This window comes from Leopardus geoffroyi, chromosome D3, assembly GCF_018350155.1.
Source record: "Leopardus geoffroyi isolate Oge1 chromosome D3, O.geoffroyi_Oge1_pat1.0, whole genome shotgun sequence".
NCBI lineage: Eukaryota > Metazoa > Chordata > Mammalia > Carnivora > Felidae > Leopardus > Leopardus geoffroyi.
Genome location: NC_059339.1, coordinates 10,931,690 through 11,070,859, shown reverse-complemented (window position 1 = coordinate 11,070,859; position 139,170 = coordinate 10,931,690). Strand labels below are relative to the sequence as shown.

The following is a 139,170-nucleotide window of genomic DNA, read 5'->3' as shown; positions in this document are numbered from 1 at the left end:
AGGATGCCATCTATTTCCTCCTGCGGGTTGTTGGGACCTTGTCGGGATTCTCAAACACTCTCCAGTTTGCTACAGTCCCCACCATTCCCTATTGTCCCCAAAGGAACCTGAAGGAACCTGACTGTCTATTACCAGCCTGGCTGCTCCATTCATTTCAGTCTGAGACCCCCCAGCCATTGCTAAGTCCTGAGGCAAGAGGGACTCCACTTGAAGAGACCTGAACAGGGAGAGGATAGGGGATGAGTAGGATCTGGAAAGGGGAGGAAGAGAGTGTCAGTCATGCCACATGAAGGCCTCAATCTCCCTTCCCCAGGATCAATGTCCTCCTGAAGCCCCAAGACCCGTGAGGGCTGCAGGGCTCTCTCCTTCACAAGGGGCCCCCTCTGGGTCTGGGACGAATCGGGTCCTGGAGGTGAACCTGCTGGGAGCCACGTGCTCCCCCAGCCAGCCCACTGAGTCATTTGCACCAGTGCACACCCAGAGTAGAGGCAAGGCCTCTGTGATTGCGAAAACAAATCAACAAAAGGGCTAGCGGCCCTGCAGCCCTCCTCCTCCCTCCCTGCTTCTCATCTCACTCTCTCACTCTCTGGGGTCTCCCCTTCCCGGACTCCCCTCTGATGCTTCTAGTTCCCTTACACCCTTTCTGGCCTTCTTTCTCCCCATTCCTTTCCTCGCCCTGCCCCCACCCCAATCCCCCCTTGGGCGCCTCTGCCTTCTCTGTCACTCACCCCTTCCTTCCCCATCCTGCCCATCCCCCCCACCGCAGTTACCTCCCCGGGACCTCTCCTCCCTGTTTTCCTTCTCTCTCCTATTTTCTCCCCTCTTCCTCTCCCTGTCTGCCCTCCCCCTCCCTGCTCCCATCCAGGCCTCTGAGCCTCCCCCCACCACCCCATCCATCTTTCCCCCTTCCTCCCCCCCACCTTCCCCTCCCCCCCCCCCAGCCTGGCCTCCCTTGCTTCCTGACAGGGAGCGGTTGGAGAAAGATGGATGGAAACGACACACAGGCTCCTGCGTGACTGCCACCCGGTGATGCATTGGGAGCCGTCCTGGCTCTCTGTGGGAGTCATACAGATGAGATGGTGACCCCTTGCCGCGCGGGGTCAAGGACATCAAGGGCAGAGGGCTGGGGCCTGGGGAGGGATGCTGGGCCAGCACGGGCTGGGCTCTCTCTAGACCTCCTCTTCCAGGGGCCCAGCAGCGCGCAAAGGACCCACCATTCCCCTCTGGGGGCTGTGTCCCTAAAAGCGTAGAGGGACAGCCAGGAGCACGCGCGCTGGGCCCAGCCTTAGACAAACCATCGAAACGCTCTGTGCCTCCATTTCTCCATTTGTAAAATGGGACTCATGGCACCCACCGCCCTGGGTTGTCGGAGGGCAAAACGAATCCGTCGCTGTCCAGAGCTGAGCCCCACACAGCTGGCACGGGAGAGCACTCCTAATCGCCTCAGAATTCTCCTGCAAAGTCTCACTTTACACATCGTCTGCAGAAGGACAGCTCGTGGCCCGTAAAGTTGCGGTGCAGGTGCAATGGGAAACACACAGCTCAGCGCCCGGGACAGAGGGTGATGGGCACTGAGGTGGCTGGGTCCCCCGCCCCCGAGTTCCAGCCCATGCTATGAGGTGGGTACTTTTACCCCCATTGCAGGGAGAAGGGACCTGAGCCCAGAATGGTTCATCTTATGCACTAACGGAGACAGCTCCTCCACCAGGGTGTTGTAAGGGATAAGACGCGAAGATTCTCCTCACCAGAGATCTACGAACACTGATTCCAGGTATAAAGGGCCTGGTGCAGAGAACTTGAAGGATTGTTCCTGCAGAGCGACCTGGGGAGACCCAACTCGAATTTCTTGGCTCAAGCCAGGTGAGGAGAAAGACCTCCGCCAAGGGCATTATCCCAGGAACTCGCTGAGCCTCGGTTTCCTCATCTGTGAAATGGGGTTGGTAATAATGCCAACCTGGTGGGGTATGTGAGAATTTCATTCACTCGCTCACTCACGCATTCGTTCATTCAACATATATTTACGGAACATTCTACCCTAAGTCAGGCACTGTTCTGGGCACTGGGGATACAGCGATGGACAAAATATCAGAAATCCCTACTCTCTGATGCTTACAAACTAATGAGAGGAGACAGACAATAAGAATACACACACACACACACACACACACACACACACACTGCCAGGTCACATGGTCCCTTTCCCAGCCCCCAGCCTGACTGTCCTAAGCCAGCCCACAGAGTCAGCGACGTTCCCAGAACTCCCCAGCGAGGAGGAAGGTCATGTCCCCACACGACTCCCTCAGTGACCTTCACTCTCTGAAGACGCCTTGTCTGTTTCCACCTCCTCTCTCGCATTCCTGTCATTGCCACGAGAAGGACATGCCCGCTGGTCCACGAAGGAGGTGGGAGATACGTGGGCATGCTGTCCCTGGCTAAGGTGCCTGGACACCCAAACTAGCGCAGCCCCTTTAAGTCAACCAAACCACAGCACCGCGAGCAAGCCCAGCTGGGATGAACTAAATCCCAGCCACCCGCAGCGAAGTGAGATAAACAGGCAATCGGTGTCGAAGCCACTGCACTTTGTGGTGGTTTGTTACACAGCATTAGCTGGCTGATACAGGAGTCCTGGAAAGGGCAAGGGCTTTGGACTCATTAGACTCTCACGAAAGCCCTGCCACAGACTCACCGTGTGCAGTTTGGCAAATTGCTTGACCTCGGGGGCCTCGCTGTCCTCATCTGTAAAGCGGGCATGACAATAGCTGCCTCACAGGGTTGTCATGACAACCAACCGAAGAGCACAGCTCCTGAATCTAAGGAGGTACCCACTGGATGGTGGCATTAGCATCATCAGCAGAGTCATTAGCAGGGGCTTGGACGGGACCACGCAACTTTGCTTCTCCGCGCTCAGGAAATATCCACGGGTCAGTTCGGGAAAGCGGCCCCCATCCTGGAGCTGGGGGTCAACGGAAAGAGCGTTGGATCAAGTCAGAAATTTGGGGGTGAATCCCAGTCTCCCACCACCTCTAAATTAGTGTCTTCCAAAAAATCCCGCTGTGTGACCCAGACAAGGGATTTAACTTCTAAGAGCCTCGCATTCTCCCTCTGTGAAATAGGAGTGAATGGACCCACCAGGACCCCGGGGTGTCTTCTTTGCTGGCGGGGGGTCAATCCTTGCCCTTCTGGTGCCGCAACTGACTCCAGGGCCCCCCAGTTTTGGAGAGCTGACCTCCCTCCTCCCTGAGCCCTGGAGTCACGCTGCCAGGTTTAGCCCACAGCTCCTTCTTGAGTGTCCTTGAGGAAAGAGTGCTTAGCACCTCTAAACCTCAGTTTTGCCGTCTGTGAAATGGAGAGCATGAAAGAAATCTATACAGTTTTTGAGACGGTTTATTTTCATTTGCCTCGCGCAAAAATGCATGCTCAACCAGGATTGGGGAGGGGAAACGGAGGAGAGGAGAGGGAGGGAAGGATATGAGGAAGGGGAGGCACAGCCCCCAGGCTTGTGCTCAGATTTCTGCTCTCGGAGTGACTGGCTCCTTCCCACAGCTCTGACCCCAGCCCCGTGCTGTCCCCTCAGCGGGGCTGCCTGTGAGTCTCCCCGCTTTCCCGGGCCTTGCTTTATGTTCACCAGAAAAGCCACAACAACCTAAAAATTGACCTGCTTGGGGCACCCCAAGCTCAGTCAGCGGAGCGTCCGGCTTCGGCTCCGGTCGTGATCTCACGACTCGTGGGTTCGAGCCCCGCGTCGGGCTCTGTGCTCTCAGCGCAGAGCTCACTTGGGATCCTCTGTCCCCTCTTTCTCTGCCCTTCCCCCACTGATGCTCTGTCTCTCTCTCTCTCTCTCAAAAATAAACATTAGGGGCGCCTGGGTGGCTCAGTCGGTAAACGTCTGACTTCGATCAGGTCACGATCTCACGGTCCGTGAGTTCGAGCCCCCCGTCGGGCTCTGGGCTGATGGCTCGGAACCTGGAGCCTGCTTCCGATTCTGTGTCTCCCTCTCTCTCTGACCCTCCCCCGTTCATGCTCCGTCTCTCTCTGTCTCAAAAATAAATAAACGTTAAAAAAATTTTTTTAATAAACATTAAAAAAATTTTTTTAATAAAAAGTAAAACTAAAAATTGTCCCCGTTCGTTCATTTCGTAGCTCACTGCCTCCCACCCACGAGTAGAAGCCCGGTGGGGACAGGGACTGTGCCTGGCTGGCTCGCGCGGCTGGTACTAAGTGGCCGGTCAATGTTGGCTGAGCGAACGAACGAAAACAGCCAAGTCCGAGATGCCCGAGCCGCAGGGCCCCGTGCGCACGCGCACACGCACCTCCGTCCACCTCGGGCTTCCTTCCCGCGTGCCTCCCTGTCGAGGCGGCCCCACCGAGCCCAGCTGCCTCTCAGAAGGGTCTCTGGCTGTCTTGTTTCCTAATCAGTCACCTCATCTCCCCTCCACACCGGTGTCACGCTTGTTAGAAAAGCTACGCGTCCCCACAGCCGTGTTTACCGCTGATTTGAAATTATCTATCACTCAGCCTGCCTCCTTGGTCTGCCCATCAATCTTATCACCTGTGGAAGGAGCTGGCCTGGGGGCCACTCTCCCAGCTCTCTTTTGTCTCCCGCAGGCGTCAATTTTCCTCACTCCTGGCCCGCAAACCCCTCCTGTATTGAGCTGCCTGGCCTCTTCCTCTGCATTGATGGATGTTTCTAGATGGATGCCCCCCCCCCCGCCCCCCGCCTCCCACCTCCCGCCTCCCACCTTCCTCGCGTCCCTACAGCGATGCCCCCGTGGCCCATCCCCATCCGGCCGGACCCAACCCGAGGGCGAGGTCCCCAGAGCTTAGGGATAGAGTGTGTCCGGTTCCGGGGGCCTCCCAGAGAGCAACCTCTCCCTCCCCTGCCTCCTCGGAGCCCGGCACCGGATTTCCGGTCTGCGGGAGAAGCCCTTGCTCCGGGAAGGGGGAAGCCACGTCTCCCCGGGTGCTGCTGTGTTCCAAACACTCGAAACGCTTTCCTTTTCACCACCGCCTTGTGGAGCAGGAGCTGTTACCACTACCCTCATCCCACAGCTGAGAACAGAGGCCCAGAGAGGTAAACTGACTTACCTAAAGTAACCCAGCAGGAAGGTGGCGAGCGGGGCTTTGAACAGAGGTGGCGCTGAGGCCCGGATGCACGTGGCCACCGCCATCGCAACAGGAGAGTTCTTTGGGTCAAATCCACAGCATCGATATGCCCGTGCCCCTCAGCTCCGGGCAAGAGAGGGGTGTTATTTTAATCATCTGGACCGAGGGTTCCCAACAAGGGGCAGTTTGACACCCCCGCCCCCAGGGGACATGTGGCAATGTCAGGAGACGTTTCTGGTTGTCACAACCAGGGAGGAGTGCTCCTGGCATCCAGTGGATGGAGGCCAGGGATGCTGACTGAACGGCAGAGAATCATCCAGCCCGAAACGTCAGCGTTATCAATGAGCCCTCCGTGATGACGAAACGCTCTGTATCTCTGCTGTCCCGATGGGGCGCGGGGGAGGGAGGGACCCCACAGGCACAAGTGGCTTCGGAGCACTTATAATGTGCCTCCTGCAGCTAAGGAACGGAACTCCGAATTTTCCTTAACTTTAATTAATTTAAAATTAAATAGCCACACCCTACGAGACAGAGCAGCTCAAGGAGATTTGGAACCAAGTGGATCCTTTACATTCTTAGACAGGGTTTCCGAGAACTGGATTGAGGAGAAAAGGAAAAGAGAACACAGAACGTGAGCTCCTTGAGAGCACTGACCGTCTGCTTTTGACTTTTCACACCTGAAAAAAAGAGAGAGCGCGTGACAGAGAGATGGGGAGAGAGGCAAGGGTGGGGGGGCAGGACTGACGGAGGCAGTGACACGACCTAACAGGCACACAGTGGTGACTAGACATCCAATCCCGCAAAAGTTCTTGGCCGTCCTGAGCCTCGGTTTGCCAGTCTGTCTAATGGGTTAGCTATTCCCATTGCAACTCGTGGCTATTCTTTTTTTTTTATTCTTTTTTTTTTATTTAAAAAAAAAATTTTTTTTTAACGTTTATTTATTTTTGAGACAGAGAGAGACAGAGCATGAACGGGGGAGGGTCAGAGAGAGGGAGACACAGAATCTGAAACAGGCTCCAGGCTCTGAGCTGTCAGCACAGAGCCTGACGCGGGGCTCGAATTCACGGACTATGAGATCATGACCTGAGCCGAAGTCGGAAGCTTAACCGACTGAGCCACCCAGGCGCCCCAACTCGTGGCTATTCTGCATCATGTGTGGTTTCAGCTCACGGCAACAGTCCCTAGAAGTCGTCATCTCATCTCATTGTCTCCATAGCCCTCCTAGGCAGAGGGGGACAGAGATTAGACAGCCCAACTTGAAGCTGAGGTTACTGAGACCCACAGGTGAGCAGTGGCTCGTCCAAGGTCACACAGCCCGGGCACAGAGCGAGAACGAGAGCCAGAGCGTCAGGGCTTGGAGTCTAGGGTTCACGCCTCCAGTGTCGGCTGTGGACTCAGGCCAAGTGGGACCATGACGAAGGTCAGACCCTGCTGACCCTAGCCTAGCAAGAAGGGGGCTCTGGGTCCCCGGACACAGGACAGACGCACGGGACTCTACTGGGTCACACCAACCCCACAGCCCTGAGGGAGCATTTCACCTGTGCCAACTCATTTGCCCCTCACAACAGTCCAGGGAGGGGGCACTGTTATTCCTGAAGAAGTGATCGAGGCACAGAGAAGTGCACTACTCGCCTGCAGTCACACAGCTCGTGGCTGGTGAGCCTGGAGACTTAGCCCCCACCTTTGTTCCGGGCATCTGGTTCCAGACACTCCGGTGCTGATGGGGCATTGAGAGCTGATCAGAGAGGTCTGACGCGGGCCAGACTTAAAAGGGGGCCCACCAAGATTTGACTCAGAGGGAACACAGCGATTTGAACATCGAAGCTGAATATGGAGGGCCAGACGTTCAAGAGAAAGGCTGAAGGAGACAGTCCCAAGACGCTCCTACAAGCAGCCCAAAGACATGAGCCTCCTTGCAAATGCAGAAGCCTGAAAACAATGTCAGAAAGGAGGCACACAGTTGGCCACTGTGGACCAGGGAAGGCATCCTGGAGGAGGAGGCTTCGACCGGATCTTGGAAGAAGGAAGAGGCACACTTCAGCAGAGCAAAGGTAAGCCCAAGTAGGGGAACGGTGCGGTGGGGAGTCGGGGAACCCCCAATCTGGTGCCGGTTCCAGCACATACGGGTTCCTAACCCTCGCTAGATCTGAGCTCCCTCATCTGTAACCTGGGGCTAGCCCTAAATGCCCCTAAAAGTCTCCGTGAGTTGTAGTACAGCCTCGAAGCGAGTTTAAGGACGCGAGTCAGGGGAACAGACCTGGGTTCAAATTCAGTCTCTGTCCCACATAAGCTGTGTGAGCTGGCGGGTCCCTGAGCCTCTCTGAGCCTCGGTTTGCTTACCTGCTGAGGCCAGGAGTTGGTTACAAGGCATCACTTCCACCTCCAGGCTGGCTGGAGGGGCAGAGGGATGAAGCGATGTTTCTGGAGCCCAGAAGCCCTGGCCGGGAGTCCTCGGACGGAATCTTCCGATGGAAGCTGGAATCACAGCTGGGGACCCTCCAAGGAGGACAGGAGGCTGTTAACCCCGCAAGCTCCCCAAGGCGGGGAGAGAGAGGAAGAGATACCCTGGTTTCTCCCTGCCTCCCGACTCCCGTTGGTGGAACCCAGCTGACACAGAGGAGCCCAGGCTTAGAACAGAGCTGGGGTGGGGGAGGGGGGAAACAGGAAGGGGATCTGATGGGCAGGAGGCCCAAGACGGGCGCAAGTGGGGACTACCGTCAGCCCCTTCACACTGAGATGCAGAAAAATCCAGCAACTTGCCTGGGTTGCTTGGGCTGCTCTTGATGCGATAGGAGGCCGTGTTCCCGAAAACCCCGACGCTATGGCACCTCCCATACAGTGGGTCAGGAAGGGATTTTATAGACGCCAGGGGTATGACGCCAGAGTTGACTGGAGCCCTACTTCTGGAGTGGCAGGGCCAGGCCGAGAGGGCAGATGTCCTGCTGGAGAGAAAGCGGGCGCCGGGCCTGAAGGCGGGCGGAGGGGCCAGGATTTCACCTGCAGGAGGACAGCGCCTGAGCGACCAGGAGAGGAGACAGCCACCTTCTCCAGAAGCGCATTAACAGCAATTTCCCGAGGTGACGGGGACGGGAATCGCCAGCCCGAATGTTGCCCATTTGTAATCGCAAAGCAAGCATTTTTCCACCTCTTAATGGGGGACCCAACCAATCTGCGAGACACCCTATTCCTCTTTGTCTTCCCCTGCCAAGTCAGCAGGCTGACTGATCTCCCCCGGGTGATTAATTTTCCCCTTGACACCCTGGGGAATGAGACATTTGTCCCAAGGGTAGAGAGACAAAGAGGCAGGTCTGAAGTGCGGAAGGGCAGCGGGGTGGCCCAGGCCTGGCCCAGCGTCCCAGGCACCCCGCTCCCGGGGGAGCAGGGTTTGCAGGCTTAGGGGGCCTGGGTGAGAGTGTGTCCAGCCTAGGGGTTGGCAAAAGGGAACAGCCAAGGTGGAAGAGAAGGCCCCACAGTTCGGGTCGGTGGATACGAAAATCCCACCGCGGGACAAAATGGGATCTCGCTGGACAGTCAGGCCAGGGTTCAACAGCTTCATGGGCTGTTTTGTTTTCTGAATTGCCAAGACTCTGGATCAAACCAATTAGGGAAGATGGGGCAGGGAGTATATAGAACGCATATTGTCTTTCCTGCCTCTTCTGGAGTTAAAGCCTAGAGGTCGTGCACACCTCTCCTAAACGCCAAAATCTCTGGGTTCAAGTCCTGCCTCAGCCGTTTGCTAGCTGTGAGATTTGGGGCAAGCTGCTTAACCGCTCTGAAGCTCAGTTTCCTCATCTGTTAAATGGGGCTGATGATTTTACTCGCCTCATAGGGTTGTCAGGAGAGCTTCTGTTTCAGGTATCTAAGACCTCAGAAGCGTACCTCATACGTCGCGGCTGCTGAAGATGTCTTAGCTTTTCCTCTTTCCGTTTACGAGGTTGGAGAACCTCTCGTACTTGAGTCGTTCACAAAAGCCGCCATGCCGCAAGCGTGCATCTTGTGTGGCACGCCCAACACGATTCGTCGAGTACGGTCTGTTTTTGCTCAAATTTATTTGGGAAGAAAACTTTGCATCCTGATCTCAAGTGGGAAATCACTCACGTGTCATAATGAGAAGTTGACTGGAAAAATAAACACCACAGAAAGAAGACATTTGCTATTAGAGTCTAGCCGGTCCCTGTGGTCTGCTGAAGGATTCGTGCCTGAGCCTGCTCTCTCTTGTGCAAAAGGGAGACTGGCCAGGTACTCACTGGCACTCGAGTGATGTTACAGACCAAGTAGTACCTAGCTGAGACTTTTACAGGCGTGGAATTGAAAGAAGATGCAAAAAGGAATAACTTTCTCCCCATCAGATTCAGGGACAGGTGGAGTCCTGCATACACAGTCATGAAAACCATCTTCTGGAGCCGCAGAGCTGACCTCCCACCCCACCCAGGGGGCCATGTCATTCTAGGGACACTCCAGCCCTGACTTTCGGTTGCTTGGTGCCTCCAGGTCTTGGGATGAGTGCGCCCAGCCCGCTGCTGAGGCCAAGAACCAAAAGCCACTGATGCAGGCTTTCTCGCTGTCTTTCTCCACCCGCTGGAGCAGATCATCCTGTGGCCACTGAAATCATGAACCCTGCACGTTTCCTTTAACCAGCTCGTGGCTGGCAAGAAGAGAGTACGATTTGGGTCGCTGGCTGGTTAAAGCTCCAACAGGGTAATAAGGAGGAAGCGAGGGCTGGTGGTTTGTCAGTTTCACAGGATCTGTGGGAGAGAAGGGAAGTCATCAGGGAGCAGGATAAACAGCGGGGAAACGAGCACTAACGTATTTGTTCGCTTTCTCGCCTCTGCCGTCCCCGCACTCCCCCATCCAGGTACCTTGGAGGGAATCCGTGCAGTTTATCGCCGGATTGCCTCAGGAAACCCTCACGAGGCCAGTCATGTTCATCGGGGGCTTTGGGACCTTCATAGGAAATCCACTAACAACATTTATTGAGCACCTCCTGTGTGCCTTGTTGAACTCATCTCTGACTTTCCCTCTGTACCTTCGACGGAGCCTGGAATGTGGGTAGCTGGATGTTTGTGGAAGGAATCAATGGATGAATGACTGAAGTGAATTGATTGGCTGGCTGGCTGGATGGATGGATGGATGATAGGTATTTGGATGAATGGCTAATTAAAAAAAGAATAAAAGAAAATGTGCAGATAGAAGGATAGACACATGGAAGGGAGGGAGGGAGAAGGGTGTCGGGCAGTAAACTAGTTCTCAGGAGGTTCAAATATATTACCTCGAATACATAGCGGAAGCTCTGATGGCGGAGGCTTTGTCTCACCCATGAGGAGGAGACCACCTAGCGCACAGAACTTAGGGTCAATGGCCATAGGTCCTGCCCCCAGGCCAACACTTCGAAGTGAGCCATCGAAGCAAATTGCCCTTGAGTCTTGAGAAAAATTCTACCCTCTGCGATCCTTCGTTTCTTCCCAAATGCAAGACTGGAGATCTCTCGCCATAAAATCTGCGGGTTGGGGCCGCATCCCCCAAGCCTCAGACACAGCGTGGACACTCCTACTTCAGATGCAGGGTCATCTCAGCCTCCGCTGCTCCCCTCCCCCCCCCAGAATAGCCCACCCCCAGATCCCTGTTGCATAAGTAACTCAAATACAAGTGCCTTAAGAAGTCACCTTTGTGAAATGTGTCCATGACGATTGCAAAAAAGCAGGAATTGGTCCCCCATTTTATGGATGAGCTGCTTGGGGGTAGGGACCCTCTCAAGTGCGTGAGGGATGGCGTCTGCAAACACCAGGTCTTTTCCCGGCCTGGGGGCAGTGGAAATAGGACGGAAACGAGGGCTCGGTTTTGCACAAGCCTTTCTAATCCAAAGCAAACAAATAAAGCCAGGGAAGAGAGGACCGGGAGGCAAGCACTCCCACACATCAATGCCCACTGCCAGCTCAGGGGCTTTTAATTGCCTTAGGAACCACCTGGTCTCCATTTAGCAGGAAACTGCCCCCTTAGCTTGGCACAGCGGCAGTGGGGTGGCAGAGGGGCGTCAGGTGCTTCTTGGCTGGGAGCGGAGAGAAGGCTGGGATTCGAGCTTTCGGCCAACCTGGGCTCCCGCCTCCACGGGATGGACCAACTGGGCCAGGCGGGAGGCTCCTGTCCTGTTGGATGGAGAGGGGTTCGCTCGCCACGTTGCTGGGGTTTTGTTTTCTTCCCCCTGCTCCTGGCAGGGGAGGCTGGCAGAGTTGGCCGCGAGCCCTGTCCCTGGAATTTGCCATCTCAATTAGGGCCCAAGATGAGCAAAACACCTGACAGGGAGAGGAGGAGGCGAGATGGAGAGAAGCAGGGATGGGAACCCCTCCAGCCGTGCCTCTGGGAAGCAGAGATCCAGGGAGAGAGGAAGGCAGAGGACCTGAAAATCCTCCAGACCTGCTCGCTTTGGAGGGGAGGTGTGGAGGGGTCACCAAGGACACGCAGCGGGAGAGACAGAGTGTGAGCAGGGTCCGAGGCAGGCTCCAGGCTCCGATCTGTCAGCACAGAGCTTGACGTGGAGCTCAAGTCCACGGACCGCGAGATCATGGCGTGAGCCAAAGCTGGACACTCCACCAACCGAGCCACCCAGGCGCCCCGGAAGCAGGCAACATTCGAGCAGAGGCTTGAATGAATTGAGGACACAAGCGAATGGGAGAAGACCAAGCCAGGCAGAGGGAACCACAGATGCAAAAGCCCTGGGGTGGGACGAAGCCTATGGGTTTGAGTGGCAGCCCAAGGACCAGTATGGCTGGCACGTAGTGAGCAAAGGGGCTTGGTAGGAGGTAAGGACTGGGAGGCAGCAGGAAGTCAACCAGGCAGGCCCTTGGAAGCCGTGGGGAGCAGGTAGGACATGGAGGGTTTGAGCTGGGAGTCGTGTCATCTGGTTGATAATGTACAGAAATCCCTCTGGAAGGGTGGGGGGTGGTGGGGAGGACTGTGGGGCCCAGAGGTGGGAGCAGGGAGGCCCAGGCAGCAGCCGTGAGATGGAGAGACGTATCTGACCTGGGACGCAATTTGGAGCCAGAACCAACGAGAACCAGTCCTCTCCGTTCACAAGCAGGCAAACGGGGGCTCACAGAGTAGGCACGACTCGCCCAAGTCTTCCCAGTGAACTGATGGGCCTGGGACCAGTACCCGGGATTCCCAAGCAAAGCCCTCCCCTGCACCCCGAGTCGTCATCTTAAAACAGCAGTCCGTACAGCTTTTGCGGCAAAGAAACAGATGGTCTCGATTGCAACCGCTCAGCTCTGCTCTCGATGCTGAAAAGCAGTCACGGGCAGTGTGTAAACAAATGGGCGTGGCCGGGTGCCAATAAAACTTTATTTACAAAAACAGGTGGCCTGCCCAGGAGCCAAACACGGCCCAGGAAGACTTTCAGAAGAGGGGAGTGAAGAGAAATCACTTAACGAAACCTTCTTACCTGATTGAGGTGAATGGGACAGAACTTCTGCGCCTTGAGATGATGAACACGCCCATTGCAAAGAAACAGCATTTGACTCAAAGCCCGAAAACCTCCAACTCCACTAAGAAGGCTTGCTTCAAGCCCCCAGGGAGGAAGAGCTGAGCAGGAGTCCCCGCTCAGAGGTATCTGTCCGTCTGATGACAAGACCTGGGGAGGTGGGGACCCCCCGCGCCATCAATGTCGCAGCTGTGTGGGCTGGCGATACCTCCAGACCACTGGCGCTCAGCGATCGTCCCAGGAGAGAAAGCAGGACACAGATGCTATTCCAGAGCATGAAATGGGTTGGAGGAAATGGAGACATTGCCCGGGGGGAGGGGGGTGGGGGGAAGCTCCCCCCCTCCCCCCGGGGTCCCTGTCATCGTATTAAGAAAGGGCCAGTGTACTGCCTGAAAAGTGATGGTTGCTGTTTCGTTTGATGGGTGTTTACGCATGTGTCTGTTGGGAAGGCATGCATTTTTTTTTTCCTTTAGATTTGGTATTTGGTTCAACAAAGGCTCCTCGGCCATACCTGGTTCGTTCGGCTCCTGTCACTTGGTGGGAGACTTTAACTCCAAGCACCACTTGAGCTGAGCTTCAGTTTCCTTCTCTATGAGGCAGGAAACCATCGAGGTAGAAATGGCATCTCATGGGACTAGCCCCGTGCCTCTCAACCTTGCCGGTGCATCAGAACCACCGGCAATTTTTTTTTTTGAATTTTTTTTAACATTTTTATTTATTTCTGAGAGACAGAGAGAGACAGAGTGCGAGCAGGGGAGGGGCAGAGAGAGAGAGGGAGACACAGAATCTGAAGCAGCCTCCGGGCTCTGAGCTGTCAGCACAGAGCCCGGTGCGGGGCTCGAACCCCCCAACTGTGAGATCGTGACCTGAGCCCAAGTCGGATGCCTAACCGACTGAGCCATCCAGGCGCCCCATCAACTGGGAATTTTAAACCCTCCTTCAGCCCTGCCACCCAGTGCCCAGGGCTCCTCCCCAGAGATTCTGAATCAATCGGGGGAGGGCGGGGCTTGGTTATTAATACGCTTTAAAAATGCCCTTTTTTTGGTCATGTAGATGACACGGCTAAAGTGTTAGGGGTACTGGCATATCCAGTGGGCAGAGGCCAAGGATGCCAAACACACCACACTGCACAGGACAGCCCCCAAACAAAGTAGCCACGGGGCCAAGGTCGAGGAACGCTGGCAAAGGTTCAGCAGCCCTCGGCTGGGGTACGAGTTCCTCTGGGGAGCCACTCCAGGCTCCCAGCACGTGTGGGAGGTGCCCCTCCCCTGGAGCCCCCACAGCAGCGGTGCGCATCCATCAGGGTCCAGGGAGGACATCAGAAGCCACGTGAAGTGTTCACAAGGGCAGGAATCATGCAAGGACCTGGTGATTCCAGTGCTGAGGAAGCTGATGTCCCACAGGGGAGAGGACGGAGGCACCAGAGGTTAGCAAGAGGTGGGAGCCGCCTCCACCCTAGTCGGGAGGGACAGAGGAAGAAGGCGGTATCAGTGGAGACAGGCACTGGAAGTCCTCAGAAGAAACCAGAACCACAGTCAGGGGCTCTCCAGAAGGAGCTGGAGCCACGGAGGGAATACCACGGAAGCCACCCGCAGAAGAGACGGCAGGGGAAAGACCCTAGCTTCTCCCTCCCTCCCGCCTTCCAGTGCCCTGATGGTGTCTCCCACTGCCAAACTCAACTGGCCAGGAGCCTAGAAATGCAGCCGGTAGGTGCCAGCCCTCCAGCGGCAAAGCAAGAGCAGGAAATAGATCTGAGAGCAAAGGAGCAGCCCGCTAAGGGGCGCCCGGGTGGCTCAGTCGGTTGAGCGTCCGACTTCGGCTCAGGTCGTGATCTCACAGTCCGAGAGTTCAAGCCCCGCGTCGGGCTCTGTGCTGACGGCTCAGAGCCTGGAGCCTGCTTCGGATTCTGTGTCTCCCTCTCTCTCTGCTCCTCCCCTGCTCATGCTCTGTCTCAAAAATAAATTTTAAAAATTTAAAAAAAGAAAAGATCAGCCCACTAAGCCCCACGGGGGGCTGGCAGTGAAGAGGTGACTGTCTGTGCCTGACAATGCACAGGGTCTAGGGTGCATTTAGGTTGGGCACACCACCCTGCTCCTTTCTGCCTCCAGTCTGGAAGAGTTTCAGAGGGATCTGTGGTCAGGCCAACCTCGGGACTTCCCTGTCACATCCTGGCTGCAATCAATCCATAGGCAATGCTTTGAGCACCTGTTATATACGGTTCCCAACGCTGTGAGCTTTAGGGGCTCAGAAGCCCAACAAAACACAGTGAACGAGACAGGCAGCTACATGGGAGACAGACAGCAAGAGAGTAAACAACCACCTTAAATAATTTCAGGTGATTTCAAGTGTGGGGGGGGGGTAGGGGGGGAGGACAAACCAGATGATGTAATCAAAAGTCATCAGGAAGATGGGGGAGGGGCTATTTCCGATCGGGAGGTCAACAGAAGCCTCTCTGAGATGTTTAAGCCGAATCCTGAGTGAGGTAAAGGGAGCAGCCCTGCAGCGTGGTGCAGGAAGGGCATCCCAGGCAGAAGGGACAGCCAGTGCAAAGGCCCTGAGGTAGGGCGCACTTGGTGGGTCTGAAGAATGACTGAGGCCAGCGTCATAAATTGGCTTAAAAGGGATAGGAGAGCTTTAGGTAGTGTTGCGACATGACCTGGTTCCTGGGTTTGCACCCTGACTCTGTGTGGCAACATGCACCAGGCTGAAGAAATGAATCAGGCTGTCATTGATTCCCTTAGATTTTACCGACTAGTAAATTCTCTCCCATCCTGACCTCAAAAATGGGGGACCATTATATGAGGTTGTCAAGCTTTCATCTCACCGAGACTGCAAATGCCCAAAAAGAAAAAAAAAAAAAAACTTACTGGATCCCCATCATCATACTTTTATAATAGAGAGGACATTTCAGCACCAGAAAACAAGGAGAAAGGAGGAATGACATAATCTCAGAATAAAGGACAATGCTTTGTATTCAATAGAGTTGACTTTGTGCAAGGCTCCCTCCTTCATCCTGCCTTTGCTCATTTTCTCTGAGGATGGTGACCATTTCATCACGCCCCAGTGTGCCCTTGACCCGCAGGGCTGGCCAGGAGGTCAGAGGAGCAGCCAGGCATGGGATAGAGCTCAGGTCCTCCAAGAGGTGCTGTGATGAAGTCCTTTTTCATCCAGAGCCCTTTTGACAAACCTAAAATCCTCCACAGAGAGAAATCAGGATCTGGTTCCCTTCTCCTCCCACCCTAGGACACCCCTGCCCCATGTCAAGTGTGAGAATCATTGAGCCATCAAAGGCAGAAGTCCTGGGGCACCTGGGTGGCTCATTGGGTTAAGCATCTGACTCTTGATCTCAGTTCAACTTAATAGCTCATGGTTCGTGAGATCGAGCCCCATGTGGGGCTCTGCACTGACATTGTGGAGCCTGGTCAGGATTCTCTCTTTCTGCCCCTCCCTAGCTCAGGTGCACACATGCTCGCTCTCTCTCTCTCTCAAAATAAATAAACTTTTAAAAGGCAGAAGTCCTTCCTGGGAGCTCAGAAGATAACACTGAGCCTTAGGTTATACCATATATATATATATATATATATATATATATATATATACAGATAGTATTTATTGAGCACTCCTATGTGTCCCCAGCACTATTCCAAGAGCTTTATAAATCTTAATCGAGGGCGCCTGGGTGGCTCAGTCGGTTGAGCCTCCGACTTCGGCTCAGGTCATGATCTCACGGTTCACAAGTTCGAGCCCTGAGTCAGGCTCCGTGCTGTATCACAGAGCCCACTCCAGATCCTCTGCCTCCCTTTCTCTCTGCCCCTCCCCCCCTCAAAAATAAACATTTAAAGTAAAAAAATAAACACTAAGCCATTTAGCGGCGATAATCTAGTAATTGTAATGTATTATATACAATATGCACATACTATTATTAAGCAGTACCTGTACTGTCTGTAGTATTACATCATTATAACAGGCCTATAGGGCAGGTACCACAGTTCTATGATGAGAAGCCATAACTTGCCCGGAATAAGGCGAGAGCTGGCAAACCGGTGCGGCCGGACTCCTGTGCCCAGGACTTCAGGTTTTCCACTCGCCACTTCGGTTTTTCTCCTTTGCTTTCCAAACATAAAATTACAGGGGCGCCTGGGTGGCGCAGTCGGTTAAGCGTCCGACTTCAGCCAGGTCACGATCTCGCGGTCCGGGAGTTCGAGCCCCACGTCGGGCTCTGGGCTGATGGCTCAGAGCCTGGAGCCTGTTTCCGATTCTGTGTCTCCCTCTCTCTCTGCCCCTCCCCCGTTCATGCTCTGTCTCTCTCTGTCCCAAAAATAAATAAACGTTGAAAAAAAAATTAAAAAAAAAAATTACACTCTAATACTGACTCTGCTTTATCAAACTGCACGTGCCCCACCCATCCCCCCCCCCCAAGACTCAGATCCAAGTCCTATTTATTTATTCAGCCAAAAGGCACTGAATGCCTACTGCGTGGAAGGTTCTTTACTGGGCACTGGTGGTGGCACCAGCCCCGCGCCCCGGCAGAGAGAGCTGGAGGGGACGTTCTGGAGAGAGGAGCGGCTGGGGCAAAAGCCTGGGGGGTGTCAGTGATGACGGGGACAGACCAGAGAGATGGGGAGGCAGGGCAGATGCGGGGAGAGGAGGGGTGAGTGGTGGCGGGAGGCGGGGAGGTCAGGAGGGGGCAGCGGGCATCTATGTCATTACCCCACCCATGGCCCATCTCTGGACAGTGAAAGGGCACATCAGTGAAACACATAAAAGGTCCGTGTAGATTCTTTTCCAAACCTGCTTTTCAAAGCCATGCATTCCCTCCGGGTTTATTCCTTCAGTCCACAAAATCTTCACGAACACCTTCTCTGTGATGTGCCGGCCACTGAACACACAGCCGAGCACCGAACAGATCGGCCAACATCGAAGGTGCGTGGAAGTCAGATGCTCCTCGGAACGAGCCTGTGATCACAAAGCCGTGAGGGGAGGAGCCTGAACAGGCTGTGAGACAATACGAGGCCACCTTACTCTGCCCGGGGCTGGCAGGAGGTGGCCTTTGGGCTCTGATTAGACATAAGAGCCACAACCGGTGAGCTTAGAGCTTCCCAACCCTCCCAGGGCTTCAAAATCACCTGACGGGACTTAAAAAATACCCAAGCCCGGGAGTCACCCGGAGAGAAGCCGCGTGGATTGGTCTGAGCGGGGTTCGAAGGTTGGTGACCTTCAGGCACCCGAGTGGGGGACGCAGGCCATGTGGGGAAAGGCAGGCTGCACAAAGAGAGAGGGGAGAGCTCGCCAGTCAAAGCGATCGGCCTGAACCAAAGCCTGGGAGCTGGAAAGAGCTCGCCTCTGGGCCTGGCTGGGTGCAGATTACTTTTCCCCCAAATCAGAGAGCTTCCTAGAGTCAGAGGGCTGGACAGACCTTCTTTCCTTCAGACGCCTTTTCCTCCTCGTGTTAAGACCCAGCTTCAAATTCTAGCCCTGCCCCCAGCAATCTGTGCCAGTCTGCAACATCTCTGAGCCTCAGTTTCCCCCATCCATCCATCAGGGCAAATGTTTTCCGGATTCGCAGGAGAAGCAAATGAGATCTCCTGAGGGGTGCTTGCAAACATGGTGCTCGTGGGCCCGGCACTGCGCGGGGAAGTGGGGGCAGAGCCGTGGACAGGCCGCAGACACTGCCCTCAAGAAACTCAAAGGCTAGTGTAGACCATGAGGAAGTTCACAGATATCTTGTAATGAGAAGGGGGCTGGGACCAGGCGGGTGTGGCGGGGTCCTCGCGGGGACATCTGCCTTCCGGCCGCTCCGAGGCTGAGGTGGGGCAGCCAGGGGCCACCGGGAAGGCAGCGGGCCACAGGAGAGGGCGCAGCGGGCGCGGCGGGGGAAGGACAGCAAGGCCTGGAGAGGGTGGGGAGCCGACTCAGGGTGGGCGCTAGGGGAACGGGGCACCTTGCCATTGGGACCCTTGAGGAAGCCGCCCCCAGAAGGAAGTCGACCACACAAAGGGAGCCAGGAGACAGCAGGGGGAGCCTAATGCAACCTTTTAAAAAACAATAAATAATAGTGCCCGGTGATAAATGCATCCCCTATGTGAATGGCGGCTGGAGAACCGGCCCCTTCTTTCTAATCACTTAATGACCCCCAAGAGGGCGGAGGGGGCTCACTCAAGGCCCCCCTCCGCCTTCCCCTCTCTGCACCAGGTCTATAAAGAGAAACTGGCTCCTTAAAGAGGGTCATTTACAAACCCTCCTTAATGGAGGGCGGCAGAGCTCCCGGGTGACACCCTTCTGGTCCCGGACAAGGGTCATGAAAAAGGAATTGGCTTCGGAGGCCCGCGCACATGAGCTCGCGCAGCCCCAGCCGCTCCCGCCCCCCGCTCCGATGTATTTATTATTTTTCCCCCCATTGTCTCGGCCTCCCCCCTGCCCGGCCCAAGCCCCCTCCCTTCTCGAGGCCTCCCCCTCCCCAGCCGCCCCTCCGGCCCGCCCTCCGCCTGCATCCAGCCTCTCATAATAGCGTCCTTTTCACAGAGACAAATTGTCCGGCCTCAGGATGCACCTGAGGACTTTCGCCCCTTAACAAATGGTCTTTTAATTTTCTACCAGAAGGGCAGAGGGGAGGGGGGCTGAATCAATCACACATCCGTCTTCATCATTGCTGCTGAGGGACTCTTTTTGCTGGCTGGCTGCCCCTGGGGAAGATGGGGTGAAAGAGAGGAAGGGGGGCGCCGTCGGAAGGGCCGTGGGGGAGGGGCAGCTGCAGGGAAGCCATGCGGAGAAGAAGCCGGCCGCCTCTCCGAGGGGGATGCCCACCCCCACCACCGCCCCCTCCCTCCCCTCATCCCCCCCCCCACCCACCCACCTTGCCTCCCAGCGTGGTTTGAGTCCAACCGACACCACGCAGGGCACGAGGTGCTGCTATCTTGGCAAACGGGGAAACTGAGGCCCACCTAGCCAGTGGTCTGAAAGGGAGGAAGTACCAGAGCCGAGATGGGAGGGCGGCTCAAGCCTCTTTGCCACTTCTGGCAAAGTCTTTGGGGCCAGGGAGGCAGGCTTTCCAGGTCTGCCCGGTGCCCACTTACTAGCTGCACCGAGGCCCCGTGAGCCCTTCAGCTTAAGCCTCCAAACTTCTCACCTCCCTCCTAAGGGTGCTGAGGGAACCGAGGGAGATAATTCAGGGGAAACGTGTGGTCCGGTCCCCAGCACAGAGTGGGCATTTGATCCATGATAGCTATGTTCCCCAGATACTAGGTTTCAGATCTCCCCCCACATTACCCCCCTCCCTTCCAAAAACACGGTCTCTCTACTTAGAAACTTGGTTTTCCTGGAGTCTGGGGAGCTAGCATCGATTTTCAGGCCCAGGTGTGCTCAGGGCCTTTGCCCCGGCTGTTCCTTCTGCCTTCTTCCGTCAGATATCACCCTTTCACCTCTTCAGGTCTCTACTCAAAAGTCATTCTCCGAGCGAGGCCTTTCTAGATCATTCTACATCATCCTGGAACACCTCCCACAGTTTCTTTTTCTGTGGAGCACCTATCTATCTAATACCCTATGTGTATTTTTTGTTTAAACAAACATTTGTATAGCATGAGCTAGGGGCCAGGCATGGTTCTAAGCACATTTCAGATACCGGCTCATTTAATCCTCATATCAATCTAGGAGGTAGGGATTATTGTTTCCTGCTAACATGGGGAGAAACTGAAGCACCCAGCTAGGTGTTCTGAGGACTCCTACGGGAAGTGACACCCCAGTAGCCGTGAGCACACCTGGAGCCCAGACCGTGGCTTCTACATCCCATTCCCCCACTGAAAGGAGCTAGGGTTCCTCAAAGAAATGGCTGATTCCAGGTCTGGAGCAGAGAAAGGGCAAAGTGAGTCTGAGACACCTGGAAATGTCCAAAGAATGATGGGGGCCTGTCCAAAGGGCACAGGAGTCCACTGGAAAGACTCCCATTGGCCAAAGCTAGGACAACTTGAACATCAAAATACATAGATGATAGTAAAAGATTATTGGCCAGTGAATAAAGTAAGAGTCCTAAGTCCATCCTGACATGGTAAATACATAAATGAATAAACAGATGAATGGATGGATAAATAAATATATATCTAAACAAACAAGCAAATAAGTAAATAAGGAATCCTCTTGTTTACAGTAGAAAGCCAACTAATAAGTGTAGAAGGAAGACCAGAGTTAGAAAATTTGCATTTGGGAAGCATCATAAGGGGCGTCTGGGTGGCTCGGTCAGTTGAGCATCCGACTTCAGCTCAGGTCATGAGCTAGCAGTTCACGGGTTCCATCCCCGCGTCGGGCTCTGCGCTGACAGCTCGGAGCCCTGAGCCTGCTTCAGATTCTGTGTCTCCCTCCCTCTCTGCCCCTCTCTTGCTCATGCTCTTTCTCTCTCCAAAGTAGATAAAAACATTAAAAATAGTAATCGATGCAGGCAAGAATCATCAAAGAATGCTAAAACCAGTCAGTGCAAATCTGAGGAGTAGCATCATCTCAAAAGATACATAGATGGCAGTTTGCCCGTCTTCGTCTGTCTTCCTGCCTACCGCCCACACAGCCCTCAAAGTCCCAGGAAGACAGAACGGTTTGGGTTTGGGTTTGGGTTTTTGTATTCTGTTTTATCAACTGCTATATTCCCCGAGCCTAGAGCAACGCCTGGCACACAGTGGGAACTTAATAAGTGTTTGTTGAGTGAATGCATGAAGTTCAGGCAGAGGCGCTGAGGGCCCCCTCCCCCCGCACCCCCCCCATCACACAGCTGTCAGGGATGGAGTTTGGCCTTGGCCAGGTTTGGGTAACTCCACAGGCACACCCTCACACCTGCTGCATCCCATGGCCCCCAGGGTCTGTGTCCTGGGGACTCCAGGGTCTGGGAGACTCTCGCAGGGAACAGGCTTTGCCGCCTCCCCAACCCAAGAGAAAAACCAGAAACCAAAGCCTCCCTTTTTCCTGAGGGCCACGAGGGCCACATCCCTAGCCCTAGCAAATAAGGCCACATCCCTAGCCCTAGCAAATAACGTTGGGGCTTATTAAACCGGAATGCAGATCTCAGTTTAAGCCTGAGGCTGCTGAGAAAACCAACCCGCTGGACTTTTAGCTCAGCCCCTGCCTGGAGGGGAGCTGGCAAAAAAAAAAAAAAGCCTGGCTTCCTCTCCCTCCCTACGGCCTCCCCTCCTCGTCCCATCCCCCAAATCCATCCCCTGAGGGAAGGCTGGGAGCCCTGGGAGGGCCGCCTCCCTCTCTGCAGAGGGAACTGAGGGAGAAGGTTAATTAGATGTTTGCATCCAATTTATGTCTTGTTTGTGAAAGCGCCGTTTCAGCCGCAGCCCGGGCGGCGGCCCCTTGCCCTCCTCACAAGCCTCAGAGTTAGTTCACAGCTCGGGAACTGGTTAGTCCGGGTCAAAACGCACCCATTATCATTTTATCACTGCCTCTTCCTCTATAATTACGGAGCTCTGCTTCCCACCATCACCACCCCCCACTTTTCTGTTGTTGCAACCCCAACCCCCCTTCTCATCCTCCTCCCCGGGCACCCACGTTGGGAGAGATGGGCCTCGGGGAGGTCCATGCGGACCAACACCGCTGACCAGGACCTGTCTTCCCGGGCTGGGCTCTGAGCTGGGCACCCTGGGGCGGGGTGGGGGGTAGGGGGGATGGCACTGCTCTGGAAGGCTCCCATACCAGCTAGCTGCCCCGGCCAGGGATCAGAGCCCCCTTGCACACTCGGATGCCATGCAGGTAAGGCACGTGGGCCGTGCTGGAGATTGGGAAGCCACAGGGGAAGGGGGAGACGTGGGCAAAATGGAGAAGACCGCCCAGCCCGAAGGGGCGCCATTCTTGCGCTCTGGCCAATGGATGACCGTCCACTGGCAGGTTGGCCCATCCCTGTGTTCGGGAAAGGTGGCGGTGGGGGTCAGGAGGACAACATGGCCCAGGATGGACGAACAGCCCATCACTGGAAACTCCGCCAATACCCATCAACAGTAGAACAGGTGAATCAAACAGGGCGTAGTCATACCATGAAATATGACGCGGCGGTAAGAAAGATCAATCAGCAGCTACCGCCAAGATGTCAGGGTTTTCATCGCTGTTGTCCCCGATGCGGTCCCAGTGCCTCCCGCGGCACACCTGGCATGTGGTAGGTGCTCGCTATGCGTTTGTTGAGTGAATGAGCAAAAGCCCTCAAGAAACATGTCCCAAGACTCAATTCTAAAAGTCTGCTTCTGGAGCTCTCTGCCCCTGCTGGAACTCAGCCTGGACCCTGCTCAAGAAGGCCGTCCCCGGGGCGCCTGGGTGGCGCAGTCGGTTAAGCGTCCGACTTCAGCCAGGTCATGATCTCGCGGTCCGTGAGTTCGAGCCCCGCGTCAGGCTCTGGGCTGATGGCTCAGAGCCTGGAGCCTGTTTCCGATTCTGTGTCTCCCTCTCTCTCTGCCCCTCCCTCCGTTCATGCTCTGTCTCTCTCGGTCCCAAAAAAATAAATAAAAGTTGAAAAAAAAAATTAAAAAAAAAAAAAAAAAAAAGAAGGCCGTCCCCGTGCCCAGCCCCCACTGACAGCCTGCCCCCTTCCACGCTGTGTCCCTCAGCCAGGCCTGTTGTGACCTGTTAGTCACTCTAAGTCCTGCAGGCAAGGCCCACTGGAGACCAGATGGAGCCCTCCTAACTCATTCGGCTTGTCAGGGGACCCCCACCTGGAGGGGGGGGCAGGGGCTCTGGGGAAAGGGGGCCAGTTGGGCCTATTAACCCCTTCACCCCTGCCCAGCTCCGTCCAGGGAGGGCTGGGCTTTGGGATGCAAATCGAGGTGGTCCCTGGTGAAGGAGGGATGTTCCTCCTTTCTGTGGTTTGGGAAGGCCCCACGCCAGCTCCAGGTGGGGGTGGGGCCCTCCCTGGGGCTTCTGGGCCCCCAGCACCTCAGGAAATATAAAAAGGTAGTTCTGCTTTGTCGTTGGAGGGAGAGCCCGCCAGCCGCAGAGACAGGAGGGGGGTGCTGACCTGCAACTCTCCTCCCTCTACCTCCCAGGGCACCTATTCAGCCTCCCTGTTTGCAAACAGGGAAACTGAGGCCCAGTGGGAGAAAAACCTGAGCTCACCAGCCGGTCAGAGGGGAGAGCTGAGATCGCACCTTCTGAGTTCACTGCCAAGGTCTTGCCTTCTCTCCTGTGCAAAGTCCCCACTGTCCAAGGACCCATTCTGCTGTTGCCCCCAGCCCACCGCAGCCCTGCAGACCCCCTACCCATCCTTAGCAGGTGGAGCAAGGGAAGGCATCTCACCTTCAAGGGCAAGGGTTTCGGGGAGAGGAGCTTGGGCAAAAGGGATCCAGAAGGGGGAGTTGGTGCCGCTTCTCTTGACGTCCCCAAATGTTCCTTACTCTCTGCAAAGATACAGAATTACCCGCTGCCTCGGTTTCCCCCTCTGCCACCGTTTGGCTTCCGTGCGCAGAACTACCGTAGAGATCTGGAGAGATCTACACACAGCACCCCACTGGGACACTGCATCTGAGTTGTGCCTTTCCAAAGCCTTGGCATGGAGCCTAAGAAACCCCGACTTAGAAGCTCCGTTGTGATGCCACAGGGCAACTCTGTCTCCCTCCATTGGAGCCTCCAGCCCTGCCCCAGGCTCCTCCCTCTGACTAGATGGGTGGGTGGGCAGGGGGGAAGGTGCTCTGCCAGAACTGGCTGATTCCCTTAAGCATCAATCCCCACCCCCTAACTTGGGGGGAGTTGGGAAAACCAGAAAGTCTCTGTATCCGGAAGGAGGGAAGAAAGAAGGAAGGGGGGGGGGGTCTCGCTTCTTGAGACACCATAGTGGCAGGATCATTTACAGAGATTAAAATCCAATTTGTAATGGGGTTTTTAATAATTTCCCCACTGCAGGGCCAGCAGCTGGGCAGGGGTCCCTCACACGCGAAGTGTGAACAGCTCAGCTACAGGTTCGGGACTCCTGACAAATCAGTTCACCTTCCGGTCCTAGGAGGGCTGAAGTACTGGCTGGGGTTGGGCGGTGGCCCTTCATTCACGTTCTCTCATTCGTTCCAGTGTTTGCGAACACCTGCTGAATGCCGGGCACCGCGCCAGGCGCCGGGGAGGTATAACCCCTGCCCTCATAGCGCGCACAGTCTTGTGAGGCTGCACCATGCGAAAGAAGCTGTCAGACAAAGGAATAGAAAATCCCAGTGATTGGGCTCCATCGAACCCTTTCCTGAGAAGGGAAAATCCTGAGATAGAGGGTCCTTGGCAAACTTCCCCCTTCCCCCAAGCAGGTCCAGGCTTCAGAGCCAGAATGCCCGCCTTCAAGTCCTGCCTTGGTCGCTTCCCAGCTGGATGACCTTGGGTAAACGGTGGCCTCTCTGAACCTCGGTTTCCTCCTCTGTGGCCAGGAAACGATGATCACAGCACCTGCTTCCTGGGGTCATTGGCAAAACCAGCTCATTGGTGGCAGGTTGTAAAAGGCCGGTGACGGGAATAGGGAGGAGGCTGGAGAGCATCAGGGACATTCTGGGCAGCTGGGCCCAGACTGGGGGGATTATGGAAATGCACCAGGCAGGGTAGACATAAGGAGAGAGAAGGAGACGGCAGGAGAATCCGTATTACTATGGAATGCAAGGCATGGAAGGTAATAGTTAAACACACAACCTGCCTGGGTTCAAATGCCAGCTCCAACCCTGACCCGCTGTGTGACCTTGGGCGAGTTACCTAATCTCTCTGTGCCTCCTTTCCCCCGTCTGAAAAATGGAGAGCATAATCACACCAATCTCACAAGGTTGCCGTGAAAATTGTTAATACATGGATATCGCTGAAAACGGTGCCTTTGGCACAAAGGAAACATCACATGAGCAAAAGCGCGAAATAAATAAACATATATAGAAACCGCATCCCGTTCAGGCAGCCCCTGCCAGCAGACCCCCAGCCTTCAGCAGTAGCTGGGGAAGGACAGTCTCCCCCCACCCCACCCGCCCCACCCCCCCCCACACACACACGGATGTGAGAGAACATTCCACCATCAGCAAATAGAAACACTGAAAGGTTTTGCTCGAAGGAGCCAGAGATCATTCGTTCACCAGCCTGGGATCCTGCTGCTGACCTCAATGAGCAAAGGGACAGATGGTTACAAAAGACCTGACGAGTTTATTGGGCCCCGGCCACAAAGCGCTTTCAGGGTGTACCAGGTTGAAAATCAATAGGGAGCCAGAAGGGGCGTGGCTTAAAAATAGCTTAGTGGGGAGGGGATTCCAGGGGACAGTGGGGAAGGGCACGGAGATACCAGAGCTTGGTGGAAGGAGGGCTCGCTGGCTGGGGAGGCAGGAGGTAGCTTTCAGACCCCGGGCAGATCTGGGTCAGCTGTGGGTCCTCGATAAGCCTCTTGGAAGCCAACCCCAAGCCTAGCACCTGCCACGGACATCACGCAGTTTCAGGGACTGTGAATTACCCTGGGGGCTTTGTCTAAAATAGCTGGGCTGATCCACGAGGAGCCCAAATGGTAAAAGCGGGAAGAATTGTAATATTCAACCAGTTAATTATAGCAGCTCACGCTGACCAAGCGCTTACTACGTGCCAGGCACAATAAGGGCTTTACCTGGCATGTGAGTTTCCTAGGGCCGCTGTAAACAGATTGTGGTTTAAAACAACACACAAAAAATGACTGTCTTCTCATTCCGTAGGTCAGAAATATGTCACAGGTCTCCCTGGGCGAAATCAAGGTGTTGGCTGGGTAGCATTTAGTCTGGAGGTTTTAGGGCAGAATCTGTTCTTTACCTTCTCTAGCTTCTCGAGGCCACCTGCTTTCCTTGGCTTATAGCCTCCTCCTCCTCGTAGAAAGCCAACCGCTTTCTCTCCTGTCTCTCTCTCTCTTCCTTTCTCACGTCTCCTTCTCTGATTGTGATCCTCCAACCTCCCTCTTATAAAGACCCTTAGGATTACACTGGGCTCACCTAGATAATCCAGGATAATTTCTCCATCTGAAAATCCTTAATCCCATCTGCAAGGTCCCAGTGGCCATGTAAATGAACATATTTACAGGTTCCAGGGATTAGGATCCAGGAACAATTTTCTCTTCAGCCTACCTGACTTGGATCGACTCATTTCACCTTATGAGGGAGGGACCGTTAGTCCTCCATTTTACAGATGAGAAAACTGAGGCTCTGAAAGGGAATCTGCCTATCCAAGATCATGCTCCCAGGAAAAGTAGAGACCCTCCTTTTCTCTGGCCTAGAAACTAGGAGGATGAGCCCCCAGATCCAACTGTGCCTGAAGGAGTCTACCTTCAACTTTTCAGTGAATAAGCTAACAAATTACCTTTTCTGGATCAAGTCGATCAAGTTGGATCTCCTGTTACTTGCAACCGAGAGAGTTCTGGAGGACATGGGAGTCCTTTAGGGGATCTGTTTCCTCCAGGGCAAGGATTACACATGGCGATAATGCCCAGTGACTTAAGAGTCTGCTGTCAGAGTCTGATTCTTTAAAAAGTTGGGTTTCGTATCCATTCATTCATTCCACAGATAAATTTTGAACACTCGCTGTGCGTCAGGCGGTGTTCCAGGTCAGGAGATGGCAACATGTTTCTGCAAAGGGCCAGGTAGTAAACACTTTTGACTTTGCACCCCCCTGTCTCTGTTGAACTCTGCAGCTGTTGGGCGAAAGCAGCCGTTGACAGTCAGCGAGGAATGGGCATGGCTGTGTTCCAACAAAACTTTATTTACAAAAGCAGACTGCAAGCTGGCTTTGTCCGTGGGCTGTAATTTATTGACGCCTGCCCAGCTAATAAAAATACAGCCGCGAACATGTCTTTCAAAGTCTCTGCCCTCATGGAGCTTCCATTCCATGGACAGAAAGGGACCACAAAGAAATAAATAGCTGTATGAATAACAGTCAAGAAGTGCTAAGTGCCATGGAGAAAAGTAAAGACTGGACGGAAAACAGGGAGGTCTAGGCAGAGCAGTCAAGGAAGGGCTGTGTAGGCCACCTTTACCTGAAGGTAGGCGGCTGCAGGAAGAGTGAGCCGGGCAGGGACCAGCAGGTGCATACACGCCAAGATGGGACCGTGCTCGGGGAGTTTGAGGAACAGCAAGGAGGCTGTGGCGGGAACAGAGTGATGGAGGGCACAGAGGGAACCGGGGCCCACAGTTAGGATTTAGGGATTTGGCTACGACGGGAGTGATCTGAGGCTTTAGGGCAGGGGAATGACAGGACCAAGCTTGCGCTCTGGGACAGCTCTGGCTGCTGGGTGCAGAAGGAACAGAGGAGCAAGGGAGAAGGAGGGAGCCCAGGCAGGAGACTGCAACAGTGGACGGCCAACACATGATGGGGTGTCCGGCCCGGGACAGCAATGCAGAGGGCGGGAGCTGATGGGATTCAGGATAAACGCTGAAGGTCGAGCTGACGTGACTGTCTGATGGGCGCCCCCACCCCCGACCCGCCCGACCCAGGCCTCGCTTTCCATCACCTTCTGCAGCAGCCCCCACCCACCCCCACAACAGTGAAAACAGCTGTCAAGACTTCTTTTTTTCAGAGAATGAAAAAAAAAGCCAACAATCTATTAACTCATCAATACAGAACCCCGCCAATCTGTCCATCACCCGGGTTCCCGTCGATAACTCCATCTCGGGACTGACAAGGCGGGAGGGAAGAGGGGAAAATGAAATATTTATAATTTCTTAAGGGACAAAGCCCTTCCCCAAGGTGATGTTCTCAGGTTCAAGCGCATTAAGGTTTCCATCACCGAACGGTCTCCCTGACTCCTGCTGCCATCTTGGTAGGGCAGAAACACCCAACAGAAAAGAAAATCCTAGAAGCCATCTAGAAGAAAACTTCTTTAATTTTGGACCTCGACTTGGAGGGAGGGCAGATTCATAGATTTCCATGGGCTCCTAGATGTGTGACCAAGGGCAAATTATTTCACCTCTCTGGCCTCAGTTTCCCATCTGTAAAGTGGGGACAAGATAAATGGAGGTGATGTACATGAAGCACTGAATATAGTGTGTGGCACATGGGGAGAGTCACCGTAAGAAACATTTCCTGGGTGCGCCTATTTGATCTGAGTCTTGAGGGAAAGAGCCTGGGCAAAGGCCCTGAGGGTTGAAGGAATGTAGATTTGAGGAGCTGTGTAGGGCCTGGTGGGAGATGAGACAGTTGTAGGCAAATTAATTCCTCCCCTGGCACCAGAGACAATAAGATTAGGTACCCGAGGCTGTAAGCAGGAAGGTCGGACTTCCCCAGTTTGGGCTGAGGAAAGACAGAATCTGGGGCTGGTTACTCTGCCAAGAAGGGAAGGCGATGCCCTGTGAATGGGTGGGTTGGTTTGTTCTTAACCTCAAGGGCTGAAATCAAGTTGACCCTTCTCAATGCACAGGGTACATTATCACCGTTTATTCAGGCAAGGCTCCCCTTTTGCTTTTTATTATTATGTTTCCCTTTGTCCCTGTGTTAGCCAGCTACTGCTGCAATAATGCCGCGTAACAAAAAAACCCAAAAAACACAAACAAAAACTCAGAATCCCAGAGGCTTCCGACAACAAATTTTACAATTTTTTTTTTCACACACGTGGGTCTGCAGGTTGGCTGTGGTTTGGCTGATCCAGGCCGAGCCCTCCTGGGTCAGGTTGGCTCCAGGCTCCGTGAAGGGCATGACTGTGCTCCGTGGAGGCCAGCAGCTGCCCAGGGCATGAACTTATCAAGGCAGATCATGAAAGTGCAAGAGGAGAGGGTCGACCCCATATGCACATTTAAAGCCTGTGCTGGTATCACATCCTTTAACATTCCATTGGTCAAGTCACATGGCCAAGTTCAAAGTCAAGGGGCAAGGAAGTTCACCCCACCACACTGAAGACACAGCAAAGGTGGAGAAGTATAATTTTATAACATGAGGGAGTGGGGAATTGGGAGCAATGATCCAATCTATCACAATCCCCATTCACAATTTCCTTTTCCTCCCCACCGTGGGCACCTAAGCTTATCTATGTCCAACGAGCAGAAGACACATACATACATACGTACGCGCATACACACACACATACACACATACACACACACACAGATAGAGACATAGAGACATATATACATATACAGTCACTAAAAACATCTTTTAAAAACATTTTTTTAATGCCTATTTCTTTTTGAGAGACAGAGAGACACGGTGTAAGCAGGGAGGGACAGAGTGAGAGGGAGACACAAAATCCAAAGGGAGCTCCAGGCTCTGAGCTGCCAGCACAGAACCCGACCCGGGGCTCGAACTCACAAACCGTGAGATGATGACCTGAGCCGACGTCAGATGCTTAACCAACTGAGCCACCCAGGCGCCCCTAAAAAAAATCTTAAGTGTTGGGTGCCTGGCTGGCTCAGTCAGTGGAGCATGTGACTCTTGATCTCGGGGTTGTGAGTTCGAGACCTACACGGGGTGTAGAGGTCACTTAAAAATAAAATCTGTTAAAATAATTTTTAAGTATTATTTTTGTTTTATATTTTCTTATTTACAATAAAATACTGTTTTAAATAAACCTTATTGAAGCTAAAGTCACGCACCCGTTTTAAGTATCGAATTTGGTAAATTTCGGTGAATGTATACATTCACGTAACCTCTTCCATCAAGACGAGCACATTGCCATCACCCTAGAGAAAGTTCCCTCGTGCCTCCTTGGAGTAACTCTACCTCCCCTAGCCCCAGCCTTCTGCCCTTAGAGATTAGTTTTACTTGTTCTTGACTTTCATATCAACGGAGCCCCACGACATGTTGCCTTTCGGGTCTGGCTCCTACCTAACAGGATGCTTTGGAGAGTCCTCTGTACCATGGCCTGAATCAGGAGCGCATTCCTTTTTATTGCTGAGTAGTGTTCCTCTGTGTGAATGTGCCATAGTCTACGAATCCATTCAACGGTGGAGGGGCTGTAGTATTGTTCTTAATTTACGTAAGTGATACCGTTTTACACATCTTACCCCGTTTCTTACTTTTTCACATCAAATATTTTTATGGCCACCATGTGGCCATGTATAGCTCTGGTTTGCTTTCTGGCTGGCTTGCATGAGCGTGTGTGTGTGGGTGTGTGTGTGGGTGGGTGTGTGGGTGGGTGTGTGGGTGTGGGTGTGGGGGTGGGTGGGCGGGTGTTACCCCTGTGTCTATTTCCACAGACCACACACTGCATTTGCATAGTGGTGTCCCCTGCCCCCTCCCCAAGCCTGTTTGTAAAGACACCCGGCATAATGTGGATGTGTGTGTGGATGTGTGTGTGTGTTTCCCTTTTATTTTGCTCACTGTTCTGTGACAACAGAATGCTTTCCCCCGCTTACCTCCTCTTCCACATTGCAATCCTTTGGGGGATATCAAGGGCAAGCCAGAGAAGGGTTACCTGGAGAAAAAGGTTGCTAAGCAACCAAACACCCACCACCCCGGAGCACCACCAACCCAAAACTCCGTTCCAGGCCTGCAACCAGATTAGCATATTAATGAGGCTGTAATTTCCCCCGAATTGTCTGCTCGTACACACTCAACTCACAGCACACTGGCCCAGGAGTTTGCTATGCAAATAAACTGGCTTTACAGACTGCGACTTAATTAACTCATCAAGTTCATCCTCCTAACAGAAAAGGCAGACGAACTACAGATTAATGAACCTGTGTTTGCTCGCCCCTCTCTCTCTCCCCAGCCACAGCAAGCCGCCTTTCTCTTTTTATGGCCCGTTTCCTTTCCTTCTCCTCCTGAACCCCGTAGCCCCCCGAAAGCCCACCTGGGGCTCTTCTCCACCTTCCTCCGGGGTTTCCCACTCCGAGCCTGGTAGCCCCGACACCCCGAGCGCCTGGCCTTCCTCATCCCTGCCTGGAGCCCCCAGTACTCCTCCCCCCCCCACTTCCACCCCCACCCCACCCCCCGCCCCGCACCCGGCTCTAAGCAGCAGGCAAAGCTGATGGGGAGGCAGAGGGCTGGAAATGGGACGCTGCTCCTTTAACAAGTGGAGCGCGCAGGCTTTATTTTTGACACACGATTCATAGTTTAGCCCGAGCCCTGATATTCAATCAGCTGAATACAGACTCTGGAAGAAGAGGCATTCTCCCTGCCTGCGTGTTAATTAGAAACGCCAGTGCTGGCTGACGCCCACACTAATCAACTTTCTCCGCGTCTTGACGGAAGACACACACCCGGGAGGGGTCTCTGAAACTCGGTGGAGAAGTTCCCAATGCCTTGGAGGCAGGAGGCGCCTCGGGAGGGAGTGGACCATTTCTCCTTAAACCCCTTTTCTTTTCTCTCTGGGTTGGCCCCTCGCTGAGGTCTGGGGTGGGGGAGCATCACCTCCTCCAGGAAGCCCTCTCTGGTTTGGTGAAATTCAATGTATGGATCTGAACCTGAAAGAGGCGCTGTGGTGGAAGTTGAAGACATTTCTTCCCCCGTCCCTGACCTCACATAAGGCAGGACCTTTGGCAATTTCTCCAATGCCACAGATGCCCCGCACACTGACTTTCTGCCCCTTCTCTAGACTTCTCTGTGCAAGTTCAGGCCCTACTATTTCTCCCATGAACAGTTGCACCCTGGTCCTATATCACTTCTCCCTGCCTGCTGTCCTCCCTCCTTCCAACCAGCCTCCCCTGCTCGGCCAGAGAAATAAGCCCCGTCCCTCCCTTGCTCAAACACCTTTGATGGCTCCCTATGGATCCCAGGACAAAATCTAAATGTAGCACAACATTAAGGCCGCCATAGTGATCTGGCACTATGTAACCTGCCCTAGGTTTTCTTGGCACCCCAAATGTCTGTGGTTCCGAAATACAAGGGAGTGTGTGAGAACCCCCTGGAGCCTTTGTTATCATACAGATTCCTGCTGCCGCCTTCAGAGATTCTGTTTCGGGAGGTCTGAGGCGGGCCCATGAATCTGCAGCTTTAACCAGTAACCCAGGTAACTGGCTCCTCAGACCGCTCTGCGAGGCAGTCTTGTGAGTTGAAATTCCCTTCCGCCTCCACCTGATTAAACCCACCCGGCCTAAGCACCTGCTCAGGACTGGCCCTCCTTCTCCAAAGGCCACCTTGACTCCTCCCACCTGGTGCTCCCACCTGGTGTCCCCCGTCAGGGCTGCTGCCTGGACTGTAGTGAGTAGGGGGCCTTTCCCTGAATGCTCCAGCCCCACAGGTGCCCGCAGAAAGGGGGATCTTCTGTCTGTGGGCAGTGGGCACCCATGCAGCCCCTGGGGCAGTCGCGTGTTACTTTAGGGGCCGGTTCAAGGTTATTTTTTTAACTGTCCTTCCAAACCAAGAGCTATTTGGAAATTTGGGGGGGCAAAAATAATAATAATTCTCCCAAATGGTAGCTCTTGCCATCGATCAATAAAGATCTTGAGTGTGAATAAGAAAGAATGTGAATTCTAGAGTCCAGCCTCCTGGGTTCGACCGACTCCCTCATCTTGCCACCAGCTGGCTGTGTGACACTAGGCAAGTGTCTTCCCCTCTCTGTGCCTCGGCCCCCCTGTAAGCAAAGTGCGAATGATGGTAGCATCCACTTCATAGGAGCAGACACGAGATTTTACAACATCCACAGGAGTAGCGGAGATGCCCGGACCGTGGCCGGTCACTGCCGGTGTGGTTAATGCCCCGTTTGCCTGCTGGTTGCAATCCAAGGGGTGCCGAGAGCTTTCTGCCAACCAAGGGTTCGGGTTTGGGTATGCGAGAGTGCGTGAGCGGGACAGGGGCAGAGACGGGGGAGGACAGAGGATCTGAAGCAGGCTCTGTGCTGACAGCAGAGGGCCGGACTCGGGGCTCGACCTCACGAAGTGCGAGATCATGACCTGAGCCGAAGTCGGACGCTCAACCGACTGAGCCCCCCAGACGCCCCAGACAAGCTCCTTTTATGCATCCAGGCACTTCTCACATTCACACACACACAGACACACACAGACAGGCATAGAGAAGGACACATTCAGACACACAGACACACAAAGACAGAAACACATAAAGACAGACGCGATCAGATGCCCACAAATATAGACAGGCGTTTGCACACATACGAAGGCTCACCCAAATGCCCACATGCACACTCCCACGCACACAGATTCTCACACGTGCACACGCATGCACACACACACACACACACACACACAATGCCAGTCTTTTCAGTCCTCTTACACCAACAAGCTCAGGGGCAGCGACCATTGCAGGAGTGGCCTCCCGATCTCTAGAACAAGCCTGCATTTATTTGAAGAGTGTCAGGAGGTCATTCCTCAGCTAAATAGTGTCGTGCCCGTCCTTTCTGTCTCGTCCTAGGACCTATTCCGCGATCCATTCATCATGCCCCGCACCTCCAGCCGCAGGGCCCCTCCACGGATGTCCCGACGCGGCCCCTCCCACACGGGGGGCCGCCGCAACCTCTCTGGGGGGCTGGCTCCAAATCCCTCCCCCTGCTCAGCGATTACTGCCCCCACCCCACGGATGAGAAGGCGGAGGCTCAGGGAGGAGAAATGCTTTCATTTCATTCATTCATTCGTTCTTTCGTTCAGACGCTGGATGGTAAATGTTCACTGCAGCACTATTCACAGCAGGCAGGAAGTGAACACCACCTAAAAGTCCACCCACAGACGCTTAAACGGATGTGGCCGATCCGTACAACGGGATACTCTTCGGCCAGAAAAAGGAGCAAAGCCCTGATATCTGCCACCTCGAAAACGTGACGCTGAGCGAAAGAAGCCAGGCACGGAAGGACAAATGCTGCGCGGCCCCGCTTACCGTGAAACACCTAGAACAGTCAACCCCAGAGAGACAGAGAGCAGATGGGGGGGTGACCAGGAACTGGGACGGGGGGAGCAGGACTTAGTCCTTAAGGGGGCGACTTGGGGGTGAGGACGTTTGCAAACAGACAATGGTGATGGTGGCACAGCACGGTGAATGCCCCTGATGAAAAATGGTTAAGACGGCAAGTTTTACGTTGGATTTATTTCGTCGCGGTAAAGAAAAAGAAGGAAAAAACCCACCGCCGGGTAGAGAATAGTAGAGGCAGGGACGGCAGCGGTGAGACCAGCGTGATGGCCACGGCCTTGGTCCAGGCGAGAGACCATAATGGCCAGAACACTTTTACCCAGGGTGTCCCGGGGATACTGCTAATACTGGGGCTCCAACCCAGGACTGTGGCCCCCACACCCTTTCCTGTGGCAGAAACATCCGGCTTTGGGGGCTTTCGGAATAGACTCGCAGCTGAGAGTTCAGATTCCAGGGCTGCCCTCCCAGCTCTGTGACGTTGGGTCGATGACCTCCCCTCTCTGGGCCCCAGTTCCCTCATCCGCTGAGTGGGAGCCATAATAGGCCCACCCCCGGGACTGGTGGGAGGATTCCTCCGCGTAGGCCGGAAAGGGCTTGCCCGGGGGGCCTGGCAGCACAAAGGACTGAGCACTCAGTACTCAGCTGAGATCATTGTGGGACACCATGGATTCCCAGTCCCAGGGGCCCTCCCTTCTCCTCCCTCTTACTCTCTGCTCCTCCCTCCCTCTCCTTTCCCCTTCTTTTCTTCTTTTCCCCACCTCTCTCTTCTCTCCAGGATGGGTTTCGTGGCCACACAAACTGAAGTCCCACGGGGGCCTCCCACTTGCTTTAATGGCCTGCGGTCGCCATCTTGAGATTCTCAAAAGTTCTTAAGAATTGTTAAGGGCCTCTCGTTTTCATTTTGCGCCTGGGGTCCTGCCACCCCCTCGTCCAGACCCTCCTCCACAAAGAGAACCACTATGCCCATCTCTGGTCTTCAGGAAGGCGTTTCTAGAACTCCAGGCCAGAAGGGGCTGTGCCCACTAGCTCACCAGTAGCCTTCAATATTATTTTAATGACCCGCCTCCTATTTTAAGCGTCCTCCCTCTAGGGAATAGCAAAGGGGGGGTGGGGGGCGAGAAGTCTGGAGACTCTCAAAGTTGGCTACATCTCAGACTCACCAGGAAAATGGATTGGAAGAGTGGCCTCTGTGGCCCCACCATTCCCAGGGTTCCTGATGATTCTGGTGCAGGGAGATAATATCCAGGTCCCCACAGGGCCAGGTGCTATCTGGCCGGCCCACACCTTTCTCTTCTGCCACCCCCTCCCCACCCCAGGGCCTGGGCACCTCCCTTTTCTTCTCCCAGGAACGCTCTCTCCCTGGATCTTTAGCTTCAATGTCACCTCCTGAGGCCCACATCTAAAGCAGGTCCCCAGCCCCCATCCCTCTCCATCACCCAAGTTGGTTAACTCCGCCACACTGATCCCAACACACAGCTCCCTTATTTAGGTTTCCCCGTCTGTCTCCCCGACTAGGACGGGAGCCACGTGACAGCCAAGACTTCAGTGTCCTGCCACTGCGGGGGCCTTGGCTGCCTCGCCCAGGGCCTGGCACATGGTAGTTGCTCAGTAAACATCAGCTGCATGTACGAACGAACGAGTCTGTGTTTTCCACAAGAGCCTTGGTGATTTGCAGGTGTCTGGGCATCAGAGACCTGGATGGGTCCCTGCTGGAGTGCTCTCTGCATCCCATCAGCCTTTGCTTGCACACCCCCGGCGTTGGGGAGGCTCATCCCCTTTTGCCACAGCCCTAACGGTTGGCAAGACTGACCTTCTTGAGATGCTGAGCCTGCGTCCCCATAGCTTCCAGCGATTGGCCCTTACTTGACCCACAAACCCCTCCGAATGGCCCTAATTCCTCCATCAAACCACGGCCCCTCAAAAGCCTCAGGACTTCATTCAGGCTGCACCTCTCCCGGCCCTTCAACAAGCCCCATTTCGTAGTTTCACTTCCGCTTAGAAAGGACCAGGATTTAATCGAAGTAGATCCCTCTTCTGGAGTAGATACCTCCCATATCTCCCATTTATTACTTTTGACATCGGCTTCTTCTCCAAAACGTTCCACCATGAACTTGGATTCCTTCCATAATCAGAGAGAAGAGCATTTAAGAAGACACGCTATTCAAAGCAACAGTCACTTAGGAGAACGCTCCCTCCTCCTGCACCACCTCTCCGCCCCCCAAATAAAAACAAATGTCTTTGAGGCCTAGAAAGAGAGTCGGTACTGAGGAGTGGAAGTCACCAAAAAGGCAGAGAGCTCTCTTCGCGATGCTTGTGGAGAAAAGCAAATGTATGTCCTCATTCGTGAGGGCCACTGGGGGGGGGGGGGTTCACAGGTCCCGGGGGACCTATTTTGTGACAAACCTAAGCCAGCCCAAACGGTCGGACCCATGCTTCGGGAAGAGACGGAACTTCCAATGGGGGTGCCTTCAATTTTGGAATTTTCAGCACCAAGTCCTGGCTGTGCTGTTGAGAGAAGCATACTGATCAGAAGAGGGTTAGGGGCGCCTGGGCAGCTCAGTGGGTTAAGCGTCTGACTCTTGGTTTCGGCTTAGGTCAGGTCATGATCTCAAGGTCTGTGAGTTTGAGCCCCACATTGGGTTCTACGCTGACAGAGCAAAGCCTGCTTGGGATTGTCTCTCTCTCCTCTCTCTGCCCCTCCCTCAAGCTTGCTCTCTCTCTCTCTCTCTCTCAAAATAAATAAATAAACTTAAAAAAAAGAGTACTACCGGGTATAAATTCAAAAATCTCTTTCTGATCATGTGGAAATTGTTCCTGCACATGGGACTAGGACCTCAGTTCCCAGAAAGCCTGAAGGCCCGGGGCCTCTGTGCAAAGACCTTGGGGTGAGTCAGGTTTGAAGGTTGTACAATGATCCTCCCGGGGGAGCCGCGAGCCTCTAGGATCATCCAAGGAGACTCCTAGGGTGGCAACGGGAAAGGACTCTGGAAAACAACCCGTCCCCACCCAGGCCATCTTCTGGTGCTTTTTAGAAAGTTTTCAAGCAGCAAGCATCAGCTTTGGTCAACATACCCAGAGAAGCAACTGGAATGATGGCTTGTCAGGCAGGAGACACCGTCTCTCAGCAGGCGCTGTGGCCCCTGTGGGAACAGCTGCCCAACGCCCCTCTGGCCTCCCTCTGGGGATCCCCTTTGGGCAAACCCAAGCAGAAGCCAGGGGGGAGAGGGACGCCTGCGCGGCTCAGTCCATTAGGCATCTGATTCTTGATTTCGGTTCAGATCGTGGGTCTCACCGTCATGAGATCGAGCCCCGCGTTGAGCTAAGCTCTGTGCTGGGCGTGGGACCTGCTTGGGATTCTCTCTCTCCTTCTCCTTCCACCCCTCTCCCGCTTGTGCTCTCTCTCTCTCTCTCAAAAAAAAAAATTTTGTTTTATTTAATAAAAACGAAGTCAGAGGGAAGAGAGCCATAGATGCTCCCTATAGGTCAACCCCCCAGAACACAGGGCAGGTGGGGGAGGACGGAGGAGAACAAATATAGAGAAGCAGACAGAAGACCCCCCACACCATTCTAGCCCCATCCCCAGCACAGTGCCTACCATCTGGCTGGAGCTCAACAGACGTTCGATGAGTGAGTGAGTGAGTGAGTGAGCGAGTGAGTGAGTGATGCTTGGGGTAGCCTCACCTCGTTACCTTGCATTTCTCCGCCTTTGGATTTTTGTGCACGCTAGTCTCTTCCCCTAAAATGCCTTCTGCTTCCTCTCTGACTCAGACCCCGTCCTTCCCAGCCCAGCTCAGACTCAGCTGAGACCCCGTAGGCCCACTGAAAGAAGCCAGACACAAAAGACTACATACTGCATGGCTCCGTTTGCATACAATTTTAGAAAACGCAAACTCATCCGTAGGGACAGAAAGCAGAGCAGTGGTTGGGGGGGGGGGGGTAGTCGGGGAGGGGCGGCTTGGTAAGAAGCGTCATAAAAGGACGTGTGGTCACTTTAAAGGCCGACGGCCGTGCTCAGTCTCTTGATGGTGGTGACGGTGTATACAGGTGGGTGCATGTGTCCAAACGCATCAGATTATATGCTTTAAATATGTGCAGCTCATTTCACACCAATTGTATTTAAATAAAACTAGACCCAAAAAAATCCGCCCCCCCCCCCCCGGCCAAAATCTTCAGATTCCCCACCTCCTGATGATGCCTGGTCCCTGGCTCTCTCTGCCCGGCATGCATTCATTCCCCAGCTATTTATTGAGCATCCACTAGGAGCCACGCAGTGGGGCTGGATGCTGAGACCAGCCCCAGCCCTCAAGGAGCTCAGAGCCCTGTGGGGAAATCCACAGGGGGTCTGGGGAGTAGGAAGGTTTCCTGGAGGAAACGTGTCTGAGAGCCGACCTGAAAGGCAAGAGAAGCAGGGGGAAGTCGGGGAGGAAAAACAGTTAAGATGAAAGAAACAGGCTCAGAAAGGGACAGAGTGTGTTGGCGAATCCAGTCAAAGCTCAGGATGGCTGGACTGTAGGGAGGGAGGAGGCAAGAGAGGAAGTAAGTGGAGGGGGGGGGCGGCTGGAGGGGGGGCAGGGAGACAGGGGGTTGGAAACCAGCTAAGACACTGCATTTTGTTCTGGCAGCAATGGGGAAGCACCAGGAAGCTTTCAAGCATGGGAGTCACCTGGTCCGTTTTGTTCTACGGCAAAATCACTCTGGCAGGGGCTGGGGTGGAGGGGGGGGGGGGGCGTGGGAATGAATTGGAAGAGGAGGGGTGGGAGCCTTGTGTCCAGGCAGGTCACAGGCAGGTGAGAGACTGGGCGGGATTCAGGAGGGGTTGCGGGGAGCAGGAGAGAAGGAGCCCGTGTGGTTTCTGGCTTGGGCGGCTGGCAGGACAGCGGTACCCAGAAGGGGCAGCAGGTCAGGGAGGGAGAAGGTGACCGGTTAGTGCCGATCACGCTGAGGGGTCTGTAGCCACCCCCACCGCGGGGAGTCTGTTCAGCGGGCGGCTGGGTAGACAAAGCTGACGCCCAGGAGTCGGGTCTCCGAGCCCTCCTCAAGCTGCGAGACCCTTGAAGAGACTATGAGATCCCTAAGGATCTTTGCATAGTCCCCAGCAAGCCACCCGCAAGGCCTCACAGATCTTTGTCTCCTAACGGATGTTTGTCGACTGGCCCATTGCTGATTTCTCTCTCCAGGCGGAACGCTCTCAAGGGACATCTACGTCTTTGGTGGTGGGGTATCATCGCCTCCATCCAAGCCTCAGGTGTGGACAGTGTATGGAAAGCAGTGCTAAATTCCCATGGGCCCATTCCACCAAACCCTCCCATGACTCCCCCACTGGGCTCCATTCCTGGAGAAGAGGTGGCCTCCGGTTGGCCAACCCTCTTCATGGTCACTTTGCCCTCAGGAGGGAACAGAACTCCATGCCTGCCATGTATTTAATTTTTTTTAATGTTTCTTTATTTTTGACAAAGAGAGAGAGAGAGAGAGAGAGAGAGAGAGCATGAGTGCGGGAGGGGCAGAGAGAGAGGGAGACCCAGAATCCGAAGCAGGCTCCAGGCTCCAAGCTGTCAGCACAGAGCCCGACGCGGGGCTCGAACCCACGAGCTGTGAGATCATGACCTCAGCCGAAGTCGGACGCTCAACCGACTGAGCCACCCAGGCGCCCCAATGCCTGCCATATATTAATCATTACATCTTGGAGAGCCCCGACATTGTGCTCCAGGAAGCTCTGGCCAACGTCCCCAAGGCTGGGGACACATAATTCCCAATTCAAAGATTGAGACATGCAATAGAGAGGTTCAGAACTCTCCCAAGGCCACACAGCAAATCCAAAGGCAGAACCAGGCCTCCGGAGGCAGAGGGTGTCTTGTCCCCAACACGGGCTCATCTTCCCTGTCTATACTCTCCAAAGTTGGCCTCTGAGGACCCTGAGGGTCTCAGACCAGAAAAGCCATGAGGAGTGCAGAAGGGTAAAGCGACTTGCCCACACCCTCACAGCTAGGGAGGGGCAGGGAGCTTTTTCACTGGAGCGGAAACTGGAACCCTCCTCTCCTCCACTTCTAAACTTCTCCAGGGAACACGTACAATCAGCAGTCACTCTATTTATCTACACTGATGAGCTCGGTCACGGCAAACCCTTCCTTCCGGGGGGCATTTCGTATCTTTTACTGGTCTCATATTTAATCTTCTCCAACTGAACTCCTGGGGCCAGAACCGAGTCTGATTCATCTTCCTGCTCCCCAACCCCTCACAAAGTGCCCTGATGGGGGAGGAGGCTCGACAGTAAGCGTCTGACCCTTCGACGAGGCAGAGAGGAGACATCGCTGGCGGAGGGGAGACACAAACCATTGACTGAATAATGCCCGTGGCCCGGGAGGCCCTCTGGAAATCTGGATTTCTACCCCGACCCTTTTTGCTACCACGTGGGAGATACCCAAACAGCCATCTGTCCCAGGCCTCAGATGTCTATAAAGTGGTAGTGATGATATAATGAAGGACTTGAGGCCTAGGCAATCAGAATTCACACGGAAAGCATCGCATCTCATCGAGGAAGGGGGCGGGGCACGCTGCTCCCTGGTCCTCTCTCCTCTGGAACTTCGTAGAGATCAGAGACCAGAAAAGGGCCGCTGCTACCCACCGTGGGGAAAGACCGACTCAAAGAAACACACCCCGGTCAAGTCCATGCAGGGCTGGGGTAGCCGACCCACTGGGTCCACCTCACAGACCGGTGCCCAGAGAGGTAGAGGGACTCCCTCAAGCTCACGCAGCAAGAGAGTGGCAGCGTTTGGCAACAGGAGGTCCACCAGACAAAAGCGTCCCTGCTGGGAGAGTGTCTTGCTGAGTTAGCATCAGACAGCTCCAGATTCCATCTTGGCTTTGCAAGTGAGACGTTGTAACATCCAGGAAAAGTGGCCCAGCCTCTCCGCACCTCAGTTTCCTCATCTGTGCAGTGGGTAGAATGGTAGCACCTACCTCAAAGACGCATAGTCCCCAGGACATGCAATCATCAGCTGAGCTGTCGTGGCTGCTGTTTACTTTCCAAAAGACCCCCAAGAGGTAGAAATGACTCACATTGAACCAGAGCTGGCTGGGAGACCTTTCGGACCACAGACCTTCTGATGCCTTCAGAGCTCCCGATCCGGTGCCAGACCACCTGGTCACCCGTGCCCCGCCCCACCTGCAGATTCCACAGGGACATGGTCCGTAGAGACCTGTGTGCAACAGCTGGGTCACCTCCTTCCAGAGAGAGCCCCGATGGCATCTTTAAAAACGAAGACCTTCTCGGATCTGGTTTCATGAGGCCTCAAAAATCCTGAAGCTTCCCAGAGAGAAGGAGAGAGGCAAAGAGACCCCAAGACATTTCCACACTTGCCTGCCAGGAGAGCCCTCCAGAGAAGCCCGTGTGGCTACTGGACCCTGGGGATCTGACCAGCTGGGGCTACCGATTGGCTCAGGAGGGAGTGGGCTGGGCCTGCCCAGGTGTGGGTGCACACACACACACACACACACACACACACCACAGTAGGGGCCTCTAGTGCAGGGGCTTGGGTCTCAGGGCCTTAATCCCAGGCGCCGGAATGGGGGCTTTCTCCCAACCATAGGACGTAAGGCAGGGTTTCTCCACTTTTACACTATTGAGATTTGGGGTAATTCTGGGGTTGGAAGAAATGGTCCTGTGCATGGGAGGACGTTTAACAGCATCCCTGGTCTGCCTGTTCCATGCCCGTAGCACGCTGCACTTGGTTGGGTCAGCCGACATGTCCCCAGATATTGCCGTATGTCCCTTGGGAGACAAAATCACCCCTGACCGAGAACCACCGATGTAAAGGGGGCTTCCCAGAAGGGGAGGGAGGAACAGAGCCCCAGGTTAACAGTGGTGGGTAGAAGGGGAGAGAAAGGGGAAGAAGCATAGACACGCCCACCGGCCTTAGAACGGAATCTTGTCCAGGTAACGGAGCTCACACTCTGCCCCTTTATTCTGAGGGATCCCTCCTTCTTATTTTTCTTAATAAGGAAGGGCATGATTCTATTATGTAAATATTTATTGATTGCTTTTTGGAGACAAGGCACTTCCACGCATGCATTTCAAAAATGATTCAAGAAATTTGTGCTGCTCATATTATTACTACATATTTCATCCCTGATCATGAATAGCAGCCGTCGTTAATTGGGCACTTACCTTGGACCAGGCACTGTAGTAAGCACTTTACATTTATCATCTCATTTAATCCCCACAACTCCTGGAGCTGAGTCGTTGCTTTTATCAGTGTTCTTTCTCCCGGTTTGCAAATGAGGACAGTGAGCCGTCAAAAGCAAAAGCACTCAAGCTGGTATAGCTTTGGGGGAGGGAAGGAAGGAAGGGAGGAAGGAAGGAAGGAAGGAAGGAAGGAAGGAGAAGGAAGGAAGAAGGAAGGAAGGAAGGAAGAAAGGAAGGAAGGAAGGAAGAAGGAAGGAGGAAGGAAGGAAGAAGGGAGGGAGGGAGGAGGGAAGGGGAAAGGAAGGAAGAAGGAAGGAAGGAAGGAAGGAAGGAAGGAAGGAAGGAAGGAAGAAGGGAGGGAGGGAGGGAGGAAGGAAGGGAGGGAAGAGGGAAGGGGAAAGGAAGGAAGAAGGAAGGAAGGAAGGAAGGAAGGAAGGAAGGAAGGAAGGAAGAAGGAAGGAGAAAGAAGGAAGGAAGAAGGAAGGAAGGAAGAAGGGAGGGAGGGAGGAGGGAAGGGGAAAGGAAGGAAGAAGGAAGGAAGGAAGGAAGGAAGGAAGAAGAAGGAAGGAAGAAGGAGGAAGGAAGGAAGAAGGGAGGGAGGGAGGAGGGAAGGGGAAAGGAAGGAAGAAGGAAGGAAGGAAGGAAGGAAGGAAGAAGGAAGGAGGAAGAAGGAAGGAAGAAGGAAGGAAGGAAGAAGGGAGGGAGGGAGGAGGGAAGGGGAAAGGAAGGAAGGAAGGAAGGAAGGAAGGAAGAATGAAAGAGGAAGGAAGGAAGAAGGGAGTGAGGGAGGGAGGAAGGAGGGAAGGAAGGAAGGAAGGAAGGAAGGAAGGAAGAATGAAAGAGGAAGGAAGGAAGAAGGGAGTGAGGGAGGGAGGAAGGAGGGAAGGAAAGAAGGAAGGAAGGAAGGAAGGAAGGAAGGAAGGCCAGCCCAACAGTCCATACCTCTTCTTCCTTTGATGTTCGGTGGTAATGTGTAGACGCTGTGTGCAAATTCGAGTTGATGGTGGGTCTCCCTTGCCAGGCCGTGAGGCAGTTTGGGAGCTGGGGTGGGGGTGGGGTGCTCCTCATTCACAGAGGCAACTTCAGCTTCTGGCACAGGGGTTGGCACACAGTAGGTGACCAATACAGCTTTACCGAGTGAGCCAACGAAAGGAGGCACTTTGCGCACGTCTAATTTACCCTCATAAACACCACCTCCCAAACCCAGCACAGGCTCTGTCTCATAGTAAGATCTCTCGGTATTACTGTATTTTGTTCAAAGAGGACAGGACGGGCTCTGGAATCCTGAGGCTTCCCAGGGCTTGAGGTAAGTCTGGCAGACCTGGCTCTAGATCAGTAGTTGTGGTTTTTTTTCCCCCAATGTTTTATCTGTTTTTGAGAGAGAGAGAAGCACAGAGTGCGAACGGGGGGTGGGGGTGGTGCAGAGAGAAAGGGAGACACAGAATCCAGAGCAGGCTCCAGGCTGTCAGCACAGAGCCCGACACGGGGCTCGAACCCACAGACTGCAAGATCATGACCAGAGCCGAAGTCGGACGCTTAACCAACTGAGCCACCCAGGCGCCACTCTAGATCAGTAGATCTTAAGTGGCAGTGATTTTGCACCCCAGGGCACAGTTGGCGATATCTAGAGACCCTTGGGGCTGTCATACTCCTGGCATTTAGCAGGAAAGGCAGAGGAGGCCGCCTAGCATCCTTCTATGCACAGGACAGCCCCCCACGACAAAGACGTATCCAGCCCAAGATGTCAATAGCGCCTGCTCTATCATAATCAAGCCCGCTCTACGTGGACATATTAGCAGATGAATTGTAATCGGGGATTGTACAGATATCTAGGGACAGACACTCTGGGGTCACCTAGCTGTTCGTTCATTCATTCAGAACACCTGTACCCAAACCATCTGACGTAAGGAAATCTCAAGAAGGGGTGGGTGAGGAAGAGACAGATAAATACAGCTCAGTCGCGCTCTGCCAAGCTTACCAGCTCCTGGGGTTTCTGCTAACGACAAGCAACACCGGAGTGCTGGATAGGAAATGAGTGGTGAGTGAGCCAAAGAGAGGAGAACTCAAGGAGAGGGAGGAGGCACACCACCTTGGCGTTGCTCAGGGGGAGGGAGGCTCTGTCCCACTTCAATTTCATCCCGCGATCTTTCCAACTGTGTGTCGACGAGATGCACCAACGGGGGGAACCACATGGAGAGAAATATCTCCTCTAGTCCCAAGTCACATCTGTGTGTTTACTTTACAGAGGATTTTCTTGGACAGCTCATATTACATGGTGAAGTTTGTTTATATTTTACACACACACACACACACACACACGCACAAAGAAAGCCCATTAGCACTGGAGCCAGAAATTCAGTCCGAGTCTTCAGATCCAGGTACAAATCTGGGCGATGGGCTCTGACAACAGCCATGTGACTTCCCTTCCCTTAGTATCTCTGCCTGCGAAACGGGGTCTGCCTCCTAGTGCCGTTCGGAGCGTTCGAAAACATGATGTGCTTACGTGGATCATCTGGATCACCACACTGCAGAACACAGTATCTGGCCCCTGAAAAGACTTGATGACTTTTTTTTAAGGCGTACAGATTAGGGAGTGCTCATTAACCTAACAAAGGGATTCACCAGGAGAATGATCTTAACAGCACATTCCAGTAGGGCATTTAACACCTGGTGACCATCGTCGGTTGGAGAGACGTCTCTGTAGAACATTGTTACGTAAAGGATGGTTCCCCTGAAGGGTGAAACTGACCACAGTGGCCCAGATAAGGTCTCTGGGAACCAGTGCCATCTGAAACCGGGTCAGCCCCAGCAACAGGATTGGCTATGAGAAGGCCCTTTAATGACTCCAAGCAGGTCGCCTTCCTACTCTGATCCATTCTAGGGCCCAAGAATAATGCTCAAAGAGACGCGTTTCTTTATAAAGAGAAAAAAAAAGCTCCAAATAAGACCCACTGACAGCAGCTAACTACTAGAGATGCTGTCCCACGTGCTGGACAGGTTCCCAAACATCATCTCCCCAAATGCCAAATGAGGCAGGCTTACAATTACTGCCCATTTTATAGATAAGAAGACTGAGACTCGGAGAGTTCCTTCCTGCCGTGACTGAGCTGGTCAGCGCTGCAGCTAAGACTCTAAGCCAGGCCCTCTAATTTCCGAGCCCTCTATTACCTTGACAGATAAGAGAAGAGCTCTTGAAGGAGAAAAGGAGCTCTTAAAAAGGTGAGTCTCATCTTTTTCCCTTGGCACTCAGTCTGTTGGCATCTATGTCTCTCCCACTCGCAACCCTGCTCCCCTTTTCCTCTCCTATACCAAACTCCAACACAAATAAAACAGACTAGAGCAATCCCTCATGGCCACTCTATAAGATAGGTATACTATTTTTATCTCTAGTCCACAGGTGAGGAAACTGAGGAACAGAGAGGCCCAGTGACTTGCCCCCCCCCCCCCCCCCGTCACGCAACTCCATTTGGTGAACAATGGAGCCAGATTCCAGGCCAGGAGAATTGGGCTCCAGAGTTTGAAACTGTTAACTAACACCACACTGTATTACTTCTCTCACAAGTAGGACTGGCTAGATTTTTCAAGAAAGATTTTGTAATTTAGATATCTTCCCGATTTGCTGTGCTTTTCCATTGCCACCCTTTTGTTTGTAACCAAGAGAAGGTTCCAGGTCCGACAAGAACGAATAAAAATCACTCTCTGAGGCATGAACCTGATTTGCCACCCCAATGTGATTCCTGCATCTGGTTTTCAGAATCCACCTAAAGACTGTGCCCTCTTGGGGTCTTTGGCAAACTTTTCTTTCTTCCCTTCTCCATGCTGGGAACCCACCAGGCAGCTGCTCCGTTTGTGGAGCCCAGAAGATAGGCAAATGCAGTTCAGTCTCTCCTCGGCTTTGAGCCCATCCCCATTCACTTCTGTACCACGTGGTTCATCTGTGTATTCAGTTACTTTTCATTCAGTCGACACACGCATACTGAACAGCTCTATTCCAGGTACTGGGCTAGGCACTGGGGATTCAACAGTGAACGAGACAAACACAGTCTCTGCCCTCAAGGAGCTTTTATTTTATGAAGAAACGGACAATGTGCACCTAAACAGACAAGTAGGATAATTCTAGATATTGGTAAAGGGCTACAAAGAAAATTGACAGAGGGGTAGACTAGAGAGTGACCGAGGACAGAGTGCTTAGCGAAGGTGGCCAGGAAAGACTTCTCTGAGGACTTGACGTTTGAGCTGAGACCTAAGGGACAGAAGGGAGCCAATCTCCTAAGGATCTGAGGGCAGAGGGGCAAGCCAAGTGCAAAAGGTCTGGAGGAGAGAAAACCTAGAAGTGTGTGAGGCACAGCAGGGGGGCCAATGAAGGGGGAGCATGTTACAGAGATGGGCGGGGGCCAATCACAAAGGGCCCCGCAAAGCAGGGTGGGAAGTATGGATTTTATTCCAAGTGTGCTGGGGAGCCGTGGGAGGGTTAAAAACAGAAGAATGACAAGATCTGATTTATGATTTTTAAAATATAATTTGAGTTATCGTGTAGAGAATAGATTGCAGAGGAGGGCAAAGATAGGAGAAATAGGGAGACCAGTCAGGAGGCTACTTTTATAAAATAGATGAGATGATGGTGGCTTAGACTAGGGTAATAATGGAGAAGAAGATGAGAAGTAGATGGGTTGGAATATATTTTGGAGGCAGAGCTAACTGCATTTGCTGATGGATTGGATACATGGCAGGAGAGAAAGGGGGAGGTAAGGATGACTCTTAGGTGTGACTCCTGCGAGATGACCCAGGACCCTTTTCACATTCTGCAAATACCCATCTAACCCACATGAATGGAAGCTCCTCCGTCCTCTCCATTCTTATGTCTTGCTTTCAGATTTAGAGTTTAAACCAACTTCCAAATACAGACCAAAGGCCATGATGGCTGGGCAACCCAAAGGGATTGTGGCAGTGTGGCCACTGATATAACCACCAGTATAACCATCAGTGTGATCCCCAGAAAAGCATGGGGTATGAGAGTAAGGACAGGCTCCAGAACCAATGAAACCTAGGTTAGAATCATTGTATAACCATAAGGAACTTCATGAACATCTCTGAGCCTCAATTTCCTCATCTGTAACATGGAGCCATGATAAATATCTACCATCTTTCAGAATCTCAGTGAAGATTAGGAATCAAATGCACATAATGGTCACTCAATAAATGGCTTTTTTTTTTTTTCATTTCTCCTTTACTCACTCAAGGTCAGGGTTTCTGTCTTGCATTCTTCTAAGAGGTTGAAAGGTATATGATCCAGAAGGATGATGGCTTTCGCCTTAATGAAATATCTCAGGTTGTTTTAACAGTCAGGGTTTGGCGGAATGGGGGTTCGTGACCTCAACCCAAAGATTCAGCCTCCTATTACAAATCACCCCCCCCCCCCCGTTTAAGAATTCTGGTTCCTCTGCCTTTAGGGGCAAATTAGCTCTAGAATGCCCAGGTGGGGAGCCAGAGTGAATCTATTCCATTGAATTCACAGGGACCTCTCTCCAGATGTATTGACAATGCTAGCAACTGGGCTTAGCTGACACCCCTGTGGTGGGGAGGATTGGAGGGTTCAGAGAAGACCATAAGAAGTGGCCCCAGGGTATCTTGGCTCTCTGGGAAGCAGTGTATCTATGAGATGCCAGAAGGAACGTGTACGGATCTGTGTGCATTAAAAATGGGTGGGCGCCTCCCCTCCAGAGGAAGTATGTGATTTTTTTTCTCCCCTGCCCAAACTTCTTTAGACAAGTACTGCATACAAATTTGAGCAGAGGAATCGATGCTTGGTTATACACCATGCCAGGCATCTAGATAACACGGTGCACATTTAGAAAATGAAACACAAGATTAACCCTTTTGTACCCAAACTTTCGAAAGGAATCATTTCCATCTTGATAATCCTAGAGATCGTTACCTTTTCAGATCTCATCTCAGCCTCAAAGGGTTAAGTCAACGTAATGTCCATGCTGTGACCCTCACGAGCCATCTATTGACTTGTAGGCAAATGCTTTAGTCTGTTCACTTTCATATTTGACTGCCAATCCTCTCCAGCTCTTATATTTTTGAACCCAAAAGTTAAGATGCCAAGGATATGATTTTCCTGAAACTAAAATGTCTAAACCCCTCGCCTCTTCTTCAGAATAAATCAAAAGGCAGATTCATGGCATCCTCTATTGCCCAGTTCTATTGTTTTAAGCATGAGTTTCCACTTCGTTGGGGTTAGCGATACCTACTTGTATCTATTTAAGAGTACACTTAAAATACACCTTTCTTACATCGTTTATTTGGGAAGAAAGGAGAGGACACCGTATTTAGTCAGTTGTTTTGTTCTTTGATATATATACCTGTGTACAGGACGCGGGTGCTGAGGAAAGACAAAGCGGGGGAAACAAACGCAGGAGAGGGCGAAAATCACAGGGTAAAGGGAAGGCGGAAGGAGGGAGTGAAGGAGGAGAGGGCAGGTTACAGGAGCCCGTTTGCCCCCTTGGCGGCGCGGCAGGTTCAGCACCGCGGACAGCTCCCGTCTTTGTCTTGGTCCAAACTCCCGGCCCGCGCTTAGCGAGGTAGCGACCGCTGGTGTACCTGCTGCCTTCTCCACCAAACCTGCTTCGGAGAGAGAGAGGGAGCGTGGAGGAGAGGGAGGGATTTTCCTATCCCCTCCCCGTATCTTCCGAACTCGGCCCTGATGCCATCCCACCATATCACGGCGGCTGATATTAACTTGGCTTCGCCAGGAACCTCGCTTCTGTCTACATGGTGTTGGGGGCTGGGGTGTCTCCGTGGTGAGTTCAAATTGGGTTTCGAATTCGTTTTGCTGTCACTGTCCCAGGTCCTAGACCCCCACATCTGTCCCCAGACAACCCCTAGCCTTCTGACAAAAAAAAAAAAAAAAAAAAAAAGGCGATGTCGAACGGTTCGCTGATGCGCGTCCGGAGCTGTGGACACACAAGGACGCCCAGACCAGCTGAGCTTGGCCCAAGACCCACAGCATCAAATCCAGGAAAACCACCACTGGGAGACAGGAGCCAGAAAGATGAGAAAGGGTTTCTTCTGATTCAACCTAAGCCTGGCAGAAAGCAATGGATTATGTTGTGTTCAGAAACTATACATCCCACCACACGAAATCAGCCTCGTTTTTCTCCCTTTCGCCAAAGAAAGAATCTGGCTCTGAGTTCAACAAGCATCACCCACAGAGGCTGCTCAAAACACTTTTTTTTTTCTGGGCCCTTTCGTAGGATCCAGGATAAAAAGAACGTCTCATGTTCTCCTCTGCCTCAAACCTTGCTTCCCTGAGGGAGTAGGAGATGCCGTGCATGTGAAACTCATTCTCCAAATCCTAACACACACACACACACACACACACACACACAGAATGTAGCCTAGGGTCACTAAAGTTCTGCGCTTTTGCCAAGCTTCAGAGAAGTCGACCAGCCAAGCCACCATTTGTTCTCATAGAATCTGTTCCCCAAGTGGAGCCCTAGGGTGGGGGTAGAGACGAGGAAAGTTTAAGAATGAGCCTCCTGCACAAGGAAGACTTCCTTTGGCAGTCCGCAAATATGTTAGGAGGAAAGAAAGCGGACCCTCGCAGATCTGAAGCTTAGGGCCCCCACACCAGCGTCTGGAGCACAGAGATATCACCACAAACCAACCAGCCAGAAGACCCGGAGCCCAGTCCAGCCACTGTAGACGGATTGGAATTCGCCTCCAAAATAAGATGCTTCACCATCCCCTTCAGGGGGAAAAAAATTCCTGGATTTTTTTTTTTTTAAACAGCATTCTGTCCCTCCCCTCCTCCTCCCCCCAAGAAACCTGGAGGAGAAAGGCCACCGCGCACCGTTGGGCAGCTCAAAGGAGTTTTAGAGAAAGCGCATCCCCGCTGAGGTCCCCGTGGAGCAGAAGGGCGCTCAGCGGGGTAAACATACTCGCCTTGGGAGGAAGGAGCGGGGGGTCGCTTTCCCTGGGCCCCTCCCCCCTCCCGAGATCCGACGCCTGGGGCGGGGGTTGGGGGGAGGACGCCCCCCACCCCGCCCGCTCCGGTGCGTCGTTCAGCCCGGCTGCGGTGTAAACCGCCGCTTTCCGATGCAGATTTCCCTTTTAACACCTTCTAAACAAAGGCTAATGAGGCCACTGCTTTACTCTATCAACACACAATCATTAGCAGCCGAGAAATACACGCGCGCGCGCACGCACACACACAGCGCCAGGCTGCCAAAGTCGGGCGGATTCTAAAGGAACCCATATGAGGCTAACAAAAAGGAGGTGGGGTAGGGAGGGGCGGGGAGAGGAGGTGGGATAGAACGGGGAGAGAAGGGCGGGAGGGATGTTATGGAGACTGCGAAAAAGACCAAGAGGAAAGAAAGAGGCAGCAAGATCCGGGCTCAAACGCAGACTCGCTGGTTCAAGGGTAACCAGAAAGTGTAGGGGGTCCTAAATCGGAAGGTTAGAGTCCCCAGAAATCTCTCTCATTTGTGCTCCAGAGATGGCGGAGGGTTGCAGGCACCTCCTTCCAAACGGCTCCCTCAGTCCCGCAGCTGGTCTCCACCTTCAGATACGCTCAATGGGGCCAGGGAAGCCGTGGCCACAGCCCGATCCCTCAGCGCTGCCGGCCCTCCGACGCCATACGGCTGGGGCTGGCCTCCAGGCCTAACGGCCAGGGCGAGGCTGAGGAGGATCCCAGCCGTTCTCAGCTCCGACCGTCGTCTTATCTGGCCGCCCGGGAGATGCGCTTCGGCGGGCAGCGTTGGGGCAGCCCGCAGCTCAGCACCAAGTGCGAAGGGCAGCGTTTCCCCTCTCTGAACAAAAGGTTCAGTGTTTCTCAAGGGTTGGGGGGCTGGCTTGCACCTTTTTTTCTGTCTTCCTCGGGCCCCCTTCTGGTTCCGGGGAATCAGCCCCAGCCGGTGGCCTCCCAACGAAGGGAGCCTGAGTCCCGCCCTGTATCCCAGCGCCCAATCTCGGAATACAGGCTGCAGGAGCTTGCTGGGCAAGTAGAGACTCCCGAAGGGTGCATTCCAGGAGAGGGGCCACCATTCCCTGCCCCCACCGCACCACTGTCGGGGTCTCTAAGCTGGCCAGCACTCACAAGCACTCGCACTCGCGCTTTGGGACTGGATCTCCCAGAACCCGAAGCGGTGCTCAGCCGCTGTCCTCCCCACCTGCTCCCTCCCAGAGTTGCCAGGCCTGCTCCCCAGCGCCTGGTAAGGCTGCAGAGCTGACCTGCACCGGCCGCCCGACTCTCCACCCCGTGAAGCTGACCACAGTCTTCTGGCCCCCGAGTCCGTCCCAAAGCTACCCAACGTGACAGTGTTGCCCAACCCCTGCTGGCTTGCCCCTCTCGGGCCCCTCAAAGTCCCAAGCAGATACTAGACTGGGGTTGAGTTCAGACTCAAGAGCCACCCTTGCAGGCTCTGGCAAGGGAACTCAGGGGAGGGAGGGGGCTTGAGGAAGGGTGCCATTGTTGAATGGATAGAGGGGAGGGAGGGAGGAAGGAAGGAAGGAAAGAAGGGAGGAAGGGAGGGAGAAAGGAAGGGAGGGAGGGAAGAAGGAAGGGAGGGAGGGAGGAAGAGAGGAAGGAAGGAAGGGAGGAAGGAAGGGAGGGAGAAAGGAAAGGAGGGAGGGAGGAAGGGAGGGCGGGAGGAAGGAAGGGAGGGAGGGAGGGAGGAAGAGAGGAAGGAAGGAAGGAAGGAAGGAAGGGAGGAAGGAAGGGAGGAAGGAAGGGAGGGAAGGAGGGAGGGAGGGAGAAAGGGAGGAAGGGAGGGAGGAAGGAAGGAAGGAAGGAAGGGAGAAAGGAAGGGAGGGAGGGAGGGAGGAAGGAAGGAAACAGAGGGATTCCCTGCCTTTTTGATTAAACGTTCCAGGTCGGGCCTGCCCAGTTAACGAGACCGTTAATTAAGCCATGCGCAATTCAACTGACAGGAAGGCCCCGCACCCCGCAGAGATGTTCTGGAAACCAAGCAGTCCAAGGCAGAGCGTTAGGGGTACACCGGCCTCATCGCCCCTGTCCTCCAGGTTTCCGCCTATGTCCCGGCACTTTTGGGGACGCCCAGGCCCAGATACTGTCCCTGCCTGGACTCGGGGCTGCCCCCAGGTGGCCACCCCCTGGGGCTCCCGGAAGGTTCGTCCACCCCCCACATTCTGCATCCCTGTGCGGATATCCAGGCCTGCGCCGGAGCCCTGACCTACTCATCGCACTCCACCAGCGTCCACCCGGGCCAGCCAGGGCGCACACGTTCCGGACGTCCTCGGGCAAACTCGAACTCCCGAGGATAGAGGTTGGAGACCCGGCCGGCCAGCTCGGCTCTCTGGGTCTCTCCGGAGCGCCAAACCAGGCGCTCTTCTCAGGCCTCCGGGCGTCAGGGCCCAGCCTCCACGCCGGCTCTTACTCGGGGGCCGATTGCGCGCAGCGGCGGGCAGAGCGAGGCGGCGCGGCGGGACGCTGAGTGTGTGTGCGCGGCGCGGCCTATATTTACACCCCAAACAAAATAATTACACTTTTGTCGGAGGGAGAAAGCCAGTGATTAGGCGCGGGCTCTTTGCGGCAAAACAGTTTCTCAGTGGTACACCAGTATAATTTTTCACGGCTGGCTGAAATCAAAGAGGGGAAGTAATGAATCCGGCGAGCAATTTAAATTTACAATTTGTAACGCCGCCGCCGCCGCGCAGACCCGGCCGAGAGCGCAGCTCTGAGGCGCTCGCTGCGTTTGTTTAATGTTAAAGCCCGCGCCGGCTCTTGGGGGCGGGGTGGGGGGGGTGGATGCGGAGAATGCGTTTGGCTGGGGGGGGGGGTTGGGGGGAGGTAATGAACGAAGTCGCGAGCGGACCGGCAGCGCCGCCCAAGATGCCGCGCGGAGAAGCCAACGAAGGGCGCACCCCTCGGGTTCCCTCAGAGCGCGCGTCCCCCAAGAAAGCGAGCGGCTCCGGACCACTCAAGGGGAGGGGATGCCTTCGGAGGAGCGAAAGGAGATATTCCGGCCGCCACAAAAGCTCCAGGTTCCTGCTGGCCTGCAGAACCACCCACCCGCCCCACCCCAGGCAAGAGAGCTTCCACGGAGTTAGGGAGGCGCGACTGAAAATTCTCCTTAGCCTGCGGGGAGGCCAGCTCCAAATTCGCGAAGAGTCCCCATTCCGGCCGCCGCCCCGAGTCCCCGGCTGGAGAAGACAAGGAAAAAGCACCCCAAGCCTCAGCTCAGCGCGCCTCCAAACTCCCACCCCGGGCGGGTGTGTGCCTCTTCGCCGGTAATTAATTACCGAACTCAAGGGGGAATATGCAAACCGCATATTACTAACTCTACAGGGCTTAAGTGATTGGAAACAGATTATTATCTTGTTTGTCTTTTGTCTGTTTTACTTATCCCGCCGCCGTCTGTCGAGTTGTAATGTTGATACTCTTTAGTCTAGGAGGAAGATTTTTATATAGTAAATTCCATCAACATCTTGTATAAGTGACACTGCGTCTCCATGCATTACCCTGTTAAGACACAAGCGGTTTATTAGTTACATATAGGAGCGGATTTCGCTGCCTGGTCGCCATCTGTTAGCGCTGTTAGGGCGGGATAATTCGTCTAATAGTTGGTCTGCCGGCGTTTTTCGGATGCTGTGCGCCCTGGAAGGTGGAAGGCTGGTAAAGGCCAAGCAGGCTTTCCTGCGGTGGGGCTGGGGCATGGAGGTGCTGGACTGGGGCTGGGCTGGGCTGAGGCCCCCAGGGTGACTTCAGGGGGGGGGGGGGGCTCTGTCCTGCACGGGATGGGTAAACCCAGCTACAGGAGGCAGAGGCCAGAGCAGGGCTTCTGGAAGCAGAGCTCCCTTCTCCTGCAAACGGGCACTCGGCCCCTCGTGACTCACCACATCCAGGCTCCGGAAGACTCAGAACTGCTCTCTGAGACCGTCCCCGATTCCTGCTACCTCCCCAGCCTGGTATCACAGCTGCTGGGGCCTGGCTGTGCACTGGCATTTAAGCACATCCAGGAGGTGAGGGCAGGTGGGTCTGTCCCAGATGGAACCCGGGACACGGCACCCAGCAGCCGGCAGGGTTGGCAAAGCCAGGGCTGGGAAGACACAGTAACCTGGCTCTCAAGGACCCAGTCGGGTGGGGGGGGGGCGTTGGAGGACAGTGAGTTTGGGGTGCTTAGTCCAGAACAGGGCAGAAGGCTGTCAGATGGGGCTTTTAATGACTGTATGTGAGTCTCCAGTACCCCAAGAGCTGTGCGGTGCGCGATGAGAATTGTTCACTGAAGCATTGAGCACGGTGCTGGATTTGGACGCCCAGCAGAGAAGAAGGGGGGAGAAAATAAAAACGGAGTGAAATCGAGAAAGTGATGGAGAAACAGAGATGAAGGGAAAACAGAAAGAGAACAGAGGCTGAACATAAGAAAGAAAAGGAGACAGAAAGGAAAGCAGATGTGCAGGGAACGCGGGAGAGAGAAACCCCAGCGAAACAAAGGCGGGGTAGGCAACCCAGTTGGCCTCCACTCCCAGCCTGGCGCCTCTCTCCTCCTGCGTTCTTGGTCCTCCCGGACCCTGCCCCGCTGGAGGCTGGGGCCCCTCATGCCCCGGGAGGGCAAAGCCAGGCTGCCAGAAACTGTGGTTTTCGTTCGGGGGCTCTGGGAGCTCTCCCAGCTGCTGGGCCTAGGGGACCGGGCGAGCGCCGGTCCACTTGCTCCTGGCCGAGCCCGGCTCTAACCAGCCACACTGCTACCTCGTGCGGACACCTGTCCCTGGGCAAGCCAGAGGCTGGAGTAACAGCACCATCAGGCAGAAGCTACCCGATTTGGGGACTTCTTTTCAGAGACCCAGCTGTGGGTCAGTGTCCCACCTGGTGACCAGCATCTGTCAATCTCCTGTCCCCAGCCAGATCGCCTCCCCTAGAGACTGGGGGACAGCGCTAAGCCTAGACAGGAACAGAATGCCCCAACACGGGCATCCAGAAATCCTGCCCCCATCACATCCACAAAGGTAATACGAGGAGTACACACACAACAGGGCCCCCAAAGCCTACAGGAGTCACATAAACAAAAACAGGCCATCCACACACACACACATACACACACACACACACACAGTGACTGGCATACAAGCACAGACCCACAAAATTCTGCGCGCACAACCTAGCTCAGTCACACACACACACACACACACACACACACACATGGCGTCTCAGGCACGCACACGCTCACCCACGCACAAACACACACCTCCAGGTTTTTTTAAGTCCACTTACACATCAATGTTAGCACACGCACACGATAATATTATCCACACGCACACTCACACGTGCAAACACCCTCCCGTTTGAGTGTCTGAAAGTCAGCCTACACACACATACGCACACCCCGACAGAAACAAGACCACACAGACTAAAACACAGCGCAGAACTATTAACAAATGCAAACACACAGATTTGCACCAAAAAAGACACATGCCCAAATGTATTCACGTGATTAATGGCTAACTATAAATAGAGGCAAAAATGCAATTCTCAAACAGCAAACATACACTAACAAACTCCGTAGATGCGCCAAACACACGTTCACAGCCAAGTCTTGGCACAAACACACTTCTCTGGCCCCAGCCCAGGGCCTACCTACCCGGTCGGCCAATGGCGACTTTCGGAGAGCAGGGCGGAAAAAAAATCCTGCGGAGGCTTCCCGGCCTTGGTGAGTCGGCTCGCCAGGTCGGCCCCTTGGGAAAGGTGGCCTGGCCTCTCCCCCCACCCCCCAGACCCACCCCTCCCTCTTCACACACACACACACCTGCAAGCGACCCCACACGCCCCAGACCCTCGGCTCCCCGCCGAGCCGCCCTTCCTTCGCTCGACTTTGGACGCAACTTGTACACACAGCCCGCACGCGCCGCCAAGTACAAGCAGCGCCCACACAACCTCTAGCGTTCCGCCCCCACCCCTCGAAAGCGTGACCCACTCACCACGGTGCCCCGACTGGCTGAGCCGGGATCTGGAAGGTGCATGGAGGAGAGAAGAGACGTGGTGAACGCCACCTCTGAGCTGGCTTCAGAAAGACCCGTCCGCCCTGGGTCGTCTGCTCCCCACCTCTCCCCCAGAGACCCGTGGGCGGCGCGCTCAGGCCTGAAACGCCAGGGTCTCGGACCAGGCCAGATGACCCACTCCCCCTCCCCCCCCGCCTCGCTCCACCTAGGTTTGGGGCCTGCGCGGGGAAAGATACCCAAACGGCGCGGCGCGGCTCGCGCTCCCGCTTGCTCTCTCGCTCGCACGTTCGCGCTCTCGCTCTCTCTCTCTCTCTCTCTCTCGGTCTCTCGGTCCATGAGAAAGGCCGGGCTGGGCCCCAGCTCCGTGTGTGACAAAAGAAGCCGCCCGGCTCGGGGAGCCCCGTGAACCGCGCGCTGTCGCAGCTCCAGGGCGCAGACCCCAGGGACGCCGGGAGGAGGGAGTCCAATCTGGGCGTGCTGGACTGGGAACGAGGAGGGGTGGACGCAGAGCGCGCTCCGGGCCTCGGGCAACTTCTGCAAGTTCCGGGGATGGCGAATGGGGCAGGGGTCCCTCTCCCGCCAGGCCTTGGAATCCTGGCCCCCAAATATTTATGAGAAGACAGAGGAAGGGAGATGCGGTTTTGAGATCGCGCGGCCCGCGCCCCCAGCCCCAAACTGGAAGGTAATACTTACTTAGCCTCCGAACCAGGTACAAGCTAATACTCAACAATACTGATGCCTTGTTTTTTTTGCTCTGTCCGGACCGCAACGCTGTAGCCAATTTAGATATGCTATAAATTTAAGAGGTTGCCATGGCCACCGCGCGCCCATTGGCCGCCGGGCCCCCTACGTGCCGCGCCACGTCACCAAATCTGAATAAGGATGCGCGAATTAGGCGGCGGCCAGACAAAGATGAGGATCGGGACCGCTTGAAAGTGGGGGAAAGTGCCGGCGCCTCCGCCACCGGGGAAAGCCGCTCCGCAGCGCCGAGGCCATTCGCCACCCAAGACACCTGGGGGAGCCGGGAGCCAGCACTGGGGCGCGCGGCCCGGGGCATGAGGCTGTGAAGGCCACCCACTCCCCACCCCACCCCCGGCAGCCTAGCGCCAGGCCAGCGATCATCCGAGGACTTGACCGGCTGAGTCTTGGTCCGGACCGGACTCGCCCGGCGGCGGCCGAGATAAGAGGCGGAGCGCAGCAGCGGGGCCCGGGGGCCCGAGGGCCGGGGGCCCAAAGGGAGGGCAGGGCGGCCCGAGCCGCCGGGGCGCTATGATGGTGCACTGTGCCGGCTGCGAGCGGCCCATCCTCGACCGCTTTCTGCTGAACGTGCTGGACCGCGCGTGGCACATCAAATGCGTTCAGTGCTGCGAGTGCAAGACCAACCTCTCGGAGAAGTGCTTCTCGCGCGAGGGGAAGCTCTACTGCAAAAATGACTTCTTCAGGTAAGAGGCCGCGCCGCCCTGCTGCCTGCGCGCCCGCCCTGCGCGCGCTCCTCTGGGGCGCCCGGGCAGGGGGAGACCGCCAAAGCAGCCTCCTTGGGCTCCCAACCTTAGACGGGAAGCGGGGCAGCCCACTGCTCTCCTCCTGCCCTTGGTCCGGGAAGGCGCCCGAGCCCGGGCGGAGTCAGAAGAACGCTGCTTCGCTGTCTCTACTTGGCTCCTCCAGCCCGGCCTGGAGCCGCGGTGGGGCAGGGCGGAGAAGCCCCGAGAAACTTGCTCGCCACTCATCTCTGCCCCTTCCCCGCAGCTGCGACCCCAGGGTGGAAGTTCAGGCCCGGTTCTGAGAGAGGAAGAATTTTTGCCTAAGTTAGGGACTGCTGGAGGCTTCTCCCGGCCGGCAGAGTGCGGGAGCCCAGGGGCTGACCTCCCGCAGGCCAGGGCCCCAGAGCCCTCCTGGACAAGCCGAAACTTCCCAACTCCGAGGGGACTCAGTCAGGAAGATCTCCTGTGATGACGGAGGGAGGGAACCTTCTCCTCCTTGCCCCCACCCCACCCCCAACTCCTTAAACATTTTCTCCCGCGTTGAAATGTCCAAACGAAATGGAAGCTGAGAATCAGGACCTGCAGGGTCCAGTCTGCGATGTGTCACCTCCCTTTGCCACCCACGGATCACTTTTCTGGGCCTCAGTTTCCCCAGCTGGGAAATGCCAGGGGAGGACCTGAAAGGCTGTGGGGTTTTCGGCAGCTCAGCCCTGCCTGCTTCCACCAGGCGCCCAGAGCCGGCTTTGTGCGTGCGAATTCCCGGGCACCAAGGGAAGGGGGGGGCGTGATTAACACCGCGGAGAAAGGCTGTTCTCCGGCCCCAGCAGCCAGGCACCAGGGAATTTGAACGGGAGAGAATGTCAGCCTCGGCTTGACACGTGTCAGCTCCCTGGCTCCGGAGGCCTGAGGCCCCTAATGTGGTGGTGCTTGCAAAGTGCCTAATGATTTTTGATAAGGTGCATATGGCCAATTACGCTGCCGGATAAGGCCAAAAGTGACTTATGGCTTCTAATGCCCTCACTACATCAACGTCACCCAAATTCGCCCTGTTTAGAGACGTGGGTATGAGTCGATGGGGGGCCCCAAAGTCCTGGGTCCTCACTCTCCCCCTCGACCCACACCTCCCCCCTCCCAGTGCTGGCCTGCACCACCCATTTTGGGGGGAGGCTGGCCTTCTCCAAGCGCTCAAGGAAGAAAGAAAAGGATGTGGATCAGGAACGCGGGAAAGGGGGGGTTTGAGAGATCCTGTGTACTGGCCGTGCAGGTTGAGGATTGCCTTCTGGTTACATTCTCCCAGTTCCTGCCAGGGCCAGAGATTGGGGACAGGGAGGGGCGGGGGAGACCCGATCCCTGCTTTCCGGAGACCATCGCTCTGAGGCCCTGCTGTCCACAGGCTCCCAACGAGCTCCAGCGGGTCCCAGAGTGGTCCCGGACTGGAAGGCCTCCAGCGCCGGTGGCACTGGGAGTCAGCTAAAGGTCCCTTCCTCCTTGCTCGGGTCCAGCTCCGAAGAGCTCCCCACCCCGTTGATAGGACCTGCCATCCGGGCCCGTCTGGCCTTACCCGGGCCCCAGCAGGCTGAAAAAGCATCCAGGAGGCAAAGGAAGGGGTGGTCCAAACCTGGCTTGCCGGGCTTAAAATGCCTCCTAACTTGGAGATCCAAGTTTGCCTCAGGAGAGCAGCCGGGGCGGATCTGGCAGGGACGGGGCTGGCATGTCCCGGTGCTCTGGCCTGTGTTTGGCTCAAGGCTCCAAGCTGGGTGGTGTGTGGATAAACCTGAACAAGGCACGCGACAGTCGCAGCCCCAAGAACAGCCCGGGACATTTGTCTCATCTCTCTTGCGCTAGTCGGACAGCATAGGATTGGGGTCTCGTTTGACAGATGTGGACGGGGCAGGGTGGTGGGGGGGCTTCTGAGAAGCTAGGGCGCGTGGGAAGAGGTCAGGGGCTCGAGGGAATGGGACGCCGGGCTGCTCCGAGGTGACAGGCCACGTTGCGTTTCCGCAGGCGCTTTGGCACTAAGTGTGCAGGCTGTGGGCAAGGCATCTCGCCCAGCGACCTGGTGCGCAAGGCCCGCGGCAAAGTGTTCCATCTCAACTGCTTCACCTGCATGGTGTGCAACAAGCAGCTGTCCACGGGCGAGGAGCTCTACGTCATTGACGAGAACAAGTTCGTGTGCAAGGATGACTACTTGAGCTCCTCCAGCCTCAAGGAGGGCAGCCTCAACTCAGGTAGGAGCCCTCCTCCCCGGCGCCGCCAGCCCGGCCCTCTCTACTTTGCACCCACCCCCACCGCCACCACCCCCCCACCCCCCACCTCCCCGTGTGCGTTCTGTGCCAGGCTCCGGGCTCTCCGCTCCCACCAGGCATTTCTGGGGCAAATGGAAGGGGCGGGGAAGGGGGAACAGCATCTGGAGTCTGTCCCCACCGGATACGGACTCCCGCCTCTTTCCCGCTCTCCTTCCCTGGAGGGACCTTTTCCAAGCTGCCCTCCTCCCCCAGTTTGGAACCACACGACTCCCCCCACTTTCCGAATCTTTTCAGCTCCTGGTAACTTCAGGCCGCTCTGGGAGGGCGGTCAGTGGGGTCTGGAGGAAGGAGAGAGGGGAGAAGGCATCTGTGGCCTCCTCCCGGTCCCCTCTCCACGAAGGCCGGGCTCCCCCAGAGGGCGTGCCTGCCCCTCACCCAGGCCATAGCCGAAAAGTGCTGGAGAGGGCTGGAGAAGGGTCTCTCCGAAGGCCGGGCCCCGCCTGGAGGGAGTGGGCGGGCGCCGGGCCCCTGGGGGAGGGGCTATCGCCAGGCTTGGGGAGGAACCCGGCGCGGGTGGCGGCGCGCCGCCGGGGTCGGCGGGAACCGCTACCCGGTTGCAGAGACCTTGGGCCGCCGCTGACGCCGGGGTCCTCTTCCCGCTCTGTGCGCCCCGCAGTGTCATCCTGTACGGACCGCAGTTTGTCCCCGGACCTCCAGGACCCTCTTCAGGACGACCCCAAGGAGACGGACAACTCGACGTCGTCGGACAAGGAGACGGCCAACAACGAGAACGAGGAGCAGAACTCGGGCACGAAGCGGCGCGGCCCGCGCACCACCATCAAAGCCAAGCAGCTGGAGACGCTCAAGGCTGCCTTTGCCGCCACGCCCAAGCCCACGCGCCACATCCGCGAACAGTTGGCGCAGGAGACCGGCCTCAACATGCGCGTCATCCAGGTGGGGCTGGGCCCGGGTCGCCCTTTCCCAGCCCAGAGGAGCCCCGGAGCCAGGAGGCCCACGGGAGCCTCCCGCCCAGCCTCCTCGGCCAAGAGTGCGCCGAGTTGGGGTCTGCCGAAGGGCAGACTCTGTGCCCGAGGGCAGGGCCGGCTGGTCAAACTCCTAACCGAAAGATTCTGCAAAGCCCCGCTGACCTCCTGACGGCGCGATCTGGGGCGGGTCACTTCACTCCTCGGAATCCCGCCCCCTCCCCGTTCAAGGAGTTTTAAGCCTCGCTGGGGTACCCCCTCCCTTCCTCTCCTATTTCGGAGCGGAGAAGAAGGCAAGGTTCTCCACCTGCCCTCTCCCTGCGCCGGTGCGCGGGCGGACAGACAAACGGCCAGAGCCCGGCTGGGGAGCCGAGGGGCCGGGACCAGGGCCGTGCAGGGCGGGAGGCCTTTATAAAGCCGTCAGGCCGAGGGCGGGCCGAGGACCAGGAAGCCCAGGTCTTTATGAGTCGCCCCACGGGTCCGCGAAATCCTTCACCCTTGGCTGGTTCCCCGAAGCCCCTCTCCACCTCTCCTGACCTAATCCGCCCACCCCCGCCCCTGGGCAGTCTTGGTGAGGAGGCTATAGAACCCAGAAGGAGCGGCCTGGGCAGGAAGGAGAGGGCACCCCGGATCGGAGCTCACAATCCCTGCTCTGTCCCAGGTGTGGTTCCAGAACCGACGGTCCAAAGAACGCAGGATGAAACAACTGAGCGCGCTGGGCGCCCGGAGACACGCCTTCTTCCGGAGTCCGCGGCGCATGCGTCCGCTGGGCGGCCGCTTGGACGAGTCTGAGATGTTGGGGTCCACTCCGTACACCTACTACGGAGGTAAGCCCCCCCCCCCACCTCGGAACGCGCTGCCCTACACCCAGGCCCGTGCCGTTCTGGGGGTTGAGGACGCAGGTCCGGATCCCGGGCGCCGTTGGCCGCCAGGGACGCCCTCCCTCCCTTCTACTCACGCGGGACGTACATACACAATCACGAACACACCTTAACAGACGCACAGCAACGTAGGCGTGTGCACTCTCCTACTCCTGGACCCCAAATCAGACACCCATACAGCGACACACACAGATGAACACCCACGCACCCACGCAGGACCCATGGGTACACTCCCTTGCACACACACTGGAGTCCAGAGACCTCGTGGACACAAATCTAGACACATGATCCCACACAACATCACACAGGTGGGTGCCACTCCCCGGTTACATTCAATGACAAATATACCCAAAGAAATGCACAGGCTCACACCCCCCCAAGCGTCATGCCAAGGCGAGCGCTGGCAAATCCACCTGCCCCCTGCGCCAGCCGGACACTCAGCCTTCGTGCTGCCCTTGCCCCGTGGCCTGGTGTCCCTGGCCCCAGCGGGAACACAGGCACTGGAGGGCAGCGCAGGCGGTGGGGATGGAGGGGTCGGGATCCATCCATGACTGTGCTGTGCGCCCCTGGCGTCTGGAACTGTCAGCCAGGATGCCGGCCGGGCGCTCTGGGCAGGACTCCCGAGCACTCTCCAGCTCCAGGCACGCCAGTGGTCATTAGGGTTGGAGGTACAACAACCGGACCAACCCGGTTCCCCACTCCCGGTCTTTGGAGCTGCAGGGGGCCAGGAGCTGGACTTTGCAGAGAGAATTCTGCTGTTGCTGTTACCGGGTTCAAGGCCTGGGTGAACTCTCCTCCTGGTCACTCCTTTTCTTCCTTCCCTCCTCTTCTCCTTCCTCCCTAGTCTCCTCACCACCACCACCGCCCTCCATTTCCCTGGCATTTGCCTGCCGACCCATTCCAACCCCCCACTGCCCTCCCAACTCCCTCACCAAGGTTTTCTGAGACCCCGAGTGTGCTAGGGAATCCACTCCGGGTCCTGCACTTCCCCAACCTTTGGGCTCAAGGAAAACACCTCCCGCTTCTGTTTGTTTCTGAGCCTCTGAATTTGGAGAGCCCCCAGGAGTGCCTATGCCTCAGACACATCTCTGCTGAGTTGCTCAGTGCCACAGGCCTGTCGGGGGGCTGGTGTCCCAGATTGGGGAGAGGTGACTTTTCTTAGAAACGTGGGTTTGGAGGCAATGCCGAGGCCCGCGGGTGGGCGCCTGGCACGCGGGCCGACCCAGGAAGGAAGGCTTCCGCACATTGTGGGTCTAGGAGGTTAGATCTCACCTCCGGCCAGGGCCGCCAGAAATCGTGGGCATACAGGGCGGCTGTGTTCTGGGGAGAGACTCTGCGGTGGCAGGGCCCTGACTGGGGGGCTGCAGACGCCCAGGACGGCTCGGATGGTGGACCTGTCCCGGGGTCTTCAGTCACCAACTCTCTCTACCTATCTTTGCGTCCTTCGGCTCACGATCTCTGCCCGGCGCGGGGAGATGGTGGGGCGGCGCCGTCCGGAATTTCTCCCCGCCTGGGTAATTAAGCGAGGTCTCCCCGAGGACTCGTGTGCCCCCACCGGTCCCGCTGCCTCCTCTCCCCGCGCGTCTGCTGGATGGGGCGGGGGCCTGGACACGCGGGCCCCTCTTTCTCCGGAATGGGGGACAGGACCCCCGCCCCCCCCCCCAGCCCCAGGGAGGCAGCCCCGCCTAATCCGCGCTGGGAGATCCCGGCGGCGGCGGCGGCGGCCGGCAGCGGGCGAGAAAGGGGCTGGGCGGCGGGGCCGGCGGCTCCCCGTGGGAGCGCGGACAAAGCCCCAGCTGCGGCTTTTGTGCCCTTTTCAGACGGCGTTTGTTCCAATTACCTCCGGCCCGGCCGCCATATGGGCGGAGGCGGCGCGCTGCGCGCGGGGGCCGCGGCCCTGGCTGGCTTGCCGGCTCGCCCCGAGCCGCGGCCGGCCCCCATCCCCGTCCCTCAGGGGCCCCAAGTTCGCCGCTTCCAACCTTTCTCTTCGCTTTCGGGGAGAATGGAACGAGCGGTCTTTAAAAAGTTAATTGGCCAACGCTTTAGCTGTTGCCGAAACCGTCGACAAGCCGCGCGCCTCCGGGCATCCCCCCCCCCATTTGGACTGATTTCGGGGTTTGGGGAGGGAAGGGAGCCGGCGGCAGGGGACGTCCCGAATTCGCCCCGCGACGGAGACCCCCCCAAGACGGAGTGCGGGGGGGGGGGCGTGCAGAGGAAACCCCGGCATGGGGGCGCGCTGGTTTTCCCGCCGCACAAACCGGGTTACTGTCACCGGTGGCCGCTCCAAGGTGCTCCTTCTGTGGGGTCCCACACCTCAAACCTTCACGGGCGGAGGAGGGGAGGAGGCTGCCTGGAAAGACCCAAGCGAAGGGGTTCTGGAAGGAGGTGAGAGAGGTGATGCGGAAACAATTTTCTTGAGAACCAGGGGGGGCTTGTCACCGGGAGCCCCTGCACCCCCTGGTTTTGTGGGGGAAATGCGATGTGTGCATTTTTCTGGAGAAAGCCCATAGCTATCACCAGATTCTCAGAAGCACTCAGTGTCCCCAAATGTTTCCGAAGCTGGGTGTCCTGGCAAACCGCCCCCCCCCCCGCCCGCCCCCGGGGTGAGACTGAAGGCCCCAGCCTTCCCGCTGAAGTACCCACAAAGCGTTGGACGTGACCAGGCGAGTACCCTCCCTCCTTCAAGTTCCGGGCTTCTAGTGAGGCCGGCACAAATGGTGGGACCCCCACATTCACCCAGAAGGTCCAAGGGCTGTGTTTGAGGGGGCGAAGGACCGGCCAGGGCCATGGGGTGCCGGGGGCTGTCAGAGTTCCGGTTGCCGGGTCCCCAGGCCAACTCCTCAGCCCTGCTCTGCTGCTCGGGCAGGGGGCAGGGGACCAGGTCCGGCTTCTTCCCCCCCCCCCCCTCAGGTCGCAGGCCCCTCTCAACCATTTGGTGCTCTGGTCTCTGGCCACAGCATCCCCCACCCAGCTCTTCTCCCGTGTCTCTGACTCATCTGCCGGGTCTGTGGGCGCCTCTGTCTCTCCTGGCCTCCCCCCCCTTCCCCGGCTCTCGATGGGTTTTTCACGGTGTATCTCTAACCAACGGTCCATCTCATCCCTTTCTCTGTGCTCATCCTAGACGATCGCCCTGGTCTCTGTCTCTGCCTTGGGCTTGGTGCCTCTGGGTCTCTTTTCCGACCTGAGTCTGGGGACTCCCTCCTGGGTCCCCTCTTCGCCCCCCTGTCACACTGTTCACTGCCCATCTCCCAGTGACCCTGTCTCTGGCTATTTCCGTGTCTCCGGCTCTCGGTGGATCTCCCCACTTCAAAGGCACCGTCTCGGATGGTTCACTGACTCTATGTCCACTGTCTGTCTCTTGTCTGTCGGGGAACCTCTGACTCTGAAGTCACGATATTTTTCTGTCTGTGCTTCTGGCTCTGGTCCTTGTGTCTCTCAGCCTGGGTCTCTGGGCCTTTGGGCAGCTCTCATGATCTCTCTCGGGGACGCTTGTCCCGGGTGTAGGGGGGCGGGGGGAGGGGTGTCTGTGTCCTTGTCCGCCGGCCGCCCTCTCCCTTGGTCTCCGCAGGCTTCCCCGCGGGGCTCGCCAACCTGAGTCGGTGTGCGCCCCCACCCCCCCCCCCCACCCCGTCCCTCCGTCCGCATTCCTCCCGGCCCGGCCGCCTCTGACCTGTCCCTGTCTCCTCCCCGCCCTCTCCCGCAGACTACCAAGGCGACTACTACGCGCCCGGAGGCAACTACGACTTCTTCGCGCACGGCCCGCCGTCGCAGGCGCAGTCCCCGGCCGACTCGAGCTTCCTGGCGGCGTCGGGGCCCGGCTCGACGCCGCTGGGCGCGCTGGAGCCGCCGCTCGCCGGCCCGCACGCCGCCGACAACCCCAGGTTCACCGACATGATCTCGCACCCGGACACGCCGAGCCCCGAGCCGGGCCTGCCCGGCGCGCTGCACCCCCTGCCCGGCGAGGTGTTCAGCGGCGGGCCCAGCCCGCCCTTCCCCATGAGCGGCGCCAGCGGCTACAGCGGACCCCTGTCGCATCCCAACCCCGAGCTCAACGAGGCCGCCGTGTGGTAAGGCCGCGGGGCCGGGCCGCCCCCGGACGCAGCCGCCCGAACCGCCACGCCGCCCTCAGGGGTTCCCTCTCGCGTCCGCGCGCAGCGGCAGCTGCTTCTCGGCGGGGCGCGCGGGGGCGCCCCGGTGTCCACCCCGCGGGGCCGTCCCGGCGGCGCGAGCGGTGCTCGGGACCAAAGTCAATACTGCGGAGGGTCGAGAGATTTCGAGCAACGCCCTAGACTTCCCCCGACCCCCGCCACCACCGCCTCTTCGGACCGAGAGAGGGTTGAGGCCCAGCGGCGAGGCTGACGTTCCCCCCTCTCCGCCATCCGAGTGGCATTTGGTAACCTTATTTCTCACTCTGCTTCCCCCGTCTTTAAAACAAGAGGATCAGAAAAAGAGAGAGATGGAAGGGAGGGCGAGGGAAGGAAGCAAAATGAGGAAGAGAGAAGATGGAGAGCGAGCGAGAGAGAGGAGCGCGCTCGAGGGGTGGGGGGGTGTCGCCGGGAGGACGAAGGATCCGCCTGCGCGTGGGCGCCCCCTGGTGGCCAAACTGGAGGATCAAGGTCAGCTTTCTAGGAAGGGGGCGGTCCGGACCTCGTGGCCCCGGGCCCGGGCACACCCCCCCATCCCCCCCCCCCCCCCCCCCCCCCCCCCCCCCCCCCCCCCCCCCCCCCCCCCCGGCCACTGTCTCTCCACTCTTCCTTCCTTGGACATTTATTGTGAGCCCGGGGGTCCAGGCCAGACTGGAACATTCGCCCACCCTGCTCTCCCCTCCCCTGGCAAGGGCAAGGCGCCAAGATCTCCGGGCTCCGGCCCACAGACCACCCTCCCTGCCCGGGGCCTGGAGGCTGGGTCGTCAGGATGTACAGTATTATACTTTTTTGGAAGTCGAACGCTTCTAGTTTCCTTATTTTGTATAAAGAAGAAACAAATAAAGTATGTTTTTGTGTTTACTGTTTATTTATTGTACTCTAGTTATCCGGGGTTGGACATTTTTATATTTTTAAGAGGAGGGTGGGGCAGAGTGAGGGAGGGGAGGCAGAAAGAGGTTTACCTAAAAAAAAAAAAAAAAAACACAAAAACACGAAAAATCAACTTTTTTTAAAAAGAAAGATTAATAAAAAAAAATGCTTTTTTTTCCCTCAGTGCTGTGTGTGTGGTTTTCTTTTGTGTGTGTGCCTGCCTTCAGCCGCTGAGAGTGAAGGGAGCCATTCTTTTCTCTAGTCCACATGTCCCACATAACACGGACTCGATGGGTGCACAGCCCTCTCTGCATCGGGGGGGGGGTGCTTTTAAGAACCAGGAGGTAATGACAATGGCTGCCATCTTCCCCCCCCCCCCCCACAGCTACTATGTGCCGGGCACAGTATAGCCCAGATGCTTTAATGCTCTGCTGCTGTATGTAATATCCCGCCTCTCACACCGGGCGCACAGTAGGCCTTCAAAGCCGTTGACGAATGCATGATTGTGTCATTTGTTCGCCCTCAGTGTGGGTCAGAAGAATTCCAGCCTGGCTCCTAATGAGGCCCCCTCAGGCAAAAACTGTGGGCGGGCTGGTAAGCTAGTTATCTTCCGAGGCCCTGTTAGGACAGAAGTGCCCCAGGGAGAGTGAGCAGCTGAGGCTGAGGTCCTCTGCCTTTCTGATGCGAGGCGTGCCCACGCCAGCAGGTAAATCCGCAGCAGCATGATGGAAAGTGCTAGAGATTCCGGAGGCCTGAGGCCACTACCTGAAGACAAGTCCCTCCTTCCTGTTGCCTCAGTTTCCTGACTTCCAAAAGCGGGGATTGGAGGGAGGGCTTGCTACCTTCCCTTCCGGCTCAGACACTGTAGGGTTAGAGAGGCAGATGGGGGAGATACCAGTAAATGGAAGAGTGTTCTGCACGGGGTCCCTTTTCACCCAAGCAGGGGGGAGGGGGTTGCCCACTTTCCCAGTGGGGCCAGGAGGGGACGAGGGAGACCAAGGAACGGGCACACACCTAGAGCCCTTTTATGTGGACTGTGGGGCAGTAACTCAAGGTGGCTTGGCTTTTTCCTTCCTTCCCCTGACATGCGTTTGTCTTTATCAGACCAATCCTCCGTGCTCATTGAGGAAAATTTCGAAACTTCAGCTAAACAAAGGGAGGAGAACGGAATCACCCAGAATCTCAAGCGCCTTGGTGATGTATCTGGCGCATTTCCTTCCAGACTTTCGTTTTTGTCTTCATTTTGAAACTAGAGATCATTCTCCCCACACTATATGGTTACCTGCTCTGTTTCACTCAGCAAGATCCCCAGGTTAATAAACTGATCACAGAGCGATGTCATCCTCTGGAGTGACTGGCGAAAACTTCCTGGCGATGGGCGAACCACCCTTTTCCGTTTTTAAGTGTTTTATTTATTTTTGAGAGAGTGCAAGTGGGGGAGGGGCAGAGAGAGGCGGTGGGGGGCGGGGGGGGGGCGCCGATGAGGACAGAGGATCTGAAGCGGGCTCAGCGCTGACAGCAGTGAGCCCGATGTGGGGCTTGAACTCGTGAACCGCGAGATCGTGACCTGAGCCCAGATGTGATGCTCAACCAGCTGAGCCACCCAGGTGCCCTGGGTTTTGTTTTCTCTTTAACCTATTCTGTTGTTGGACATTTGGGTCTGTTTCCAACTTTTTGCCGCTGTAAACCAGGCTGGAATAGACATCCTCGTCGCTAAATCTTTCGACTTGGATCAAGGGAGGTATTATTTGCCGCCTTAGGATGCTCAGAGAGGTCAAGGGACTTGCAGAAGGTCACATGGCTGGGGAGTGGCAGAGTAGGGATTCAGGCCCATGTATGTATCAGGTTGTGTTTCTAGGCCACAAGGGTGCCCTGATTGTAATGGGTCTCGGAGCCCCAGAGACAATTTGCAAGATTCTGGGCCCCATCTCTGCCAGGCCCCCAAGTGTTTTCTGGGCACATGTGAATTTTGCAAGCTTAGGCTCGCTCAGCACTTTTCACCAGAGAGAAACCTGGGCAAGTGAAGTTCAGAGGCACAGACTCACCGTCACTCCCCTGCAGACAGGCTTGTGACAGGGTCACGGAGGCAGGGGAGGAGGAGGGGAAGGGATTTACAAGAGAGAGGAGGACTCCCCCCACCCCAGCTGTGCCAGGTCACGTGACCTACCGCTCAGCCGCCCCCCCCCCCAACTCCACCCCACCCCCGCCAGCTGCCGACAGGTGGAAAGACTGAGCAGAGCTATCAGCTCCTTCCTGGGGACAGCAGAGTGGACCTACAGGGTGAGAATTCTCAGTAGCACCATCCCTCCCAGCCCCCCATCCAGCTACACACACACACACACACACACACACACACACACACGCACACACGCACACTCACCAAACACGCATGTCCTCACACAAATGCACATTCACACATACAAAAACATGTGCACAAACAGAACACCCACACAGACACAGACATGGGCACAGGCACCCAGACACACTCCTGCCGATGCACACACAGGCACGTGCGTGATGATCGTCGGGCACACACGGGTGCACGCCAGCACAGGCACATGAATGTGCACACCCCACGTGCTTGTGTCCAGTGTGATTTGCACAGATACGCAAGCGCAGACAAGCACACACACGCATGCCCACACATCCCTGCTTTGAACCCACACGCCCAGCCCCCACGGACGCCCGCAAACCCAAACCTCATATCCTTGTGAACGTGTGCACAGAGAACCGGGAGTGGAAGGAGCCCACTCGTGCACCAGGGAATGCTTGAATGGCCCTGGGGTGGTCCGTCAAGATCTCTGAGGGTGGTTCCAGAAACCAGAATCCAGGAGGGAGGGACGTCTGTGGGGTCGTGATCAGTACGTGGGGCTGACTCCCAGGGCACTCCCTCTGAGCGTGCCTGAGTGAGGAAGGATGAGAGCAGAGGTCTCCTGGGACCAGGATGAGGGCAGAACAGAGCAAGGGTCCTGGGGTCCCGGAGGTTATCTGGTTGGTCACCGTATCACCCTTCTGAGGCTTTTTTTGGTCCCGCTGCAAAATGGGCTCACAATGGCATTTCATGCACATCGGAGAGATGTCATTCATCCAACCTGTGGCCAAGGTTCAGGAAATCTAGGTCCTGGGTTCGATCCCCACCCCCATCTCCCCCCACCTCCACGCACACCAGCTTCCTCGAAAGGGGACAAGCAGGGGGCTGGGGGGTGTTGTCGTCGACATCTGCTCAAGCCCACGCCCACTGCTGTGAGCTCATCTCAACGGCCCAAGTGCCTACTTGGACCCAGGGACTCTGAGAGGAGAGATCCCACCCCCACCCACCTCGTCTCAGTGCCCGTGCAGGGGACCCGCGGTGCAGTGGCTAAGTTAGGTGCGCTAAGTTAGGGAGACTGCTCCTGAGGAAGGCCGTCCAGGGAAAGGGGAGGGCTGGGCGTGATTGCTGGTCCCTAGAGACCCACAACCATTTTCTCAAAGTGTGATCAGGGGATGGTGCTTGCTACGAGTACATATCCCCCCGGGGCCTCCTGGCCCCTGGCTGGCATTGCTCCCAGGCCCAGCACCCCAGATGCTCCACCCACTCACGCTCCCAAGCTGATTCCGCTGTCCCCCAAACATTCAGGACCACTGCCCGATGAAGTCTTGTCCCTCTGGGGTCCACATAGACCCTCAGATGCCCTTCAGCGTGAGTGTTGTTATCCCCACTTTGCAGACGAGAAGACTGAGCCCCGAGAGGTGAAGTGAGCTGCCCCGGGGTCACACAGCCAGGGAGTGGCAGACCCAGGCTTTGAAAGCAGGACTCCTGCTTCCAGAGCCCATGTTGCCCCTGGACCCAGGACAGAGCCTGGCCCAGGTAACGCCTCGTTCTCTGTGGAATAACTACAGGAATGAATGAATGAATGAATGAATGCAGTGTAGCTGCCACCAAAAGAGATTTCTTTAAGAGAGACTCTAACGGGTGCTAACTCTCACGGGGTAGCAACCTCACCGGATTTCGTTCCGGGGTCAAACAAAGCTAGCCCGAGGGCAAAGGGCATAAGGAAAATCGCCAAGGTCAAAAGACACAAGGACTGCTGGCTTCTCAACGCTCGCCTTTGTTTCTTTCACTCTCCCTCCCCACGGCCATCTCTTTCCACCTCCATTAATGAAACTGTTCCTCTCCTCTTCTATCTCTTCATCACCTGTATTTATTATCATTTAAAAATAAAAGATTTCCGAGAGGGGGAAGAAAAAATGCTCCGAGCTGTGCCCGTAAGGAAGCTAGCCAGGCCCTTCCCCCCCCCCCCCCCCCAAGCGGTGCCCTCCAGCTCTGGGAGAAAGGGGCCGGCTCCTCTCCCTCGCTGCCCCCAGGCTGTGACTCTGGCAACCCTGGGCAGTGAAACCACATGTATTCCGGGGGCCCCCCCTCCTGCCTGCTCTCCCCAGCCCCAGCCCTGTCCCCCTGCCCGGAAATGAACCCCCCACAGAGCACGAAAGCTGACCCACTGTGCTTAGGACTAATATTTAAAATGCAGAATGGCTGTGGAGGGCTCCGGTTCCCAAGCCTTGTCGTGCAGTAAAAAGATATAAACAGAATAAATTACCTCTCCAGCTCGGATTATGAGAATACCCATCTCCTGACCGGAATTTTAAGTCCTGTCTCCCTCGTAGTGCCGCACACGGCTGATTTATGGAAACCTGAGCACTTCTCTGCATATTTCTTCTGTTGAGCCAAGTGACTGAGTTTACCCTTCCTATGCCATTAGTGTTATTAACACCTGGGCAACCGATCATTGCAAATGGGCCATTTCTGTGATGAACGGAAATCTCTCCCGCCACTTCTCTGGGGCCTTGCCGTCTCTGGCCTCCTCTTTCTGCATTTTGTGCCCGGGCTCGGGGCCACCGCCCCCCCCCCCCGCCCCCGCTTCCCCCTAGCACCTGCCGATGGGCTCCTGAGGGCTCTGGAAGGAAATCCTCACCCCAGCAGGTGCCCGTGGCTCTCTGGCAGGCACGCAAAAAAAAAAAAAAAAAAAGGTCAGCAGGGACCCCCAACTTCACGGTCAACCTGAGTGAAGACGAGGCAGCCGGCCGAGCCAGGGAGACTGCAGCACTGGGAGGCGACATCCCGACCCACGCTGCGTGCCCGTCCCCGTCCTCAGGCTGCGAGCAACTTGAAATCAGGGACCGTGTGACTTCACATCGGCCACTCAACCTCTCTGAGGCTTGCCAGCTGTAAAAAGGGTACGACAATACCAACTTCGAGTGTCATTGTCAGGGTTAAGGAAGGCCACGTCAATCAGAGTCTAAGCGCGGTGCCTGGCATAGAGCGGGCCACGGAGTGATAGACCCTGAATGAAATGATAATAGTTTAGTAAGATAACAATGGCCACTTACTGCTCGATGTCGTTATTATTACCATTACCCTGTTTTCTTCTTTGAAGAAGGTGCTTAAAGCATTAAAAAAAATTTTTTTTAGTGTTTATTTTTGAGAGGGAGAAAGAGAGAGAGAGAGAGAGGCAGAGAAAGAGGGAGACACAGAGTTGGAAGCAGGATCCAGGCTCTGAGCCGTCAGCACAGAGCCCGACGCGGGGCTCGAACCCGAGAACCGCAAGACCACGACCTGAGCCGAAGTCGGACACTTAACCGACTGAGCCACCCAGGGGCCCCAAGCATTTTTTTTTTTAAGACAAAGACTAACGTCACAGCCTATCTGGATAGATATGCAATGTATTACTTTCCAGAACGTACCGATAGATGGAAGACTTGCTAGATGGAAAATTATAGGGCCTGTAAAGACAAGAACGTACCCGCATGCGGTAGGAGGCCAAGACAGGGGGGACAGAGGATCCGAAGTGGGTTCCATGCTGACACCAGAGAACCCGATGCGGGGCTCGAACTCATGAACGGTGAGATCATGACCTGAGCCGAAGTCAGATGCTCAACCGAGCCACCCAGGCGCCCAACAGTTGCACTGTCGACAATGAAAGGATATTGTGGTATGTCCATTCAGTGGGCTATTATTACTCAGCCATGAAAAGGGATGAAGTATCCTGATACCCGCTAAGACATAGGAGAACCTCGAAAACACGACACTAAGCGAAAGAAGCCAGACAGGTGCAAGGAAATCACACATTGTCTGGTCTTACCGTCTCCGTGAAATATCGAGAACAGACACATCCAGACACAGCAAGCGGATCGACAGTTGCTGGGGACTGAGGGGGGCGAGGATGAACAGTGGCTGCTCAATGGGTACACCGAGTTTCCTTCTGTGATGATGGAAACGTCCCGAAACCGGACAGAAGGTGGTTGCACAGCATTATGAGCGTGCTCACTGCCTCTGAATCGTTCGCTTTAGCGTGATTCATTTTATGCTGTGTTTCACCTCATTTTTTCCACATGAAAAGAGGGGCGCCTGGGTGACTCAATCGGTTAAGCGTCCGACTTCGCTCAGGTCATGATCTCACGGTTCGTGGGTTCTAGCCCCGCATCGGGCTCCGTCTGGACAGCTCGGAACCCTGAGCCTGCTTCGGATTCGGTGTCTCCCTCTCTCTCTGCCCCTCCCCCGCTCATCCTCTGTCTCTCTTCCTCTCAAAAATTAAAATAAAAACACTTAAAAAATAAATCAATCCCTGATGGAGAATGGTCTCTTGGGGCCTCTGTTCCTGCCCACGGTGGATGTCCGGGCTCCAGCTCCTCCTGGCAGACTTTGGGGGGGGGGGGGTCCCTGAAATAAAATCGGCATCATTGTGTGGTTCTACCGGGCCGTTATTTAACCGAGGCAGGGTTTCCCAGGGTGAGGGGCAGGGGCCTCTGGAGGAAGCAGGAAGTCACTCCCTTTCCCCTGCTTCTCCCGCTCTCCTGACCGTCTCGGGGCCAGTCCCCGCTTGGTGTTTGCGGGTCTTCAACGCCCCTCTCGTGCTTGCTTCTCAAACACATTGCAGGCAGGCTCGGAGACCCGGCACAGCCGAAGCCCGCCCCCACGCACAGGCATCGCTTTGCTTTTCCTCGTATTCATTGCTACGTTCATTGCCTAATTCTGGGAAGTGATACCGTGTCTCCATTTAGAGCGGTGACAACGTTTTCTTTCTAGAAGGCATTTAAGATTTCAAGAAATGTATGAACTGGGTGCCAGTAAAGATGACGCAGAACCCTAGGTGGCGGCGGGGGGTTCCGGGACGATATTGCAGGTACATGCGCACTGTAGGAGGGCTGGCCCCCACCCGGCCGGCTCGGGGTCACCAGAGACTTCTCTGCGGTGAACACGCAGCGCCGTGGGATGCTCATGCATGCGGCTTGCTCGGCCGTGGCTGTGCTGTGTGGCTGACTGCGTTACTCACCCCCTCTGGGCCTCAGCCTCCTCAGCCTAGACCCGGCCCTGAGAGGCAGGCTGCGAGCCCTCAGAGGAAGGGCCCCTCTGAGCTAAGTGCCGAGTCAGCTGAGATGTGGGGGAGAAGTGTGACAGGCAAAGGGAACAGCACTGACGATGGCCCTGAGGCCGGGTCAAGCTTGGTGAATCCTAGGAAGAGAAAGAGTCTGGTGTGGCTGCAATTTGGGAAGAGGTGAGGAGCGGCCGGGGAAAGGCAGGAGCTAAGGTCTGTCTGAAAGGTCAGCAGAGAGCAAATGATACAGGGTTCTATAGGCCAAGGCGAAGGGGGGGCCCTTGATGCAAAATACGGTGGGGGCATGGGAGGGTGTAAGCAGGGTGGGGAGAGGGGGCAAAGATCTGCCTTAGCCTCCTTCTAGACTCCAGATCAGGGGGTGAGGGCAGCCCCAACACCGGGCAGGGAGACCAGTGGGGTCTGGCCCACTTTCTGCCCACCTAACCAGCTCAGAAGAAAGGGCTACCTCACGTGACTTCAAATAAACAAGCCTCAGTTTCCCTCAGCTGCAATGTGGGACGAATTGTAGTACCCACTTCCTAGACTTGAAGGGTCGAGGAAATTAAATAAGCCACGCCCCGGCGAAGCACACAGTACCTTTTCCCTTGAAAGGAAGGGAAAAAAAGCCCTTCCCCACCCACGTCTCTCTCTGCTGGTTCTCCCCTAAATGGAGAAACTTTGGTATTTGTTCCTCAAACATTTATTTTATTCTTTAGGGGTTTTTTTTTGTTTTTTTTTTTTGTTTTGTTTTTTTGTTTTTTTTTTTTGTTTGTTTTTTTTGGTTTTTTTTTTTTGGAAGAGGAAGGCTTGGTGAAGGTAATCAGTTTTAGGACTTAAGATAAAAAATCGCAGCAAAGGGTCGGCTTGACTCTTTATAATTAATGGGGCGGCTTGTAATAGGATTCTCCTGCCTATGGCGCTCCCAGGAAACACCTTTTTACATAAGATATTGCCCACGCCGGAGTGGCAGCGAGGTGATTTATGGGGTTCCTTGGTCCAGAAAACCTCTCCTGGGGTTGCCCGGCCGGTGGAATTTATCAGGGAGTTTGGAAGCAATGAGAGAAACCGGCCTATGACATTTTTGGTGGAGTTTAAAAAGCACAAACAGTGGAGAAGGGAGAGGCCGATGGGACGGGGAGCCGAGAGGGAGGGTCCCATTCGGCTGGCTTCTCCACCAGCAGAGCAGGAGGGCAGTGGCTGGACGGAGGGCGGGGAGGGCTCAGGCGGAGTCTGCCCTCGGCCTGATGCCACCCAGGGGGCCCTGCTCTGGGGATGGCACCACGGAAGCGCCCCGCCTGGGGCTCGCAAAGGGGTCTCCTTTTACTTCCCTCCATCGGTCATCGGCTGCGGGCTACCCCCGGGGGGGGGGCGTGGCCTCTCGCGCGTCTCTGGACACAGCGGTTCCCCTTGACCTTTCTCTGGAGAAGGGTGGGTGCAGCTGGGGGCTATTAGCAGCGACACCCCCAGCAGCTGCGGAATGGTGCACTTGCCTGATAAAGGGGACTTGAGTCAGGGAGAGAGGCAGCAGTAGGGTCCCTTGTGGAGACAAAGGGGTCCCTGGACAGGAGACGGAACTCAAAGCTGGGGACGGGGCTGGGGGATGCAGGGGAGGGGGGGGGGTGGTCTCATCCTCCACTGTCCCAGGGCTCTCCCTCAGGCACAGAGTAAAAACGAAAGTCCTGGGGCGCCTGGGTGGCTCAGTCGGTTAAGCCTCCGACTTCAGCTCAGGTCACGATCTCACGGTCCGTGAGTTCGGGCCCCGCGTCGGGCTCTGGGCTGACGGCTCAGAGCCTGGAGCCTGCTTCCGATTCTGTGTCTCCCTCTTTCTCTGACCCTCCCCTGTTCATGCTCTGTCTCTGTCTCAAAAATAAATGTTAAAAAAAAATTAAAACAAAAAACAAAAAACGACAGTGCTAACCACCGCCCAGAAGACCCTCCATGATCCGACGCCCTGTCCCCACCCCCCCCCCCCGACATTCTCGCCTCTCTGTCATCTTCCGCCATTCTCTCCCTCGCCCGCTCCCCTGCAGCCGTACTGGCCTCCTCACAGGTTCCCACCTCAGGACCTTTGCACACGCTCTCCCCTCTGCTCTTCCCCCCACGTGCCCCACATGACTCGTTCCTTCATTTCCTTCAGGCCTCAGCTCAGATTTTCCCTTTTCTGGGAGGCCTTCTTGGACCATCCTACCTCAACCTACCGACAGAGTACGAGACCCAAGAGACCCCTTGCACAACCGAATGCGACGTGAACACTTTGGCCCCTGATGCCAACAAACCCACGCCAACAAGACAGCTTTGAGACCATCTGGGAAAAGCTGAATACAGACTGAGCAGCGGATCCCATTAAGGAGTAACTTGTTAATGGCGATGGACCTGGTAAGGGTATCATGCTTGCGTTAAAACATTTTTTTCCTTATCTATTAGGGGCCATGCTGATATACTTTATAAGTCAAACCATATGATGCCTGGGATTGCTTTGGCGGACTCCAGCGGAACAAACTAGCCCCCCACCTCTTGCGAGGCATTCTCTCTCCTTCTCTCCCGCCTCATCTTTCCTCACACCATCCATCACCGTCTGACGTGTCGTACATTTTTCTAATTTCTTTTTTGTAATGTTTATTTTTCCTTTTGAGAGAGAGAGAAACGGAGTACAGGCAGGAGAGGGGCAGCAGGAGAGAGAGAGCCAGCCCCAGGCTCTGGGCCGTCTGCCCAGAGCCCGCTGCGGGGCTCGAACCCTAGAACCGGGAGATCACGACCTGAGCCGAAGTTAGACGCTTACTCACCTGAGCCACACAGGCGCCCCTGACACGTCATATTTTTACTTGGGGATTTGTTATTGTCTGTCTGTCTGTCTCCATTAGAATGTAAGCGCTGCGAGGCCAGGGCTTTTGCTGTATTCCCATCACCTGTAAAAACGCCCAACACAGAGTAGGTGCTGAATAAATATTTGCTAAGCGAATTATTGAGTGACTAAATGAATGGCGGGTGAACGGATGGATCCATTGGCTTTTCTTCCCACATGGCCCCTCTGTTCGGATCTCCCCCCTCGGTCATCTTCCCAGACGGTCACCAAGCCCGGTGGGCCCCTCGCCACGCCAAGTCAATCACTAGGTCGTGTCGGTCCCACTCGACACATTCCATATTTCCCCAAACTCATCACCTCTTCTCCAAGCAAACCACACGGCCAGACTACACGGTCAAAGCCGCCGGGGCCCGGCCCAGCGTCACCCGGCCAAGCAGAGGTGAGTCTGGGGTTGGGCATCTGAGCATCTAACCCCAGCACAGACTTCAGCCCAGTCGGGGCACCTCCCACGCCCTCCTCCACCGTCACCCAATCACCCGTCCCTTCGTTCCTCGTCATCGTGAAAACTGCAAATTGCCCTTTGGTCCCACTGCTCCTCTTTGGAAGTCGAACCCTGAGCTTCAGCCTGGAGGGTGCCTCCCTAGCTACAGACTACATTTCCCATGTTCCTTTGCAGCCAGGTGACCCATGTGATTAAGTCTTGGCCGAAGGGCCACCAGCAGGCGCAAAGGGTGTCACATCCAGGTGAAGCCCTTAAAAAGGAAACGTCTTGCCCTCTGCTTCCTCTTTTCCCCGCGGCAGCCTCGGTTATTACGGACCAATGTTGAGCCTGTGGACAAGGACAATATTTTCAGCGGTGGTGAAACAACAGGACAGAAGGAGCTTGGGTCCCTCTATAACCTCGTGGAACAGAGCCGCCTCCCTTCTCTGAACTAACACCGTAGCGTGGGGTCTCTTCATTCTACCAACTTAACCTGTACCCGTACACGTTTAGTCTGTGTGCCAAAGACGTCTTGTCATCCCTCAATATTCATTTATTCTTCTTTGTCTATAGCAGAACCTTTGGTCTTAGCTGGGCATATGGCTGTCTGGAATAAAGACTACATTTCCCAGCCTCCCTTGCAGCTAGCTGTGCCATGGGACTAAGTTCTGACCGATGGGCTATGAGTAGAAACAGTGTGCCTTAATTACAGGGAGCATCCCTAAAGAGAAGAAATGCGCTTCTCCTCATCCTCTCTGCCTTCCTACTGCCTGGAACGAGGATGTAATGGCCGGCCCCCCAGCATCCATCTGGGACTGTGAGGTGACCACGGGAACGGGATCCATTCACAGCTGAACCAAAAGCAAAGGGTCTCTGACACCACTGAGACACTACACCAGCCCTTTTAAGTGAAACAGAAATGAACTTCTATTTTGGTTAAGCCGCTTATTTCTGTGTTTTCTGAATTGCAACGCGGAACCTAATCCTAACTGATACACTCGCGTGCGTTTATTCATTCTGAAATGAACCAGCAACAACAAAAGAACGGAACTGAGTGTGTAATTCTGGGTTGGATCCTCTGTACCCTTCTGCACGGGACGCCGAATGGCCAGTCTGCCCCAGAAAGGCCCAGAGGAGCCGGACTTTGAGATTAGGAATAAGTGGGGTCTACATCCTCGTGAGAACAGGCACCCTACGAGAGCTCTGTGAAGGCCCAGGTGTCCTGGAGGGAGTGGCTGCCCCTCTCCGGGCCTCGCCAACCTCCTGGTTCCCCTGGCAGCTAACCGTCCTGCCGGGCCTTCCAGGAAAGGTGGGCATGAGGCTCTAAGTCAGAGTGATGCTGGCCGCAGGCCCCGGGGGTGTGTGGAAAATTAGGCAACCGTCTTCTTACAGGCTGGCGGCGTCTCTGGGTTCCACCAGCCCCAACACCACTCACACCGGCTACTTCCAAAAGAGACTCCTACCCTCTGATTTAAAACACCCTCCCAGCCTCACCAAACACTGCCCCCCAACGTCATCAATATCACAGTGGGTTAGGCTTTGCTCTTCCCGTAAAGGCAGGCGGGATGAACCCCCACGCCCAGGAGGGAGAATGAAAAGTGCACCCAAAGACAGGCGGAGAACGAAAGGCAAACTGCCCAGACTGGCCTCATTTTTGCCGAGGGCCAACCGCAGGTCGGGCTCAAACCCAGGCAGCTCGAAGCAAGTGAGTGCAACTCGTGAGACGTGTGCTGACTGTGTAGGCCATCAGTCAGGGCCCTTTCTGTCCCAAGTGACAGACATTGCAGGCTATAAAGGGGAATGCGCTGGCTTGCATAAATGAACAGTCCATGGATGGCTCCCAGTTCCCTCCTAAAGTCCTGACCAGACACTCTGACTGGACAGCGTGGCTCCTGGGCCCAACGGGAACCAATCACTGTGGCCAGGGGACAAACAAGCCTCCAACTGACTCAGGCTGGGGTCGCGGGCTCCTCCGGACTCAGAGCAGCCACTTTCCTGCAGGACTTATCAGAGACTTTCCATGAAGACGTGGGCAAAGACACGTGGTGTTTCCTAAATTGCTTTGAATCTGGCCGAACGATCAGGAGATCTGTTGTACCGGGACGGTGGTTAGATGGGCTTGAGCAGCGGCTGCCTCCCTGAGACAGAGCACAAGTTCTCAGTTTGCTCCAATCCCCACCATTCCCTAATGTGTAGCCCCCAGCCCGCCTCCCTGTAGACACTGAAGTTTGAAATCTGCTTGTGATTGGATAAGTCCCAAAGGCAAAGATGTGAAGCACACTATGAGAGAAATCAAATAGCCTTCAAACATTTTTTTAATGTTTATTTTTGAGAGAGAGAGAGAGAGAGAGCATGAGTAGGGCGGGGGCAGAGAGAGGGGGAGACACAGAATCCGAAGCAGGCTCCAGGCTCCGAGCTGTCGGCACAGAGCCCGACGCGGGGCTCGAACTCACGAACCGCGAGATCACGACCTGAGCCGAAGTCGGCTGCTCAACAACCCACTGAGCCACCCAGGTGGCCCTCAAATAGCCTTCGACTAACGGCAACACTCCCTCATAAATACCTGAGTGTGTACCCTCGCCCACACGCACACACGCGTGGACCCAAACGCGCAGGGGCACACGCAAGTGCACGCAGAGGACCCGGGACACAAAGCCAGCCTGAGCCGTCACGTCCCCAGCACGGGGGTCAGGTCTTGCCCTGCAGGTGCTGGGGCATGTGCCCCGCCCTGCATGGGCTCCCGCTGGGGCTGGAGGAGGGGGATGTGTGTCTGCATGTATGACCCTGGTCCCCCCCTCCTCACATCCCGCCTCGTCTGGGTTCCAAGCCCCTGTGTCACCCCGGATTAAGGCTGGAACAAAGGACCGGATGGAGGGGAGGCATCGGGAAGCAGGGTGCCTGAGTCAGGCCGGCCAGGGTGCAGAGGAAGCCTCAGTTACTAGAACACACAGGGGGCCAAAGGGGACCTGTGCCCCGCGCGGGGGGCCCCGGTGGCGGCGGGGAGGCTGCGTGTACCCAGGGCAGGTACGCGCAGCTGGCGGCGGCCCCGTTTACTGCGCTCTCTGCACAGCCCTGGACAAACAAAACACAGAGAAGCTCCCGCTGCCAGGACCCTCCTCCAGGCTCCCCGTCTCCCCCCTGCAGCGGTCCGCGAGGGCACAGACAGATGGTGAGAGTCCCCGTGCCCGGTGCCCGTCCTGCTACACCCCCTCCCTGCGCCTCCGCCCTGCCCTTGGCATTCCTGGGGTGTCAACCAGGAAGGGCTAAAGTAAGGTCGCTGCCGGGCGTTATCTGAGCGGGGCCACGGGCCCCTCGGCGTCTTATCTCTGGCTCGCCAGGACCGGTAGGGGAGCAAACAGCAGCTGACAAGTCTCCCAAGGGTGCAGCCGCGGCCCGGGCCTGACTGGGAGACGGGGCACCTGGGACTGAGGTGCGCCCTGCCCCTCGCCTGGACCAGCACGGGGCGGGGGGGGAGAGCATCGCTGGCTGAAGCAATCCTGTGGGGCTTCTGGGAGGAGGCTGCCCTGCCGATGCGCTTTGAAAGCACGGAGGATTTAGAAGCACGGAGAAGCGTGAGAGCAGGAGCAGTCACACACACGCGCCTCGGGGGGTTACGCAGCGGGGTTCTGGCCGGGCTGTGTGGCCTGGAGGAAGCGCTCAACTTCTCTGTGCCTCAGTTTCCTCGTTCGCAAAAATGAAGGTAATGGTATCTACCACGTGGGTGATTGCGGGATTCAATGACTGCTAAGGCCCATTTGCACACAGTAAGTACTCAGGACACGGATAAACTCTGGCCCCCCGCGCACCCTCGTTGCTGGGGAGCACGCTCAGGAGGTAGTAAGAACCAACATTGATTGAAATAGGCCAGGCCCATAGCAAGAATCCGCAAACCACCCATTTTGCAGATTAGGACACTGAGGCTCTGAAGCCGGGCAGTGCTTTGCTCAATGAGGAGGAACAGGGCCGGGCTCGGTTCTGGCTGAATCCACAGCCGGGGCTCTCCGCGCCCCCTCTGTTCCGGGGAGCTCACACCGTAGGGTTCCCAGGAAACACCGCAGGGCCCAGTGGCTTCTGGAGGGGCAACTCTGGCAATCGAGGCCAACGCCAGGGTCAAAGAGAGAATGGGACACAGGCAGAGGGAGGTCACGGCAGGTCTCAAATTCTCTTGCGGGAAGGAGGAGGTTCCTGGAAGGGGGAAGCGCTTGGGCAAAGGAAAAGAAGCGGGAAGCCAGCACACTGGCGCAGCCTTTGAAGCCCAGAGAAGGGAGGGCACTTGCCCAAGCACACGCAGCCCTCCTGAGGCAGCAGGGGGGACTCCGTGGGAGGGGAGCCAGGGGCTGTTGCCAGCTGGACCCCACACCCTCGGAGCCTTGTTTCCAGCAGGGTCGTGGGGGTGGGATAGGGCTTCCCGATGCCAAGACCTCATGGGCTCCGGCATCTCTAGGACCTCAGCACCCCTAGCTGGGGTGAAGGCCCCTGAGGGGCAGAGCCCAGGGAGGCTGGAGGGGCGGGTCCCGGCCTTCCCAGCCCAGAGCCAGGCTTCCCCATCAGAGACACTTTGCTGCCCCCTGGTGGCTCCAAAAGATTCTAATTTCCCTTCCTAAGGGATGCTTCCCACAGGTCAGATCAGCACCCACCCTCCTTGTGACCCGCAGGTGTATCCGAACCAACCTGGAGGTCCTCCCTCCTTCCCCAATGTCCTGCCACCACCGACCTGCACACAAAGGTGTCGTATTGAAAATCACAGGGTTTGAGCCTGGCTGGGCCGTATTCCAGCTATGACCTTGAGTGGGTTCGGTCACCTTCCTGTGCCTCAGTTTCCCCATCTTTAGAACGGGGGTGGTAATAATGGTTTCTGCTTCATAAGGACCTTTGTGAACATTAAAGAAGCAAATGCATAGAGAGCACTTGGTAAAGGGACGTCTGGGTGGCTCAGTCAGCTGAGCGTCCGCCTTCAGCTCAGGTCATGGTCTCACAATCCGTGGGTTCGAGCCCTGTGTCGGGCTCTGTGCTGACAGCTCAGGGCCTGGAGCCTGCTTCGGATTCTGGGTCTCCCTCTCTCTCTCTGCCTCTCACTCACTCACACTCTGTCTCTGTCCCTCAAAAATGAATAAAGGTTAAAACTTTTTTTTTTTTTTTTAACAAAAAGCACTCGGTAAAGACTGGTGATATTGTCCTTGCCTACCCAGGCCTGAGGTCCCCCTCCTCCCGAGCGGGTCCCCCAGGAAGGAAAGCCCTGAGGGGGTTCTGCATGACGGGATTCCCTTAGAGACCCAAGTTTTGCGTCCTTGCTATTATCGCCCACGCCATGTGATGTAGAAAGAGGCGCCTCACCGCAGAGCCAGCCTCGAGGAGAGACCAGACTAGCTGGAATAACAAATTCAACTCAGAAAGGGTTTATTGGCCAGGGCTGCGGGGAGCCACAGGGAGCAGGAGGGCTTCCTGTAGGAGGCGGCTGCGCCATCCATGAGCCCAGAGGCCCCTCGGCCACCTGCGGGTGTGTCCGTCCGGAGGAGGCGCCCTCAGCTCTGACCCAGCTGGGCTTTCAGGGCCTGCAGCCCTTGACTGTTGATGTTGTTGCCTCCACACACAATGACCACGACGGAGGCCAGGGAGGGGCTCAGGCGGCCCTCAGCCTGGAGCCTCCCCAGGAGGCCTGAGTAGATGACAGCCAGAGCTGCCCCGCAGGCAGGCTCCACCAACATGCGCTCGTCGTCTGCCCGGAGGAGGGGACGGGGGTGGATGAGAAGAGAGAAAGGGAGGAGGAACCAGTCAGTGCTCAGTAGGCTCTGGGCACTGCAAATCCATGAAGCCAGCCAGCCAGCCATCTCGCAATCCATCATTTGGCCGACCCCCTCTCCATCCATCAATCTGACCATCTATCCATCCATCCATCCACCTTTCATCTATCTATCCATCCATCCATCCCTCTATCCATCATGGGACTGTCTGTCTGTCCATCCATCAGTGTATCCATCAATCAACGGATCCATCTATCTATCCATCCATTCATCCATCATCCCCTATCCATCACGGGACTGTCTGTCTGTCCATCCATTAGTGTATCTATCAATCAATGTATCCATCCATCCATCCGTCCGTCCATCTATCCATCCATGCATTCATCCATCCATCCCCTTATCCATCATTGGACTGTCTGTCCATCCGTCAATGTGTCCATTAATCAACGTGTCCATCCATCCATCTATCCACCCACCCACCCATCCATCCATCCATTATCTACCTTTCCACTCACTCATACATTCACCCATTCATTCAACAAATATTTATTGAGTGCCCACTCCCTGCCAGGCCCTATGCTAGGAAGGCTCTGGGGACACAACAGTACACAGGACACAGCAGGCCCCACCCTCACGGGGGCTACATCTAGTGCTGTAGATGAATAAGGACCAGGCAGGTATGAACAGACAGACTGGTGCCTGGGACGTCTCTAGCCCCGGCAGGATGTGGGTGGGAGACCGGAGGAGGCTGCCCGGAGCAGGTGCCATGATGACTGAGTAGCCCTGAGTCACACGAAATCGACAGGGGCCAGGGATGGGCGGCCGGAAGGAAGAAGGTACACATGGAAGTCTGGAGGCTAGAGACGGCCCGGCACACGCCTCTTCCGTGCACTCAACGTGCAGTTGTTTGGTAAGCACCGCACGCCCAGCCCCGTGGCAGGCACTGAGGATACAGACAAGAGAGAACAAACACGCTACCTCTAGGGGCCCAGGGACCTCATGAGTCTCCGAGCCTGGGGAGGGAGGGCAAGGCTCACTCACCCAGGAACTTCTGCACAGCACTCACGGCCTGGGCATCGTCCACCACCTCAGAGAAGATCTCCAGCTCCTTCGTGCACTCCAGGGCCCTCCTGGCCACAGTCTTGGCACCCAGGCTCTTGGCCACACTGCAGGAGGGGGCAGGCAGGACAGGTAGCGCAGGAGTGTGGGGAAGAGCTGGTGAATCCTCGGACCTCCGCCTTTGTGGACCCAGCCCTCCAAGCCCCAGGGCCCCCTCCCATCCAGCCATGAGCCGCGGCTCAGCCCTGTAAGAGGTTAGCACAGCACTGGCCCAGAGGACGTGCTCAACGATCGGTGTCCCACGAATGGCGGACAAATGCACCTCACTCCCTCCCACTTGATAACCGTGAGTGTGCCCTTCCTTTGCACGGACCCCAGAAACCCAAGCACAGAAATGGTTTTTTGTTTTTTGTTGGTTTTTTTTTTTTTGCATCTTATTCATTAATAACTATTTATCACGTCTGCACGATAACTAATACTTGCTGAGTATCTGCAGGGTGATAGATGCATTTTCTCTTTCAATTCTCATGATCACCCCTTGAGTTAGAAATTTATGAACTCTTGGGGCACCTGGGGGGCTCAGTCGGTTGAGCGTCCGACTTCGGCTCGGGTCATGATCTCACGGCTCGTGAGTTCGAGCCCCGCGTCGGGCTCTGTGCTGCCAGCTCGGAGCCTGGAGCCTGCTTCGGATTCCGTGTCTCCCTCTCTCTCTGCCCCTTCCCCTCTTGCACTCAGTCTCTTGCTCGCAAAAAATAAATAAACATTAAAAAATTTTTTTTTAAAGAAAGAAATTTATGAACTCCCTTTTACAGAGAGGAAATTGAGGCTCGGGGGGAATAAGTAACTGATTCCAGGACACGCAGTGAGTCAGTAGTAGAACGTGGATTCAAATCCAGGCAGTCTGGCTCCAAGGTCCTTGCTTCTTATCTCTGTGCTTGGGATCACCTACCTGCTGGCACTTTCCTGAGCTGGGCAGTTTGCCTCAGGCCCAGGAGAGACTTTGCCGAGTCCATCACAGCTGGCTCTGCGTCCCGAGGGGCCCAGAGCATAGATTCAGGAGCCGGGCTGCCTGGTTTGAAACCTTGGCTCTGAGCTAGCAGTGTGACCTTGGGAAAGTCACTTCACCTCTCTGAGCCTCAGTATCCTCAATCCGAAAAATGCAGATAATCATGAGATTGTCCTGGGGACGGACTTCGAACATTTCAAGGGCCTAAAAGATTTGAGAGCTTGGCATTTCACTAAATGTGAGTTCTACAGAAGGCTTAGTGGTGGTTATTATCATCGCCATTGCCAAGAATAAAGCCAACAGCAACAAGAGACAAATGGTCTCATAACTACAAAGACCCACTAGTGGTTGCCAGAGGGGAGGGGGCTGGGGGGATGGGCGAAATAGGGGAAGAAGAGGAAGAGGTACAAACTTCCAGTTACAAAATTAACAAGCCAAGGGGATGAAAAGGACAGCATGGGGAACCGAGTCAACGATATGGTAATAGCTTTGTGTGGTGACATATGGCAACAACACTCACGGCGGCCAGCGCAGCGTAATGTATAGGCTTCCTGGGTCGCTATGAGGTACACCAGAAATGAATAGAGTATTATAGGTCAACTATATACTGGGTGGCAACTGCCTGGCTGAGCCACGGAGGATTTCATCAATGCAAGAAGGGCTGGTATTTCAGGTGGAAAGGACAAGAAAGGCTCAGAGATTAGAGGCACAAATAATTTCCAGGAAAAAAGCAGTACACAGATGCTGGAGGGTGGGTGGGGCCAGAAAGGAGGAGAGATGGTAACCAGAAGGAGACTCATATATCCAGATAGAATTCTCCTTTTTTAATTTAATTTAATTTATTCAATTTTTTTAATGTTTATTTATTCTTGAGAGAGAGATCACAAGCCAGGGAGGGACAGAGGGAGAGGGAGACACAGAATCTGAAGAGGGCTTCAGGCTCTGAGCTGTCAGTCAACACAGAGCCCAATGCAGGACTCGAACTCATGAACTGCGAGATCCTGACCTGAGCTGAAGTCGGACATTTATTTTTTATTTTTTATTTTTTTCAACGTTTATTTATTTTTGGGACAGAGAGAGACAGAGCATGAACGGGGGAGGGGCAGAGAGAGAGAGGGAGACACAGAATCGGAAACAGGCTCCAGGCTCTGAGCCATCAGCCCAGAGCCTGATGCGGGGCTCGAACTCACGGACCGCGAGATCGTGACCTGGATGAAGTCGGACGCTTAACCGACTGTGCCACCCAGGCACCCCTGAAGTCGGACATTTAACTGACTGACCCACCCAGGCATTCCTAATTTATTTTTTTTAATATTTTTTATGTTTATTTATTTTTGAGAGAAAGAGAGAGAGAGAAGCAGGCTCCATGCTGTGCCAACAGCTCAGATCCTGAAGTGAGGCTTGAACTCACGGACCATGAGATCATGACCTGAGCCAAAGCCAGATGTTTAACTGACCGAGCCACGTAGGTGCCCCCAGATAGAGTTCTTGAGGTAAGGACTGAGTTGTTTCTCTAACTGGCCGCTCAGAACCTTACACAATAGGTGCTTAATACAGATGACTTAGGGGGTGCCTGGGTGGCTCAGTCAGTTAAGTGTCTGACTCTTGATCCCAGCTCAGGTCATGATCTCACAGTTCATGAATTCAAGCCCTGCATCGGGCTCTATGCTGAGGTGCAGAGCCTGTTTGGGATTCTCTCTCTCTCCTTCTCTCTGACCTTCCCCAGCTTGTGCTCGCTCTCGCTCTCTCTCTCTCACTCTTCCTCTCAAAATAAATAAATTTTATATATAAATAAATTATATATATACATATATATGTACAAATACATATACATATACAAATTCACTCATTCATTTCACAAACATTTGTTGAGCACCTACTGTATATGCCAGGCACATTTTACTTGTGTGTAACTATGCATGCACAAGGAGAAAACAAAGACTGGGAAAATGTAGCCCATTGTTCATCTTTGGATGGTGGGATTGAAGGTGCCGTTTTGTTTTCTGTTGCTTATTGCTTGCCTACATTTTCTAACTTACCTGCAACACACTTAAACTTCCTTTTTAACGGTACATACCAATGAAACTTGTTTTATTAATTCATGAAACTTAAACAAATAATATCCTTCATCTCCTTGTTTGGCATCACCTTCTAAGTGAGATCCACATTTCCATGGTCGGGGTCCCCAGGTGAAGTAGAACCTCTTGGGTACACCCTGCCTCCACCGGTTGGGACTGAGAAGCCCAGTGACACTAACACCCCCATCCTCCAGCCCCCCACAAACGCCCCCAGCCCACACCTACCTGGTGATGTCTGGCAGTGTGACTAGCTTGCCTGCCTTGATGGCTGCATTGAAACAGTGTGCCCCTTGGGTCTCTGCTGTGATGATGGGCACATGCTGCCAGCCCACCTCTATGAGGCCAGCTGCCACCCCAGCTAGGAGCCCTCCACCGCCTACTGCCAGCACGAGGGCCCCCGGTGGGGTCCCCAGTGCTGCCTTCAGCTCTCGCACCAGGCTGGCATGGCCTTCCCTGGGGGAAGGAGGAAGCAGGTTGAGCAAGGTCTCCCCACATATACACAAACTCTCCTCCATTCCCAAAAGCTCACATATACACAGACTCTCCTCATCACCACCCCAATCCCCACCCGCATCAAGGGGAGAGGAGACCCAGGAACACTTAGTTCACTCAGCTTTCATTCATTCAATTTATTCATTCACTCATTCTTTCCAGGCACGTTCTCAGACACTGTCCCGTTTAATCCCCTCCACAACCTTGGAAGTGGGTAGTTAGTGTGTGCTTAAGAGGAGACCAGCATGTCACTTGGAACCAGCTGACTCAAGTTCTGGGCCTGGGACCCAATGTCTTGGCCACGTACTAGCTGTGTGATCTCAGGCAAGTTCCTTGACCCCTCCGTGCCTGTGAAATGGGCATAAAACACTCACCTCTAGGGCTTTGGGGAGGATCAAATGGATTAAATGCATCCCAAAGTGCACGCCATAAACAGGATTTGTTATTAACATTTCCATTTTATACATGTGGAAACTGAGGCATGGGGTGGTGAGATACTTTGCCGAGTCCCACAACTCACAAGTGACAGAAGCAGGGCCTGAACCCCAGTGTGCCTGGCTTCCAAGCATCTTCTCCTTTCCAGGCCTCAGTTTTCCCTTCTGTACATTGGGAGGATGCCAACGCAACGAGGGTCTGGGCTCTAAGCTCTATGAGGGAGGGACAGTAACTTTACCAGATCAGGGGGTGGTCAAACGGAGGGACGTTCACCCAACCATCCCTCTTGGCCAACTCTTGTGCCTTCAGACTGGCCTCGTCCCAGACCTAAAGAGAAATCGAGGGTCTCAGAGGGCCCAGGCATCAGACCACTCGGAGGCTGGAGCAGAGCCTGAGGTCTCCTGGATGGCCCCAGTCCCGTGCCGGGGGACGCAGAGAAAGCAAAGAAATGGTCTCTTTCCACAAGGAATTTCTAATCTAACCGAAGAGACGGGCCTCATTCTCTTGAGTTATTGAAACAAAAATGAGATTCAAAACCATGTGGCCCTTGACTCACCTGGAGCAGCTGCCTCCTCACAGGCTTCCTGCCTCCTGTCCGTTGCCCGAAAACAGCCAGAGTAAGGGTCCCATCGTGTTCCTCCCCTGCTCAAAATCCTGTCTTGGCTCCCCATTGCCCTCAGATGAAAACCTAAAGCCACCCTGCTGCTGAGGCGGCCATCCCCACCCCCACTCTCGGGCCTCACCTGTCATCCCCCCCGCCCCCGGGGAATGGAATGCACCATGCTCATCCCCATCCATGCCTTTCCCTCGCTCCTTCTTCTGCCCACGACCCCCTCTGCCCTTTCTCCAATGGGAGGACTTGTATTTCCCTCTCAAGACCCAACCCAGGGGACCTTCTTGGGGAGACTTTCCTGGGTCATCTCCCCAAATCTGAGGCACAGCTGGGCGGTAGTTTGGACCACTGCCCAGTTCCTTCCCTCCATTACATTCACACACCATGCCTTTTGCCACGTGACCACTGCTTTTCCCACTAGAGAGGGCAGAGGACATTCTCCACCACCAATTGATGTAGGTCCCAGTGTGGAACTTGCTTTGGCCAATGCCATGTGACAGAAGCAACAGCACAACAGTTCTGAGCCACGGCCTTGAGAGGCACTCTGCTCTCACTCTTCCTGACATTCACCTTGAGAAGAACAAGTCCCAGGTGGCCACTGGTCAAGACGGATGAGGGGCACGCGTGCAGACCTTAATCCCGTCTGCAGCCTGAAGCAGAGCCACCCTGGCCCACGCACAGGCCCATGAGCAAGACAGATCATGTTTCTCATAAGCCCCTGATATGTGGGGGCTGTTTGTTACGCAGCATTGTCTAGCAGCAATCACTGATTAAAACAATATACCTTCTCTGTTCTTCCTCGGGGCCCTGTGCTTCCCATCACAACACTTACCACATTCTCTAGTCACCGTCTGCTTATCTGTGTGTCTCCCCAACATCGGGGAGTTTTGCAAGAGTAGAGACCATGGCTTACTATCTCTATATTGCTGGCTCTAATATACAACAGGCACATAGTAGAAGTTCAATGAATATTGGATGGATGGATGGATGGATGGATGGGAGGGAGGGAGGGAGAGGGGAAGGAAGGAAGGAAGGAGTAGGAAGGAGGGAGAAAGGAAGGGACAAAGGGAGGGAAGGTGATGAGGGATGGATGGATAAATGGATGGATGGATGGATGGATGGGAGGGAGGGAGGGAGGGAAAGAGGGTAATGGATGGGAGGATGGTTGAACGGATGAATAACTAGAAGAAAGAAGGAAGAAACGAAGGAAGGAAACTGAATATTTGGACACCAGGTCTCAGGTACCATGGTATGGTTTTTAGTTTTAATTTTGATGCTTTAAAAAATTCTCTTTTCCAAGGATGCTTTTTTTCCTTCTTTCCAGGAAGGTAGAAGGATTACATAGTTGCATCTCTATTTCTTCAGTAACAAGATGAGCCAGCGATATCCTTGACGGTGGGCCCCTTTCTCACTGGGGTGGTCTCAGAATGAGAAGTGATGCCACCGTCATCTTTCTCTACGCTTTTTGTCTCATCAAATGCCAACAATTTTCAGACGAATAAGGCCAAGTGTTAGTGAGGATGTGAGGACACGGGCACACTCCTGGCCCATTAGCTTCCTGTTTCTCCTGGGCCCACACAGGGCAAGTAGAGGTAGGTAGAGGCGGGAAGCACTAGCCCTCAATATACATCATGCCTCGCTCCTGCCCCTCGGCTCAGCCATCCTAAGAGAAGGCTGGGCTCCAGGCCAGCCTTTAAAAATGTGTGTGGATGGCGGTGGGGTGGGGGGGGGGGGGGGGAGACACCATCTCTTAGGGGTGAGTGGAGGGTAAAGGGGAACAGCCCACTCCATCCGGCTTCTCCTTCTTGGGGTCCTTACCTTTCCAGCCAGCTGGACTTCAGCCCCCTCCCCCTGCAGCCTCCTCACCACGTGCGGGGAGGTGCCCTCAGGGAGCACAATGGTGGCAGGGATGCCCAGCTTCCGAGCGGCATAAGCAGCAGCAAAGCCTGCGTTGCCCCCTGTGGAAGAATTGGAAGGGTGGTCAGCGTGGTTTTAGCCCGTTAACACACTCTCCCCCCTCCCCCCTACTTCCCTTTGTGAGCCACTCCTTCCCACGCTCATATACCCCACCTTCTGTCCTCTTTCTGGTCCCAGAGGTGGATATGTGACCTAGAATGAGTCAATCAGAGAACTCATCCCCTAACCTGTGACTGTTTCAGGGATGAGAACATGACCCAAGATGGGTGCAAAAGACCAACTCATGGATTGAGGAGAACCAGCCAGAAGGGGTGCTCCCTTTTCACTACGGCTGATAGGATGACAGGAGGCAAGCCTGGAACTCCTGACAGCCATCTTGCTGCTCTGAGGTCTGCGTGAGATTAAAGCTAGTACGGAGGAAAGACAAGCCAAGAGAAGGAGAAATACAAAGGGGAGCTCCTGGATCCAGCTGTACCTGAAAGCCACTTATCCCAAGAATTTTCCATTCTTGGAACCTGTAGCTTAAGCCTGTATAAATTGGGTTTTGGTCACTTCTGCCATAAGTCCTGAATGACGGGAAGAGGGCGGGCAGAGGACAGTGGCCACCTGACCATGACCTTGATGAGGCGGGACCTTCGGGAGGAGGCTGATCCCCGGACATCTACTGCTGCTGCTCCAGCTCTTCCTCCCCCACACCCAGAGCTGAGGACCCAGCCCTGAGGGTCACCTGAGGAGCACACCAAGTGTCTGCATCCCCTCTTGGCCGCCTGGGAAGAGAAGGAATGAGCTTAGGGGCTGACCCAAGCAGATGTCACAGAGTCTGTGCGGGCTGGACTCAGACCGTCCCCAGCCCTCTCCTCACCCCTCGTCCTGCCCCTCCCATCTGTACAAGTCTGCTTCTCCCCTCCTGCCCTTGCCCCCCATCCAGCCAGCATCCATCCCCCGCCTCCTCCTCCTTCCCCTCCGCCTTCACTTCTCCTCTCCTGCCAACACCTCACCTCCTGGCAGAAATGCCCAATGCCCCGGATCTTGAAGGAGCCGGCCGGCTGCACGTTCTCACACTTGAGGAAGACAGTCGTGCCTGCCACCTGGGATAGTGCCCAGCTCTCCAGCAGAGGAGTGACCACATGGAAATGCCCACCCTGAGCACAGTCTGCCAGGGGGCTCTCCATTCCAGCAGCCTGCAGAAGAACGCGACGGTCATAGCCCAGGCTGCTCCAGCAGGAGACCCCTTAACCGGGACAGAGGAGGGAAAGAGGGAGAAGAGCCTCGGCTAGGCCCCTCAGCCCTATCTGGCTGCCGAGCTGTGACACTCCAGGCAACTAGCTGCTCAGTGTCCCTGTCTGGACCACCAGGTTTCACTCTGTAACGGGCGTTGCCCACAGTGCTGGGGATGTAGAACGTGGCCAGTACCTGGGGATGAATGAACGAGAGTAGAATTCATTCATTCATTCACTCATCATTCATTCATTCAAGCAGGCTTCAAAAAAAAAACCTTTTCTTGAGCACCTACTATGTGCCAGGCAGTTCCAGGTTTGGCGACCCAGGAGTGCCCAAGTCAGAAGCAGCCCCTGCTTGGCCAGAGCTCACATTCTAGCTGCGGAGACAGGATCGCAAAATGTCAAACAGGGGTGACAGGGGCAGGAGGCAGTATTTTAAATCTTTTTAAATCTATTTATTTTTGAGAGAGAGAGAGAGAGAGAGAGAGACAGAATGTGAGCAGGGGAGGGGCAGAGAGAGAGGCGAAACCGAGAATCCCAAGCAGGCTCCCCACTGCCAGTGGTGGCCGGACGTGGGGCTTGAATCCATGAACCGTGAGATCATGGCCGGAGTGGAAATCAAGAGTCGGAGGCTTATCCAACTGAGCCACCCAGGCGCCCCTATTTATCATTATTATATTTATTACATTTCCCTCCTGTATTATTTCATCTGCAAATACTTCAGCACACATCTCTGAAAGTGAAGAACTCTTTTCCAACAAGGTAGCCACATGGTTTCATAACTGTATACGTTTGGGCAAACTCACTGAATTCTAACTCAAAGTGGGCTCATTTTATTTTATGGAAATTACACCTCAAGGATGCTAAGGGTTTTTTTAATCGTCAAATACCATTATCACTTCTAAAAATATTATTAATCATCTCTTATTATCATCAAATACCTGGTGATTGTTCACCTTTCCATCCCTCTCATTAAGCTGGATAAATGGCTGGTTTTGCTGTCAGTGATTTGGGGTTTCTAACAGTTTGAACCAGGATGCGGATGGGATCTGCGCGTGTGCGTTGGTTGAGAGGTCTTTGAATTCTCTTTCGATCTGCAGGTTCTCCAACGGGGATGTTGGAGATGAGGGACAACAGGGAGCCCAGGGAAAAGCATTCCTGCAGAGGGAACAGAGGTGGAAACCCCTTGAGAGAGAAATGAACTTGGGGAGATTCCAGTGCAGGGATAAGGGGGTTGGGCGCAGGAGGCGAGCAAGGAGGGCTGGGCAGGGACTTCTGGAAGGGCCTACCAGACCACGGGGAGGAACTGGAATGTTCTTCTAATTCTGCTTGCAGTGGGAAGCCATCGGGAGGTTTTAAGCAAAGGCCCCGTTAGTGCAAAAGCAACCCCTCTTTTTCACTGGGGGCAGAAAAGCATTGGGCCAACCCCTGCAGTTCCGCTATTGGCCAGTAGGAGGAGCGCTGCAGCTTTGCCCACCCTCCACCGTCCCGGGGGCGGGAGGCGGTTCTTGTCCACCCTTACTTGGTCACATTGCGCCCTTGCCCCACCAGAGTTCCAGGGCTCCTGCCCCTGAAGTTGACCTGGGGCCCTTGTTGGGATGGCCCTGGGATTCCCTGGTTAGAGCAGAGTCTGAGGCACCTCCACCCAGTTCCATCAGGGGCACTTCTCAAACTGGGCATGGCATTGACGAAGACGGCCCCGTGGGTCACCCAAGTTCAGCATACCTCAGCCTGGGCCTCACCTTGGCCCTGGGCTTTGGGCTCAGTCAGAGACCAAAGTTAGAAACCAGCTCTGTCTTCCTAGCTGTGTGACTCCAACAAGTGTCTCAACTTCTCTGTGCCATATTCTCTTTTGTAAAATGAGACTAATAACAGTCCCCAGACTCACAGGGTATGGTGTGCATTCACAATAATAATAGCCCCCTTTTGTTGAGCCCCCAGTATATGCCAGACATCAAGGGAGTTCTCTAGAGGCATTACCTCACTGGGGCCTTCTCACAAGGCGGGCGTGTTTACCCTCACTCTAGCATGTCTATAGGGCACCCACAAGGTGGAGGCCCTGACCTAGGAACTGGGGAGACCATGGTGAGCAGGACAGACATCTACTCTTGGAGCTGATGGGGGAGATCGGCGATCAACAAATAACTGTATAGACAAACAAAATAATCAGAAATGGTGAAAGTCGCTAGGAAGAAGACACACACCTAGGGAGTCTGAAAGAGAAGAACCCACTGCCAGCCAGGCACCGTGCCAGGAACCTTATATGTCATCTTATATAATCATCGCAACAACCCCGAGGTAGGTTCACCCACTAGCTCCGTTGTACAGATGAGACTGAGGCCCAGAGAGGTTAGGTTATCTACCCAAAGTCACACAGCTGGAAATGGCAAGGCCAGGCTTCAGACTCAGGCAGTGCACTTGGGCATCTGTGTTCTTAACACCGTGCCGTGCTTTCTCTATTAGATGGCGACGATGGGGACGGTTAGGGTTGTGAGCATTTCATACTAATCGCCAGTTGTCCTTGGGCGCCAAACGCTCCTGGCTCAGTTCCCAGGCCCGCCTAGTGCTGTCAGTTACACTATTGGCCCACCGAAGGATGGCAGGCATCAGTCAAATGGATAAGCCTCAAACCGTCAACAGCCTTATCAGGCCCAGATGCCCATAAGGACGCAGGCCTCCCAGACTGAGGTCTGGGGCCAAGGTGAGACCTTGGCCTAGGGACGCATGGCTCTGACCAAATGTGGCAACCACTGGGGCTGAGGTGGGAGCCCCGGGCCCTCTCGGCTGTGGGGCAATGCAGTGGGAAACCCAGGGCTTGGGTTCAGGTCCCAGCAAGCACGACTTTGGCCACGTCCCTCTTCCTCACTGGGCCTCACCTGCCGCATCTATGAATTAGGGTAAGAGTCATCTGCTGTTTCTGCCTCCTTTGTCCCTCAGGCTTTCCCAGAGGCCACCTGGGTGGCATAGCCAAATCCCTGGGACCAGCGCCGAGAAGCTTTGCCTGGCAGGAAGCCCCTCTGGCAAGAAGGGCCTGCTCCCCAGCCATCAGAGTCCCCGGCACCCCGCCTTCTTTTCCAAGGCAGTCCAGACCACAGAGCACCCTGAGCGTTCCTGGGAAGGTTTCGCACCCGTACCCTCTCACTTTGTGTCCACTCATCATGGACTTTGCTCCAGAACCTTCCAGACTATCCTACGCGCACATGCACACACAGCCCCAGGGGCAGCATTCGGGCCCCAGGCCCCATTACCTTCCAGCCGAACAGGCCTCAGACCCAGCTTGGCTCCAGTCTGTGGCCCAGCGGCCAGCCCAGCCAGATCACCAGCTCTGCCCAGTTTCCTGCAACTTCCTGTAGCCTTGGCCCCTCCTCCTCCGTTAAAGGGACACCTCCCCGCCGGAGGAAGAAAGGGGACAAGATTCAACCTCCACTGCCCCGCTGCGCGCTGTCCAGGGTCCCATTGGACAGATGAAGAAATTGAGGCTCAGAGAGGGAGACTCTCTTGGCCAAAGCCACCCAGCTAGACTCTCCTTGGCCAAGGACCAGCTCTCCTGTGACACCGACATCTCCGAATCCTCTTACCCAGGGTCCAGTGTCTGCTCTGTGTGCCAAGCCACCATCCCTGGACCACTGTCAGGTCAGCTTAGGTCAAAGGACAAAGAGACAATTGTTATCTGTCACACGAGAAGGCATAATTTTTTTCTGAAGCCCCTCCACACCTCTAATATTTCACACCCAACACAGGCACCCAAATAATTATTATGGTTCAAATGAATGACTCTGACCATTGATTCAGTCAACAAATATGTACTGAACGCCTACTATGTGTTGAGCGCTGGGACTTTAGCCTCAAAGGACACAGCAAGTCCCCTGCCCTCATGAAGCCCCAAGGGGCCACCAGAGAGCAGTTACCATCGGTGTCTATCAGATGCTATCAGGCAGAGGTGGGGGAGGGCTGTGGATGCCCAGAGCAGGTACCTCACCTGGCCCCGGGGGGCTGGGAAATTTCTTGGAGGACGGCAGGTTTGGGGCTGGAGACGTGGGCAGGAACCACAGTCTGCAGGATGCCTATGCTACTCCAGAATCTGGAACTTACCCAGGGGTACTGGGGACCCATAGAAGACTATAGGCAGAGGAATAACACGAGCAAATTTACATCTTGTCACCATCTCACTGGGTGAAACCGAGCTAGTCATATCCATCTCTGAGCCTCAGTTTCCCTATATACAAAACGGGAGGTGAGCTCCAGGAAGGACCTGGCAGCCGAGATGTTCTTTGCCCTCCTAGGACTACCTGTGACCTCCCCAGGCTTGATGATTAACTCCTGGCTACTCGTGGTCAAGTTGAGCTGCTTGGCCATGACCCTTGATGAGGGTTCTGGCAGCTTCCTGGCCATCCTCCCATGAAACATGTACCCGTCCTCGTCAAATGTCCTGTCCTGGACGGGGCACTGGGGACGCAGAGGTGGCAAAACCCAGTTCGTGCCCCGAGGTGGCCTCTGGCCTGGAGGGGAGAGGAAGACATCCAATTCAGAGAGCAGAAGGTCCGCATAGGGCAGCTGGGGGTGGGGGAGAATCAGGGAGGGCTTCCTGGAGGAGTGGGGCCTTAGCAAACAGCTTAGACTTGAACAAGAAGCATGATAGCCCTCGAACCACACGGATGTGAACTGCACAGGTCCACTTATATGTGGGTTTTTTAATACTATACACGTATTTTCTCTTCTTTACGATGTTCTTAAGGTTTTGTTTTGTGTTTTGTTTGTTTGAATAGTAAGTGGGAGCCATGGCAGCGGTTTCTGGAACGCACACCACGGAACCAGCCTCTGGCATAAACACCAGCTCTGCCACTTCCTCGCTGTGCCAACTCGGGTCAGTCCCTCAGCCTCTCTGTGCTTTGTTCCTTCAACTGTAAGAGGGGGCTAGAACACAGCCTCTCTGGTGGAGTTACAGAGAGGATCACGCAAGTTAAGACGTGTAAAACATTTAGAACAGCAGACAGTGGCGGCATGCGAGGGTGGGAAGTGTGGCGACACGACGTCGTCGGATCACGGAGTACTCGTTGCGTGTCAGCATCCAGACCGAGCTCAGAAAGGTCAAGCCGCTGTCCCGAAGTCACACAGCACTGGCAGAGCCAGAGCTCAGAAGCCGAGGGGCCAGGCTCCAGAGCACCTGTCTTAGAAGCGCACCAAGTGGGGACGCCAGGATGGCTGCATCAGAGGGCAGATAAGACTGGAGGGGTGGCCCGGGTCACTGACCCGTGCCCTCCCGGAGCCCAGAGCTACGTTCGTCAGCCAGCCCCTGTCCCTGACGCCCACAGCTGCCAAACACTCACGCTGGCCAGTCCCCCGGGTTATTCATTAAGCTTCCTCTTACCAGCTTCACCCCAGCTGTCGCCAGGGCGAGGAGGGTTGGAACCTCGGACACGGGAGCCTGGTCCTCCCGATTCCCGTTTAACCCCGGACTCTGTGTCATTCACTTTCCAGGCCACGGGGGCAGCATTGCACCAACCGGGGCTAGCCTAGCCTGCAAGTAACCCAGCTGGGATGTGGACCCGGGTCTTCTGATGTCCGATGCAACACGGCACCTCAGCTGAGGTCTCGGATCCCTCGACTCTCGCCAAGACGCTAAATCCTTCTAGCGCAGAGAGGGTCTCAAACCCGGGGGCCGCATTTCCGCTGACTGGAGCTAACCCACCATGTCCTCTAACACAGTATATGTGGCTCTCCACCTGCCACCGTCCCCATCCCTCCCTGTGGCATCCTCAACACCCAACAGGCCCCCGCCCGGCCCCTGAGATTTCTGAGTTTGAGAGTCTTGCACACCGGAACTCTCCCTCTCTCTCTCGCCCTTGAAAAGAAGGAGTCAGTTATCAAGGGAGAAGCAGAGGGCACAGAAAGGTCGAGCGACTTGGCCCAAGTTGCCCAGCAAACAGGCCACAGGACCAGTCTTCAGGGGAGCCCACATCCAACCTGGATGCTCTTGTCCTCAGAGACTTACAAACCCACAGCCATCTTGTCTGAGCTGAAAGAATCTATGTGGGCCTAATCCAACCTCTTTCTGGATGGAGAAGCTGAAGCCAGCGGCGGGGCGGGGGGGGGGGGGGGGGGGGGGAAGCGAACAGCTTAACATCTGCCCTCAAGCAAGACCAAGGGAAATTCTTGCCAGACTTTCAGAATTAAGCCTTTCCTTTAGGCATTCAGCAAACATCACCCCAAACCACCAAACCCTAGACCCTAGGGAAGGAGAGATGAAAACAAATATACATTCCTTGCCCTCAAGGGGCTTAGAGTCGACATATCAGTACATAGATGCCATAAAGTGTTAGGGATGAAAATCAGAGCAACAGGGGCGCCTGGGTGGCGCAGTCGGTTAAGCGTCCGACTTCAGCCAGGTCACGATCTCGCGGTCCGTGAGTTCGAGCCCCGCGTCAGGCTCTGGGCTGATGGCTCAGAGCCTGGAGCCTGTTTCCGATTCTGTGTCTCCCTCTCTCTCTGCCCCTCCCCCGTTCATGCTCTGTCTCTCTCTGTCCCAAAAATAAATAAACGTTGAAAAAAAAATTAAAAAAAAAAATCAGAGCAACAATAAAATGCCATTAAAAAAAGCTTTTGTGGTGGGGGGGGGGCGGGTCCTGACTGGCTTAGGCTAGCAGCGTGGAGCCTGCTTGGGATTCCCTCTCTCTCCCTCTCGCTCTGACCCTTTCCCACTCTCTCTCTCTCCCGTCCTCCCCCTCTCTCTCAAAAATAAACTTAGGGGGAAAAAAAAAACAATGGGGTTGGCAAAAACTCTTCAAAAGCATGAAAACGACAACAACCAGGGCTGGTGAGCATGAGGGAAAATGGGCTCTCTCGTACCTGGCTGGGGCGATCAGAAATTGCCACAGCGTTTCGGAAAATAGATCTGTTGATACCGATTACAATTTAATCCATACCCATTCCTTTGACCAAGACACATTAATTTAAGAGGTTTACTCTCCAAAGTAAAAAGTGCCAGAGGGAAGGGATAGGAGTATGAGAAGGTTTCTTAGAATCCTGTTCAGAACAGCACACAAAGAAACAAAAAGCTGAAAGCTTGGACGCCCTTGAATCCGGAAATGGTTGTTAAGTCGTAATACGCTCTCAGCACGCAATTTTATGCAGTCATCGCAGAGAATGAATTAGCTGCAACTCCACTGGCCCAAAGAGACAGTCACAACGCATTGTAAGTGAGAAGAGGAGAGCATATATACGTACGGTGGATAAGAGCTTCTTTTCTTTTTACGAAGAACCGTGACCCAAAGTGCGTCATATACCAGCCTGCGGTTGCGTAAGTACCTGTAGGCTCGTGGAGAACAATGCCGATCACGTTGGTTGTCCTTGGGGGACCCGGGAACTGGGGACGAGGGAGGAGAGGGGTGAGGAGACACGGGGGCCGTAATGAAACCGGGGATGGAAATGTCCCGTCACCTGCACTGTCCAATGTGTTAGCCCCTCATCACCACCTACGGCTGCTGCCCGCGTGAGATGTGTGTGCACAACTCGGGAGCTGAACTGTAAGTCTTGTTCGATCTTCATTAAACCTAAATACTGCGAGTGGCCACCGGCGACTGGACTGGGCAGCAAGATTCTGAAGAATCTAAGAGACAGTGCGGACCCAACATGAGACATATCGCTGTCACCAGGAACGCAAGCAGCATCGGGAAATCCTTAGGCTTTGCGTAACGATGCCCTCGCCCCAAGCCAGACAGATTTGAGTGGCCTGCAGACAGAAAGACAACGACCCAACAGGGACGTAAGTCCCCAAAACAAACACTCGGTCCGTGTGGCATACAGACGGACACAACTTTTAAAAATCCCACACCTGGGGCGCCTGGGTGGCTCAGCTGGTGAGCGCCCAGCTCTTGACTTCGGCTCAGGTCACGATCCCAGGGTCGTGGGATCGAGCCCGGTGTCAGGCCCTGCACCGGGCACGGAGCCTGCCTAAGATTTTCTCTCTCCCTCTCCCATTTGCTCTCTGACTCTCCTAAAAAAAAAACAAAACAAAACAAAACAAAACAAAAAAAACCATACCCGGAAAAAAGAGGGAACTTTACACGAAGACACCTGACAAAGACCAGTTCAACCGGGCAGTGAAGGTTAGTATCAGCAGTGATAAGTCACGTCCGTACTTGACAGGGCCTTCTCGTGATGCGAGAACGCTGAGAGGACCGCGTCACCTCCACGGTCTTCCTCCCCGGATCCCCGAACCCCGTCCTACTCATGAGAACAAAACAAAACACAACACAAAATCCACGGCCGGTACTATTTGAAACTGCCAAGGGCATGGAAAGCAAGGAAAAGTCTGGGGACTGTCACAGCCAAGAGGGACTTAAGGAGACAGAAGGACAAAACGTAGCACGCACCCCTGGATGGGACTGCGGGGCAAAGGAAGGACGTTAGGGAAGAGCCAGGAGGTCTGAATAGAGCACCGACTTCAGGGAGTAACAGGGTATCGATATCGGATCAATAATCTTTTTTTTTTTATTTATTTAAAAAAGATTTTTTTAACGTTTTTATTTATTTTTGAGACAGAGAGAGACAGAGCATGAACGGGGGAGGGGCAGAGAGAGAGGGAGACACAGAATCGGAAACAGGCTCCAGGCTCTGAGCCGTCAGCCCAGAGCCCGACGCGGGGCTCGAACTCCCGGACCGCGAGATCATGACTCGAGCCGAAGTCGGACGCCCAGCCGACTGAGCCCCCCACGCACCCGTCCTGGATCCGTAACTGTGACACATGTACCACAGTAATGTAAGTCGTTAACAACAGGGGACACTGGAAGCCGGGTATCCGGGAAGTAACTGCACTATCTACGCAGTTTTAGAGTTCCTTTTCGGTCCGTCTAAACCTGTTCTAAACTAAAAAAAAGGGGCTTTTCAAAGTCCCTACCCCCAGACCTACAAAAGTAGCGGGAAATAAACAATACCCCTTACAAGCAGATTCTGTGCAGAAAGCTTCTCCTCCGAGAGGGCTTACATAATGGGGCTGTTTTCACTCCCGGTAACATAGAGCTTCTGTCACAGAAGTCCTGTGTTTCCCAGCGAAGACAGAAACAGGCCCAAGCCTGGGACAGAGATGTCGAGAAGCTAGCGGATGACAGAGAAGAAGCTGGAAAAGAGATGGGTTGCAAGCCTCAGAGAAAGAAGGGGCAGCGAACGGGAGCTATCCGGGATCATCAGCAGTTTTTCCCTTCTGCCGGTTATTTGTCTGCCTGGCCGGGAAAATGCACGCGGTGGGGCGTGTGTGAGGGAGGAATGATCTTTTGAGCTTATGAACTTATCACTCCCTCCCCCTTACTTCCCTCCCCGGGGAGGAGAGAGAGACAGAGACAAAGACACGTGGAGAAAGGAAGCAAGCAAGCAAGGGATGAAGAGTCCTGATTGACGGCATCGGCTGATGTCCGTGGTGTCACCACTCCCTCTGTGGACAGTTTCAAGCTACCAAAGCTTGGCTCACGAATGTCCCGCAAAGTTGAGAGTTGGAAGGAACCTACTCCCCAGCTCCACTGCTGGGGAAGGCGGAGGGGGGGCGTCCTACAAGCAGGGGGTGCTCTTTGCCTCTGGGAAAGGAGGGAACAACAAAATAAGAGAAAAGGTTTGTGGCAGTGGCCACAACTCAGGGAAGACACCTTGAGTTTCCAAGCATTCTCTGGAACAGTTGCCACGGGCCCCAGACCATAGGACAAGGACCCACGTGGCTGGGAAGGAGGAAGGGCCCCCAGGCGAGCTGGGGTCAGGGGGCAGACAGCTGAGAGCCACCCGGCACCCCACCTTGTACCGCCTTGGCCCCTGAATGTCCCTGCCGTCTCTGGTGAGCAGGAGAAACCCCTCACTGCCTCCAGCTAATTATCTGCATGAAATAAATAAAAATTAGCCTTGGGGGCGCCTGGGTGGCTCCGTCGGTTAAGCGTCCGACTTGGGCCCAGGTCATGATCTCACAGTTCGTGGGTTCGAGCCCCGCGTCCGGCTCTGTGCTGACGGCTCAGAGCCTGGAGCCTGCTTCAGATTCTGTGTCTCCCTCTCTCTCTCTGCTCCTTCCCCGCTCGCGCTCTGTCTCTGTCTCTCTCTCTCTCTCGAAAATAAATAAAATAAACATTAAAAAAAAATAATTAAAATAAAAAATTAATCAGGGTTAAGGGAAAATAAAGAAGTCTCCATTTGTTGCACATGGAGTGTGTGGTCTGAGATTTAATCCTGCTGCAAATATCTTGATTCTTCTATGAACTTTGGACAAAATCCCTCAGAGGCCACCTGGACCTAGCCAACTCCATCCATCACATGTTGATTGATGGGTGATGATAAGCCCAAGGGGGAGGCCCAGGGTGGCCCTGGGGTCCTGACCTTGGCCGTGGCCAGTTTTAGCCATAAAGGCCCAAGAGACTGTTGTCACATTTTCGGATGACGCAAAGCCGGGAAGCGTCCCTACAGACGGCTGTGTCCAATGACCGAAGGAGGGGTCACAAAGTCTCAATCGCATCAAATGATGGACTGAAGCCAGGCGAATGAACATGAAGAGGACTGAATGCCAAGTCCCACAGTAGAAATCACAGAGGTTAAGTCCATCACGTCCAAAACAAGATAGGCCTTATCTGATTGGGTTAATTTCACCAAGAAAAAAAAAATCTTTTAACTTCTCTGGAGGTCGATTGGGAAGTAGTTGGATACAGAACAACAGCTTTTTAAGATAAAGCACATGTCACCCAGGTGGGATTAATTCATTTCTCCTGGTCATATTAATAGAAGTAGAGAAGGTAGAATGAGGGAGGTATGGGTCTCATTCCATATTACCCTTACGCAGGTTTCCTTAACCTTGGCACTACTGATATTTGGGGCCAGATAACCCTTTGTGTTTCTTTGGTGGGGGGCTGTCCTGTGCCCGACGGGATGTTGAGCGGATAGAGGATAGAGAGGGGAATCCAGCAGGGAAGGGGTCCGTACAAACCTGCCCTAAGGCTGCTTATGAGCTCCCAGGGAGAGACTCCAGGGGCCGCCAGGCTGCAGAAGCCCAAAGAGGCACTAACCCACGACTGGCTGGGGAGGGAACATGAACGAGGAAGGGAGATTCAGGGCCAGGGGACCAGCAAGTGTGGGAAGGTCCTGGATTACGATAATGAGACCGAAGACGATCAGAACGGCAGCTACCATTCTCGGATCCCTTACTCTGTGCCTGGCCCTAGGCTGCAATACCCAGACCCGGGAGGGATCATCGTCCCCGTTTCTGGGGGCAAGAAACTGAGGCTCAGGGAAGTTAAGTGACTTCTCTGAGGTCACACCCGGGTGTCAGTTTCAACCCCGGTCTGACGGGCTGACGGGAGCCAGAGACCTTAACCAATCAGCAGCCTCCAGGGCTGGCGGCTCCAGCCAGGGCGGGCAAACAGAGAGGGGAGCTGCCCGGTCCTCTCTGAGCTGTGAAAACAATCGTCAGAACCCCCGCCTCCCGCGGCCAAGGACACGCTGATTTGGCCATCCTCGGGGATGCTTCTGGAAAAGGTGTGATGTAATGGAAGCAGCAGGCCCAGGAGAGGGACGCAGCTTGCCCAAGGTTCCCCAGCCAGACTCCCATCCCTCCTCCCGGGACGGGGACTGCGCTGCCCCCTGGCCTTCCGACGTTGGATAGATCCAGGCCTCAGTTTGCCCATCTGCTAAATGGGAGAGGGTGAGGGAGAGGGGCACTTTCTGCCCCTACTTCTGAAGCCCTTTCAAAGGAGGACTAGATGGAAGAGAAGAGCCCTTGTTCCCCATCACCCAGAGCTAAGAACTCAAACGCCTTCTTGGGTACCAGAAAATAAGGATGGCCATCACCTCTCAAGGGTCCACCACTCGCCAAACACTATCCTTATAACTTTACACCAGTTCGGTTTCAATCCTCGTAACAAATCTACAAAGCGGACACTATTATCAGTTAAAAAAACAACAACAACAACTGAGGCACAGAGAGGTTAAGTAACTCGTCCAAGGTCACACAGCAAGTCGATGACCAAAGTTGGATTTGAACCTGGGCCCGTCAGAAAAGTGACTCACTTGCTGTATGAAAGCTGCCACACCTCGGGACGGGAGAGTCACAGGCCCGAACTGATCCCACTGAGGTCTGCACAGGGACGGCTGCCCCTCCTCCCCCAAGACCTTCCAGGGAGGGGGCACAGGGGAGCAAGCGGCAGATGTCCACAACAGGGGTGTACGTGTGGCCTTCGTTCCTCTTTCGGGCGCTCACACGGTTGGCTGTCTTAACGGGGTGGTTTTCAAATCACAGCACTGACACATTCTTGCTGAAGCGAAGGAAACAACGGGCAGAAGTCTCAGGAAAGACAGACTCGACTTGCCCCACCCCTGGCAGCTCCCGGCCGCCCTCCCCCACCCCCCAGTCCTGCGTCTGCCAAGAACTCCGACTTCCTGAGCCTGTCTGCTCACCTGCGACAGGGGGCTCAACACGTCCACTCGCCTGGCGGTTCCAGAGTTAAGCGAGACCCCACACGGCCACACTCGGAACGGGATTGGCCACAGGCAGCGGCTTGGGCGTCGTGAGTGCCGGCTGTATACGCTCAGATGCACACAGGGAGGCTGTGCCTACCGCGTGGGAGCTTCGCGATGCCCACGCGTCTTCAGTCCTGCTGCACCCCGTGAGAGGGACGGCTGGGCGGGCTGTCTGTGCCCTCGCGGCCCTCCGTCTCATTGCTATTCTCGTCCTGGCCAGCGGGACAAGAGGGCTTTGTTGAAGGGGCCGGAAAAGGCCAGCCGGACGTGTGTGCACGCAGCACCCCTGGGGGCTTACGGACCCCTGCCCACGGCCAGAGACAGACAGACAGGAGGCTCGGCACGGGGCAGGGAGTGAGCAGGTCCACACGTTATTGGGTCATCTAATCTGCGGAGGGAGGTTCCATTTTCACCCCCCCCCCCCCCCCATCTTCCGGATGAGCAGAGGGAGGCTCCAGGAGGCAAACGGACCTGCCCAGGGCAACACAGCTAGTAACGGGCAGAGCCAGGACTTGAACCCCGACCCGCCAGGGTGGTCCCCAGAAGGCCATCTGCCCCTTCGAGACGAAAGCCTCACCGAGAGCGCCAGAGGAAGGCAATGGAGACCTGTGCTCACACTGCAGCCCACTGGGGTCTGGGGCCGGCTCATCTCTGTCACCACGTGGGTCTCCGCTTCCCTTGTCGTCAAATGAGGGTAGTGACAGTACCCACTTTCCCCTGGGGGCCCACTAGGTGCCAAGCACCTGCTAGTGACTAAGTGCACCGTCTCACGCCATCCTCCCGCAGGCCCTGGGGGAGGGTGGGGGTGGGGAAGGGAGGTGGCCACCGAGGACAGAGCCCCGAGGGAGACGCAGGCAGGACCAGCCCGGCCAGCTTCCCCCTCCCCTCCCGGAAGCCCCCGGGCCAGCGGCCAGGGGCGGGGCCTGGCGGGGGGGCGTGGCCAGCCCCGGGGCTCCATTGGCTGACGGGAGGCGCCCAGGGAATAAAGCCTGGGACCGAAGGCCCAGACCCGTAGTCCCTGGGACAAATCGGGAGACCCTCTACCTGCCCCGCTACCCTCCATCTGTCCGAGGCCCATCTACCCAGTCCATCCATCTAGATCACCTCCTGGCCGTCCCTTCCCGGCTTGCTCGCTCTGTCCAGCCGCCTTGGCCAGGTAAGTACCCCTCCTCAGTCCCACCCCAGACTGGAGTGCCTGCCGACCAGCGAGGGGGCAGGTTCCAGGCCAAGGCGAGGAGGGAGAGTCCGTGGAGGGTAAAAACCCATGCTCTGAAGCCAGACCGGCTGCGTTGGCATCTAGCTCTGGGCCTCAGTGGTCTCTTCTCTAAAATGGGGGTCATGACGGAGATCATGTGCTCAAAATGAGAGTTCGTTTTTATTGAGCTCTTGCTATGAGAGGGGGAGTGACTTCTTCTTCTTCTCCTTCTTCTTAATTTATTTTTGAGAGACGGAATGCGAGTGGGTTAGGGGCAGAGAGAGAGGGAGACACAGAATCCGAAGCGGGGTCCAGGCTCTGAGCTGTCAGCACAGAGCCCGACGCAGGGCTTGAACCCACGAACTGGGAGATCATGACCTGAGCCGAAGTCGTGATGCTCAGCCGACTGAGCCACCCAGGCGCCCCGAGGGGGAGTGACTTCTGAGCGAGAGGGGACACATAGACAGCAGCTTCCAGCCCCCTCCCTCCTCCGTGTTCGGCACCCCCCCCCCAGGATGTTGTGCTGGAGGGAGCAGTGCCCATAGGGGGTCCCTGCCCCTCATCTGAAGGCATCCGTGGTGCAACCAGACCCAGGTGGGGGCAGAGGCTTCCCAAATCCGCCCGAAAGCAGTCTTGGGGGGATGCCCCCCCACTGCCAACCCGGAGAGCTCCCTGAGGCCAGAGCTTGGCGACACGCACAAGGGGTCCCGTCAGCCAGAAGGGGGGGTGCCGTTGTTTCAGGAATAACTTCCAGGAGGGTAAGAATCAAATAGATATGGGGACGCTTCTGTAATGGGGTGCATCTAGTCTCCGGCTTTTGTTCAGGAGACCTAGGGGAGAAGTGGTATCCGTTCAGGGCCTCCCGCTCCCAGGCCCTGAATGTTAGTTAATTCACACAGACATCAGTTGTCCGTATGTGGGGGAGCTAAGGCTGGGGAGGTGGTCAGGAACCCCATCCCTCGCTTTTCTTCTGAGCCAGGCATATACGGCCCTCTCTGGGAGCCAGAGGCCTGAGCTGGAGGCCGTGGCCAGAGCGGGCTTCACCGGGTGGGTCACTGGAAATGGGGCAGGGGTGGGTGGGGAGGGGCAGCCAGCCTTGTGTGGGATGGAGAAGGACATGGGGAGGGCCAGACAGGCTCCCCACGCAACCACCCGCTGATCAGTTCTGGCTCAGCCCGAGTTGGGGAGACTCCAGGAGGAGAAGGGACGTGTGTGGTGGCCAGACTCTGGGCCACTTCAGCTTCTCGATCACCCAGAGCCCGTGCAGAAGGGGAGCCCTGAGCCGCGCCCACAGCCTGCAGCCCCGGTGCTAGACTGTCTCATCCAGTCCTGCCTCCCCCACTAACTAGCTGTGTGGCCTTGGGCAAGTCACATTAATATTCCGGTCCCTGTTGCTGTGTGACCAACCGCCCCAAGGTCAACAGCGTTCATCAGCGTTCATTGTATTGTTGTCTGTCATGGCCCTGGGGCTTATCGGGGCAGTTCGCGCACTGGGGTCTCTCAGATGGCTGCAGGGTGACATCTCAAGGTCACCCCGCCATGTCTGGCCATCAGCTGTCAGGTAGGGCACCTACCTGTGGCCTCTGCATGCGGCCTGGGCTTACTCCCATCCTGGCAGCTGGGTTTCGAGAGGGGAGCTGCCCCAGAGAGACGGCCAGGCGGAGGCTGTGTCCCCTTCTGTGACTTAGCCTGGGGAGCAGGGCTGCACTGGAGCCAGCAGATTGTGCCGTCTCTTCCCAGCTCCACAGGCAATGACGTCATGTTGGTAGCTCGAGAGTGGCCTTGCAGAAGGTTACGTACAGTACAGAAGTGCGCCCGCTACAAATCGGGGCTTTGTCTTGGGAGAGTCCATTGTTGAACATTCCCAAGCACACCACTGCTTGGAAATCACATCGTGTCTTTTCCAACTGCGGCCACAGACCACCCCCCTCCTCCAGGGTTCAAGGGGAGGAAACACAGAGCCCGCCTCTCACTGAGAAAAGCATCTGTGTCACATCATGAAGGGATGGGAAGGGCTTGCAGGGGCCATCCTGGGAAACACAATCCGAGCCTTTGTCCTCATCAGGAGAATGGGATAATGATGGCACCTCCCAGGATTGGTCAAAGGAATAAGTGAATTGATGTTGGTAAAGCTTAGGGGCGCCCGGATGGCTCAGTCGGTTAAGCGTCTGACCCTTGATTTTGGCTCAGGTCATGATCTCACCGCTCATGAGACTGAGCCCCGCATCGGGCTCTGTGCTGACAGCCCAGAGCCTGCTTGGGATTCTCTGTCTCCTTCCCTCTCTCTGCCCCTCTTCTGCTCATGTTCTCTCTCTCTCTCTCTCAAAATAAATAGGTAAACTTAAACTATATGTATCTGTCAAGTTTAAAATAGTGCCTGGCACATGGTAATCGCTTCATAAGCAATTAATAAACAATATAGTAATTATTATAAAATAATAATAATAATAAAAAGCTTTCCCTGGTTGGGTACAGGGCTTTCCAAAGGTTAGTATAAAAAAATACACGTGTTTAAATAAAGAGGCAATACCTCTTTGTAGCAAAAGAGTTAACTAGCACGAAAGGGGACGCCGAGTGCCCGCTCTCCCCAGAGAGCGTTTCTGACCCTAGCGAGTTTCTTGTGTGTTTCCTGCGATGTTCTATGCCCGCAGAAGCCTATGGATTGTGTGTGTGTGTCCCCATGTCCTCACACAGACTATACATACCCGCCGTCCTGCCCCTTCTTTAGCACGTAACCGTCTCGCAGCTCGCTCTGCATCCGCCCCTGCGAATCCATCTGAGTCACACCCCTTGACAGGTGCCAGGTCCCAATGCTATTTCTGAGTTCACAGCTTCCCAGCATAGTGTGCCCTGGGGGGGGGGGCTTCCCCCCCGTTTTACAGAAGAGGCAGCTGGAGCTGAGGGGGCATCGCTCGTCTGATGTCACCTGGTGAGTAGGTGGCTCAGTTGAGATGGGAATCCAGGCGTCCGGGATGCTTCTCATGTGGGCGTTTCCCTCGGCCTCGTGGGAGGGGAGGGCAGGGCCCGGGGCCGGCTCTCCCGACCATCTGGGTTTCCTTCCCGCCTCCCAGCAATGACCTCTGGAGAGCCCCTGCACGTGCAGACCCCCGTCCGTGACAGCATGTCCCTGTCCAAAGTGGCGGGCACCAGCGTCTATCTCAAGATGGACAGCGTCCAACCTTCAGGCTCCTTCAAGATCCGGGGCATTGGACACCTCTGCAGGATGGTACGAGATGGGCTCCGCGTCGTCTGAGGGAGGGGGCCAGTCCCACGACGCATCTGCGGTTAGCACTCCCCCCAAAGAGGCGGTGCCCGCGCGGGAGGGTCTGCCCCGGGGACTCATCCCAGAGCCGTCATTTGCTTGCCTTTCCCCCCGCACCCTTCCCCGAGCCAGGCCCTTTGGGGAGGGGCGATGTCCGCAGAGAGGCAAGGGCAATACGAAGTCCTACTCCCTGGGGGAGGGGAGAGCCCGGGGAAAGCCTGGGACGTGGGCCTGACCCTCCCCCCTTGTCTCCACAGTGGGCTGAGCAAGGCTGTGAACATTTCGTCTGCTCCTCGGGTCAGTGGCGGCGTGCCTCCTCCTGTGTGTCCCAGGGCTGGGCGCTCTACCTCTCTGGGCCCTGGTTTCCCCAGCGACAAGCCATTACAAACGCCGCGGCAGCCCCCGTTCAGAATTCCAGGGGGGGAGGCGGGAAGTCACTCGTGGGGGGGGGGGGGTGTTTGGAGCCCTGAGGCTGGGGACGACAGTCCCAGCTGGGCTCCCAAGGCCATCCTTCACTGACACTCTCCACCCCATCCCCGGCAGCGGGCAACGCAGGCATGGCAGCCGCCTATGCCGCCAGGAAGCTGGGCATCCCTGCCACCATCGTCGTGCCCAGCACCACACCTGCCCTCACCATCGAGCGGCTCAAGAATGAGGGCGCCGTGGTCAAGGTGGTGGGTGAGGTGAGCACCAACCTGGGGGCAGGGACCACGGAGGGGGGGGGCACCTGGTGGCAGGGCAGGGTCCCCCCCAGCCCCTCACCCTCTCCAACCTCCCCTGTGGTCTTGCAGATGTTGGATGAGGCCTTTGAGCTGGCCAAGGCCCTGGCAAAGAACAACCCAGGCTGGGTCTATATTCCTCCCTTTGACGACCCCCTCATCTGGTATGTGGAGCCCCAAGGCACCTGGTGCAGGGGGCGACAGAGGGCTCTCGTGGGCAGGTGACTGACGCGGGCAGCCGGAAACCCGGGTGGAGGTGGGGAGGAGGCGACTGGCCCAAAGCCAGTCAGCCGCCTGGGTTGAGGACGAGCGTCTCCAGGATCGCCCCCAGCCCCCGTGGGGTCTCCAGGGAGCCCAGCCCTGACCCGTGCCCCCCCACCCACCCCCGTCCCTAACTCTCCAGGGAAGGCCACACTTCCATCGTGAAAGAACTGAAGGAGACACTGAGTGCCAAGCCGGGGGCCATCGCGCTGTCGGTGGGTGGCGGGGGCCTGCTGTGCGGAGTGGTCCAGGGGCTGCAGGCGGTGGGCTGGGGGGACGTGCCCGTCATCGCCATGGAGACCGCCGGAGCCCACAGCTTCCACGCCGCCACCACTGCGGGCAAGCTCGTCTCCCTGCCCCAGGTTACCAGGTGAGCAGCGGGGCCCCCTCGGCGGATGTTCGGCAGGCCTTGGGAAGCCCACCTCGGTGCCCGCTGCGAGGCAGAGCCCCGCTACCCGGCCCGTTTTACAGATGAGGAAACCAAGGCTTTCCACTTGCCCAGAGTCACACGGCCAGAGAGCGGGTCCGCTGGGACCGAGCCCAGGTCTGTGTGACTCTGTAGGATGAACGTCACATTTCCTCACGTGAAGAGTTCACTGTTAATCACTGACCGAGGCCCCTGCCACAGGGTTTTACACCCCTCGTTAATCTGCCAAATGGTTGGCCCCTAACAGGGGCCAGTCTGAGCCCCTAACAGGTGCAAGCATTGACGATCCCGGGGACAGGCTGGTGAACAAACACAGCCCCTGCTCCTAAGGAGTTCATAGTCCAGCCCCGAACCTTTGACAGATGGTATGTAATTAGGATTAGGTTTGGTACGTTATACAGGAGGCCCAAGTAACAGTGACTTAAACAAGATGGAGCTTTACTTCCTCTCTATAAAGTGAAAAAAATGTCTAGAGGTACACAGTCTCGGGGCAGGGAGCTCCCTGAAGCCAGGGGTCCAGGTTCCTCGAGTTTGTTCTCCATCATCCTCATCATGTAGCCTTACGGCCCAAAAGGGCTGCCTAAGTGCCAACTGTCACACCCACAGTCCATCTGGCCAGAAACAGCCATGCCCCCTGCCTTTAAAGACACAGTACTTCCACTGACCTCTCACTGGCCAGCATTTAGTCACACGGCCACAACTACTGCAGGGGAGGCTGGGAAATGTCTTCCTATCGGCTCTCCACGTGTGCAGCTAGGATAGATACTGGGTAGACAGGTCCCTACCTCAGATAGGGAAGACTGAGTCCAGGTGAGACCTCCTTGTGGATTCCTGAGCCTGGTACCCAGCAGCCACCATGTTGGCCTCTGATCCTGCGCCGTAGGCATGGAAATAATGGCGGAGTGCCTACCACGAGTCACGTGCCAGGGCTCAGGGCTCAGGTGGTTCAGGCTGCAGGTGCTCATGGGAGACGTGAGCTGGGAATAAAGCCGACGATGACTCCAGGGAGGGCGGGGAGAAAGACAAGGCACCGATCACGCGTGCAGGTCCCAGGCTTACGTGGATCCTGCTCCGGGTGTCCACACCACCACTCCCTGAACACATAACCGTGGGCCAGTGACCCGCGTGCTCTCTGCCCGGGTTTCCTCTTCCACGGAATCGAACCGGTGGAACGGCAAACGCAGCCGTGAGGATTTAAAAATGCGCATAAAACGGGTGGTACCTCCTACTCCCTCGAGAAGGGGTCGCTATGTCTGTTTATGGGGGAGGACCGACCGTTCGAGAGCTCCGTCCGGAGACACAGGCACTGGAGTCCCTGGGGGACTCCTTGGAGGAGGTGGCCTTAATCCTGAGCCTTGAAGGACGGGGCGGGACTGGGACGGGCAGAGTGGTGCCCAGCTCAGGGAGGGTCGAGCAGGTGGCGTCCTTTCAGGGAACCGCAAGGGGGCTTTTCCGTCCGCGTGGATCAGGATAGGCTATTTACCCCACTCACGCCTCCGCGTCTTAGGAGGAGACCTCACTCTGGCGGGGAGCCTCTGGGGCCTTTCAGTGCTTTACAGCCACAGAGGGCATGCCCCGCACCCCTGCCCGTGGACCCCACTTCCCTCCTCCCTCTCAAATTCATTTTTCTCTTTCTATCCCTCCTCGTCCCGATCTCTGCCGCCTTCCTCCCTCCTGTTTTCCCCCGTTCCGGCCTTCTTCTCCATCGCCACCTCTCCCAGCGTGGCCAAGGCCCTGTGCGTGAAGACCGTGGGGGCTCAGGCCCTGAAGCTGTTTCAGGAACACCCCATTTTCTCTGAGGTGATCTCGGACCAGGAGGCTGTGGCCGCCATTGAGAAGTTTGTGGGTATGTGCCAAGTCCTTCCAAGCCCTGCTGGCTCAGGGACTAACTGGTGTCCTAACAGATCCCATTCACGACAAATTTTCCTCACAGTTCTGTCTCCCACCCCTTGCTAGAACTTCCCGTTAATGAAAGATAATACAAGGCAGCGGTATAAATAGAAAGGCCAAAGCCACAAGTGAAGAGGACTGATAACCATGATAGCAGGGAGCTTCCTGGTAGCCAGGGTGAAAAAGGAAAGCCAACCCCAGGGTTGGCTTCAGAAGTGGGTCTGTGATGCGGTTGGACTCTTTCTGGGTTCAGCCTAGGACAGGGACCGCGCACACACACACACACACACACACGAAAGGGAGCACTTAATCCTCCTGTACCAGCCGTCAGTTTGGCTAATCAACCATGGCGGTCTTGCTCAAGCGACGGCCCAAGCCTTCTCAACACAGTGCTCGGGCAGTTAACATGCATCGGTGGGAGCGCTCCGGGTGAAACCTAGCCCTGCCTCAGGGCTCCGAAGGTCAACTAGGATAGCGATGGGAGGTTTGGTGCCCAGACTCCTAGCCCTGAGTCTTTCCCAGGGACCCAACAGTCCCCTTGCCCCCTGCGGAAGCCAGGCCCCACCCTCATCACCCCCTCCTCTGGCAGATGACGAGAAGATCCTGGTGGAGCCCGCCTGCGGGGCGGCCCTGGCCGCCGTGTACAGCCGCGTGGTTCAGAAGCTTCAAGCGGAGGGGAAGCTCCGTGCCCCGCTGTCCTCCCTCGTGGTCATCGTCTGTGGCGGCAGCAACATCAGTCTGGGCCAGCTGCGCGCCCTCAAGGAACAGCTGGGCATGAAGAACGGGCTGCCCGAGTGAGGGCCTTTCTCCGCGGCCGCCTCCCCTACCCGGGGCGGGGGTGGGGGGTAGGTATCCCCGGGGGAGCTGGAGTTTTATCCAGCGTCTCACCGTAAATATTATTCTTGCGTCTGCCGGCGAGCCTGCGGCCCCGACCGGCGGTTCCTTCCGTTCCTTCTGGGCCGAGGGGCCGAAGCCCCAAGGTGGGGGGCGGGTCGGCCGCCAGGGAGTCGCGTCTCTGCGCGACTATCCTGGCCACCCCTGCTAGGCGACGGCTGCCCGCGTGTCCCCTACCAGGTCCCCAGGGCGGGATGGGCCCCCTCCCTGGAAGGGGCCATGGTGGGGGCCAGGGGCCAGAACTGAGAACCAGCTGCCCTCCCCGCCCCCCCCAAGCCCCGCCCAGCCCCGCCCTCAGGCGTTTTTCTAATTGCAGACTTTTTCGTTGAAAAAGAAAACAATATATTTATGGACTGAAGGTCCTTTGGGCTCCTCCTCCATCGCGGTTGGCCTCCCTCCCCTCCCCCACCCCACCCGCCCGCTCGCGGCCCCGGCTCTCAACAGCGAGCTCCCTGCACCCTCACCCCTGTAACCTCGGGGCCCCGAGGACACGGAGGCCAGGACCCTGCGCGCAGCTGGCCTCGCGCGCCCGGAGGCAGCGAGCAGGAAGCAAGGAAGGGCGCTGAACCAGACCTGGGGCAAGGGCCGCCTCCACTGGAGGCGGAACCAGCCGGCGAGGCGGACGAGGCCAGGAGCCGAATGACTTAGCACAGAACCGCTGGGAGCAGAGCAGCGAGCCCCCTACCGGTGGGGGTGGGCAAAGCTACACCGACTGGGCACCCATCTCGGGGGGGAGGGGAAGGGGCGGACTTGAAGAGAAGGTCACTCAAACCACGACACCCGTCTTCCGAGGAAAGTGTGGACAGAAGCCAGCGAAGGAAAACAGCCCGAGGAAGGCCTGCCAGGGCTCCCCGAGGTCCGAGAGGGGCACGCACACTGCTCATGGGCATCCCTGCGCCTCCGGCAGCAGCCTCAGGCAATTCATTGAATCCCCAAGGTCAGGGTGAAGCTTGAGACCCCCGGAGCCCCTCAGGACACGATGTGGCTCCCTCCGCAGAGTCCCACCCAGCCGAGCAAACAGCAGGGGCTGTGAGATTCAGGGGAGAGTGGGGACCCCACCCCAAGCCCGCCCGGAACACAGGCCCATCCCCCGATTTCCAGCCAGGAGGGGCACACATGTATCTCACAGGGGATGGAATACCAAGGAAGGGCTGGAAGGAACCGCATACCAGCAGCCCCTGGGCCCCACAATTCTTGCCGGGGGCCAGACTGCGACTAAAATAGCGCTCAGTTTAAGAAAACCTGCCCAGAACATTGGATTGCTTCCAGCCTCCACTGTCCCGCCTGTGTCGGCACAAAGCCCCCAAAAGAGGCGAGGCAGACCCCCCCCCCCCCCCCCGCCCACTACAAGAGCTGAGGCGCTGAGGGCTGGGGTTGACCAGCCGGCTAAGGTCAGACGGTGACAGGCTCTGTTTCGTCTTGTGTAGTACCCCACAGTGGAACTTGGGAAAGTCTTGTTGGCTCAGAAGGCCCCAGGACAGGACCCAGAACAAAGTAGGTGCTCAATGAACATCTGGATGGATGGATGGATCTATGGATGGGTGGCTGGCTGGCTGGCTGGGTGGGTGGGTAGATACAGATAGGAGGGTTGGCAAATGAATAAATGGATAGGTGGATAGACAGAAGAATGGACAAGAGAATACAAGAGTGGATGGTCTAGAACCCAAACCAGAGAGGAGAAAAGGCAGCAACCCAGCTTTCCCCACTGCCCCAAAAAGCACAGCACAGGGGCCACGGCCTCTCATTTAATGGCAGCACAGCCTGCGATTTGGTTCCTACAGCAGGGGAGCTGTGGGCACGGCCCAGAGGCCAAGGGCAGGCCCAAGTTGGGGGGCAAGGGGCATGAGGCTGCAGCCAACGAGGCACACTCACACCCCCGCAGCCACAAGTCACCAGAAACTTTGGTTTTTGTTTGTTTTCAAGTTTCTGTCCTCAGGGAAGCCGCCCAGGAGGGAAACCAGGGGGCTGCTTCCCGAGGGGGGCAGGGGCGGGAGGTGGCAGGACGGATGCCAACCAGAGGCAATGCCCAGGTCTCGGGGCCGAAACCCCACAAGCTCCAGAGCCACTGGCAGGAATGACACTGGGAGGCAGGGACCCAGACAGTCCCCCGCTGCCCCCGCAGGGGCCCCGAACCCCACCCGAGGACCCCTCCCAAGCCCTCAGGAGAGGGCAGCATGAGGACAGGGCCCCAGGCCGGGGGAGAGAGAGAAGCAGACGGGGCAGAGAGAGAGGTGCAGAGGCAGGGGACAAGGGCGGCACTTGCCCACGTACGGGGAGCGAACGAGTCAGTGCTGGCCCCCGGCGGGCCCCGTGTCCCACCTAGGAGATGACCCAGATGAGAGTAACCCTCAGACCCGGGTCCCAGATCTGGGCACAGCAGGTGACGAAGCCCACGGAGCGGGCAGGTGGGAGGTCGGGGCAGCGGCACGTGGTGGCCCCGCGGGGGTCGGTGGGGCCGAGACGGAGGCTCAGTCCCACCGCACCTCGATGGGCGAGAACTTCCAGAGGTCGGGCTGGCCCATGTGCAGCAGGCCGCTGAAGGGCGAGGCGCTCCACTGGAACGGGGGCAGCTGGTCCCACGTGGGGCCACTGGCCGCCACAAGCTGAAAGGCCTTGGCCAGGGCCATGCTGGTCACCTGGGGGGGCCAGGACAGAGGCCGCTGAGCACCAGCCCAGGCCGGGCCCCGAGCCACCCCAATCCGGAGGGCCCCGACCCCCAGCCCTATCTCTGACCCCGACCGCAGCCCAGCGCCGACCCTGCCTCCTGTCCTGCCATCCGCTTTGACCTGAGCCGTCACCACCGCCCCCTCCCCTTCCTCCCCAAGCCCACCCCCAGCCCCCAGGCCCAGGGCAGGGCCGTACCTTCACATCTATGCCCCCGTGGGAGCGCTGCTGCAGGGCCTGGAAAGGGTAGGAGCCGTTGGCCGGGTTCAGGTCGGAGCGGGCCGAGATGGCATTCTCTGCGTTGGCCTGCGGGCTGCACGCTTTGCACAGTGACAGTGGGTCGTGCAGGAAGTCGTTGTACCTGGATGAGGGAAGGGAGGGGGCATCAGTCGCGCCGGGAAGAGGGGGCCGAGGAGGGGGCTGAGCTCCCCGTGGCGGCAGAGCCCCGGGACAAGCCACCCGCCCTCAGGTGCCCGCTCCCCCCCCCCCCCCCCCGCCGCCACCCGGGCCTCCCTCACCCCTGCACCTGCCCGCACCATGCTCAGCGTCTCGTCTCTGCTCAGGCCGCCCCCAACCCCAAGCCGGGCTAGATGCCCCATCCTGCCCCCTTCTGGCATCTCTCGGGGCTCCGCCAGCCCGAGCTCATGCCCACATCGGTGCGCGCGCCCGACGGGCTCCGCGCCTCCCACCGCCAGGGCGCCCCTGCTCGGTGCGGGTTCTCTGGCACCCACGGGGTGGCCCACCCCACAGCTGCCCGGCACCCTCGCCCGGAACAGGAGGACAGCGCCACGGGGCTCCCGCACCCGCGGCTACAGCCGGCCACCGCCCCGCGGCCCCCGGGCTCGCCGTGAGGGTCACACAAGGGCCAGGAAAGCGCACAGAAAGCCCCCACGGGACTCGGGGCTCCCGCTGCCCCACGCACCGCATAAGCCGGATCATGGAGTCCAAATCGTGCACCAGCGACTGGTTCCGCCTGAAGATCTGGGCCCGGGGGCTCCTGTCATAGGAGAACCAGTCCCCGTACTGGGCCACGAGGGCCTGCATCCCGCTGGCGTTGAACACGCTCTCAAAGTACCTACGGGGCACAAGGAGGGTCACTCCCGGCCACTGACCGCACCGGCTGTGGCCCGGGAGGCGGGGGGGGGGGGGGGGGGGTCACTCCAGAACATGATCACTAACAACCACGACAGGACAGCAACAACGTCTTCCGTTGAGGCCGGGGGGGTGCGGCTTGGTGAGGTGACCAAGCTGAGGCTCTGCAGTCCCAGAGACATGGGTTCAGATGCCGACTTCGCCACTGAACAGCTGTGGAAGGCACCTCAGGAAAGGCAGGCATTCGCGCAAGGCCTCAGTTTCCTCATCTGTGACATGGGAACAGTGGCCGTGGCTGCCGGGAGGGGGTCGTAAGCGTCAAATCTCTCGTCTGGCAGAGGACAGAGGGCCAAGAGGTTGCGGCTGCGCAGCCTAGTTACGGGACACACGGCGAGGGAGCCACCGCAGGGGTCGGCACTGAGCCGGGCCAACCCCCACCACCCCGCCGTGGGTGCGGACCTAAGCCCCCAGACCGGCAGGGCTTTTCTGGCCAAAGAAAGGGCAGAGCGTTTTCTCTGCTCCACAGGTTGAAAAGATCACGCACGGAAGGACCCCTGGCCAGCCCGGAGAGCTGAGCAAGGGTGAGGCGGGTATGGGGCAGGGGTGGGGACATACGGGATGTTGTAGCTGGCCCAGTAGGTCTTCTGGTAGAGCTCCGAGGTCTTATCGGCCACCACCACCATGCCCCTGGGACGGACAAGAGAGACGGGGCAAGACTGGTGAGAAAAGGAGCACCTGTGGGCCCTGCCCTGCTCCAGAACCCCTGATGGCTCCCCACTGCCCCGGGGTAGATTGCGTCCTGAATCTTCCCCTCTCCCACCTGGCCTTCCTCAGATGCTCGCCTTCCCACACACATTCCAGCATGCCTCCAGACCTTTGCCTAGGCAGTTCCCTCCGCCTGGAACACCCTTCCGTCCTTCCCACAGTACTCACGGGATCTGCTCCAGGACGGTGAGCACCCTGCTCCGAGGGCTGGGCCCGCCGGGGACAAACGCCTTGTAGTCCACGATCATCCACTGGTTGTTGTACCTGCCGTGCCCAAGGAAGGGGGACTGAACACACCCTGGGGCCACCGCCCCAGTGGCCCGAGGAGTCAGGATTCATGGGGTGGGGGTGGGGTGGGGGATGTCCGGCTGTCTGATTGTCACCCTGACGTTGCAGCTTGAACAGGTGTCGTCAGCTCTCATCATACCGTCTGCCTGCTCCAGAGGAATCTATGGCTCCCCAGTGCTTATTGGAACAGAAGTCAATTTTTCTGCCCAACCTTCCAAGGCCCTGCAATGTCCAGCTCCAGTGTCTCTGGCTCACACAGCCCTCCCCTGTCCCCAGAGCTCTCATATTCCAGGTTCTCTCCCTGGCCTCCCTCTTAGAGCCTGTCCCTGGATAGAAGAGCCTGCAGGAGAGGGGCAAAGCCCTTCCTTTCCTGAGCCTCAGTTTCCCTGAATATAAGACAAGGGAGAAGACTTTAAGGCACTTTCCAACTCCAGGAAGAACCGTGAGGGCTCTGCGGAGGGTGTGGGGTATGTGGCCCTGGTGCCACGTCAGGTCCCCGGGGGCGTGACTGTTAGAGGGGGGGTTGGTCCATTTCGGGGATGAGGAGGCCACAGTGCCAGAAGCCCACTCACGTGCCACTGTTGAACTTCTGGAAGATGTCCGCCCAGGCGTCCCCGTCCAGGGCCAAGCGGTTGGCCACGACATTGCGGACCCACTCCAGCACAGAGTCCTTGGGCTGCACGTACTTCCACAGGGCCGGGTTCCTGTTGCCGATGGTGGTCTCCAGTGTCACCTGTGGGAGAGCAGAAGGGACGCTACACTGAAGGGCCACCTGACTTACGACCGGGGCACGCTGCCACCAAGTGGCAATGCTGCCCCAATCGTGGTCCGCACGCTGGTTATTCACAGCTTTTGGAAACCCCGGGTCCTGGTTTGGGTGCGCGTTCCTCACTGGTTCCTTGGCTGAGCGCCGAGGGGGCTTCACGATCACGCATCCAGCTTTGTCCCGGAGAACAGCCCCCGACGGAGCCCACGGTGCTGCTCCTCTGGACCCGTTCTCCCGACCAAGTCGGTCAAATCTTTCCCCAGAGAGACGGCATCCCATTTCTGCACCTGCCTTGCAGTTCTGCAGGGCAAGTCGGGAGGCTTGAGGAAAACGAGGCAGGACCTCTGATGCCCCTCTTTACTGAAAGGTAAAGTGAGGCCCGAAACAGCCAGCGGACGTGCCAAAGGTCATGGCTGGTAAGCGGATGGACCGAGATTCGATCACCGAACTTCCGGCTCTCACACCAATCCGTGATAGCAACGCCCGGGTCGGAACACCTTCCTCCACTCCTTCCACCCCGTCCCTTCCTTGTCCCTCGCTCTACCCGCTCTTAGCACCCAAAGCCACTGCCAGAACTCGGACCGGCGTGGCCCGGAAAGCCCCGGAGGGCGGTTTCCCCTCTCGGGGCAGGGGAGCTCTGAGCCGGGGGCGGGACAAGGGGAGCCAGCAGACTGGGAGGGGAAAACAGTGCATCTCTGTTCCCACCTCCACCAAACTGAAACTCGGCATCTCCTTCCACTGGCAGCTCCCCGTGGCACGAGTGGCACCTGAGACCGTCACCAAGAGAGGTCACAGACGTCTGCCCAGCATGCGACAGGGCGGCACCTCGCTCAGGATGTCATTTCTGCTCCCCGTTCCTTCTACGTCACGGTGGTCAGGCCTTCGGTGCGTTCAGTAAGCAGCACGTGTACAACATGCAAAGGTTCCTTACGCGGTATTTCGATCAACGCGTTTCAGTATAGTTGGTTCCCTTTATGATCCCTTATATTCTGGCTTATGCATTTAAAAACGTTACTCTGAGAAGGGGGTCCACAACCCCCTCGCCTGCCAAAGGCATCTGTGGCACAGAAACAGTTAAGGACCCTGCTGGAAGGTTAATTTCCTGCCGGGGCACCTGCCAGAGAACTGGATGAAACCTTCTCAGTTGTCCTTCCCCAGACTGTACCCTCCTTTCCCCACCAGGACTGCAGCGAGGGGGTCCCCGCCCCCACGACCTGGCCCTCTCGCGCTTCCTTCCACATTTAAGGGAGCTAAACCCCATGCTTCTCTCAGAAAACAACAGGGAAGGAAGGAGCCCCTCCCCGCCGCGCCCCCCCCCCCCCCCCCCCAGGGAACTGGCACCTTCTGCGAGGAGGGTATTATTTTAAAGCAATGTTTTTTCTCCTCCGCATGTTGCAATCTCAGGGCTCAATGCCTCGGCTCGGGGATGCCAGGAACAGATTTCTAAACGAGTCTGGATCCCGGCCAGGAAAACCGATTAAAAACAACACATTGGAAACAACATTTATTCAGAAAACCTGGCCAGGCTAGAGGGAGTGTGCGGAAGGCAAGAGGGGAGGCAGCACGAGAAACAGCAAGGTCACGGTGGAGGGAGGGGCGGCGTATGCTAAAGACACACGATCAAAACCGCAAACGGGCCCCCAAACCAGCGACGGATCGCTGAGGGGGTGATCGCAGAGCAGACAATGTGGAGCCCCGGCAGGGACTGGGGATCGGCAGCCCCGGGAGAAAGGCGATACGAGAGGGACACTCACCAGCCCGCTGCCCACGATGTAGAAGTCGTCACAGGAGAAGAGGGTGCCAGGGTAGGATGAGAAGACCAGCTTGTTGCCAGGAGCCAGCGGAGAGTTCACTGTGGGGGGGGGGGGGGAGAGTAAGCCCAGCGGGGGATAGGGGTGCAGGTCAGATAAGCCCATCCGGGGACCCCTGCGCCCCCGCCCAAGACACAGAGCCTCCAGGTGGGGAGCAGCAGACCTCAGGGGGGGCCTCCATCCGTTCTGATGTGTAGCAAACCATGCCTTTGCCGTGTGTTTGTGTGTGTGTGTGTGTGTGTGTGTGTGTGTGTGCGTGTGCGTCTGTGTGTGCATGTGTAAAAAAGGAAAGCCAGTAGCAAAAAAAAAAAAAAAAGAGAGAGATATATACACACACATTTCTTTAAAAATATATTTCGTTTACTAGAACACTTTGGCTTTCCTTTTTAAATTTTTTTAGTAACAGTTTAGTTTTGAGAGAGAGAGAGGGAGAGCAAGGGAGGGGCAGAGGGGGAGGGAGAGAGAGAATCCCAAGCAAGCCCCATGCTCAGCACAGGGCCCGATCTTGCCATCGTGACATCATGACCTGAGCCAAAATCGAGTCCAATGGTCAAGCTCTGGAGGGCGCCCATCACCTCACATAGTTACCATCTCATGTGGGTTAAAGTACTTACGGTCTATTCTCCTACCAAATTTCAAGTGTCACGACCCAGTTGTTAACCTCGGATCCCCAGAACTTACTCATCTCAGAACGGAAACTTTGTGCCCTCGGCCAACGTCCCCCTGCTTCACCCTCCCCCCCCCCCCGCCCCTGTCAACCACTCTTCTACTCTCTGCTTCCAGGCTTTAGGATTCTACCTATAAATGAGATCATACAGTATTTGTCTCTCTGTGTCCGATGTATGTTACTTCACATAATGCCCTCCAGGTTCGTCCATGTTGTCGAAAGTGGCGGGGATTCCCTTTTCTTTAAGGATTTAACTTCCAAGAGTGCCAAGGTGAAGAGCGTCTAGCCCACGGCGGTACACAGTAGGCCTCCAATCAGGGGGGTGTATATGAAGTTCTAGAACAGGAAAAACTAATGTAATGGAAAAGCGATCAGGGGTGTGGTTGCCGGAAGGATAACTACAAAGGGCGCAAGGATCTTCCCGGGTGACGGAAGTGTTCTCTGCTTTTACTGAGTGGCGGTTACATGATGGCCTGTGTTTGCCCAAACCCATCAATATATACATCCTACACGTGTGTTTAAACTAACCATCAGTAAAGTTAATACAAAAAAAAAAAAAAAGCTCAGTCCGGGATGTCATTTATGACCCATCAGAATGTCAAAAATGGAAAAAAACCGTAACACCCAGTGCTGGCAAGGTTGAGGGGAAAGGTGATACCTCCCAGCCTTGTGGACAAGTATAAACTGGCCCCGCCACTTTTGGAGGCAGTTTGGCTGTGTGCATCTTGAGACTAAAATGTTTAATTATCCCATCTTTTAACCTAGTGTTTCTATCTGGGGGCCCACTTGTCTTGCAAACACCAAAGACCTGGAAATGGCCCAAGTCCTCAACTAAGAACTAGTTTCAAGTTTAACATCCAGCAGTTAGAAGGTGGACTGAACATGGCAATTATCAAAACTTCTCCAAGGCCAGGGGCGTCTGGGTGGCTCAGTCAGTTAAACGTCCGACTTCAGCTCAGGTCACGATCTCGCAGGCTCCGTGCTGACAGCTCAGAGCCTGGAGCCTGCTTCCGATTCTGTGTCTCCCTCACTCTGCCCCTCCCCCACTCACTCACTCTCTCTCTCCCCAAAAAAAAAAAAATAAACATTAAAAAAAAACTAAGAAAAAAATTCTCCAAGGCCAGCTGTTGCGCAAAGGGAGCAAGCTGCAGACAATCCATATGGTATGATCTCATTTATGTTTAAAAAAAAAACAGCAGTTGGGGCGCCTGGGTGGCGCAGTCGGTTAAGCGTCCGACTTCAGCCAGGTCACGATCTCGCGGTCCGTGAGTTCGAGCCCCGCGTCGGGCTGTGGGCTGATGGCTCAGAGCCTGGAGCCTGTTTCCGATTCTGTGTCTCCCTCTCTCTCTGCCCCTCGCCCGTTCATGCTCTGTCTCTCTCTGTCCCAAAAATAAATAAACGTTGAAAAAAAAAAAAAAAAAATTTAAAAAAAAACAGACAGAAAACAAACTTTTTAGGGCAGTGAAACTCTTCTGTATAATACTATAAAGGTGGAAACGCATCATCGTGCATTCACCAAAATCCGTACGACCATACTTTTCAGACTGAACTTGAATGTAGGCTAAGGACTTCGGTTGATAGTAACATACGGATATTGGTAGATCAACTGTTAACAAATGCACCACACCAATGCAACATGTTTATAATAGGAGAAAGGAGTGGGAAGGTATATTGGAATGCTCTGTAATAGCCACTCAATTCATCGGTAAAGCTAAAGCTTTTCTAAAAAATAAAGACTTCCCAACAGGTGCCATCCTCAATAAATTATATTTAATATAAATAAACAAATTAATTAAATAAATAAAATAAAAATAAAAATAAAAATAAAAAATAAAGACTTAACCAAAAAAAAAAAAAAAAGGTTCATACATACACATTATAAAGGCATCCAAAAAAATCTAGACGATCCGAACCAAAGTGGCAACAGGTGTCCTTTTAGGAGGGGCCTGGAATTTGGGAGAAGGGTTTACGGGAGAGATGTATTTCTTCATCTACATTGCTAGAATTTGTGTCCGCACGAATGTATTCACATGTTACTAGCATAATACAAATCAGTTAAAGCAAATGGAAAAATAAAGTATATTTCAGTCTCGGAAAAAACATAACCAAATAGTCTCCAAAATGATCTCCCAGGGGTCGTGCGGCATTCAAAGTGATTGTGATTCTATGTGAATGTTTTATTGTATTTTCCAATTTTCTGTAACATGTGTATAACTCATGCAGGTTTTTGTTTAAGTAAACTCTGCTCCCAGTGTGGGGCTCGAACTCACGACCCTGAGATCAAGCGTCGCAGGCTCTCCTGACTGAGCCAGCCAGGCGTCCCCTGACGTAGGTTTTTTAAAAAGACATTACAGTGTTCACGGATCTACAGCAACGGAGAGGAGAGACCTATGGCTGCAGGTGACAATATGGACGAGCCCGACAGGCATCACGCCAAGCGGGAGAATTCAGACACAGGCGAGCACATGCCGCGTGTTTCCACTCGCGTGACGTTCGAGATCAGGCAAAGCTCGTCTATGCTGTAGGAAGTCAGATGGAGCTTATGCTGGGGTGAGGCCAAATGTGGGTGCTGCACCCAGGGCCGTTCAAGCCGCAAACATCCCAGCTCCACACGAATGACGCGCACACTTCTCTGTATACGTGTCAGTCAATTCGGAAATTTACTTGGAATTAACGGGCATTAGGTTGTTTCCAAACCATTATGGTAGTTGACATCCTTGTACCCGGGCTCTGTGCAGGAAGTCGCAATGTTTCTCTAGGGACAGACCCGAGCCAAGAACTGCTGGACCATGGGAGAGACAGATTTTGAATCTTATTAGAGGCCGGCTGGGCTCATCTTCAAAGAGGCAGCACCAAGCCCAGTCCCGTAAGCAGAGGAGGAGGGTGTATGTTTCCCCACCGCCTTGCCACCTCCTGGCAACATTTGATTTTTAAGGGTCGCCAAGAGGGAGGCACTGAGAACATGAGGCAGTGGCTACCTCGGGGCGGGGGGTGGGGGGGGGGTGCTGGGGCCAGGGATCGGTGGGCGGGGAGCCACTCTGGGGCACTTGGGCGTTAGTTGCAAAGTTTTCACATTGGACAGGAAGAACCTACTCGCACGCTCCTCACGCAGCTGAGCATTTGCGCAAATGGCCGTCATTCTTCCCGATCTCGCACCCATACGGTGCGAGGGTCTGCACCCATACAGGATCTGCAGTGGGACCCTCCAATTCCTCACCTCAGACAGCAGGCTCTGCTTCCCCACCTCTCACATCTGAGCGGGTCACTTGACTTGCTCTGAGCAATGGTTTCAATCAGCCTTCGAGAGGCCTTCCACGCTTCCCTGCCCAGATGTCACACGAAGGAGCCTGGGCCGGCCCGGCCGCCCCAACACCCAGCTGACGGCCAAGCCCCAGACGGGCAAATGCGGCCGTCCCACCTCCGCTGACCGCAGAAGTGTCAGGGACCCGGCCACCATCAGCCAGGCCTGCCTGGCCCCGGATGACAAAGCCACCCGGCTGACCCACAGACACGCGAGCACAAGTGAATGGCTGGGTCTCAAGCTTTGGTTGTTTCACACTGGGGTTGACTTGTTACGCAGCAACAGGTGACTGACACACCTTGTAAAGTATGAACTAAAAGGAAACAGACGTGTTAAACACGAGACGAACTCTGAGGGCAGCCCCGCGGCGTGCGTGGGGCCGAGGCCCGCACCTTCCGCCCGCCCTGCAGCCCGCCCCGCGCGCCCCCGCGCGCCCCCGCGCGCAGATACACCCGCCTCCGCCCACCTTGGGGGTCTTCCCGGAACTGGAACCAATACTTCTTGATGATGCGCAGCATGTTCTGGTAGGAGCTCCAGGTGTTGTGGGCGATCAGGAGGTCACTCTGGCCAGGCAACAGCTTGATGAGGGCGGAGCACGAACCAGAGCCCATGACGTGCCTGCTCTTGGTCTTGTTCAGGGCTGGCTCTAGGTCTCCCAGATCCCCAGCAAGCTGCAACAGGCTGGGCAGGGCCGGGCACCAGCGGGTCACCGTGCCTGCCGGGAGTGCACTTACACGCCCCTTTCCCAGAGGAGGAAGCTGAGGCCCTGGGAGGTGAGCTGAGCGGTCCGAGGCCGGGCCAGGCAGCGGCAGAATGGGCACTGGAACCCAGGTCTGTCTGACTAGAAGGCGCGGGGCCCTTTCCCCCACCCTGTCCACGCCGGGGGTGGCACTTACAGGAACCCCAAGGGTTTGATGGTGAACCTCCCGGTCGGAAAGGTCACACTGCTTTCATAGCTGTCCTCCAGACCCTTCAGCTGCAGGAGGGTCAGCCGCACCTGAGGGAGGGGCAGAGGGAGGGTGAGGCGATGGGAGGGGCTCTGGTCTGGGGATCCAGACAGAGCAGGAGCGGCCCAGGTGCACCCTCATGGCTCCAGCCAGCCCTGACCCCCCTCTTACCCAGCACCCACCCTTCCTGCCATTACTTACTTAATTATATGTCTCTTCCCTGCGCCAACCTAAATCACTCCCACTTAAGAGCCCAGTTCAAAGCCACCTCCTCCAGGAAGCCTCCCAGCCAGCCCTGACCCATTGTCAACTGCTCCCAATTCTGAGTTTAGCTACTGGCTGCGCTGCTGCCTCAGGGCATGTGTCTTGTAACTGACCTCTCCCCATTGTCACTGTCACTGTTCTATAACCAGGGAGATCATCACTGTGTCCCCCGTTTGGGCCTTGACCATGCACCTAGCGTCTGTAAGATGGATGGACAGATGGACAAAAGGCTAAGCTACACAGACAGACAGGCAGGCAGGACTGAAAGATGGATGGGTGGCCACTAGGTTATGTAGAAGGAAAGGAAAGAGAAGCAATTGTCCAGATGGATGGCAGGGTGGACAGAAGGACAGATGTCTAATCAGGTGCATAGACTGGATGGGCAGACAGGACAAGACAGACACATTCCTTCATCTATAAATATTCAACAATCCCTTACATATAAAGCACCCACTATGTGCCGGCCCTTGTGCTGGGCACTGGGAGTATTTTGGTGAACAAAGTAGATGTGATCCCCGCCTGTCCTCACGGGCAGTGGAAGACAGACTCTGAGTCCCTCACTAGAGCACCACAGGGAAGTGTGGGGACTGGACAGAGGTGAGGGGTGGGGGGCGAGCCAGGCAGCGGCAGTGCTCTTGGCAGAAGGAGCAGCGGGCCACAAGCCCTGAGGGAAGAGGAGGGTTCAAGGAACCAGGAGGTCAGGGAGGCTGGAGCACAGAGCGTGGTCTGCAAGAGACGAAGCTGGGGACGAAGCTGGGGACAGAGAAGGTGCAAAAGGTGTGCGGGCGTGATCCCCAGGGAACAGGGCAGCCCCTGGCAAGATTTAAGCTGGGGAGAGAGGGCAGGCATGATGGAGCTACAGATGGACAGACTCACACCGACAGGTGCTTCAAGGACCGACGGCCAGGAAGAAGGTGAGGAATAAAGCAGACAGGGTGGTTGGTCAGACAGACAGCTGGGCAAGTGAATGGGAGGGGGCGTAGGGGGGAAGGGTGCAGATGGGTAGACGGTGCACAGGGACACAGACAGGCAACCCAATGGGGCACATCAATGGCGGGAAGGGTGGGGCTGTAACGGGTGGGGGTAACAGATGGGTGAGAGGAAGAGAGGGAAAGACGGGATAAGCTTGTGGGTGGTAAATGTGTGGACAAACTAGACATACAGAGGGCGGGGTGGGAGGGAAGGACGGACAGGGAGGGAAGGATGAATGGAAGATGGACAGATGGGTAGACAGGTGAAAGGGAGAGAAGGAAGGATTGAGGGAAAAGGAAGACAGAAGGGACGGAGGGAAGTATGGCGGGAGGGAAGACTGGATAGCTGGATGGAGAAGTGGATGGGTGGGTGGGTAGATGGGTGGATGGATGGATGGGCAGATGGATGGATAAACGGATGGGTGGGTGGGTAGGTGGGTGGGGAGATGGCTGGAAGGACAGATGGGAGGGAGGGATAGAGGGAAAGGGAAGAAGAGAGGGAAGAAGGGAAGACTGGATGGATGGACAGACAAATGGAGGAATGGACGGGCGGCTGGAGAGGGAGGGAAGGAAAGAGGAAGGCCTGACTGATGGAGGGAAGGATGAAGGAGAGAGTGAGGGGAAAGGGCCGGCGAAGAGGGGTGGGAGGCCGGCGGTCAGAGCAACAGCACCCACAGCAGAGTCAGGTCCCCAAAGCAGCCCCGCCCACCGCCCCGCCCAATGGGCACGGGGGCCACGCCCACCTGATGCCAATAAGCAGAGCCCTTGTTCCGCTGCATCTGCTCCTGCATCCACTCCAGGTTGGTCTCCAGGAAGTTCTTGAGCTTCTCGCAGTAACCGACTTCGTACTCGAAGGGGCCACAGTAATTCACCACCGTGTTCACCCAGTGCATATAGATGAGCTGCGGGGCGGACGAGGGGGGCGCGGGCTGGGGTGGCGCAGCCGGGCTGCTCCCCTCGCGGAGGACCCAGCCGGCCCCCCACTCGGGCTCCGATGCCTCGCCCCCACCCAAGCCTCCAAAGAGCCGAGGCGCCCTGGGAGGCCCCCTCCGCACCTTTGCTCTCCTCCCCCCACCCCGCTCTCGTCCCTTCGGGGGCCCAGAGCCTCTGGCTGCCTCCCTCCATTGAACAGCCTCAGACGCCCAGTCTACGTCCCCATTCAATCCCCATTCAGCTACTGCGTTTACACACCTACTGTGTCCCCATCCTAAGCCCCGAGGACACAGCAAGGAACTCACAACCGACATGTGGGCAAGAGAACGCGTGCTCTGATGTCACACGAGCAAGCCTGGACCACCTTCCTGGGAGGTTAAAGACCACGCCGCCCCATCACCCCCGCTGGCAGACAGCCCATCCCCAGGCACAGGAATGAGGCCATTCTAGGTCACCCGGCTGCCCCGGCTGACCTGTCAGCTGACTGCAGAAGCCCGGGGGAGGCCAGCCAAGATCAGCCAGACCTGACCTGGAATCCCAAATCCACCCAGTGACATTCCAGCAGGGGGAGGGAAGTCCCCTAACTTGCAGCGCGACGGAGAAGTGGCCGGTTGCCCGTAGCCAGCATTAACAGCACTCTGCGTGACCCAACCCTGTCGAACCCCACCGCAACTCCGTCAGCATCCCTACTTCGTAGCTGCAGAAACTGAGGCATAGGCGTGCGAGGACCTTACCCGAGGTCCTCTAGGTAATGAATCAAAGAGTCAAGACTCGAACCAGGGGAAGGTGTAGATGGACCCCCACTCTGCGTTCATCTCCCTGAAACACCCTCACATTCTACTCAGCCCTCGAGGCTTCAGTAAGATGCCACCTCGACCATGCAGCCTTCCCCTACTTCCAGGAGCATTTGCCAAGCGCCTGGCCTACACCAGTCTCTGGCCTGGGCGCAGGGGACACAGCCTGGGATAGGACGCAGTGACCAGTCACGGGAAGCCCCCCGGGCCAGTAGGGGAGGCAGCAGAACCTCTGGGCAGACAGAGGCGGGTCTGAGTGCTGGCTTCCCTGCTGATGGGCTGTGTGACCCTGGGTGAGTAATCTCCCCTCTTTGGGCCTCGGTGCAGTGTGCAGGATCAGGGAGAGAACACAGGCAAAGCTCCGGGCACACGTGTTGGGGACTCCTTACAGGGGAGCCCTGTGGCCCTGCCCCGGTGCTCCTGGCAGGCTATGGGCCCCCCGAGAGATGGAATCAGGTCTCGTTCACCACCGAGCGCCCCAAGCAGCACAGGCCCGACCCAGCGTCTGAGCAGCTCCCCGGACATCGGGATCCCAGGAGGGCGTCCCAAAGTGCTGCTGGGGTATCGCGACGAGGAGCGTGAGTTTCATAAAGGAGTGTCCCACTGCGTGCTGTCGTCTGTCGCACGCTCCTCCCTCTCGCCCCCGGGCACCTGGACGCAGCTCGGCTGCTCACTCCTTGTCAAGGCCCTGTCATCGGCTCTCTGCCACCGTAGCACCATCTGGGCACTCACGCGCCAGGGGCGTTCGGCTGTTGCCACCTTAAGGCAGTTCTGAGCCCCTCAAGCGCGTCCTCGGGTCGCCCCGGGCACACCCCACGACTGGGGCCGCTGGAACCCCGGGCGTGGGCAGCCTCGGCTCTTTACTGCCCAGTGATTTTCCAAAGCGGGCGTCACACCTCCACCCACGCGGGGGGCGGGGAGAAGGGCTGTCACTCCACAGCCTCACCTACTTGTTGACATGGGCTGACTTCCGAAATTTATGAGATCCCTTTCGCAGCGCCCCGAATCAAGTAAAGCAGATTAGTAGGTATGTTGCCTGGGGATTCATCACATGCAGTACAAGTAGGTCACCAGAAGTAAGAGAGGGGAGATAATTCGGGTGTCCGTCCACGGGCGACCGAATGAATGAAATGGGCTCTATGCACACGATACAGTATCACGTGGCCACAAGAAGGAGCGAGGCTCGATGTACTTTAGAACGTGGATGCGTCTTGAAAACATGACGCCGCGTAAAAGGAGCCAGACACAGGCGACCACTCGTTCATATGAAACCTCGCTAACAACACGCGAATCTACACAGGAGGTAGATGAAGGGTTGCCCGGGGCTGGGGTGACGGAGAGAAGGGAGGTAGGGGCACGGGGTTTCTTTCTGGGGCGATGAGAATGCTCTGGAATTGGGGGTGACGGTTGCGCAACCCCGTGACTAGATTAAAAACCACTGAATTGTGCATTTTAAAACAGTGACTTTTACGGCATGTGAATTCTATCCCCCGTATAAGTGAATGCATGAATGGAAGTCACATTTAGGGTGACGGGTGCCTCTGGGGGCGGGGGCTGGGCCTCAAAGGTATCAGTAACAGCCTTACGTTTTAGTCTGGGATGTTCGCTGGATCGTTGTGCTTCGTGACTTGGGACACGTTACGTATATTTTATACGCATCAAACGGTACCTGGCGTTAAGTTTTCCGAGAATGCACGTGAGCCCCTGATCCCCAGTTAGATGCAGGGCTGGGGGCAGAGGCAGGAGAGCCCCCTCTGTACACGCTTCACCTCAGAGCCCTTCAAAGCTCCCTGGGGGACACGCTGGGTGGGACGGGAGGCAGGAGCCCCGGGTCCCCCCCCAATCCGGTCTTACCTCCTCAGACACGGCGGCCTCCACCACGCCCGCCGCGTAGGCCTGCAGGCTGTCATTATAGCGGCCGTTCGTGCGCAGCTCCAGAAAGGCCCATCTAGACGGGGAGGAGAGGGGACACCTGGTCAGCACGGGGACAGATGCAAAGCCAGCCCCCGGCTGGGCACACGGCCATCTCTAGCAGTAAACCCTGAAAAACATAGTGAGGAACGGCCATTCACGCGAATGTCCATCAAGAGGAGTGCTGGGTCAAAGGGCACATGTTTTTTTCATTTCAATAAACACTGACAAACATCCGTCCCCCGCAAAGCCGTACCAATCCACGTCCCACCCCCCACAATCACGTCAGCCAGCGTCCGGTGAGGGCTTCCCCGTGCCAGATGCTGTTCCAGTCACTTCTTTTTTTTTTTTTTTTTAACGTTTATTTATTTTTTTGGGACAGAGAGAGACAGAGCATGAACGGGGGAGGGGCAGAGAGAGAGGGAGACACAGCATCGGAAGCAGGCTCCAGGCTCCAAGCCACCAGCCCAGAGCCCGACGCGGGGCTCGAACTCACGGACCGCGAGATGGTGACCTGAGCTGAAGTCGGACGCTTAACCGACTGAGCCACCCAGGCGCCCCTGTTCTAGTCACTTCTTACGTACGAACTCATTTATCCTCGCGACCCTCCTACAACCCTACCAGGTCGGCATGGTTACCCCTACCCCCCATCACACAAGAGGAGGAAATTAAGGCACAGAGTTATGTCACTGCTGCGGGAGCCTGTGCTACTGCCCTCGCCCCCCGTATCTGTGCCCTCTGCTGTGCGACTTTGTGGTCCCTCCCACCAACGGCCAAGTGCTTCCTCGCTTCATTGATTTGGGCTCAGTCACATCACAGGACTTGCTTTGGCCAACAGAACATGGGTGGAAATGACCGTGTGCCAGTTATAAGATCAGCCCTCAAGAGGCCTCCTTTGGGGCGCCCGGGTGGCTCAGTCGGTTGAGCGTCCGACTTCGGCTCAGGTCATGATGTCGCGGTTCGTGAGTTTAAGCCCTGAGTCGGGCTCTGTTGCTGACAGCTCAGAGCCTGGGGCCTGCTTCGGATTCTGCGTCTCCCTCTCTCTCTCTCTCTCTCTCCCCCTCCCCAGCTCATACTCTGGTTCTCTCTTTCTCAAAAATAAATAACATTAAAAAAAAAAAAAAAAGGAGGAGGCCTCCTTGGTTTCTACTCGCCCTCCTGTGCCTCTGCTATCGACTTGAGAACATGCCCCAGCCAGCCCGCCGCTCCCAGAAACACGGAGCGGACCAGGTCCGCAGACCCACAGCGTGAAACAGAGCCGGCAAAGGGCAGAACCGAAATTCAATTCCAGGCAGGCTGGCTCCCATTCCCCCTGGGAAGCAGCATTTCCAAACTCTGATGTGCATCCGTGTCGCTAAAAGACCTTGTTCAGAAGCAGATTCTGATCAGGGGGTCTGGGGCAGGGCCCGAGGCCCCGTGTTTCTAACTAACAGGCTGCCTCGTCACAAGGTACACACTCCTGGCTGGGAATGATTCCTATCAATCTTTCCCACCTTTGCTCGGGCAATGGTCGAAAAATTCCATCGTGTTGTTTTCATTGTAATCCTTTTCTCGGTTAAATTGCACTCGTCTTTACATTTTTATTGGTCATTTGTAGCTCTTTGGTTCACGTGCTTTACTCTTTTCTCCCTTGTGTTTATCTTTGCTTATTGATCTGCGAAATTCTCTACGTCCACATTAGGCCTCCGCTTGTCACTAACACTGAAAATATGTTTGCATTTTCATTGATTTTTCGCTTTTGTTTTTGCCACACAGAGGTTTTCGTGTGTGTGCGGCCAAATCTATCCATCTTTTCCCGTATGGTTCCGGATTTCATCCTTGCTCCAAGGACGCCAAACTATTCACCCAGGTGACTTCTGTACCTAGGGGAGAAACGCTGGTTAAGGCAATTCCTGCGAAGAAAATGAGGGCTACGGGAAGGCACTAATGAGAGTGTGAGACAAAACAGGGCACAGCCAGGCTCAGCCAGGACAGCCTCATGGGGAGGCGGCTAAAAAGCCCCCGGAAGGGGTCCAGGCCCGGAACAGCTCAGCCCCAGAGAGGGCTCTGGAGAGGAAAAGACGATCAAAATGTGCACGCCTGATACTTTGGGCAAGCAAGCCTCGTTGAGAGCCTACTGGGTACCAGGCGCCAAGAAATGAATGACAAGCAGGCTCGGCCTTCCAAAGGCCAATGCAGGGGAGGGGAGGAGGGGTCGGCATGTAAACAGGTAATGACATAACAGGGAGACTGCTCTGATGGGAAGAGAGTGCCATGTGCTGATGAGATGTCAGAGGCAACGTTAAAAAAAAAAAAAAATTAGCTGGGGCGCCTCGGTGGCTCAGTCGGTTGAGCGTCTGACTTCGGCTCAGGTCATGATCTCAGGGTCCGTGGGTTCGAGCCCCGCATCAGGCTCTGTGCTGACAGCTCAGAGCCCGGAGCCTGTTTCGGATTCTGTGTCTCCCTCTCTCTCTGCCCCTCCCCCACTTGCACTCTGTCTCTCTCTGTCTCAAAAATAAATAAACATTTTTAAAAAAGAATTTCCTTTCAAAAAAAAAATTAGGGGAGCCTGGGTGGCTCAGTCGGTTAAGCGTCTGACTGTCGGTTTCGGCTCAGGACATGATGGCTTCGTGAGTTCAAGCCCGGCATTGGGCTCTGTGCTGACAGTGCGGGGTCTGCTTGGGATTCTCTCTCTCTCTCTCTCTCTCTCTCCCTACCCCTCCCCCACTCATGCTGTCTCTGTCTCTCTCAAAATAAACAAATAAACCTTAAAAAAGATTTTTTTAATTAGAGAAGCGCAATTGGTGGTCTGTGTGAAAGCGTTTTACACACACACACACACACACACGGGCGTGCGCACATACCTATGCTTATACATAGGCATACATACTTAGGCCTATTTATGCACAGAAAGTTCTGGAAGAAAGAGCTAACCCTGGTTATCTATGGGGCTATATATTTACTTCATGCATCCTGTCTTAACTTTCTAGACTGCTGGGATTTTTACCACAAGAATTGCTTGTATAATAATTAATTACCTGTCTAATACAATTAACTACTTGCATAATAATTCCAAAAACTTAAAAGAGAACGGAAACGAGGAAGAAGCAGCAGGAAGCGATAGCCCCACCACCCTCCCCCGCTGGTGGGGGCTGGCCTCGTTCCAAAGGGCAACTGAGGTGACTCCATTTAGGTGGGTTGTATTCACTTTGCCCTCAGAAAACCCAGGTTGATGGGTTTCCGCCTATTTCCAGAATACTTTGCATGGAGGGAGTTCCCATTCAAGGGGCTTTGTTCTAAGTCACCAGATTTCAGGGCTGGAGCCCCTGAGGCTGATCTCTGAGGATCCCTCTGTTGCCACAGGCCCTGGGCCTAATCAAATGATTTTTTTTTTTTAATATGTATCTGTTTAGGGGGGCGGGCAGGGAGAAAAGGAGACAGAGAATCCCCAGCAGGCTCGGCGATGTCAGCCCGAGCCCAATGCAGGCTTCACCTCACGGACTGTGAGACCAGGACCCAAGCGGAAACCGAGGGTCGGCCTCTTAACCAACTGGGCCACCCCGGGGCGCCCATCAAATGACTTCTTTTCCAAGGTTGTCACCACAGAGATGAGGCAGGCGAAGGGCCCCAAATGTCGCTGACAGTAAGGCAGACACTCGGCCTCATACTACACGTCCTTGCCCTTCCAGCCCCAGGTTCCCCATCTGTAAAACGGGGAAGGTTGAATTTGGGCAAACGGACTCTAGGTTCCCTGTTGTGCTGACCACTTTGCCAAACTCTACCCCGATCCCCGGTCAAGAGAAAACCACCGACGAGAGCATTTCTGAAGCTTAATGTACCCATTAGACTGCTCTCTATTAAAGAACACGTCCTTTCTGCTTATTTGGCTCTAAAAGAGCTGATCTGTTAGGAGATAAAACTGACAGAGGTCAATAAATGCTTCTCTGTTTTGTTCTTAATGCACTCCTTTGACAAAAATAAAAAGTTCGTACACTGATCTGTTCCCTCCGGGTTTTTTTTGGGTTTTTTTTTGTTTTTTCTGTAACGTCTATGGGCCACACTGTGATTTTACGCTGTCGGTGCCTAATGCCTGACGATTCCAGGGTCTAAAGAGGCCACGTTTGAGAAAAACCAGCCCATTCCTGTGAGACGAGCTGGGGGTCACAAATCTCCCCTGGTCACCACGCCCTGCTTCAGGGTATAGGGTACCCTGGGCACCCTCGGTATGTAGGCCACCCTACCTCATCTGGAGCTATCACTCCTTCCTCACTCTCAATGGAATATGATTATCTTTTCTGACTTCCAAGAACAGTTGGGTGGTATTTATCCACTTCACAAGCTTCTGCTTGTTGGCTGGTGGATTTGGGCTGGTTCTCTGCCTCTTAACAGGTTAATTCCCTCTTATTGGTATTCTCTTCCTTTCCTGACTCCAAGGTGATCTGTGATTTGTATCAAGCAGCTGGTTGACGGAGGGGGGCGTCAAGGAAGGGGGAAAAGGTAAGGCTGGAGGGTTCAGCCTCCCCAGCACCAAGGTCAGAGCCAAACTGGCGAAGGCTCTGCCTCCTGGGGCAGCTCAGATGCCCACGCACCCAATCCTAACTGTTTCAGGCTTCATGAGGAGTATCGGTCCAAGGTCAGATACAGCACAACTGAGAGAGGGCAGACTATGTGGGAAGAGGAAATGGAATTTAGCCAGACAATCCTGTGGCGAAATCTGGGGGACAGAAGGAGAGATCCCGAGTCCAGGTAAACAAAAGACGAGTCAAATTCCTGGCCTCCATCCTTGGACAAATGAGACAGTCACCCACAGCTCGGCGGTTCTGCTGATCGGGGACCAGGAAACCAACCCCATATGTAGTTCGTCTCACCTCAGAGTTCTAAGAGGTTGTTCTGAAGGGCCTCAGTTTCCCTGCTTCTGATACAGTTCTCCCTACATCATGGTCCCAAGTGCTAAATGGGAAGACTGGACCGAAAGGATGCTGGAAAGAGACCTGGCCTCTTGCCTTAGGCCTCAGTTTCCCCAACTATAAAATGGGGCAGAGGGCACCTGCTCCTTTCTTTCTTTCACTCATTCCTTCTTTCAGTAAACCGAGGTGCTTTCTGTGACCCCCCTGAATTTCCCCCCCTTCCTTTCAGAGGAGGGAATGTGTTCAGAGAGGTGAAGGGATTTACCCTTCACAGAGCAAAGGTCGCAGAGCAAAGGAGCTGGGCCTGAAAGACCTTTCCATCCAGCACAATCAAGGAAGTCCTCTCTCCACTTCTGTTTTCCAGAATTCAGAGCAACACAGCCAGTGGGGGCCTCCTGAAGACAAAGCCCCCGCCCTATGCGGGGCCTCACCTCTGGGCCTCCTTCCTAGCCAGCATTCAGGCAGAGATTTGTCAGGCCCTCTTGGCTTTGTTAGGGCCCAAAACACATATGAGTCAGCAGAGAAAGGGTAACCAGATTCCAGAGTCACAGAGCCACAGAGCCCTAGTTCCTGCCATAGACTCTAGCCCACCCTGTGGCCTCCTCTCCCTGGGAGCCTTCCCAGATTAGCCCCACCCGCTGTGTCTGCAGCAAATCCTTCCTCACAATGTCCCCTCTGTCTACCTGATACCCTCCCAAGTCCCACAAAGCACCAGAATGAGGGTGTCTCCCACGTTCTGTATCTCCCCAACACCTGCAGGAATTAATGCATGCCAGCAAAGTGGATGGGGGCAGTGGGAAGGCAGTAGAGGGGAACTTAGGGTTCACTAGGATCCCCAACACAGCCTTGATCCAGGGCCTGAGCCCTGCTGACAAGACTTTTAGGCAATTCTCCCCGCGCCCGCGGGCTCAGGTTTCCCTCCTGGCACTGTCTGCCTCCCCACTGAATCGAGACCCTCACCTTGCTCAGCTCTGTGTCCCCAAAGCCAAGTACATCAGGTGAGTGAATGAATGAATGAATGAATGGGCACAAGCCCCGGTACAGGGCCTGAGAGGGTACCACTCAACCTCCCGGTGGAGCACATCCAAAATCTGGATCACAGAAATGGGAGCCCAGACAAGCAAGGGAGTCAGAACGACAGCCGGGGTCCCAGCGATAAGGACAGCAATCGTGACTGCTAAGGACCGAGCACTTGGCTCCATACTATCTGGCCAAGCAAGAGAGGCCCAGGAGAGAGGAGAGAGGATCAGGAGAGAGGACCGGGAGAGAGGAGAGAAAGGAGAAGAGCCCAAGCAAACACACTATCTGCGTCTATGTGAATTTAGGGACCTCGCGCTTTTCCCACTGGCCTACAATCTAGGCTCAGTCCCGCTGCCCTGGTTCTAGAACAGAGGCAGGAAGCTGGCACCCACGGGGTAAGCCACCACAACCAAGGAAGTGAGATGAGAGTTTCTCTCTAGAAGAGCTATCACCAGCCTTCGGGCCCAAGATGGGGGGAGGGGGGCGGCGCTCCGCGGACCTGATCCAGATGGAGTCACTGGGGCCTGGGTGGCAGGGATCTGGTCTCTAGGGTAACAGAGGTACTGTCACCTTTGGCTCAAGGCCAGGGACTGGTCCCCATGAGCTGAGAGATGCTGCATTAGCCCCAGGGATCCGGTCCGGATGGCTGTGCTGCAGTCTCAGGGGCGGGAAAAGTGACCCTCGGGGAGACAGGGGCCCCGTTCTAGGGGCGGGCGAGAGGCCGGGTGTCCATGCAACCCCCTCCCTCAGCGGGTCCCGCGCGGAGTCGGACCAACCCTCACCCGGTCTCGCGAATGGCGTTGGTGAGGTTGGCCCAGGCCACGGCGTCAGGGTGGCGGCCATCCACCAGTCGGAGCTGGCCGGTCTCGGCGTCCAGGAGCACCGAGCGGCTGCGGGAGGCGGGTGGGACCGGCCCGTCGGGCCCCCACTGGCGCCCCGAGATCGGGATCGCGCCCGTCAGGCCGCTCAGGAACAGCCCGACCAGCAGGGCCAGCACCAGGGCCAGCGCCAGGGCCCGCGTCAGCGCCCGGGCCAGGCGGCCGCCGGGGGAGCCGTACATCGGGGCCACCATGACGGCGCGGACCGGGGCACCGCAGCCCGGCTCACGTGACTGCACTCGGCGGCGGAGGGCTAGGCCGGCGCAGGCGGGGAGAAGGCGGAGCGCGGCGGGAGGCGGGGCTTGGACGAGCTCTTCCGGGGTGGGCGGAGCCCGCCTTAAAGGGCCCCGGCGCCCCTGTCCACCTAAGCCAACTGCCTCGCTCGCTTTGCCCCCTGTTTATCTTTCAAATTGTCAAACCTTGAGAAAAGGTGCAAGCGTGGTAAATACCCGTGTGCCTGCCATCTATGGCTAATATTTTGTTCTATGTACTTATCTGACCCAGGATCCACTCCTCCCACCATACACAAACACAAACTCCTAAATGATGAGAACGTGATGTAAATAACAAAACCAGAAGTGGTGAAAAAAATATGGGTGAATTCCTCCATAGCTTGTGTGTGGGGGCGGGGGGGGGGGTGGGGAAGGCCTTCCAACTATGACTTAAAATCCAGATGTGATAAAAGATCAATACATTTGAGTACATAAAATCTTCTGTGACTTTTACACGTGGAAAACGCCATAAGCAAAGTCAAAAGACAGCTAACTGACAAAGAGAAAATACGTGCAACATATGTTATAGATAAAGGCTAATATCATTAATGTATGAAGAACTCTTTAAATGTGAAAGGGGGAAAATGTGGAAACCAGATAGAAAAATGGACAAAAATGTGAACAATTGATGAAAAAAGATGTAACAATGATCCTTAAACTTATGAAAAATGCTCACTTCATTGGCCATAAGAGACACCCAAATTATAGCTACACTGAGGATAAAATTTCAATGAAATATACACCAGAAGTTTTGAGTGCGTGTAAAAACTGGGGAGATCAGAATAAGGTCTGTGATTTAGTGAAAAGTGATGTGTTCATGTCAAATTCCTGGCGCTGATCATTGCACTTTGGTTATGTGGCACGTTATCCTTGGGAGAAGCCGGATAAGCTGTACTACTTTTCAAAAAAACTTAAAAAAAAAACTACTTCTCACCCTTCAGATTAGGAAAACATGAAGAAGCTTGACAGCTTACGCTCTTGATGACTCTGGGGAAATAGACATGCCTACTTTGCTGGTAGATGTGTTAAATGGAGGAGAAATAGGTAATGTCTCAAAAAACTTCACTTGCGTTTACCTTCTGACCCAGCAATTCCACTTCTAAATATCTATGCATAAGGTTGTTCACTGCAGCCTTGTTCATAATTTTAAAATATTGGAAACATCTGGGACTCCTCGGTGGCTCAGTCACTTAGGCATCCGACTCTTGATTTTGGCTCAGGTCATGATGTCAAGTTTCATTAGATCGAGTGCGCATCGAGCTCTGCGCTGACTGTAGGGAGCTTGCCTGGGATTCTCACTCTCTCTCTCTGCCTCTACCCCCACCACCCCCACCCCCGCCCCCACCATGCATGCAGGCCCCTTCTCTCTCAAAATAAATAATATACTTTAAAAAATATTGGAAACAGGGGCGCCTGGGTGGCGCAGTCGGTTAAGCATCCGACTTCAGCCAGGTCACGATCTCGCGGTCCGTGAGTTCGAGCCCCGCGTCAGGCTCTGGGCTGGTGGCTCAGAGCCTGGAGCCTGTTTCTGATTCTGTGTCTCCCTCTCTCTCTGCCCCTCCCCCGTTCATGCTCTGTCTCTCTCT

The 139,170-nt window shown here is 55.8% G+C and overlaps 4 protein-coding genes and 1 long non-coding RNA gene across 11 annotated transcripts; 2 read left to right on the top strand and 3 right to left on the bottom strand.

Annotated features, from left to right (window-relative positions):
- Nucleotides 1-48,749: 48,749 nt before the first annotated feature.
- Nucleotides 48,750-57,190, bottom strand: LOC123587961. Its single transcript, XR_006707631.1, has 2 exons — nt 57,120-57,190; nt 48,750-49,091 (listed from the first exon to the last, which is right to left on the bottom strand). It is a non-coding gene; the product is annotated as an uncharacterized LOC123587961 (long non-coding RNA).
- Nucleotides 57,191-57,322: 132 nt separating this feature from the next.
- Nucleotides 57,323-66,140, top strand: LHX5 (LIM homeobox 5). The gene is made up of 5 exons (XM_045457110.1): nt 57,323-57,868; nt 59,912-60,135; nt 60,830-61,107; nt 61,798-61,963; nt 65,721-66,140. Exons 1-5 carry the CDS (start codon nt 57,696-57,698, stop codon nt 66,086-66,088), a joined length of 1,209 nt encoding a protein of 402 aa, XP_045313066.1. The 5' UTR covers nt 57,323-57,695; the 3' UTR covers nt 66,089-66,140.
- Nucleotides 66,141-83,043: 16,903 nt separating this feature from the next.
- Nucleotides 83,044-95,586, bottom strand: SDSL (serine dehydratase like). Of its 7 annotated transcripts, none has more exons than XM_045457570.1 (10): nt 95,478-95,578; nt 93,171-93,387; nt 92,523-92,606; nt 92,008-92,422; nt 91,737-91,776; nt 90,911-91,050; nt 88,718-88,806; nt 87,778-88,005; nt 84,451-84,575; nt 83,044-83,384 (listed from the first exon to the last, which is right to left on the bottom strand). In XM_045457570.1, the coding sequence occupies exons 4-10, from the start codon at nt 92,179-92,181 to the stop codon at nt 83,191-83,193; spliced, it is 990 nt and encodes a 329-aa protein (XP_045313526.1). In that variant the 5' UTR covers nt 92,182-92,422; nt 92,523-92,606; nt 93,171-93,387; nt 95,478-95,578; the 3' UTR covers nt 83,044-83,190. The 7 variants fall into 7 exon arrangements, with proteins under 7 accessions (XP_045313526.1, XP_045313524.1, XP_045313521.1 ...); XM_045457568.1 differs by having other exon boundaries at nt 92,008-92,190; nt 95,478-95,561; XM_045457565.1 differs by lacking the exon at nt 92,523-92,606 and adding an exon at nt 91,163-91,201 and having other exon boundaries at nt 92,008-92,190; nt 95,478-95,561.
- Nucleotides 95,587-105,664: 10,078 nt separating this feature from the next.
- On the top strand, nt 105,665-113,712 carry SDS (serine dehydratase). The gene is made up of 8 exons (XM_045459721.1): nt 105,665-105,862; nt 108,973-109,127; nt 109,421-109,460; nt 109,707-109,846; nt 109,955-110,046; nt 110,286-110,513; nt 112,292-112,416; nt 113,050-113,712. Exons 2-8 carry the CDS (start codon nt 108,975-108,977, stop codon nt 113,256-113,258), a joined length of 987 nt encoding a protein of 328 aa, XP_045315677.1. The 5' UTR covers nt 105,665-105,862; nt 108,973-108,974; the 3' UTR covers nt 113,259-113,712.
- Nucleotides 113,713-115,084: 1,372 nt separating this feature from the next.
- On the bottom strand, nt 115,085-137,621 carry PLBD2 (phospholipase B domain containing 2). Its single transcript, XM_045459720.1, has 12 exons — nt 137,217-137,621; nt 130,472-130,565; nt 127,634-127,792; nt 125,605-125,705; nt 125,175-125,389; nt 120,684-120,781; nt 118,736-118,896; nt 118,044-118,139; nt 117,726-117,797; nt 116,941-117,093; nt 116,217-116,379; nt 115,085-115,990 (listed from the first exon to the last, which is right to left on the bottom strand). The coding sequence occupies exons 1-12, from the start codon at nt 137,504-137,506 to the stop codon at nt 115,823-115,825; spliced, it is 1,770 nt and encodes a 589-aa protein (XP_045315676.1). The 5' UTR covers nt 137,507-137,621; the 3' UTR covers nt 115,085-115,822.
- Nucleotides 137,622-139,170: the final 1,549 nt, after the last annotated feature.

Excerpts from the sequence above, each read along its gene's own strand:
- LHX5 (XM_045457110.1), top strand. The coding sequence starts at position 57,696 with ATGATGGTGCACTGTGCCGGCTGCGAGCGGCCCATCCTCGACCGCTTT. Across the intron at positions 57,869-59,911 it reads TGCAAAAATGACTTCTTCAG|GCGCTTTGGCACTAAGTGTG; the intron begins GTAAGAGGCCGC and ends GCGTTTCCGCAG. Across the intron at positions 61,964-65,720 it reads TCCGTACACCTACTACGGAG|ACTACCAAGGCGACTACTAC; the intron begins GTAAGCCCCCCC and ends CCTCTCCCGCAG.
- SDSL (XM_045457567.1), bottom strand. The coding sequence starts at position 92,181 with ATGGAGAGCCCCCTGGCAGACTGTGCTCAGGGTGGGCATTTCCATGTG. Across the intron at positions 84,576-87,777 it reads ACACTGCCAGACATCACCAG|TGTGGCCAAGAGCCTGGGTG; the intron begins GTAGGTGTGGGC and ends CCCCTCCTGCAG. Across the intron at positions 83,385-84,450 it reads TGCTGTGCAGAAGTTCCTGG|ACGACGAGCGCATGTTGGTG; the intron begins GTGAGTGAGCCT and ends TCCTCCGGGCAG.
- SDS (XM_045459721.1), top strand. The coding sequence starts at position 108,975 with ATGACCTCTGGAGAGCCCCTGCACGTGCAGACCCCCGTCCGTGACAGC. Across the intron at positions 109,461-109,706 it reads ACATTTCGTCTGCTCCTCGG|CGGGCAACGCAGGCATGGCA; the intron begins GTCAGTGGCGGC and ends CATCCCCGGCAG. Across the intron at positions 110,047-110,285 it reads TTTGACGACCCCCTCATCTG|GGAAGGCCACACTTCCATCG; the intron begins GTATGTGGAGCC and ends CTAACTCTCCAG.
- PLBD2 (XM_045459720.1), bottom strand. The coding sequence starts at position 137,506 with ATGGTGGCCCCGATGTACGGCTCCCCCGGCGGCCGCCTGGCCCGGGCG. Across the intron at positions 127,793-130,471 it reads AGGCCGCCGTGTCTGAGGAG|CTCATCTATATGCACTGGGT; the intron begins GTAAGACCGGAT and ends TCCGCCCCGCAG. Across the intron at positions 116,380-116,940 it reads TCCATGATCCGGCTTATGCG|GTACAACGACTTCCTGCACG; the intron begins GTGCGTGGGGCA and ends TCCCTCATCCAG.